Source organism: Eschrichtius robustus, chromosome 1 (assembly GCF_028021215.1).
Source record: "Eschrichtius robustus isolate mEscRob2 chromosome 1, mEscRob2.pri, whole genome shotgun sequence".
NCBI lineage: Eukaryota > Metazoa > Chordata > Mammalia > Artiodactyla > Eschrichtiidae > Eschrichtius > Eschrichtius robustus.
In genome coordinates this window covers 10,865,765-10,987,660 of record NC_090824.1, presented here as the reverse complement: position 1 = coordinate 10,987,660, position 121,896 = coordinate 10,865,765, and the positions used below count along the sequence as shown (strand labels likewise).

At 50.7% G+C, this 121,896-nt stretch overlaps 1 protein-coding gene across 1 annotated transcript; it reads right to left on the bottom strand.

Moving 5' to 3' along the window:
• Positions 1-5,794: 5,794 nt before the first annotated feature.
• Positions 5,795-63,052, bottom strand: PRIMA1 (proline rich membrane anchor 1). Its single transcript, XM_068553595.1, has 4 exons — positions 62,960-63,052; positions 56,187-56,322; positions 18,615-18,744; positions 5,795-5,897 (listed from the first exon to the last, which is right to left on the bottom strand). The coding sequence occupies exons 1-4, from the start codon at positions 63,050-63,052 to the stop codon at positions 5,795-5,797; spliced, it is 462 nt and encodes a 153-aa protein (XP_068409696.1).
• Positions 63,053-121,896: the final 58,844 nt, after the last annotated feature.

The window sequence follows — 121,896 nt, the reverse complement described above, 5'->3', positions numbered from 1 at the left end:
AAGCCTTAAAAGAGCTGATGTATGTGAAGTGCTGGCAAGTCGACCCTGGGTGTCCCTCCATCTCCACACTGGTGTCACCGTCTGTTTGCATCACCACCACCAAACTGCTCCTGGGGGCGGGGCCCTACCCTGTTTCTCTGAATCCCCAGGACACAGCATGGTCAGCACCTAGGGTAGGAGTGGACGCAGGTTCTCCAGGGGTTGACAGGTTCACACAAGAGAGGAGAAAGCTTCTGGAAGTGTCCACGGGAGAGGGCAGACATGAGAGCTGTGCACGCAGGGCTGTCTGTGCCGTCCAGAGGAGGCAGAAGTCACTGGGCTCCGTGCACCTGTGGGCTTTTGGTCCATGCGCTCAGGGAAGAGGCAGCTTCTGAGAGGATCTGCACAGCACATCAGATGTGGCCATGCAGCCAAGCCAAGGGGTGGGGGAGGGGAGCCTGAAACCTGCAGACGGGGAGGTGTGCACGTGGAGTGGCGCTGCGGGGAGAGGTGTGGGATGGCTCGGGGAAGGGCAGCCAGGCCAGGGAGCGGTCCCTAGCCGTCAGTGGGGTAGGTTTGAGGAAGTTCCTGTGGGCAGACAGAGGCTGGATGGAATGAGGCAGAGTTTGGGGAAAGTGGGGAGTGGGACCAGCGCTGGGGGTTGGGACAGCGGAGGTGGGACTGGAGAGCAGATTGGAGGGCCAGGGCAGGACCCACCGGATTTGAGGGCGGGGAGGACTGGGACCTCTGAGGTTTCCAGCTGGGACCTCAAGCATCGGGGAAGCTGAACCCCAGTGTTCAGTGTGCTGCCTGCCATGTATCAGATGTTCTGTTAGTATTTGGGGAATGACTGAATGAATGAGCAAAAGATTGACAGCTGAAGTCAGGAGCCTGAGGCTGTACATTCAGGAGAGCCGCTCCCCAGCAGAGGTTGGGGAGGAGAGGTGGCCCGAGGGGTCGGATGTGCTGGATAAGGGCAGTCACAATGGCACCCGGAGTCTGGGCTGGTGGCACTGTTTGTGCCAGGGATGGAAACAGGAGACAGGGCATCAAAACTACTATGTCAAGGAATTGTTCAGGTGCTTTCCTGACAGCTACTTTGGGAAGCGGGAGGAGGGAGCTTAATGGCTCCCTCCTGGGCGGGGGGGTGGCAGGGGAGGGTGGAGGACGGAAGTGGACGTCCAGTGGGGCCGGTCACTTGGCAGGTGGGGTGGGTGGGCAAGCCCAAAGATGAGGCCGTAGCGAGGCCACCACCTGGAACCGAGTGCCGCCGCTCCCTCCACCTCACAGGACCGTCTTCCGTGAGGTCACACACGGTGAGTCTCAGGGCGGCGTCTGAGGGAAGGAAGGAGGAAGAGCCGTCCCCCACTGGCCAGGGGCAGTCATTCCAGCACACCTCCGTGCGGCCACCCCGGTCACCTGTGGATCCCACCGTGTCCCACACCTGGGTGGCGGCAGCAGGACCCCGAGCAGGAGTGGGGAGGCTCACGGGTGGGCACAGGGCTGGCAGGCGGCCGGGGCACCCGCTGTTTGCCGTGTTGGTCTCTGTCCGGAGCTGGAACCGTAGCCAAAAGCCCCAGAAAGGCGGGGTGGAGGTGGGAAGTGGCAGGGGGACTCTGCCGCTCTGGGCTGACGGCTCCCCAGCACCTGTCCTCTCCTAGGCTGGTGCGCTTCCTGCCTGCCGGGCACCTGCAGGGGTCAGCAGAGCCTCACAGCCAGGCCTGGTGCTCCCTGCCTCACGCCCTGCTGGCCTCGGGGTTTGCTGCTGTGAGTCTGGCCAGGCTGGGGTGTTTGGGAGCGAGTACGAGGCCGGAGGCGTCCCACCGAATCTTCACCAGCCCCCAAGAGGGGACCCGGGTAGGTGGCCAGTGGGCGGAGGAGCTCTCCCTGTGGCCTGGATGGCGGCCTTTTATTAACGACAGGAGTGACAGTGACAGCAATGACGGCCACCACCCACTGTGCGCCTCCTGTCTGCGAGGACACGTGTCAAGTTTCGGCTAAAGACAGCTCGTGGAATCCCAGGTGGAGGTTGGGGGGGTGGTGGGCCACTGAGAGGACAGCCTCCTGACTCTCAGCGGGGACTTCCACGGCTCCCCTCCGCTGCCTTGACCCCAGATGCCTGAGACACAGGCCCTTTCCTCCGAAGCCGCTGCACTGAGCCGACATCCCCCTGGGCTGTCAGCTTGGAGAAATTCCAGGCCCCCAACTCCGGGCACACAGGGCCCTCCCAATTGCCTCCACGGAGCTGACTCTGAAGCCGTGGGGAACCCAGGTAGAGGTGATGGGGTCCAGCAGCACCCCAACTGTGGGGAGATAGTCTGGGTTGGGGTCCCCCTCGGTCGTGTCCAGTGGCTGCATGTTGAAGACACCATCCAGTCTGCCAGGCACTTTTCCGGTTTCAGCTCTGAACGTTCCATATTTTAGGAAAACCCCCCAGTCCCAGGCGAACTAGGATGGTTGGCCAACCTCCTCTCAACTGAGTCAAGGATCAAGATGGCCGGGTTGGGGATGAGGGAAGAGCTTGATACCTTGGAATCCCCATAAATGCCAGCCTCGGGGCATTACGATAAAACCATATAGAAACCAGGCAAGCAAATTACCACGGCCAGCCAGGTACCCAAGGTACCTGGGTCTATAGCAGGGTCTCAAGGAAGGACCACACCGCCACACTCAGTCCGCTCTCTCCTTCCCCACTCCGCCACAAATGACAACTGACAGCCATCTTTATAAGTATATTTTTATTGAAAATAAAAAGGCATGGTGCTTTCTTCCTTGTAGGTAACATGGAGCCCACCCCCAGCGCTGCCGGTCCTGCTTCCTTTGCAACATCTCAGCACAGAGTCGACATCAGTGGCTTGTTGGTGGGCAGGACGGCACCGATGTGTATATTTGTCCATTGAGACAGAACTCCTGGGAATAAGAGCCATCTTCCCGGGTACTCTGGGCACACGGTTAGGAAGGCAGGTCTCAGGGTATTTACATTCATGCATTAGATATCTTACACTACCTGGGCTGTTTAAATCATACTTTGTACAGATTCAGAGTACAGTAATTATATATATATATAGATATAGATATCTCTTTAAATATATATATAACTATATATAATATATATGTCTATATTTTTACAGCTATTAGTCTTTCTTCCAAAACTTGCTTTAGAAGCTTGTAAGGAACACCTGAAAACTCTGGGAGATCTATATGCCACTCTAAAGTTGGGCTCAACTAGGAGACGGTTGAAAAATATCTATTTGAGAAAATGCAGAGAAGGAATGTGCATTTCGTTCTCGAAAGTTCAGACTAGTCTGAGGATTGGTCCGTGTTTAGGGGCTGCAGATACATTCCTTAAGTTAAAGTTCTAAGCTCAAACACCAGGCTGGGGCGGTTTTGGTTGCTTCTGTTGCTTAAGCTGAAAATCCAGTGGGGCTCTCCCCCTGCACCCGTGAGAGCTGTCTTCCAAATGGCTGGTACTGGGTTTGTTCTCAAGTGAATTCTCTTTTAAAAACTGGGCCCTTCTCTCAGTTTTCACTAACTGGTGAGAGGAGATTTGACAAACCCAATTTAGGGGAATTTACGCACAAACGTTAGCTTTTCATGGAGACCTGGCTGTGTGTCTCCAGGGAAGGAGATACTGGCCCCAGAGCGATGGATGGATGGTTCACCGGGGTTCCTCGTGGGGAGCCTCGCCGGGGCTGGAGGATTAGGCTAATTGCAAAATCCGGGCCTCCTAAGTTGAAGCTCAGGTTGGGGAAGGTGGACTAGCAGGTCTGTGCAAAAGCCGGGCTGCGACCTGCCCCCCTTGGGGTCCCCCCGAGACTGGCTGTCCAGCACTCCACGATCCCTTAGCCCGGATCCTTCCCTCTGGCTGAAGGTGCTCTCCTATCACTTCCGAACCCAGGATGGCGTGTGCTTAGGGCTGGGGTCCCGCCTGGGTCAGTGTTCAGGGATCAGGGGGGACTCAGCAGGAGGCTGCAAGCAGTGGGGGAAGTGCGCTGGGGTGGGGTGTGCCCTGCTGAGGACCCACAGCCTCTGGCCTGCTTGTCACCCAGATCTGCATCCTTGGGAACTGGAAGGCATGAACCATGACTACTGTCAAGTGCTCACCAGGGACGAAGGCCACAGGTGGCCCTGTGCTAAGGTGCACGGGGAGAGCAAAACCCAATCCACACCACACTCAGGCCTCACGCGCGGGGAAAATGGAAAAGCAGGAAAAATCCTTTCTCGGAGAGTCTGCCCTGGACCTGTCCTCAGCCTGTACCCGCTGACCTGGGAGCAGGACCTGGGTCAGGGTCACAGCGCACTCACCTTTTCCCCTGCGCTCGGCCCACAGACAATTCCGTGGGCACCAGGGCTCCTGGACAATGGATGTTTCAAGGTTCAGCCCAAATGGGGACTGGTTTTCAGTCTATCAGTCTCCCCTGGATGGGAAAGTCTCACCTGTGGCCCAAACACCCCCCAGAGAACGAACTGATGGCTTAGGAGGCGGTCAGGGTCCCCAGGCTAAGTCCCTACATAGCCAGCCAGTGGAGCTGCTGGCTGGGTCGGGTCCCTTCTCAGCAGGTGTGTGGCAGTGAGGGAACCGCGGGGCGTGTTCTCCCAGCGCGTGGGCTGTGCAGAACCACCGGCTGCTGTCTCCAAGGGCCTAGCAATGCGCCCACGGGGCAGGTGGCCACCTGCCAAAGAGGCTGGCAGATGGGGGTCACTGGGCCAGTAGAGGGGGGTCCCCAGGCCTGGAGGGTCCCTCTCCTCACATCTCCTTTTCTTCCCTTCATCTACCAACCACTCCGGAGGGCTCAGCGCTTTTAGAACATAAAAGACATTCAAAGCAAGCCACAGGAAGAACACTGCCTCCTTCTGGGTGACGGGAGGCCTGGGGACTCTCAGGGAAGGGTCTGGGTACCAGGCCTCAGGGGAGCATCAGGGGCCCCGGCGCCAGGCAGGGTGGGCCCAGCCCAGAGGGCCGGCGGTGGGTTTGGCACAAGTGGTGGCCTCTGCCGGGGGAAAGGCAGGGCCTGGCTCACATGGAAGCGTTGGTTCCTCGAGGGTCAGGTAGGGGAATGAATCTGAGGACCGGCGTAGTGGCCCCTGTCCTTCCCGGGCCCCGGGCCTGAGGTTCAGTGAGTCGTTTTTCCCTGGACGGCCAGACTCCACCCCGGGGTGTGAGTGGGCCCCTCTGCTGGGTCGGGAGGGGACTCTGCAGGCTGGGCTCATGGCCCTCTGTGGCAGGGGGTCAGCAGTCAGGGGCCCCAGGCGTCAGTGGGGACGGGGGTGGGGAGAAGGCAGGCCCTGAAGACTGAGACAGCTGCAGATGGGGCGGCGGACAGATGTGTGGGAAGCACCTTTGAACGGGGACGTCTCACGGATGTGCCCATGGCTTCTGTTGGGAACAGCTTGGTCAAGGAAGAAGCAGGCGGGCTTCCTGGGGAGGAGGAGAGGTTTCCTTTTGGCTAAAGGGGGATGCCTCCCCGCCCCAGCAGACAGACTCCCTGCCTTCTCAGAGCGTGTGCTTTAGACAGCAGCCCGGAGACAGTCAACGGATCAAACGCAAGACAAGGAAGAGACGGGGCCGCGGGTGGCAGCGCCGCCCCGGGTGCTGCACGCAGGTGAGCCTGGCTCAGCACGGTGTCCGCTGCCCCTGCCCATGGACTGACCAGGGGCGAGGCTGGGCAGAGTATGGTTTCTCCTTCGGGAGGCTCGAGGCCTGCAAGGCAATGAAGTCCCGACAGGCCCAGTGTCAGCTCGTGTCCACCTGCTTTCCTGTGTCCACTAGTGCCGCCGAGGTGCCCGTCTGGCCAGCGGCCCAGGGCCTGCAGACTCACAGCACGGCGCTGTTCACGTCCACCCCTTTGTTGCTGTGCGAGGAGGTCATGGGATACTCAGCCACACCGGTGCCGTTTTCCTCTTTCCTCAGGGGTTTCCTGGGGGCCGGTGCAGCAGCGGGAAGGCAAGGGAGGGGGAGGCAGGGGCATCCATTAGTTATCGATGCCTGGCGGGGGGGTATCTCACCCTCCTAGTTTTCCCGCCAGGCTCTGTTCGAGGTCAGCATCCTCGGGGTGCTAGTCTTTGTGGGACTCAATCAGAAGCAGGATGTGGTCTTAAACTAGGGTGACAATATAATGTCATGCAAACGTAGCTGACAGTGAAAGAGGGGAGCCGTGAATAATGGAGCAGGGACAACAGGCATGATTTGGAACTCTTCTGGACAAACCAGAATGTACGCTCAGCCTAGTAGGATATCTGGTCAGGCTTTGGTTGGTCTCTTTGATTATGAGCCAACAGACGTGACGATGAATATTTGGGGTGCAGACGGTTAAAAGAGGAGAGGTGCTAGTGGTTGGACTTTATAATCTTATCTCTGTGTGATCAAAGGCAGGTGGAAAATGTGATGAAGTGGATGGTGGTGCTGGTGGTAATGGTGGTGCTGGTGGTAATGGTGGTGGAGGCGGTGATGGTGATGACAGGGGTGGTGGCAGTGATGGTAAAGGTGGTAGTGATGGTGGGTGGAAGCGGTGGTAATAGTAATGGGGGTGGAGGTCCTGGTGGAGTTGATGGTGGTGAAGATAGTGATGGTCATGGTGGTGGTGATGATAGCCATGACAGCGGTAATAGTAATGGTGGTGCAGTTGATGGTAGTGGTAATGATGATGACGGTAGAGATGGTAACAGTGGTGGTGGTGGTGATGGTGAATGTCCGGACTAAACTAGTGCACCCCAGTGGTTCTCAAACACTTCACATCGAGTCATTTGAAACTCACTCCAGAGGCCCTTTAACCCCAGGAGCCATTCCTCTTACAAACGCAGGGCATCGGGAAGGCTGGGAGGGAGGCTTTGAGAAGGCTCGTGCCCACTCGCTGAGACTCTGAATTCACAGCACTGCTTTCTGGCCTGGCTCAAATCCCACCTCCTCTCCTGCATGGTTCAGGAGGGCTTCGGCCCCCAGCCCCAGGCCTGAGTGGCCACAGCCTCCCAACAGGTCCATGCCATACATGCTGTGTAGCCCGACCCCATGCCACAATCCTGCTGTCTCTTGGGTGGATCTGAGGCCCATGAGGCAGCAGCTCAGACACCTCCTGTATCCCCAGTAACGCTGGGGCTGCGCCTGAACTGGCTTTCATTGTGTGTTGTCTAAGTTGAATGCTTTCGGTCATGGTTGAAAGCCTAGGGATTGATTGCATCTGCCTTCTCAAATGTCCTCAGAGCCTCCCCAAACCCATCAGGAGAAGGCCTGGTAGGTGGTGACAGTTTGATGCCTATGGGATAAGGCCCTTGGCGATTAGTTTAGGGGAGGGAGGGTCTGTGAGCGGGTTATCAGGAGTTTCATGGGGTGGGACTACCAGGCCTGTTCAGAGGCAACATGGCTATCAGCCACACACTTTCTCATCCCCTCTCACAACGGTCCCCTGAAGAAGCTAGGCCTGAAGTTACGAGATTCATTTCATGGGGAAGCTGAGGCTTAGGGAGAGCTGTGACTTGCCCAAGGACCTCCCAGCTAGTTTGTGGCGGGACCTGGAGCACCACCCACTACTACCATGTCCTGGTCCAGACATCTTTCTGCTAAATCAGCATCCTGCTGCTACTGATGATAAAGGAGGCATTCCCCCCCAAATGGGCTCTGTGGTCCAATCACTTTAGGAAGGCCCTCCTCCATCCTCCTCTTGGAGAGTCCCCAAAGTTCTCAAGAGTCCTCCCAGAAGCCTGTCTCATTTTGCTTTAACCCAGCACATGCTATGTTCTAGGGTCTGAAAACCCCATTTATGTAGATGCTCACAGACACTTTCTGGAATTCAGAAAGGGCTCAGACAAGTTGCCTTGTTTGTGATGGGCTCCTGGAAATGATAGACTCTGAGTTGACCTCTCCCCCTGGGCCTTTCTCCCTCTGTCTCCTTTACCTTTCCTCCTGTCCCACCCACCCCTTTCCAGGGGCCTCAAGCAGCTCTGACCTTGCTGGGTGGGCTTGATTTCTGACTCAGGGAGTTTTACCTGGCCTGGAAAATGGGGTGTGGGGATGCATATTCTTACAGTGAGATCCTTTGTTGCTGCCAACATGAGGCCACCGATGGACTTAAGCGAGATTCCTAAATTCATCATTAATATAGAGGGATTTCATCAGAATCAGGGTTCCAGAAAGTAGAGGCAAAAATCTCTGGGCCCAAAGATTTTTCTGCTTTTCTCCCTAATAAATATTCAATCTTGGGCTAGGTCTGAAAAATCAGCTGCAATGGGTCCAGGGCAGGGGAGATGAGGCTTAAGGGCCTTCAAGGGTGGATAACGAGGGACTTCCCTGGTGGTCCAGTGGTTAAGACTCTGCGCTTCCACTGCAGGGGGCACAGGTTTGATCCCTGGACAGGGAACTAAGATCCCATATGCTTCGTGGCACAGCCAAAAAAAGAAAAAAAGAAAAAAAAAAGGGGGTGGATAATGAAGAGATGAAGGGGGTCTGGAACTCACAGGAAAATGGACAAAGCCTGGAGGGCACAGAGTTCCTGCACTTTTTAGGGAGTAGGTAGGAAATGAGCAGGATTCCTTCTGCCAGGAGGAGAGGAGAGATTTCTAACGCAGGCTGCTGGCTGGGAGACCCCTTTGCATTCCCGGGGCCTTGGGGGCCTTGGGGGGAACGGTGGCTCAGAGGGCGTGGCTGGAGGGACACTGGGGACAGGGCCAGGAGAGAGCTCCAGGGCCTTCTCAGTGACTCAGCCAGCTTCCCAGACAGGAAAGGGGGTCTCGGCAGGGGCTCCACCCAGCAAAGAAGGCAACATTTGGCGGGCGCAGCACTGCCTCAGGAGCAGTCCAAGAGCCTGGGTGCGCTGAGGGGAGAAGTGGCTGTCCCAAGGGCTTTTCTGAGAAGTGAACTTGGTCTGCTCCCCTCCCCCACTGGAGCTGAGCCCCCATCCACTCTGCCCCCTGGGCTGCTGCCCCAGCCCAGTCCTGAAGCCCTTCCGGGGTTCACTGGAGCCTGGTGGAAGCTGGAGCTTTACCAACGGCAGGACAAGGCTCTGCCTTGAACCCCGTCTCCGTCCTCTCTCTAGGCACGGCTCTTCAGGGTGACGCTGCAAAAGTGCTGGGAGGAAGAATCAGGCTCAGTAAATGCAGCTCCACCACTTTCTAGCCGTGTGACCTTGGGCAAGCCACTTAACCTCTCTAGGCCTCAGTTTCCTGGTCTATAAAATGGGCACAATAACGGTGTCCATTTCATAGGCCCGTTGGGAGGATTAAATACGTTAATGCGTGCCAAGCCCCTAGATGAGCATCTGGCGTACAGTAAGTGCTCCGTAAGTGTGTGTTAGCTCTCAGTACTGCGGTTGGAAAGGGGTCAGCGGGGAGCAGCCAGTGGTCTCCAGTCCGTACAGACTTCCCACCTAGTGTGCACCCTGCCGGGCTCCTGAAGTGCTAGGGAGGCTTGTGCAGACCCAGCCGGGCTCCTCCGTGAGCCAGCCGGGGAGGTCCCGCTAAACCAAAGAAAGGCCTTCCCACCCGGTTCGTGTGGGAAGAGATGGGCGCAAATGGCTGCCTACATGGCCTGGTTCCTAAAACCAAGAGAAAGGGAAGTGAGCTCTTCCTTGGCCCTGTGCCCGACTCCCAGCTGTCGGAGGGTGAGGTTTCCCACCTTGAGACCCCACGCCCACCCCACCCCGGCCTGGCGCACAGGGGGCCCCCCGTTCTCTGCTTGGAGGGTGGCGCCGATGGCTCACTCCCTGCAGAACACCGCCTGGTCCAGCCTGGGCCGGGCGGAGCCCTCTCGGTCAATGCTGGCAAGGCTGCCACAGGCCCCACCCGCAGCCCCTGCTCTGTGGGGTAACTGGAAGCGAAGAACAGCTCTGAGGGCTTGAGGGGGGGCTGCGGCTGCTTTCTTGTCTCACGCACCCCACGGAGGGTCATTCTCAGCAAAGTGAGGTTAAAGGTCTCAGACCCCCTCTTCCAAAGGCATTCATCCTCCCCACAGCCCACTCCCGACACACACACACACACCCCTACGCACAGACGCACACACACATACCACACTACACGTACGTCACACACACACACCCATATACACACACAGTACACAAACCCACACATACATGCACACATATACACTCATACATGCCCCCACACACACCCATACATACACATACTACACACACACATATACACATACATGCACACGTATATCACACACATACATGCTCACACACACACACACACATGCTCACACACACACACACACACACACACACACACACACACACACACAGGGTTCCACCATGAGACGCCTCTGTAGACTGCAGATTTCTCCAAACCTCATCAAGAAGCCAAAGACAAGCCTTTCTGGGCCACAGAGGGTGTCCCTGACTGTGAGAAGCAGCAGCCCCATTTCCCACCCCGCATCCTCTGCCATCACCAGGGGAAGGCGAGCCAGCCATGTGGCTGATGAACAACCTCACACTCCAGTCGCGTCCCCTGTGCTCACCATCCCCCCACCAGCCACCAGGGTGTCCTTGTTCGGCCACATCTGCTGAGCAAGTCGAAGGATGGCACCAGGGAGGCTCTGGGGCTCATGTCCGCCTCGGGACCCGGCTGGCAGGACAAGGCATCTGGATCTTATTCTGAGTGCAGTGGCAGCCAACAGAGGAATCCTTGTATCGGGGATTCCTGTCTATCCCCTCACCCTGCCCCATAACCTTGACCCAGCATGTCTGGAGAGACGAGTTCAGGGAGGATGGAGCTTCTTGGTGACAAAAGAAGAAGGCCTAAGAAGCAGGGACCCGTCTGAGCCTCCCATCCGCTGGTGCACCCCGCAGGGCTCCTGAACAGAGGATCCCGGGCAGACAGAGCAGCTGGTCCCTACAGCCCGCCTCCTACCACCAGGATGGGATTTCATCACCCACCACAGCACGTGGACCCCTTGGGGCGGGGGAGAAGCACAAATAAGCCCAAGTAAGTATCTGAGCCCAAGGCAGGTCAGGACACCCTGCGCCCCAGCCCCTTCTGGGCCCAATCTCTTCTTGGAGGGAGAAGTGTGGTGATGGTAAAAATAATGAGAGATACTGTGGCATCTGGGACTCAAAAGAAATCTGTGTGTTGATCCCACCACTGGGACAGCCGAGAGGATGGCAGCGTGGCTCAGGGGAAGGAGTGCTGGCCCAGGAGTTAGAAGGTTGAGTCTTGGTCCTGCGGCAAAGCACTGGAACCAGCTCTCCGAATCCAGCCCAGGTCCCAAAGGAAGTAAGATGGTTTCTGAGCAGCCGAGGCCATGCATCTGTGCTCAGCACCGATGCCAAAAGGGTCCCTCCTCGGAGCATGCTACTTCTAACTTAACTCACGGTACAGCCAGACATGATAGTCTCAAATTCCAGCCAGAGAGGTTGGATTTGGGGGCCTGTGGGGAGTGGCATTGCTATAGAAGTGGCAGATGGGAAAGGCTGGGTCTCAAGCACCCAATCACTGCATTAGGCCCCCACCTGTCCCAAGAGGTGTTGGTGCAAAAGATAACCCCAGTCTCAAGACCCCAGGGATGCAAGATGCATTCGAGGTGAATTTCTTGCTCCTGGAAGTTCATGGCAAGTTGAGGCTGGATGAAGAGGTTCCACTCCTGTTCCGAATCCCGGACCCAGCCCACCTTGTCTTCCTCTGGCCCCTGCTCTAACCCCAACTAGGCAGTTCAGCAGAAGGCCGGGGAAGAGAGGGCTGGGCTGCTGGGTGTGTCCTCTGGGGCGGAAGGGGAGGCAGCAGATGGCAGGGCCTGCCTCCTCTGAGGCAGTCTCAGCCGAGAGTGTGTCATGTACGGGTGGCAGGGAGGCCAGGCCTCTCCGGGCATGGAGAGCGGGCTGCTGAGTCAGTGTGCGTGCACTGGAGCTTGGGTACCAGGCAGGGGCTTGGCGGGAGGGGGCGGAGATGGCAGACGGTCAGGAAACTGATGAAGGGGTGAGGCCAGGCATTAAAACCGTGCACACGTTATTCACTCTAATAGCAGATTCTACTTCACTCACCCAGAGGGAGAGGAACAAAACGACTAAGTTTACTGAAATTCTACATAGAGTTTGTCATTTTTAAAGGCAGACTCTGGCAAGTCTGTACAAACAAGCCTCCATTCTCACCACAGGAAGTCATGGAAGAGTTACCACGTGCCAGGCGTGTGCCAGGCTCTGTGGAGGAGAGACAGGAGATGAGTGAGACAGGACGACCACTCCCCCGTCTAATGTGCCTGTGTGTGCGTGTGCGTGCGTGTGCACAGTCACTCACGCACTCGTGCACGAGCACATGCACATGCAAACACCAACATTAACCGACCTAGAGCAGAAAGCGGAAGTGTAAATCCAGGGAGAGCTACAACTCTAGCACTTGGCGGGGAAGAAAGATCTAACCCAGCCCAGGGCACCATGTCTGAGGAGGTGTGTTTGAGCTGGGTCTTGAGTGAGCAGTAAGGACTCAGCTGGAAGCCAGGAGGGCAGCTCCCTGCGTCCTCAAAGGATGTGAGAGGAGAGCTGGAAACCTCTGTGACCTGAGCCACGTCTTGTCCCCATCCAGGTCTCAGCTTCCTCCTACGACCATGGAGGTTTATTCTGGCTCAGACATCACAGGAATCTCATTTGCCCTCCTCCATGGCATTCCAGCTGCCCGGGAACCAGGTCTTCTTGACTTGCCATACACTCAGTAAGAGCTAACCCTCTTCTGGGCCATCCCAAAGCTCCAAAAAGAACGTCAATTCTAAAAAGAAAACTAACTTCACTAAACTGACTTGCTATCAAGTCTATGATTCAGGAAAGATCTTGGACAAATTCCACGATGGAGTCAAGCTAAAGAAGTCAAGAACTGGAGTGGGAGAAGGAGAGGGAGAGAGCTGAGTGCAGCAAGTTCCCAGAGGGGAGCTTGGAAGGCTGTTGGAGAACGCAACAGCTGTGCATCAAGCCCAGAGAGCTACCAACCACCTGGAGAGGAGGACGGATTCTCCAAGACAAACATGGAACCGACAGATTGATCACCTGATGTATTTGACCATATTGGGAAGAGGCATCGCTAACTCCAGGGAAGGAAACAAATCATAGGACACTCAGCTGTGGTCAATATTTACATTATCTCTTACTAAGGGAGACACTGGCTAGTCACTGAACCTCTCACTGGAGACACCTATAGGAAGTGGATGGGAAGCACTTTGTACGTCTGTGGGTAGTGTTAGGGTCCTGAACCTTGTATCTGCTATAGTGAAAAGTCAATTGATAATGTTTCAAATTGAAAGAAAATGTAAATAGAGTATCCACATCCCTTAGAACATGGAGGGAAATACCAGAAGGAACAATTAACACTCAAAAGTGGTTGCCTCTTATGAATGAGATTTGGGGAGAAAGAGGGACAATCAGGGGGCTGCTGGTTTTCTTAATAGGCTGTGACTCATTTGACATTTTTAACTATGCGCATGTGTTGCTTTAATAAAAATAAAAATTAAATTAAAAAGTGATAATGAACGTTCAAAGCCCTAACCATACTTTCTAACCATAAAGCCACCTCAAGAGGCACGCACGGCACTCCTGACACTGGGGTAGGGGAAGCACCTCTCCCACCCCCTTCTCTTCCTCTCCCTCATTACCCCGAGGTTCTCTTTTTTCCTCTTCATAGCACTCAGTCTTTTAAAGCACTTCATTTATTAATTTGCCAGGGTGTGTATGTTTGTTCTGCTTCCCCCAGAAGGAGGGGGCGGGCAGGGACCCAGTCCTGTTTATCGCTACAACCCTGACATCTAGTCTAGGCCCCAGCACACAGTAGGTGCTCGATAAATATGTGTGGACCAGCACTGGCTCACTGAGCAGCTTATGCCAGTCAGTGGGTTCTAAGGCCCATCAAGGAGACTTGGGTGTTCAGAAGTGCCTGTTCTCCTGGAAGCAACTCAGCCACGAAAAGCTGATGCGCACGGGAGCCCAGCAACGATGCGGGTGCCCAGGCATTCTCAGGTGTGCACACCACAGCGCACTCCCAGGGTACAGCATGCTTGCTTATTGTCTGCAATTAGCAGCCTGCAGGATGGGCCAAACTGTTCTGCAGCCTTTTATTGGTCTTTCAGCCAATACCCTGTAAATTAGAAGGAAGTGGCTGTCAAGTGGCTTAATGGCAAATCGATGGCAGAGGGTGAAGGAAGCAGGGTGTTCTTCTTGTGCCTTGGGAGTGGGGGTAGCGCAAGGGAGGGGGCTGGGAGGGGTGAGGCCGTCTCTGCAGCACAGGCCTCTGCATGAAGGGCGTGGCCGGCAGAGAAGCTGCAAACCCACCTAGGAGAACGACCTCACTCTTGAGGGCCCACAGGCCTGTGGGGTGCCACCTGGCCCTCCTACCCAGGCACTGGGCACCCCGCACCTTGGAGCTTGATCTCCATGCCTCTCCCCGACTCTGGCTTGTCTGAGGTCCTTGTCCCACCCTGGACCAAGAGGTTCTTCTGTCGTCCCTGTTCACAGAGCCTTGGTCTTCCCTCCAGGTAGTCCTCTCCCATTGTAATTCCTGGTCCTTTGGGGGGCAATCTGATTAACACCCACTTCTCCCCCCAGGGATGTGTGCAGTGAAGGCAGGGGCTGTGCCTGAAGCACCCACCACCAAAGCTCCCAGGCCAAGCACAGCCCCGGCACCTGGCCCAGTATTTACACGTCCGGGCAGTGGAAGGACCTAGCGGCAGTGGTCTGCCTGCCATCCCAGGACAGAGAAACAAAGGCTCAGGGAACTGGACAGAGACTTGAGGGACCCTCACTTTGAAGATGAGGGCAGTGATACCCACTGAGCTGGGCTGGGGCTGGGAACAGAACGCGGGGGTCTTGACTTCCAGTTCTGGGTTCTTTTAACAGCTCCAGGCTGTCCTGTTGTCTGATGACAGGTACATGCCAGGCCTGGGGTGGGGAAGAGGCCTGGATGGAGCACGAGGTCCAGAACGCCCAAGGGCTCTGGGGCTTGACCATCCTGTGCTCACAGCAAGCTCAGAGCAAGGAGTCACTGAAATGCAGACCGCGTGGGCTCCCCATGGCTGGAAACCCTCCAGAATGTGGGTTATTGACAGGGGACTTGGGGGCCACTGCACGTGTTAGTCCCACTGACTAACACGTGGGATGCCCATCTCCTTCCAAAAAACTTCTCAAGACCCCAGATCTAGGTGAGGCGCCCCCTCCTCGGGGATCCCCCAACCTGGATGCGCTGTGAGCACCTTACCTCCCAGCACGGAGTTGGGACCTTGGGAACAATTGTTGAGTCACAGGATGAAGTTTGAGTCACTGAGTCTGTGTGTGGAAAGTGTTAAGTAGACCCCACCTCCCTTCAAGGTCAATGCCCAGTGAGGGCACCATGAGGGTGGCTCCTTCTGCATCTGCCCCCCACCCCCATCTTCTCTCATCCCTGCGGCCACACCCCACATGCCAAGCCGAGCTGGCATCTCCAGAATCATCTCCTTCCCATCCCAGCTGATCCTAGAACCATCCTCCCAGCAATCTGGCTCCAAAAGGCTGTGTTGTGGCCACTCACAAAGATCTCTTGGAAATCCTCCCCTAGGACTCCAGGCCGTGAGAGTGTTTTTTTTTTAAGAAAGCAGGGTCTATCACTGAATTTTCCTTTTAATGGTTTTATAGCGACATGCAATGCTTTTGTCTCCTGAGAGAAAAGGCATGTTTCAGATGAATTATTAACCAAAAAGAATTGACTGTGAGCAAGAAATCTTCCATTTACTCGGGAGAGAAATGCATACAGACAGCTGCCTGCGCCAGGCTATCTCTTACAGAGGTCAACTGGGGGAGCCGGGAGGGGGCATTTGCTCTCCTGCACCGGGTGTAACTTCTGCTTGCTCCTTCTCCCCCAACCCACGAGAGGCTGATCCACCTTCCCCAGGTCAAGCTTCCTTCCAGGAGGGTTCTGGGAGAACTGCCCTCTATTTCTGCCCCCACTGACCGTGAGCAGCAGCCCCTCCGGTCACCGATTATCCGTCCTCCTGCGCCAGGGATGCCCTCTCTGGTCTGTGAGGGTCTGGACGGCAGAGGGCTGGGTCTTCACCCAGAGGAGGCTGCTGATCTTGGCGCTGGGGCAGAAAAGGGACTGTGCTCTGTTTACTACGTGGGCCCGGGAGGCTGACACCTATGCAGTATCTCCTGGGCTCCTCTGTTTCTTGGGTTTGGCCAATGGGAGGCACCTTCAGGAGACCTGGGAGCCTGGAGAAAGAAAGGGTGGGGAGTTTTCTCCCCCGACTTGCTGTTTTGGGGCTGCATCTCCAGCAGTTCCAACCACAGGTCCTGCTGATTAGCCCTTCTTTCCAGTCTCCGGGCTCCCTAGGTTCCCTGTGTATTATTTCCGCTGTCCTAGGGGTGCTAAGAGCTCCCACCGCTTTTAGTCCTGAAACGCTTCACGAATTCCACCGTTCGGTGGACCTGCCCACACCCCCTGGAGGAAGCCCCGCCCACACCCTAGGAGGAGGCCCCGCCCACACCCCTGGGAGGAAGCCCCGCCCACCCTCCGGGAAGGCGTCCCAGCCGCAGCATGGAAGGGACTCACTGAGCCGTCTGGGGTGAGTTCTCTGTCTTTCCAAGCGGCTGACAGACCCGGGAACCGAGAGCCCAGAGCCGGCGGAAGGAGACGGGAGGCCCCTCCGGTTGCTCCGAGGGGCGGTGTGGGCGGGGCCTCCACACACCTTCTGTGAGGGCCGCCGCTCCGCCGAAACGAGGCCACCGCTGGCCGAACGCCACGGTGCGGAGCTGTGAACGTCAGCTTCTTCTGATAGGTTCGCCCTGCCCTCCTGCCCTTGGAGCAGGTAGCCCGTTTCTTCAGGAGAGTTTGGGGCAGAGAGAGAGAGGCGGAAGCGACGCTGTACCTTTTGGAAGAGCCTGAGCTTATTAAAAAGATGGTGCAGCCTGTCTCTGGGGGAAGGAGGGTCCTTGAGGGGACTAGTGCCCCGTTCTCTGGCAGTGCCCCGGGTGGATCTTGCACACTGTTCCCCCAGAACCTTCAGTAGCTCCCTGTGTCTACTGAATCACGGGCCAACGCTCCGCCTGGTGGGGCAGACGCCTCCCCCGTCGGGCGCAGGGCTCCCTCCAGCCTCATCGGCCCCGTCACGGGGGCTTCCTGGCGCCTGGTGCTTTTGCGCACACAGCTGCCTTTGCCTGGAATGCCTCCCCTGCTCTGCTTCTTAAAATCCTCCTCTGGCTGCAGCAGGCTCTCAGGTCAAATGCTGTTTCACCCCCATCAGAGTTCACATGACTTCTGCCTTTCCTGCCTGGTCACCGGGACACTCCCACGCTGTTGGCCTAATGCAGCCCTTCACCCTGTGTGCCTGACCATATATGCATGTTTTAAGACTTTTGACTTGATATTTTACTCCTTCTGCTTTTGAATTATTAAAGTGAAATCACACAGAACAACCGACTAAACGGGTAAAGTTAAATAACTTTGGTCTTATGATTGCTCTGAATAGATCCTCTAACTTTGGCCCTTAGGGAATTTTTTAAAAACTTTCTTAAAAACATATTGACAATCCCTATGGCCTGCTGGCATTTTGCAACATTATTGTTTGTCTTTTGATTTTATCTTCCCCTAACGTCCCCCAAGGCCAGGGAGGCCATTTTTTTGGAGGAGGCTAAGAACTGGAAATCAAAGGACATAGCCAGGGCTACTGTATTGTAACTGCAGGGGGTATCACACCGTGGCCTACTCTGCCGTACTTAGGGCCCTGGACACACCTCAAACCTCCTCAGGCCCCAACAATGACCATACTGAGCTGCACACCCCAACTCAAGTGAGATGGTAGTTAACAGAAATGTCGGCAAGTGTTATTGAAAGATAATTTGCTGTTTGGATCATTCATGATCCTGCTGGAACACTCCTAATCATCCTTCAAAACCCAGCTGAGGTGGCACATTCACGGAAAACCTTCTCTGAGGCATCGCTACCTCTCCTCCCAAGAGAACCTTGCTCCCTCCTCTGTCAGCCTTCTTCCTCTGTCTTTGACTATGGAAACAGTGAAAGTTGGTGCAGTACTTGGTGAGCACGTACTGTATGCCAGGCACTGCAGAGTATACATATTATGCAGGCCATTCACAGAAGGCATCTCACCATTCCCCAGGGTGAGACCGTTACTCTTTATCCCCATTTTACCAATAGGGAAACTGAGGGCCAGAGAGCTGATTTCCTCCTGGTCACACAGCTTGAACTGGAGTCTGAATTTAGATCGGACTCCGAAACCCAGTTCCCGCTCCAAACCAGCATGGCACCCCCTCCAGCCGCTCCATCACCCACCCTGCAAGGATTATTTCCATACTCCCAGGCCTGGAGAGAGCTCTTGACAGCAGAGCCTGCGACTTACGGATAGGGGAGCTTTATACTGCATCGAGCCTGACATATAATTGGCGCTCATCAAATGCTCGCTGAACCCCCTAAAATGGCAGGGGCGTAATATCTGAGATCAACTTTAAATACTTCAGCAAAGAAAAAGATACAAAGAAAAGGAAAGAGAGTAAATATTAGCCAAATCTTGATAACTGTTGAATCAGGGTGAAGGCAGATGGGCGTTCATTGTACATTCTTTCTGCTTCTTAAATGCTTAACAATTTTTATTATTAAAAAAAAAAAACCAAAAACAGAATGGGGGTGGGCAGAGGACCCCTGAGCCCAGCTGGGGTCCCCTCTGGGCTCAGAGCTGGGTGAGCACTCACCTCTTTATGGCTTTGTAGCAAATGATGACAAGCACAGTGAGAAACACCAGGGAGGCACAACATACCGCGATGATGATCACCAGCCCTGACCACCAGCTTTCCTCAATGGGACATGAGGTAGCGTTGGGAGCTGAAAGAGACGGGAGCAGCCTGAGTGTCCCCTGGATGAGTGGGTCCCAGCCGGCATCAGAGGTGGACCGTTGTGGGTGACACCACCGCCATCCATCACCCGGATGAAGGCTCTCCAACCAGTCCTGCTGTCCCCACCCCCGCCCAGCGGCAGGTGACATCATGGTTGGCCTCCAGCCAGGCAACGTGCTCCGAGCTGGGGTTAAGCACCGCACCCCGGGCCATCCATCCTCCCTTGGCATGAGCTAACTGACAGCAGGGTCGGGTTTAATTTCCCATGAAAAATAACAGAACATCTCATTCTCTCAGTTGGGGCATTAAATCTGCTTCCTCTGAAGGTGAGGGTGAGGAGCAGGGCTCGCAGAGCACACTGGGTGGGGCAGAGAAAGGGAGGCCTGTCAACATCCGTTTCGTAAGCTGATTTTTTGCAAGAGGCAGATTTTCTCCCTTCTTGGGTTTGGTCCATGTGGTGGGTTTCCGCAGCTGTCTCAGCCTGCACAGGGCGGCCACAATTTGGAAAGCATATGACATGGGTGCTGCAGGGCCCCCTTGTCGTTACTCAGTCCGTGGGGTCCTGGGGGTGAACCTGTCCTCCCCCTTGGCATGAGCTGTGTGGGTGGACCCACACACGGGTGTAGATGAGGCTCGCAGCAGAGCCGGTTTCCTCTGCTCTGAGAAAAGCAGAGACATCACACAGCCTTATCCCAGAGGCTCTGGAACACCTAGACCCACCTGGAAAGAATTGCCTGGAATTGCAAAAGGAATGGAAGTGAGGGAAAGAGAGAGAGGAAAAGGGGGAGGGAGGGAAAGAGACAGGGGGCTGGTAAGGGAGGACAGATGGACAGACAGACATACAGACATTACTAGTTTGGGGCAGTTCTTCAAGATGTGAATATATGCAAAAGAATCAAAACTATGCCCCAGACTTAATAATAGGCACCTCGAAGGGTACAACAGTGACAGATTTCCGAAAGGAAAATGACAGGGAATAGTGACAGATTTCCCAAAGGATGCCATGGGTGGCTTCATTATTAAATTACTATTATTGATGATGTTTTTATTGTTATCATCATCAAGGTGTAATTTACATATAGTGAAATGCACCCATCTTAAGTGTACCATCTGATCAGCTTTGACAAATGCGTCCACCAGTGTAAGCCACACCTCTTATCATGACATAGAATATTTCCATCACCCCAGAAAGCTTCCCTGGGCCTCCTTCTAGTCAATCCCTACCCTGTTGGCAACCAGCAAAACCCTGTTTTGCTTTCTAAAGTCACAGATTAGATTTGCTTGTTCTTGAAATTCACATAAATGGAATCATGCAGTGTGTATTTTTGTTTGCTTCCTTTGTATAGCAGTGGTTTTGTGATTCACCCACATCGTTGCATATTTCAGTAATTGCTTCCTTTTATAGCTGAGATGTATTCCATTATATGTATATACCGCCATTTGTTTATCCTGTTCACCTGCTGATGGACACCTAGGCTGTTTGCAGGTTTTGACTTTTGTGAACAAAGCTCCTGTAAACATTTGCGAACATGGTATAGGCCTACTTTCTTGATATAGACATGTATTCCTATTTCTCTTGGATAAACAGCTAGGAGTGGGATCACTGGATCCTATGGTTTGTGTATAGTTAACTTTGTAAGGAACTGCCATGCTGTTTTCCCCAAGTGCTTGTACTCTTGTATACTCCTGTTGGGAACAAGGAAAGATGGAGAGAAGGGAGTGGTTACAGGTTACCAAACTGTTACCAGATTGTGGCATTGTTGCATCTGGATTAGGAGATCCAGGAAGCCTTTATGTGCTTCCCAGGGAACAGGTACTAAAGCCCCATTAACAGATGCAAGGTCCCCGGAGGTGGAGCTCAGAGCCTCACAGAGACCAAGCAGATTCAGAAATGCATCCTAAGAAATGACTGGGACAAGGATGTCACTGAGCCACGTGGCTGCTCTCAGCCCGGTGAAAGCAGGCCTTTAGAAACCCCAACACTGAAAAGATAGAGAATATAGAATTCAAAAGGGGAATAAACTCTAGAATAACGGAGAGGCAATCCAAAATGATTCTCATTTTTCCCCATGATGAACTTCTTCAGTGCTTATTCTGTGAAATATCAAACACAAAATCCTTCCCCCTAATTGTTCATCTTGGGGTGTCTCTGGCTTCGCGGAGTCTCCCCGGGGTCGCTGGGCACAGATATTCCCCACAGCAGTGGTCATTGCTGGCGAATCAGAAGAGCAACCAGATACACGGGGTCCCGGCCCCAAATGGTTTGCATTTTCACTGCCAAGGGAAGCAGTTTTGTTTTCTGTCGGTTCTACCCAGGCTATGAAACCTCTGGGCAAGTGTCCAGGGCCAAGCCCGCAGCCCCTGGGAACCCTCACACCAGTGGCCCACAATTTACGCAGCACTCCCATGGCCAGGGCAGTCATCTACCAGTGTGTGGTCTCAGCCAGGGGCAGCACCTCTCCCGGGGGCATTTGGAAATCCCGGGGTGGGGGCTGTCTTTGGTTGCCTAGCAGCTACGGATGTTACCAACAGTGACCCGGATATTCCCACACAAGGTAGACTTGTCCCTCCAGAATGCCACCAGGGCCCCTGTTGAGAAGTTCCATCAACTTGAAACAGAAGAAAGGGTTGATCCTAAACTTCATTTGGAATTAGATGCTAAATTTCAGAGTGCCTCTCTTGATGTTCTTTTCTTTACATTCGCTGTTAATGAGGTGGGAATTTCCTTCTTGCTGACTTTTGTCAAACACAGTTGATGATGAAAGCAGGGAGGTTTGTTCTAGAGGGTCCTTCTGCAGAGGGTCCCCCTCTAATATTCAGCAGTGTACTGCTCACCACTTGCATGTGAGGAAACTACCCCCAAGCAAAAATACTACCAGATATGAAATGAGGGAGGTGTTTTGTGAAACAGTCCAAGGCATAAATCTTGGATTTTGCCAAGAAAACAGCTATTGTGTTCAAAGAATGCATCCTTATTTATCCTTGCTTGACTCATTCTTTTTACATTAGAAAAGATCAGGGGATGTTGGAGTCTGAGGAAGCCTAGGAGGTGTCATTTCAGAAAAGAGACTAAATACTGAGGCTCAGGATCAAGCAGCTTTCCCAGGGGCCAGGATTAGGACCTCAGGATCTGTAGGCTGCAGGCCAGGTCTGCCCCTGCCTGAACTTCCTTCTCACTGGGCGTGGCCAGTACTACTTTCCAGATGTGATAAGACCGTTTACCCTGTGGGCAGACTGATGGCTCATATTCGAGAAGACAGAATCATGAAGGTTCTCACTCATTCATTCATTCATTCACCAAACATTTCCTAATCACCCTCTGTGCCTGGCACCGTGCTAGGAGCTGGGAGTTCAAAGATGAATTAGATGTAAACTGTGCCCTTCCCGGGTCTAATGCCAGCTGCCCAAGACCTGATCACCTTGCTCAAGGAGCCAGCAGGCTCCAAGAGGAGAGGAGACACAGGAGGTGCTGATGTGCAAGGTGAAGGTCATTTGTGGCCGAGGAGAGGAAGCCACTTGGCGCCAAGGTTCAAGGGGCAGGGTGATGCCTTGTGAGAGGCAGGTGGTCAGACGGAGGAGGAGGCTGAGGCCGCCAGAACGTGAAGTCCCAGACACGAGGCTGCCGCAGCGCTGACTCCTCTGTCACTCCCCCTCGCTCCCCGCCAAGTTCTGCAAACACGACAGAAAGGCAGGAGCTGTCATGATATATCAGGGGTCACGACACCCTCTCTCCTGGGACTCAATGAGGCTTTGTCTGCTGTATTCATTAAACACTCCTGATGCCTGTAAAGATAATGGGACTGACAACCAGAGAGCGATTTAGAACAACACGGACTCAGTTTTGCTTTTTCAAAGTAGCCGCTATCTTTTCAGTCAAGAAATGCATCGTTAAAAGCTTATATTTGGGACTTCAGCTTCTGGCCAAGACGGAGTAACAAGGCCCAGAGTTGGCACCGCTACCCATCCCCTCCCAACATCTAAAAGATGTACCAAATATACAAAACAGTGGTTTCAAAACAATGGACATCAAGGGAACAAAAGGCAGTGAGAGACAAGAAACAAAGGAGGTGGGAGTTCCCTGGAGGCCTAGTGATTGGGATTCCGGGCTTTCATTGCTGTGGCCTGGGTTCAATCCCTGGTCGGGGAACTGAGATTCCACAAGCTGTGCGGCACAGTCAAAAGACAAAACAAAACAAAAACAAAGGAGGTGAGCTGTACGGCTGCCCCAGCTTACAGCCTGGAGACAGTTTCTAAATATCAGTCCTGGAAGGGAGATGCCGCCCAGGTCCGGCCCACTCAGAGCATCAAGGAAATGGGGCTGAGAGTAAGCAAGACAGACGAGGCCTCTCCCCAAGGGAACTTGCAGAAAAGCAGAGGGAGCCAACAGCACGCAAGTTAATTCCAGCCACAAATAAATAATTACAGATTATGGCAAGTGCTCGAAAGGAAATGGAGAAGAGGCCAAGATGCCCCCACAAGTGTCTGGAAAAGAAGCAGCTGGGGGCAGAGGGGTCGCTTTGGATGTCCCCATCTGAACGGTATCATGGGGGCTGAGCAGACCAAGGAGATTCCTGTTGGGGTGCGTGGACCTGCCTGAGGTCCGGTGTCACAGAGGAACTGCGTGAGGTCAGCTGCTCTCTGGGACAAGCGCCTTTCCTGTATTCCTCACTGGGGTATTTGTGTCTATCGAATGGGACGACAGGGACAGCGTTCTCGAGGGTACCAGGAGTAGCACCATCATTTGCGCAGCACCAACCCTGAGGCCGCTATTAGTCCCCCTTCTGCAGTGGGGACACAGAGGCAGGGGCCTGCCAGAATTGGAACCAGGTGTGCCTTGTGACAACACTCGTGGCCAACTCAGCGCATATTTGCCTTCGACCTGGGACCTGCCATTTCCATCTCTTCTTCAGAGCCCGCTGTGCACTGGAGATGTTTGATTGACAGGAGCGGAACTGAGTGGGGCATGAATGAATCAAAGGAACAGCGAGTTGGGTGGAAACAACCTTAGTTTTGCAAGGTATTTTTCAAGGATTGCTGGGAGGGAGTGAGAGCCACGTTCTCTGTTTTAACCTGACGTTTCCATTGTGAGATGGAGGCTGTGGTTTATCCCTGGCTCGGCCTCCGGACCCGCGTGTGGCCACCTGCGGAGGCCAGCCCCACGCTCACGTGGCTCAGTGTTTCTTGAGCGCAGCCTGATTGCCAGGCCCTGCTGCTGACACCACGGGCATGCAGTAGCCTCTAGGGCATCCTTAGACATCTCTAACTTTCACAGTCTGGTGACTCATGCCCAGGCTACCCGAGTGGCTTCCCAACTGATGCCCAGGAGCTGGCCTTGGTCACGGCCAGGTGAGGAGGTGTGACCTGCACAGAGAGCTGCCACTCTGCTTCCTGCCCCTCGCAGCTCAGCTCCCAGCCCACTGGGCGGCTCACAGCCACTGAGCGTGGGCTTCAGTGTCAAGGGTCCCCTGAGCTGCAGAGACCAGTCTCCTTCGAGGGGCTGATGTCTGTAAACATGCTTCCCAAACCACAGCGGACACGCTCAGCCTTTGCTGCGGATACTGAGGTCAGAAGCTGGCCCGGGCCTCGCGACACGGCCAGGGACTCGTCACCCTTGGGTGTCAGGTGCTGCCCTGGGCTTTGGGAGCAGATGCGAAGGGGGCCACGCAGCCCCGATCCCAAGGACAGTCTCGGGGCACGGTTGGCCCTCAGGGTGGGTGGGCTCCGTTTCACTTCCACACCCTGCCGCCCCCGTGGAGGGTCTTGAAGACTCTGCCCAGCATGTCTAGGAATCGTGCACACACTGCAAGTTGATGGCGTGTTTGAAGAGCCTTTAAGAGGATGTTTACTCTCGTCTTGCCTCTGCCTGCTCGCCTGAAACCCCTGTTGGTTTTATGTGGCTCACGAGGACAGCAAGGGGTCCAGGAACTTTGCTAGTACATTTGTGTGGTGGCAACACCCGGCCCCCAGACCCTTCAGACAAAGGAGGACGAGGCCTGGAGGAGGGGAGGGGCAGACCTGGGCTTCCCGTCCCCCAGCCCTGCTTTATGTGCTGCCCCCAAGGACCGTGAAGGACCTGGATTCTCAGAAGTCCCTTCACGGGCTGACGGCCCTTTCCCTTCACTGCCTCGGGGTCCCCAGCCCCACCTCAGTTGGGCTGCTTGACAGAGACTCCAAATCCAAGGGCGACGGCCCCTCCCTCTCACGCCCCACACAGAGCCCATTGTCTCCGGGACACAAGGGACCAACTCAGGCCGCTGCTCTCCATTCACGGGCACAGACCTCCACCGGGAGGTCTGTGCCAGGGGCGTCCACCCCTCTGCCTGGGCCAGCTTGGGGTGAGGCGCTCACTCGTTTCCTACCGGCACGTTGCCAGCGTGTGTGGCCGGACTTTAAACCGCAGATACAAGCTCAGACCTTGATGCTTTACACAACGCCCTGCAATCAGGCCCTATTTCTGCAGAGAAAGGAGAAAAGTCTCCTTTGAGTTGCTCCCGATGAAAACAGTGAGCATCGGCACCTCAGCTTGGGGGCTCCTTCCACCCCGTCTCGGCCACTGGGAATCTGGCTTTGGGTGCAGCACAGAGACCCCCCCTTTTCCATAAGTCTTCCCCTTTCCTCCCCCAGACCCGAGGTTCCCACAGCAGGAAGCCCCAGGCTGCCTAGTGACAGCAGGCAGAAGGTGTGAATTCCCTGCTCCTGGGGGGGCAGCAGCAGTTTGCCTTTTCCGGAAGCCAGGGCCCCTCCCTCTCCACCCTGCAGGTTGGACACTGCAGCCTGAATGGGGGTCCCTGGCCTCCAGCCCAGGGCGGCCAGGGAGGGGCAGTGTTCCGGGGAAGCAGTGGTGTGCCGGGCCCCCGCGGAGGGCCATCTGTCTTGCCCACTACCCCTCCCGCAGTCCTATCGCTGGTCTCCACTGCCTCCCACACCCAGCCCGGGAGCCCCCTTCCTGTTCCTGCCAGCCGGGCTCTGGGGGCTGTTGCAGCTGAGCGTTCCCCGGCTCTCGTCCGCTGTAGATGGACTTCGTTGGTCTACGGAAGCGTGGGAGGCCTTGGCCAGCCTCTGGTGAGGGGCTCTGCCAGAAGACAGACCTCAGTTGGCCACCAGGACTCCAGAGGGGCTGGAGCCACAAGGGCCAGCCGGGCTGGACATCTCACTGGGCTTCACAGGGAGGGCTGCCCAGGGCCCCTGGCCCTCCCCTCCCTGCGCTACCAGCGGCCCCCCGAACATCCTCTCCGCCTCGGCTTCTTTTCCGCCACTGCTACGTGTGTGCAGCATCTCTCAAATCCCACCTCCTGTGCGGGAAGCATCCATCAGTGAGCTGCCCCCTTCCTGTCCTGCCCTCCTCCCAGGCTCAGGCCCCAGCCCGGGGGTCAGCACGCCCTCTGCTCCGCAGCTAGGCCACCAGCGGCCAGTGTGGCTGAGTGCCCCGACCTCCTCTCCACCTGCCTCTCCCTGACTCCTGGGGAGCCCTGTCTGGTTATCACTGTCACCTGGCCCCTCCTCCCTGCGGTACCTCCCCCAGCTCAGCACAGCGGCTCTTCAACGGACCTGGAAGGATCTGGGGTCAAATTCCAGATTCCGACCCTGGGAAAATCATTTAATCTTTTAGATTTAAGCTCAATTTCAATTCCACTGTAAACTGGGAGGAAACAACAGCACCCCCTCCACGGGGCTGGTGCAAGGATTAAATGAGATATGAGATCAGAGCGCTCGCAGCAGACGCCCCTCGGCTGCCCCCGCATCCTTCCCCTTCTCCCTCGCAGAGCCCCAGTTCTCCTCCTGTGTCCCTGATGCCCTCTACAGGGCCCAGGCTTTGGGGAGGCGGGACCAGCCCAGGAGGTGGGTTTTCAGTGGTCTCAGCCAGGCCTGGCTGTTCCAGCCCTCTGCCCCTAATTGGGTCAGAGGTGGGCACGTCATGCTGTTCTGGCCAATGACACGAGGGGAACAGTCTGCTGGGCGCTTCCAGAACTGTCTCCTTGCTGTTAGAGGCATGGAAACAGGCAGGCCTCTTTCCCTGTGGACACTGCCATGCCCTTCTTTACCACCAAACAGAGCAGCTTTGGGGGCGCTGAGGGTGCCGGGGTGCAGGGTGGGTGGATTGCAGTGCGAAGTAGGTGGCCTCCAGGGGCGACTATTGAGCAAAGACTGGGATTTGGTAAGGGAGTTCATCATGCAGGTACCTGAGGGAAGAGCCAAAGCAAAGGCCCTGAGGTCACTGCGGGCCTGGCATGTTGGCAAAACGTGGGCAAGGGGAGGACAGGAGGAGATGAGATGGCTCAGGGTCTGGAGGCCATGAGAGAAGTCTGGGCTTTTACACTGAGAAATGAGGTGCCATTGAGGGGTCTGGAGAGAGGGGTGGTGAGGTGTGACTTACACGTTGGCTCAATCACTCTGTGTTTAGAGTAGACTATAGACCGTGTGTGTGTGTGTGTGTGTGTGTGTGTGTGTGTGTGTGTGTGGCAGGGGGTGTGTGCCAGTGTGGGAAGCTGGGAGGATACTGCCGATAGCCCAGGAGAGAGCTGACGGTGGCTCAGATGGGGGTCAGCAGTGGAGGTGGTGGGAAAAGGTAGATTCTGAATATGTTTGGAAGGTAGGGTTCACGAAAGCCTGGATGTGGGTGTGAGACAGAGAAGAGGTAAGGGTGACTTGAAGGATTTGGGGCTGAGCAAGCAGAAGGATGGAGCGGCCATCAAGGGATGGGGAAAGATGGGGCAGGACAGGCTTGCTGGGTGTGGAGGTCAGGAGTAAAGTCTGAAATTCCCATCACACACCCAAGGGAGATGGCAACCCAGCAGCGGGATCTAGATTCTGAGTTCAGCAGCAAGGGCTCTGCTGGAGGCATACATTTGGGAGCTGTCAGCACCCAGTCCCGAGAGGGGATGAGACCATCAAGTGAGGGAGCGTGGGCAGAGTGGAGAGGAGGGTCCAGGCCTGAGCCCTGGGGAGCTCCACGGGAAGAGGCCAAGGAACAGAGAAGGAGGCAGCAAAGGAGGCTGGGAGGAGAGGCCAGCAGGGACAGGGGCCAAGGCGATGTGGGGTCCTGTGGCCAAGTCAGAGCAGGACGTCAAGGAGGAGGGGACAGTCCTCTGTGTCCGCTGCAGCTGATGGACAAACGTCAGGAAGCTGAGAGCAAGATGGAGGAGGGGGTGGGCATTCCAGGGGAGCAGAGAAGGTGGGCTGGTTTTCTGGGAGGGCAGGTGGGTGACTGGTCTGGCTGGGGAAGGGAGGAGCTTGAAGGGCCAGTGATGTGAAAGCGAGTCCAGTTCCAGGTTGGCCACTGTGCCCAGCCGCCTTCAGCTGCCACGGGTGGGCAGCCGGGTTTGCCCAGCGTGTATGATGATGTGGGTGCACCCGGGGAGTGAAGACAGTGCTGGACCAGAGGCGGAAACTGAGGCACACAACCTGGTCACGTGAAGACGCCCAACTCCACTTGGGTGGGTGGTGGAGCTGGGATTTGAACCCAGACATCTGGCTCCAGGGCCAACCCGTGACTGCTACACAGACCAAAAGCCAGCGAGCAAGCAAATCCAGAGGGAGCAATGCCGGGTGTGGAAAGGGAAGATCGGTGTCACCTTGGGCTTTGGGGAAGCCTCTTTGAGGAAGTGACATTTTGGTTGAGCCCTATAGGGTTAGGGAGAGGGGACAGCCCTATGGAAAGGTCCTGTCTGGGTTGGCCTAGGCTGCAAGGGAAAGAATGAGGAATGGGCAGCTGGTGGCCCAAGCCTCTTCTTAACCCCCCTGGTGATGGGACCACCCCGCTAAAGCCCTGGTGAGGGGCTCCGGGCCCTTCCATCTGTGAGTCCCAGCTGGTTCCCCGAGCTCCACAAGATGCTCACTCCTCTGATTTATTTATCTCTGCCCAGCGTCCCGGGCATGGAGCCCAGCGTGGTGGCAGTGTGGCTGCTTATCATAAAGGACACGGTTCTCAGGATCGGCTCCTGGTCGGGGGGGGTGGGGCATTAAGAAAAAACCCAATACATTATTAATAATTGTCTCCATCGTTCCCGTGCCTAATTAGGAAAGGAAAATTATGAATTGGATTGAACTGTCTATGGTGGGGTCAGCCTTGGTGTTTCCCGATGCCAGGGAGAGGCCTGGGTGGAGGCTGGGCAGGAGCTGAGAACAGCAGGCCGCTGCCTGGGGCAATTAATTTTGCCTCTGATGGAGACTGCAGAACACGTCTCCCCTTGTTCTTCGCCCAAACATCCCTCTTTGTGAGGCTCCTCAAGGCCGGGACTTGTACTCCGCAGCACTGCTGTCTTTCAGGGGCTGCAGCCCACCCCTTCTCTGTGCCCTGCCCTGGGGACCCTCCCCAGATCTGCCGGGCCTTCGGTTCCCACCCAGGGCTGCAGATGCACTGCTGCCTGGAAGGGCTACGTTCAGCCAGCTTAGAACAGCACAGCGCTGTCCAGAAGTGAGGAGACGGTGCCACGGGGGAAAGCTCTGGGGGACCACTTGAGCCCACCCTCATTGCCCCGACTCCTCATCATTCGAGGACAGATCCATTCACTCACTCAACACCTATCTGCTAAGAGCCTGCAACATGCCATGCACTGGGCTAGGTGCTGGGGAGAGGAAGGTTGGCAAAGACACACAGGCACACTGCCCTTGTGGTACAGTCTGCTGCAGAATGGACACTAATTCACTAACCACCAGCTAAATGCACATTTGATTCCTGCCTCACCGAGATACTGGGCATGTGCCTTAGGTACAAACAGCAGGAAACTACAGAACAAAAAATAAGAATTCCCCGAACACGAAGACCCAACATAGGTTGACGGAGCACAATGGGCTCATCTTCGTGAGAGGCTCATGACCTTGGGACAGGAACATGCTCCCGATGGTTTATGTTAAATGCCCAGCAGAGCCCCAGCACCTAGTTGATACTCAATACATGTTGGATAACTTTCTCCCCTTCCAGAGGGCACTTAGATGATGGGGTCCCATGACTGCCCAGTCAGGTAGAACCTGCTCGGTCCAAACAGCTGTCATCACTGTGAAGAGGGGTTCAGGATCAACTCAGGCCAAGGGTCAACAAACTCGGGCCCACAGGCCAAATCTGGCCCACCACCTGCTTTTGTAAATAAAGTTTTATTGAAACACAGACACATGCCCATTTGTTTACATATTGTCATGGCTGCTTTCTTGCTGCATCGGCAGAGTTGAGTAGTTGCAGCAGAGACTGTATGGCCTGCAAAGCCTAAGCTATTTACTCTCTGGCCTTTTACAGAATGAGTGTGTCCACCCCTCCCTAACTTCCGGTGGTCTTCACCTGTGATTCTCAGACAAGCTTAGAAAATTGATCTGAGAGACCCCTGAAATTATACCGCATATTTGCATTTTACAAGTAAACGTTCCACTCCTTCCATTTTATATTTTAGAAAGTCCCTTTACTTCAAATGTCACACCAATGCCCTGGTGGGGAGGTGTCTAGACATGTGACACGGGGCTCTGTTCTGTCTGGGAGTTTTAACAGTGACAGTCTTGACTTGGCCACACCGCACCTGCTAAGTGGTCAGTTGCCGGGGGGACAACATTCCCTGGAAGGCTGGTGGGGAGCATCTACTGTGGTAGTATGCTAGGTATCATCCAGGGCCCTGCTGCAGGGGCAAACAACAAAGGGCAGGGTTACCACCATAACATGTTTGGTGGTTCTTCAAGTCAGGTCTAGGGCCCGTGAGTAGAGGCAATGGGGCTGGGGCAGATTTAGGACTGACATCCCCAGGAGCTGCCTACACTGACTGTCCTTCAATGGAGCAGGCTGATTCCTAAGGCTGGGACAGCCCGCCACTTTGGCGTCAGGCTCCAAGACGCTTCTGGCTCCTGCTCTGATGAAAGGCTTAGCCTCAGCTTAGCAGTGGCACAGGCGGCTCTGTTCCGTTCCTCCTCTGACAGTTCTAAGCGCACAGGAGAGCCTCTGGCCCCTCCTTCCTCCCACTGGCCCCTCTCATGGGTACATCTCGCGGTCTTTTTATTGGTTGGGCATTTGGACATCAGCTGCTGCAGCTGCCTTGCCCAGACTTGGCTGTGAAGGTGTGGGAGGTAAGGCGGGAGCTGCTTCCCACCTGCACTGAGGTGCAGGGGGCATGCAGCTACCTTGACTTTCCTGGGCACCTGTACGTTCTTTAGAAGACTGCCTGGGGCTGCTGGAGTGGCCGAGCACAGGCGGAGAACCTGGGAATTTACTCCCCCAAAGCCCAGAGAGTCCTCAACCAGTGACAGGTACCAGGTGGGACAGTCAGCCTTTGCCACCGGCTGGGGACAATGGTGAGACATCACTAAGCCTCCAGAGCCCCCTGTGGGGTCAGGCTCAGGCCTCCTGGACTCTCACTTGGCTTCCTCCCCACCCTGTCCCCCCTCCTCTGGTGCCTTCCAGTCTCCCCTGGGAATGCCTCCTTTAAGAATCCTTGTCTCTGAGGACAGGTTCCACGTCAGGAGCCCTAGACTCGAGGTCACCATGGTACTGAAAGATCGTGGCCTGCCTTCTAAGGCCTCAAATAAATAAAATTACATCCCAACGAGATTCATGTGTGATTTCTATGTTCTGGAAGATTCCTTCCCAGAACCACCCTTTGCTAGTTCTCTGGACTGAGCCTAAGTCCTGTTCAAAAGGCCCCTGTTGGGTTAACCTAAGGATGATTTTTGTCCTGGATGCGACTACAAAGGGACAGTGACACAGCTGAAAAAGATCACTGCTGCTCAGTTGGTCTTTGTTAAAAAAGGAAGAAACCTGCAATGTCTGTAGCTTTGGGGCAAAACCATAGTATTGAGAAGAAAAGAAACCTATATGGATGGTCCATGGCTGTGCTCTGACAGAGTAGCCACTAGCCACATGTAACTACCTAAATTTAATTAAATTAAGTTAAAAATTCAGTTTCTCACTTGTACTAGCCATATTTTAAGTGCTCAGTAGCCACATGTAGCTAATGGCTACCATACTGGATGGCACAGATTCTGATCATTTACATCATTGCAGGAAGTCTACTGGATGGCACTTCCAGGTGTCCAGGGTGACGAGAGGTGAGATGTTGTGTTTCGCTTTCCAAAAAGGCAGCCAAGAGTAGTTTTCGTACCTCATGGAAAGCAAAATAAGATAGCCACACATATGACGACTGTGCTCTTTTCAAAGCCCTTTTTTCTTCAGATTCTTTTATTTCATTCTCATTTCTCCTCCCCCCACAAATAGGCCAAGGCAGGAACTATGAGCATCATTTTGTAGGTAAGGAAACTGAGGGTTCCTAAGGACCAAAGAGGCAGAGCCACAGAACCACTGGCAGAGTCGCAGAGTCAGAGCTTCTGAGCTGTAAGGCCTCCGCTGCCACTGCTGGGAGGTTCCAGGACAATGAGAGCAGCTGGGAGCCCCAACAGGTCAGCTCTCTGAAGAGCGGTAAGTGTGCTGGGGCGCAGCCTAACACCCACGCTTGGCAGGCACACTCGACAGCCACGTGGCTTGGTGAGTGGAACACGTGACCCCGAGTGGTCACTCTGTCTTTGAGATAATGAAGCAGAAGGCTGCCCAGTGGCTCTGCCCTCCGTGATGAGGAGCTGTACAGTGGTTTCACTGCAGGGAAATGGGGCCAGGCCCACGAGAACCCCACCATCACACTCCCCGTGGACAACTTCCGTGACGCTGGCCTGTCTGAAGGATGGGGCAAGCTGACCCTGGGCGGAAGGTCTCAACTTGGCAGCTGGCTCCTGCCTGGGAATTCTGTTCTCCTTCTGGACAAGCAGCTCATTCTCAAGATCAAGGCCACACAACCTGGTGGCATTGCTTAGAAACCTCTGGAACTGTTGAAAGTCACTTCACCAGTCTGGACTTCAAATGCCCATAGGCCAGATGGGAGTGCTGAGCTTGGCCTAGAGCTGGGTTCCTCAGCCTCGACACTGTTGACATTTTGGGCTGCATCATCCTTTGCTGTGAGGACTGTCCTGTGCACTGGACAGGCTAGCTGCCGGCCTCTACCCACTGGATGCCAGGAGCAGCCCTCTCCCAACTGTGATGACCAAATGTTCCCTGGGGAACAAAATCTCCCGGTTGAAAACCAGGGGACTGGAAGGTCTCCAGGGCTGTTCCCTGGCTCCACCACGTGGTGCAGAGATAGATGCCCCCAACGCGGGCACGGCCAATAGTGCAGCCCTGACCCGCCTCCCAGAGTCCAGCACACCAGTCCCAGCCAACGGAAGGAGTTAGGCCTGATGGCCTCCCAGCTGGAACCTGAGATTCCAAGCCAACTGCCTCCACGACGACCCCCAGCTACTGAGAGGCTGCCCAGCGGAACTGCCCGTAACAGCATCCAAGAAGAGGCGAAGGCACTATTTTCCAAAGCATCCATAATTCTCTCTGCCAAGGCAGGAGACAATGTGCCCTTGCCACCCACAGTCCAGTTCATTCTAAATCGGAGAACAAGGAGCCCATTCACTCTCGGGAGGGGCGGGGGGCAGGCCGACATCTCTTCCAGGAAACGGTAGCCTTTGGCCTTCTCTGATTGCTGGTGAGGGTGACACAGAAACTTGCGAGCTGGGAATAGGCACTGCTCATATTGTCTTGTTTTTTCTCTGGTGAAAGAAGGGGACAGAAACTAATGGACGTTCCTGCCTGACCCTCCAGGCAGAACTTTGTCATTTTTCCTGGGGAGGAGACTTAACGATAGTGGTTCTTCTCAAAAGCCACTGGACACCGCCCCTTTCTTAACTGGAGAGATGATACCACCCTCTTTCCAAACAGGACTCCCTCGAGAGTGGAAGGCACAGTGCAGCAGGGTGTCTCTGTCCCGTTCCGGGCAGAGCAACTCAAAGTCCGGGTGCAGGAGGTCCAGTCCAGGACGCATTAAATCCCACAAGGTGAACTAGGAACAACTTGCCCATCGTACAAAGGTGCTGTGATCGCCATCTACACAAAGTCACGGCCACTATTGCCTGCGTTCACACACGTCAGGCCTCCAGACTGGGCCTGCCAGGCTGTTTCTGAGCCTTCACTAGTGTTTTGTGTTTGTCATCTATTGGCAGACAAGCAAATGCCTAAGGTTTCAGAAAATTTTATGGAGGACTACTTTTATGTCTTAAAAATATTTCAAGGAGCTTAATACAACTATAATGATAATAACAGCCCCTCCTTTGCTAAGTGCTCGTTAAGCCACGTTGCGTGCGTGTGTATCATCTGATTGAGGTCTCCTGACCCATCAGGAGACATGGGTGTCACTGTCCCCAGTTACAGATGCTCAGTGAGGAGAGGTCACCGGAGAGGCCAGGATTCCAGGACCATCTGATGTCAAAGTCCATCTTCCTTCTACCACATCCTATTGCCAACCAGGCAAAGACCACTGTTACTGGATTTTGGCGGCAGGGCATCTTGGCCCGCTGGAAGAACAGATTGGAACATTGCCGGGGGATGCCTCGACCTCAGACCCATGGCTGCCATGGGGAGTGTTCCCGGCCACACTCCCAGCCTTCTCTAGCCCTTTACTCACTCCTCTTAAGGGTGGAGGGCAGGACTTACTCAACCGAAGATCCGTGAGACGTGCACAAGACCTGGGGACACAATCATGCCCACCCTGGACCCCAGGAGTGCTGGAAAAGGGAAATAAAATTCTCAGCAAGGGAGAGATTGGGAGAAACTTTTTATACGACATTCAGGATAAATACTCCCCTCTTTAATTCCTTATAGTCACAAGCTCCCTGGACACATTGTTCCAAAATCCAATGGCTGTTGAGCACCTCAAGAACCCAGACACTGTCGCCTGTTCTTTATTTTTCATGACAGCTGGCCACACAGGTCACCATAATCAACTGTCCCATCATCTGCCTTTGACAGGGACATCAATGGGGCCTTGAAGCAAGGGCTGCCTCATACAGACAGGGTGACACTTCAGGAACCAGCTGTGTCCACCTGCTTCAGAAAATCCAAGGTACCACAAACAAATGCCATGGTAGCCACGGCCCTGGGCAGAGGCCGGCTCTGCCTCAGCCCCCTCACCTGAGAATGAGGTGGAGTCTCAAAAGCTCTTCTGATGCTGAGATTTCCTCAGTTCTAGGGAATCTGAAGTGTAAAATATGATCAATAACCCTGAAGGTTCTCAAGACATCCAGACGCTGGTCAGTGAAAGGAAACGGAGGCCTAAGGGTTAGCCCAGGTACCCAGTTTCCTTCCCCAGAGGCTACTGGAACTGATTTCTTATGTGCCCCTTGAGACAGCAGGTCTATTGTATTTGTACATACTCCAAGTGAGAATACCATTTATGGACTGCATATTTGTGTGCCTCCCAAACTCATATGTTAGAATCCTAACCCCCAAAGTGACAGTGTTAAAAGTTGGGGCCTCTGAGAGGTGATTAGGTCATGAGGGTGGAGCCCTCATGAACGGGATTAGTGCCCTTATAAAAGAAACTGTAGAAAGATCTGTCGCCCCTTCTGCCACGTGAAGGCAGAGCAAGAAGGCACCTTCTATGAACCAGGAAAGGGGCTCTCACCAAACACCAAATCTACCAGCAACTTGATCTTGGACTTCCAGCCTCTGGAACTGTGAGAATTAAATTTCTGTTGTTTATAAACCACCCAGTCTATTCCATTATAGTAGCCAGAACAGACTAAGACAGCATCCTATACATACACCAGGGATGCTATCAGATATAATATATATTTCACTTAATATATTTTGGCAATGCTTTCATGTCAGTATGAACAGAGCCGCCTTTTTAAAAAAATTGCTGAATGGAGTGCCAAGGTATGGATATGTCACGATTTATCCAGCCAGTTCAGAAGAGGATGTTTTTCAAATGCAGGACCTCAACTCTTTGTCACTTGCTGCCAAAATTAATTTGGTAGCAAAACTTGAGCTGTGGGGAAGTGGGTTTCTTTATGGTTGTGATTTGTCTCATTTAGTGTGAATATCCACATGTTTCACTGCAGGAATATTATTGGGTGCTGGACTGCCTGGAGGTGTTACTTAATCCATTGATATATGATATATATTGGTATATGATACTGCTTTTGTAAAATCTGAAGCATTCTGATTTCCAAAACACAGCCAGTCCCAAGTTTCAGATAAGGGATACGGAGCCTTTCCAGTACTTCTGTTAGACAGAGACGGTAAACCAGATGCCATGGGCTCCTGGGGCCTTGCGTCCTGTCCCAAATTCACCCTGAGGCCAACTCAGCATCTCCTGCCCCCAGCCCCCGGGGCCAACCCACAGGCGGTAATGAGGAACGAGCATTTACCGAAGATTCCCTAGAGAAGCACGAAGGGATCGCCAAGCTTAGCAAAGAACAAAGACTCACTCCAGTCCCTCCAGGCCCCCCCTGCCCCCGCCCCCCCCAAGTCCTTCCAGCCTCCTTCTCTCTACTCTTCTCCCCTCCCAACCCCACACTGCCTCAAACTGCCCTCGTCACCTCGAGGACTCCACTCTGAGCCTTAGCTCACACTTCCATTCCACAGCGCTGCGAGGTGCTGATTTTTAAGAGAACACAGAAATCAGGATTTTTAAAACGTGAACTACCTTTGGTGATTACATATTGTTTCTTTCTCTTTTTAAACACTGGGTGTGGCCCGTGAGGCCACAGCCCATCAGTGTGGTGTCTGATATGGCTGCCATTCTCATCCTTCTGGGGGGCAATGACCCAGGTGATGGCCTCAGTAACGGATCAGCTTTAAAGATTTATTCCTCTGGGAATAAACGAAGGCAAGGAGGCTGTCATCTTGAAAAACAGAGAGAAAGTGAATGCAGCATTCTTAGGTTCTGGGGCTGCAGGCGGCCTCTCCCATGCCTGTCTCTCTCCCCAGAAGACGTATCCAGTCCCAGGGCTTCAGACACCAGCCAGGTGCCAGCCACTCCCATATTTACGGTTTTAGACCCAGCATCTTCCCTGAGCTCCTGACTCAGCATCTCCACTTAGGTGGTCTACAGGCCAACTTGGACTGTCCGTGTCCCAAACCCAACTCTTCACTTTTCACCCCTCAACCCCCTCCTTCTCCAATCATCCATTCACCCAGCTGCTCAATTCAGAAACTGGGGGGTCTTTCCTGACATCCCCCCTCCCCTCACCGTTCCCTCCAATTCAATGCAACTAAAGTCTCGTCATTTCTTCCTTCGAATTTGGCCTCCCGTCCCTTCCGCCCTCACCTGCCCTCTTGACAGCAGCCTCCTAACTGGTCTCTCCCTTACCCCATCCATCCTCCACACAGCTGCCAGAATCTCCCTTGTAAATTGTAAATCAGATGCCTAACTTTGCTCCCCGTTTTGGCCACGCAGGTTCAAACCCTTATAGGGAAGAATCTAGAAACTTTCCGGGCAGTGACGGAACTGCCAGAGCCAGCACAGAGTGGGATAACTTCCAAGGGGAGGATGGATAAGTTGTGGGATGTGCGTTTGAAAAAAAAAAAAAAAAAAAAAAAAAAGCAAGAAAGGGATTAGCGGTATTACTTAATGGCTGCACCTCGGAGACAGCAGCACTTAATAAACATCAGCCAGCACCACGCTCACACTCCTATAGTCTCTCCCGGAACGAGGAGCAGTAAATGTCAGAACCGGTAATCCCACAGGGCTTTAAGGGGCCCGCAGAAAGCATCTTAGGGCTGAGAAAGGAGATAAACTGCTTTGCTGGTTATAAGGTCCAGAATGTTCTCAGAGATGAGACAAAAATCTTTTGTGTATTTCTCACTGTAAAGGAATGCAGGGTTCTGGCCTGGGCGTGGGACCTGAGGGAGGGGGCTTTGCGCTGCAAATCAGCTGTGGCTAAGGGCTGGGGTGATTGACCCCCCTCCGTGTGCACCCCTCAAGCTCTCCAAGTCTCTGAGGTGAGCTGGGCACTTCAGGGCACCGGGCTCTGTCTTGGTGGGAACAGGAGACCAGTTGAAATGGGGGACAAAGGGAATGAAAGGAACAAAAGTGGGGAAGCACTGAGGGAAACATTTAAAAATCTCAAAGGTAGGAGGACAAGATTGGGTAGGTCTTTATAGCAAAGGGTTCTGCCAGATTTGGGCCAAGAAATTGAGAGCATGTTGTGTGGTACCTAACTTGATGGAGAGGCTCCTTGCATCTAATGATGTAGGAGAAGCTGCTGGGGTCCCCCATGGACCACGGGGGCAGTCAGTGATTTGGAAGCACAAAAGGCTGCCCCCTTGCCTCACGGCTTCCTCGATGGAGCTGCTCACATCCTGAGCTCCCTGTGGGTTGCCCTGAAACCATACCCTTGATTGGCTCCTTCCGTTTCGGGTCCTGTTTCCCTCACTTCCCTCCTGAGAACCCTCCTTCAATGATAACACACCTGAACCCAGCTCAGGCTCTGCCCCTAGGGCACCCGATATAAGACAGGATGACCAATGAAAGTCAAGAAAAACATAACGCCTATAAAGACACAGCCTAATACAAGTACCTGACCACATAAGACCACGCGTCAAAGTTCAATTTCATACATCAGCATTGACAGCATAGGGGAGAACAAAAGTCCTGGTGATGGACAACCAAGGGCCCTGTCCTCCAGCCAACCAGAATGCCAACAGGCATGAATGGCATCCTGTCTGTGAGCAGGCCACTGTGAAGCAGCTCTGTGGGGTGGACGTGGGAATGAAGTAGACCCATCCTCTGCCTTCCAGGGCACTGTGAGTTGGTGGGGTCATCAAAGACCACTAGAGTCACTCAGCAGTGTAAACACAAGCTCTCTAAGGACCTGCGCCAGGTCTTGCCTATTCTGCATCTCTCTGTTGTTCGCAAGGTGTTTCATAAATGGTTGATACATGAATGTGGACAAGCCTCAAGCCATTATGCAAAGTGAAACAGAATCATCGAAAGAGACAGTAACTGTCTTCCAGGGTAGCGATGCGGGTCACTGAGTTTTCCAAAAATGGAAAGAGTGAACCCTCCTGGGGACACCGGGTTAGGACTTGAAGTCTGGCTGCTTCAAAACGAGGCTTGGTGGCTAAGCAGTTTCTCAGCAGGATCCCTATTAGTATTATGGGGAGGGACTTTGTCGTGTCAATTGTCCCCTGCATGACATTTATTATCCCTGGCCCCTGACCATCAAATGCCAGCAGCACTCACCCACCCACCCCCAAACAGGAATCCCCCCACTTTTCTAAATGGACTCTAAGGGGCTGATTTACCCCTGACTGAGAACCACAGGTAGGATCAAAGTCAGCTCAAGGTGAGAGAGGGAAAGAGGGTGTCAGGAGGGCAGGGCACTGCCTCTGTGTGTGTGTGTGTGTGTGTGTGTGTGTGTGTGTGTGTGTGTTGGGTGGGGGAGATTCATCTGAACTTGGAAAAGTATGAACTTGGAGTACGAGGGAAAGGGCTGGAGAGGGAGGTGAGGAGAAGGAGAAAAAGTGCCTGTTTCAAAGAATCAAAATACTCTTGAGTAGTCAAGGTAACTGCATTTCCAGCACAATCAGAGTTTAGAATCTCTTAAGCCCAGCAATTCTCCTGGCCGAGTAAGAAAGGAAAAAAACCCAGCTCTTCCCCAGGCAGCCCAACAAGCCAGCTGGAGCAACCCATTTGTAATCCCAACTTCCAGACCTGGAGGAGGGGAGGCCTTCCTGGAAGAGGAGTGACCAAGAAGAAGTACTTGCCGTCACCACCTGCTCTGGTTGTTGGCAGAGGCCCCAGTGCGAGCATCATGGTCTGGAAGCTTCCCAGACAGGCTGGTCCCATACACCTTGAACCTTTACTGGGTTCTTTCTTCGGAGGCCAAAGGGCAAAGGGGAGCATGGGTGCCACTGCCAGGTCCTGTCCAATCTTGATGAACTGAAGGAAGGCCCACGCTGCAGGACTAACAGATACCATCCGCATTTGCAACCTAACCATATTTAGAGAGAGGAATGGGATGGAGAGCCAGCATAAATCAAGTCCCCATAAACTGGGCTGTAAAGGGGAACAAAACAAGGCCGACATCTTGGCACAATCTTAGAAAGAGACACACAAATGTGCAGTGGACTCGGCCTCCTTCCCGTCTCTGTGAGATTAATAGTCTTCAAACGCCACCTGGTCGGCTTAACTCAGCTGCTCAAAAGCTTTAGCTCTTCTCGAATCACATCCAGACCCCTCAGCCGGTCCATCCCGAGACAGTGCCCACTCCCATCACCCTGCCCCGGTATCCCACGCTCCCAACAAGTGGGACCACGCTCAGGTTCCCAAAAGGCCTTGACACTCCTGACTCCCCACATTTCTCATGCTGTTTCTTTCACCTGGAGCACCTTTTCCATCAACCCTCATACCCCTCCCCACGTCTGCTCTTCAAAATCCTAACTGCTCTCAATTCCATGCCACCTCCTCCAAGCAGTCATCCTCGACCGCTCAGAGCTCCCGCTTCTGGGCTCAGCAGCACTTCGTATCCATTGTACTCTGCGCTGGATGATAGCTTTTTATCCCCCCTCCCCTGGCTGGTGAGCTCCTCCAGGGCAGGGAACAGTTCTTACTTATCTCTATGTTGCTCAACCTAGCACCCGGTAAGTGTTCCGTATAGGAGGTGTTCCGTACAAATGAGCTGAGTGAATCAGCATCCTTGCTCAGCAGATGGTACCAGGGCCACCAAACTGCTGGCAGACACTGGTTGGCATCAACTTCTCGTCCTTGTATCTCCTCCTTAGACTCTCTCCTTTTCCTCTTCATCCTTCTCCACCCAATCTTGCTGGCTCTCTCTCCAAACTGTGTCTGGGATCTGCCTGTCCACCTCTCCTTCCCCTTGGCCACTGCCCCAGTCCAGGACACCATCTCCCATCACCTGGGCAACAGCGATAGCTTCCTGGCTGGTCTTCCCTATAACTCTCTTGCCCCTCCAGCCCATTCTCCACTCGGCCGCCAATGATTGTCTTCAAAAGTAAACCTGTTAGTGCCACCGTATTGGTCCAAACTTCTTTAGTGGTTTTCCATGGCACTTTGGAAAAAATCCAGCTCTGTAGTATGTAAAGTATGGTTTTCAAGTCCCTGCGTGATTTGGTACTAACCTCTCTAACATCGTTTTAAACCACTTTCCCCCTTGATCTCCATGCCCAGCACAACAGTTGTTCCCACCACAGGGCCTTTGTACATGCTATTCTCTCTGCCTGGAATGCTCTCCCCAGTCTTCACAAGGCTAGTTCCTTCTCCTTCAAATATCAGACAGCTCGGAGAGGCCTATCCTGGCCACTCTGTCCAAGGTAGGGCCCTCTCTGTAGCCTCCGTTTCTGCCCTGTAATCACCACTATACGCTCACATCCCCAGCTCCTGCCACAGCATCCACCCCAGAGCAAGAGTTCAGCAGATGTTTGAACACCTGCAACAATCTCCCACTGGGCATCCAGACTCTAGTTTCATTTGGTTCTTGACCAAAAAGTTAGAAGGGTTTTGGGTTGTGAGCTTTTTTATAGCAGAAACCAAGAGTGGCTTCTTGATGGAGGTTTCTCAAAAAACTAAAAATAGAACTACCATATGACCCAGCAATTCCACTCCTGGGTATATATCTGAAAAATACAAAAACACTAATTCTAAAAGATACATGAACCCCAGTGTTCATCCCATGTACCCCAATTATTTACAATTGCCAAGATATGGAAGCAACCTAAGTGTCCACCAACAGATGAATGGATAAAGAAGATGTGGTATATATACACAATGGAATACTACTGAGCCACACACAAAAAAATGAAATTTTATGATCAAGGGATCAATCTAAGAAGAAGATATATCAATTGTAAATATATATGCACCCAACATAGGAGCACCTCAGTATGTAAGGCAAGTGTTAACAGACATAAAAGGAGAAATTGACAGTAACACAATAGTAGTGGGGGAGTTTAACACCCCACTTACATCAATGGACAGATCATCCAGACAGAAAATCAATAAGGAAACACAGGCCTTAAATGATACTTAGGCCAGATGGACTTAATTGATATTTATAAAGCATTCCATCCGAAAGCAGCAGAATACACGGTCTTTTCAAGTGCACATGGAACATTCTCCAGGATAGATCACATGCTGGGCCACAAAGCAAGCTTCAGTAAATTTAAGAAAATTGAAATCATATCAAGTATCTTTTCCGACCACAACACTACAAGATTAGAAATTAACTACATGAAAAAAACTGCAAAAACCACAAACACGTGGGGGTTAAACAATATGCTACTAAACAACCAGTGGATCACTGAAGAAATCAAAGAGGAAATCAAAAAAACCCAGAGACAAATGAAAACAAAAACACGATGATCCAAAACCTATGGGGTGCAGCAAAAGCAGTTCTAAGAGGGAAGTTTATAGCAATACAAGCTTACCTCAGGGAACAAGAAAAATCTCAAATAAACAACCTAATGTTACATCTAAAGCAACTAGAGAAAGAAGAACAAAGAATGAAATTTTGCCATTTGCAGCAACATGGGTGGACTTGGAGGGCATTATGCTAAGTGAAATAAGTCAGATAGAGAAAGACAAATACTATATGATATCACTTATATGTGGAATCTAAAAAATACAACAAACTAGTGAATGTAACAAAAGAGAAGCAGACTCACAGATAGAGAGAACAAACTAGTGGTTACCAGTGGGGGGAAGGGGCAATATAGGAGTAGGGGATTAAGAGGACAAACTATTATGTATAAAATAAGCTACAGGGACTTCCCTGGTGGCACAGTGGTTAAGAATCCACGTGTCAAAGCAGGGGACACGGGTTTGAGCCCTGGTCCGGGAAGATCCCACATGCCGCGGAGCAACTAAGCCCGTGAGCCACAACTACTGAGCCTGCGTTGTAGAGCCCGCAAGCCACCACTACTGAAGCCCACGCACCTAGAGCCTGTGCTCTGTAACAAGAGAAACCACTGCAATGAGAAGCCTGCGCACTGCAAGGAAGAGTAGCCCCCGCTAGCTGCAACTAGAGAGAGCCCACGTGTAGCAACAAAGACCCAACACAGCCATAAATTAAAAAAAAAAAAAAAAAGCTACAAAGATATACTGTGCAACACAGGGAATATAGCCAATATTTTATAATAACTACAAATGGAGTATAACCTTTAAAAATTGTGAATCACTATATTGTACACCTGTAACATATAATATTGTACATCAACTAGACTTCAGTAAAAAAAAAAAAAAAAAAAAAAAGAGAGACTGGCTTCTTGTGTCTGAGTATATTTAGACTCTTTAGTGTTATTTTCATTTGTCAGCATTGATTCACTTCAGAGAAACTATCACCATGTTTCTTACAGAGTTCAACTCTCTTCCTGTATCCACAGAAACGACCTCCATGATGGTTCCTCCACAATAGGCCTCTGCTCTGGGCCGGACCCGGGCGCCAGGATTGAGACCCAAGAGGTGGCTTTGGGAATGCCAGTCCCAGGGCCCTGGAGATACAGGTGGGGCAGATCTGGGCTGCATAGCCGATCACAGCGCCATGAAAGTGATGAAGGACTCAGGCTTCACACCCGGAAGCACCAGGTGGTAGGCGTTCATCCCCCACCTGGCAGATGCATAAATCACTTCCCTCTTTTAATTACACCAGTACCAGCCCACTTACAAAGCCCTCCATCAGAGCCTTGTTCGAATCAGAGCGCTCATTGAGGGGCTGGCTGGGACCTGAAATCAGATGGTTCTGTCCTGGTTCCAGGACAGCCCTGGCCCCGGCATCTCTGGGGCAGACCCCACTGGAGCTGCTCACCTTGTAGCAACTGCAGTGTCCAGCCACCCCTCGCCGCTCCCTGCCCTGGTCCCCCAGGACACCACCTGTTGGAACCCAGCTTATTCAGAAGTGTGAAGGGCCCACATCTGGAATCTGACCATGTTCCTCACCTGACTCTGCCCCAGCCACGCTGCGCCCCCACCGGCTGCTCCTCAACCACCCCAGGCCTCAGCCTGGCTGTCCTCTCCACCAGGGACAGTCTCCCCACGTACCAGTGAGCTTCGCTCCCTCACCTCCAAGTCTTCGCTCCACCGCCATCTTCCGTCCAGGTTGCCACGTGGCCCAAGCCCAGCTTGCTCTAGCTCACTTTCTTCCCACAGCACTTACATTTCTAGCACACTCTACAGCCTAAAGTTTCATCAAGTTTATTGTTCTCTGCTCTCTCTCCCCTGCCAGAGTATCAGGTCTGCATTTACTTTGTTCCACAGTGTAGCCCAAGCTCTTGGAATGTAGAAATGCTCAAGAAATGTTTGAATGAATATAGGTCTCCCGGTCTTGCCATCCCCTCCCCCAGCCTCAGCTCCCAGCGTCCCGGGGACTCTGCCTCTGAACCCTGATCAGCACACCCACCTGTGACAACGCAGACCAGATCTTCCACTGGGGGCCCCTGGTTGCTCCCAGCCACGTCCACACTAGCTCCCCTACCTTGCTCATGCCCTTTCCCACTCAGCTCATCTTCCTGAGGCCAATCGTACCTCTCCCCACCTTCCAGGTGTGCACAATGAGCTCGCCTCCTCCCTGAAGCCTCCCTGGATTAGACTAACTTTATCACCACCTGACTTCCAATGGTCCCTAAGTGGGAGCCACGCATTTGTTTCAGTTCTTAAGCTTCTTCCTCCTTCATTCTTCTCCACTCTGGAGGAGAAGGTAAATGGGTACAGGAGGGTGGATACCAGCTCCTGGTTACAAATCCCGTGAGCCCTCCCAGCCCTCGACTCCTTGCCCCCTCCCCTCTCCCGGTTTTCCTCCTTCCCCTCTGGCTGCCCTTTCTCGGGCTCCTCTTCCCCCGAACCCCAGGCTCTGTCCTCCCCATGCTCTCCCCAGGTGATTGATCTCCAGTGGCTTTGGCCCCAAGGCCGTTGGTGCTCCCACCCCATCCTTAGGGCCAGCTCAGGCCTCTTGTCCTCAACTCCAGACCCACCAGCCAACCATCTCCCCTGCTGTCCTGTGCCACCTCCAATGCCACGTGACAAAGCCTGGAACTCCTGAGGCCATCCCTCTCCCTCGTGTCCTGTCTCCACAAGGGGGATCTGATCAGACAGAGTTTTCCTTTGCCCTCACCCTGGACAGCGGCTGGTCACTGAGCCCTGAAATTTCTCGTGCCCCATAGCTGCTCCCTGGCCCAGGCCACCAGCTCCTCCCTGCCCTCTGCCTTCAGCCTCCTTCTACTTTGTCCCCAGCCAGGGCTGAGTAAAGGCAGCTTAGCTGGCAGCTTTCCAGTCGGACCCAGTCGGACCCTCTAGGGCTCGCACCGCCCGGGGAGTGAGTCTGAGATTCCCGCACACTGTCAAGCTTTGCCACGCCTCCACTCCTCTCTCACCATGCCTCCCATCACCGTGGCTTCCCATCCTTTGCCCCTGCTGTTCTCTCTGCTGTGAGCACGCCCAGCCCTCACCTGGAGAATCATCCCCCCTCAGCTCAGCCAGCGCCTCCTGCAGGACACCTACTCTAGTACAGACCCTCTCCTCTCAGGGGACCGATGGCCTGCGGACACTTGGTGCTCCGTTTAGTCTACAATTCCTGTGTGTTCTGCCTTTCCTGGCTGTCCACAGGCATCCCAAACTCCACATGAGAAAAAACAGAGCCCCGATCGTCCCCCACTGAAGCTTCCCTGGGTTCGCCCTGTCTTACCCACTGTGTCCTCCTCAGTCTGTGACCTCAGCGGAGAGCTCTCCATATATTTGATGAATGAGTAAATGTCTGTGAGTGATTTACCGCTCTTTAAGTATATAAATTAGGTATCCTTCTGAAAGGAGAACACTCGCTTGAACGCTGATGTGCTTTCTTGGGTGCTAAAGAGAGGTGTGGACTCCTAGCTAGAAGGTGTGGATCCATCTGGGTCTGACCGGGGGCAAGGTCACCTGTGGCAATCACAGTGGAAAAAGGTGACAGCTTGTACCAGGTGCTGCTGGTGCCCTTCCTGGGCTCGCTGGCTGGGCTTCCGACTGCCAGGGCTGCAGCTCTGCCTGGGTAAGTCGACACCCCACCCTCCATCGAGCCCTAAATAAGACATGGTCCCAAATGCTCCTTGGCAAATGGCAGACTCTTAAAAAAAATGTCAGTCCCCTCTCTACCCCCTTGTCCTGGACAGTTTCTCTTCTGTCTTCCTCATTTAGTCACACATGCATTCATATATTCAAACACTCAGTGTGCACTTTCCATGTCAAGCTCTGAGCTGTCTCTGGGGACAAAGACGAATCAACAGTCCCCGACCTCAGGGACTGGATCAGAAATTAAACAGGTCAGGCTGGCTGCTTTGACCCGGACGTAAGTGGGACATTCTAGATGACTTCCATAATAATACGAAATAGCTAAGTCTGGCAGGGCAATCACCCCGTGCTGGCACTGTTCTAAGCACCGTCACCTTCAAACTCATGTGACCCTCTCAACAGCCCTATGAGGAAAACGAGGTCCACGTGAGGCCAGAGTCACAGGGCGTCAGAACCAGCCTTCCATCCCGATGCAACAGGCGGGGCCCTTTAGCCAGGATCATGCCCCCCACCCAGCAGGCTCCCCTTCCGTTATGGGGGCCGCACCCTCCCTGCCCTGTTTGGCCCCAATTCTGGGGTCATCACAGCGCCCGTAGCGGTACCAGGAGGTCACTCACGTGCAAGCCTCACCAGTCTTTTGGGCCCTCACCTCTTCCTCCTTCTGGCACAGACCCCTTCCTGCCTCTGGCCTCTGGTTACAGCCGAGGGTCTCGACCTGGATTCATGCAAGAAGCACCTCCACTGAGGGCGGGCCCGGGCATCAGTCGTTTCTAAAGCTCCCAGGGGATGCCGATATGCAGCAGGGCTCAGGCATCCAGCCAGAGGCAGGCTACCCGAGGGCAGGGCCGTGCACAGTTCATCTCTGCAGCCCCAAGACCTGCCAGGGCACAACCTCTTGGCAAACGTTTGTTCAATAAATCAACGAATATAGGTTTGTTAAGAAATTAAAGTCCACATCAATTTGTAATCTTTTATTTGCTGGATATGCCCAAATACATGGAAGACAAACAATTCCATGTACTGAAAGATATTACGGACATCAGACACTCAAGTTCGGGCACAAAAAAATCACGCTACCGTACACGTGATGCTTAGTGTCGAGGGGAACGCAGGGCAGAGCCAGGCAGCCCTTTTTAGGGATGGGAGAGCTGAGACTGGTTTGGATAAGAGATTTGCTCAAGCAAGGATTATATTGGCAAGAGGGCCCATTTCCTGGGAGTGGGGACGTAGTGGGTGCTGGGCCAGGCCCACATATTATTCATGCTCCCACAGGTACCTTCTGAGGACGGCATCCTGAGCCCCCTTTGGCAGATGAGGAAACGGAAGCTCAGAGAGGTTGAGTGACCAGCACACAGCTGGTAAGAGACAGAGCCGGGCCCAGCCACCAGATCCTACTACTCACAGACCAGACAAGTGGCTCAAAGATAACAGCACAGAAACCCCACCTCCCGCAAATGATGAACATCCAATACCCCAAGGTCCAGATCAATGGCGGCAGTGAAGACCAGCTTGGCACCAACATGACCCGTGAAACAAGAAACGACCCAAGTGACACAGCCTGTGTTCGATATCCAAAGTCCCTCGTCACACGCTCACCTCTTCCCGGCACCACCCGGGTCTGCATCATTATCCCGCTGCTGAGATCACAAACACCCGAGGTGACCAAGGAGGGGGAGCTTGTGAGTGATGTCCTCAGGCTTTCCCCGCTTGTTCATTCCACAGGACCTAACAGCATCCTTGCTGCCCTCGCTCCCTACAACCGCAGCCATCACCTCACCTCCGAAACCATCTTCAATCAGACCAGGCCTTGACACTGCCACCTCTCCCCTCCCCCCATCCAGGCCACCTCACAGGCTCCCCCATCACCACCTGGACCGAAGGGACAGTCTCCACACTGGGAGCCGGGCTCTGTAAAGTATAAATGAGGTCACGCCACAGCCCTGCTCAAAACCCTCTCGAAGCTTCTGCTTACACTTAAGATAAAACCCCAACCCCTTCCCTGGCCTCCCAGGCCCTCCCTCTGGGCCTCGCCTCAGCCAGCAGCCACAGTGGTCCCTCACACACCCCAAGCGCACGAGGAACTCGCGCTGCTGTTCCGTCTGCTGAGAACGCTCTTCCCCCACGTCTTCCTTGCCCACAACTTCCCTTCAATCGGGTCTCAGCTGAAATGTCATCTCCTGTCCCCAGACCACACAATCTAAGTGACCACCCAGTCACCCCCTATCAGATCCTGTGATTTTAATTACCTTTGTAGGATACGTTATCTTCTATTTTTCTGGCGATATTATTGGTTTGTTTATTTTCTGTCCCACACACAGGGACCCTTCCATCCTGTTCACCACTGCACTCCCAGAACCTTGCACAGTGCCTGGCATACAGTAGAGCATAAAAATCTTTGCAAAAGAAACAAATTAGTAGCTACTGAGGACCTGTGATGTGCCAGGCATATGCTAACAAGCTGGGGCTATAAGTGGACACGGCGGACACACGCAATTATTTATATCTAGCAAAAGGCCCAGGCATTAGTCAAATAATTAATTAGATATTGAAAGAGTAGGATGATTGCTATAAAGGAAAAGGAAAAGTTCAAAGAGTGTGTGTATGTATGTGTGTGGTTTTAAAATGTACACAAATTCCCTGACGCTCCTCTACCATGACGTGGAATCGAATTCCCTGAACCTAGAAGTTGAGCAGCCTTGGTTACTTGATTCCAAGGAACAGAATGCAGCGGAAATGATGCCGCATGATTTCCTCAGTTACATCATCAAAGGCGTACAGCTTCTACCTGCTTCTCAAGCTTGGAACCCTGCCACCATGCTGTGAGGAAGCCCAGGCCACGTGGAGGAACAAGACCAGCTGGGGACCCCTCCAGGAGCCAGCATCAGCCACCAGGCGTGAGCAAGGGAGCCTTCGAGATGGCTCCAGCTCCAGCCAACCGATTACGATTGCATGGAGACCCCGAGCAAGACCCTCCTGGTGGAGCCCCGTCACCCCCCATAACTGCTGAGAGGAAAGGACAGTACACTTGGGTTGCTTTTTTAACCACTAACTTTTGGCGTGACTGACTCCATAGCCATCGAGAACCAGAACAGGGAACGGAGTGACCTCTGTAGAAGTCAGGGGAGGTTTTCCTGGAGGATATTTGAGCTGAGATCTGCCAGAGTTGAGGTTAACTACTTCGAGGGGATGCCTGGCAGACACGAGGACTAGTATATGCAAGAGGCTCCGAGACGGGAAGGAGCGAGGCCCATTCAAGGAAAGGAAAGGGGACCCCTGAAGCTGACTCTCAGAGACGGAGGAGGAGAGCTAGGCAGAGGACTCAGCAGGAAGTAATCCGGTGACCCGGAAGTGCTTCCCCTCCTTACCAGCTGGGCCGCTGGGAACAAGTAAGTCACCCTCTCTGAGTCCCAGGCTCCTAAGGGAAATTGGGGCTGATACGACCTCCTACAAAGGAGTACGTGAGGATTAAACGAGAAGAGAAGCACAGAGCTTCCACCTCAGTACCGGGGGCTGAGTACCAGTTCCTCCTAGTGTTCTGGCTGAGTAAAAAAAGCCTTCTAGAACTTCCACAGTCCCATTTGCTTCTCTCTGTTAAAACGTGGCCCTTGGCACATAGGAGGGGAACCAGGTGACCCCATTCCTCGCTCCACCACTGCTGTGTGACCTTTGCGGAGTCAACCTCTCTTCGGGTTTTTCTAAGAATAAAATAAACGCAAAAAATCAAATCTATCTCAGCGCTTTGAGCTCCTTAAAGACAGGCACTATGGGAATGCAGGCTCACGCCTCTGTTCTGCTACAGCTATTTTTGGCCCCATCAGCCTCAGAAGCAGGTCTCGTGGAGGGGGTGTACATGCTCTTCCTTGAGGGCTGGTACACATCTCCTTCCTCGGCCGCAGCGTCTGAGTCACGCGCGGGGACGAGTGGGCCATCGCTGACATTTACAAAGTCGGCCCAGTCCTGAGCCCTGGCAGCTGCCGTGGGCTTTTTGGTCGGGCCCTCGAGCACGTCTGTTCCTTTGCTTTGCCAGTGTCCACCCCTGCCCATGCCTTCCAGAAATACTTTCACCCAGGGACTCTGGGGCTGACCCTGGGGATCACAAGCCTGGTGACAGCTGCCCCTAATGGGGGAAGAGTGGTATTCTCAGTAGACCTTTTCTTCTCTGTTGAATACCTAGGGGCATCTACACATCCTTAAAGCGCTCATTTCCTCCCTGAGTTTCTATTCAGATGCTCCTTTCTCAGCAGCGAGGTGCCAGAACCATGTTTAAACAACTCCTGACCTGAACGTCAGTGACCTAGTATTATTATTATTACTACTACTGTTAGCATTAGTATTACTTATTAGCTGCCATTCAGTGAGTGTTACTTGGGTTCCAGGCTCTGCTCTGTGTTAACTTCATGGCATGGATTTCTCACGACCGCCCAGCCCATATGCAGCGGGTGTTGTCATTAGCCCCATTTTACAGATGTGGAAATTGAGGTCCCAAGCTGTTAAGGACATGTTGCCCAAATCACTTAGCTCATGAACAAGGGTGGACCCCAGATCTAGAGGGCAGGACAGCCAGGCTGAGCCACTGTGCTGTAACACCACTTTTAAGCTTGTAGTTTCTGCCAAGTACAGGCTGTATAATGTCCAGTCTTCACTGCAATCCCTCCTGAGGTAAGTATCATTAGCTCCACTTTACAGATGAGGAAACTGAGGCTGAGAGGGATGAGATATGCTGAGGGTCGCAGAGCTAGGAGTGGAAGAGCTGCATGTGACTCCAAAGTCCCTTGACTTGACTGCCATTCTCTAGGACGCTGGTTCTCAAAGGGTGTGCCCTGGCCGGCCAGCGCATCAGTGTCACCTGAGAATATATTAGAAATGCAAATCCTCCGCCCCACCCCAGACCTACTGAATCAGGAATTCTGGGGATGGGATTCAGCAACCTGTGTTTGGACAAGCCCTCCAGGGAATTCTGACCACACTTGCATTTGAGAATCACCCAGTCTAGTGCCTCCCACTGTTTGCAAAAGTTTACAAAGTGCAGCTGCCCTAGGCAGTCGCCACCTAAAGTGTGAAGGGCGTGGGCAGAGCTTGGGAAACAAAGGGCAGAAACTGGAGATGCTGGCCAAGAATCTTCCACATCACAAGAACCCTTTCCAAGTTCCTTCTCGGTGGCAAGTAGGACTCAGGGCAAGGCTGTCTCAACAGACGTCCCAGGGCGGCCGGGAGGGGCAGCCGAGCTGGGGACCCACAGACAAATGTGGGGCTGAGCTGCCCCCATGTTCAACACGTTCTAGAATGGAGCTGGAGGCGGGGGGGTGAGGGGACAGTGCTCTTGAAAGTTTCACAGTAAAACAAAATAAAACATAAGAAATAAATTGAAAAACCACGTTGCCACTGCCAGAAGGGTGGCCCAGCAGTGGGTGGCCCAGCAGTAGGTGACCCACCATCCCCGTTTGCCCAGGACTACAGGGTTTCCCGGGATGCAGGGCTTTCATGGTTAAAACCAGGAGAGTCCCGGCCAACTCGGGATACGTTGGTAGCCTGGAGCAGCAGGGCAGCAGCAGGTGCTGTTTGGATGAAGAGGGAGGCCTGCCTGGCCACGGGGAGGATGCCCAACAATTCTGGCAAATGTTTCTGGCCCTTCCTTTTACAGGCGACTTTACAGGTCTGTGTGAGTAGGTACAGAGGTTTCCCTGTGTCCTCTTTCTCCCTCTATCCCTGACACATGTACCGAAGTCCACACTCCTGCAGAAGGACAATCCTGCAGCAGGGCGCCTCCTGCCTGATCCTCGGGCTCCGAACTCCGGGCCTTTGCTTCAGCCCCTCCACGGACTGTCCGGCCTCCCTGTGCTCCTGCCTATCCAAGGTCTACTTGGAAATTCTCTCACGTTGTCCTGATCCTCCCTTCCTGCCCTTTTTGGAACTAAATACCTTTCCCCCAAAGCACCTCTTTTTTCCCTAAGTCTAACACTCAGAGGCTGCTCTTTATCAGAATGATTTTCACACAATGGTTAGCAGCAGTGGATACCGGTCCAGTTTTCCAAAGCGCTTGCCGCTTACATGAATCCTCCAGTCAACCCCATTGGTGGGTGAAAACCTCACGCCTAAAACTCAGGCTTAAGTTTACCAGCCCTATTGCAACCCTTCTACACTGTTGGTGGGAATGTAAATTGGTACAGCCACTATGGAGAAGTATGGAGATTCCTTTAAAAACTAAAAATAGACCTACCATATGATCCTGCAATCCCACTCCTGGGCATATATCTGAAGAAAACCATAATTTGAAAAGATACATGCACCCCAATGTTCACTGCAGCACTATTTACAATAGCCAAGACATGGAAGCAACCTAAATGCCCATCAACAGATGAATGCATGAAGAAGATGTGGTACACATATACAGTGGAATATTACTCGGCCATAAAAAAGAATGAAATAATGCCATGTGCAGCAACATGGATGGACCTAGAGATTATCATACTAAGTGAAGTAAGTCAGACAGAGAAAGACAAATATCACATGATAGCACTTATATGTGGAATCTAAAAAAATGATGTAAATGAACTTATTTACAAACTGGAAATAGGCTCACAGACATAGAAAACAAACTTCTGGTTACCAAAGGGGAAAGGCTGCGGGGGAAGGATAAATTGGGAGGTTGGGATTAACATATACACACTACCATATATAAAATAGATAATCAACAAGGACCTACTGTATAGCACAGGGAACTCTACTCAGTATTCTATAATAACGTATATGGGAAAAGAATCTGAAAAAGAATAGATATATGTATACGTATGACTAATTCACTTTGCTGTACACCTGAAACTAACACAACATTGTAAATCAACTATAGTCCAGTATAAAATAAAAATTAAAAAAAAAAATGTTTACCAGCCCTCTTATAATCATGCAGAGGAAGTGGCAGGGCTAGCACACCAACCCAGGCTCAGGGTCTCGACCTCTTATGCCGTGTTCTCAGTCTTTTCATTACCCGGGCCCCGCCATTGAGAACAACTCTCCGTGGGCCTCCAGTGCACCCAACACAGGGCTGGACGCAGAGCAGACACTCGGCAAACGTTCACCAGGTAAATCAGAAGCCCTTGTGAGCGGCAGGGATGCAGGCATATCTGATGACCAAAGGAGCAAAGGCTGGCATGTGCCTGGAGCCAGTGTATCCAGAAAGATGGCAGGAAAGGACACTCCTAGGCACACCCTCTGCAGATGATGGACCACTGGACCGTGAGCTCCCTGTGGGCAGGAGCTGCTCCTCTCTTGCTCATAGCTGACTTCCAAGCCCCTGCCAGCACCTGGGGAGCTCCGCGCACACCTGCTGAAGCCCCGTGCCCTCTGGGAGAGGCTAATTCCTCAGGGATTAAAGAATAGGCAGACGTCGTGGATGTGGCCATAGCTGTCTGACCGGGCAGTACTCGTGTGCGGGGTTCTGGGCTGAGCTCAGTGAGGACCAAGACAGTGTACAGAACACATTCTCTGCCACTGGTCTAATCTGCCCGGAACCCCATGGCTGTGGGGTGCATCCGCTGTCCTCCTGCCCAGTGTCCACGTCCTCATCCTTGGGTTACAACCCCTCTACCTGGATTTTCCTTTCAGAAGCCACCACCCTCTTAACCTCTATCCATAAAACTCAACTGTCGACCGTGGTCACATGGCCCAGGCCTGACCAATCAGCACACTCCATCTCGTAGGCCATCATGATTGGTCCAAGGATGGACGTGTGACTCAAGCTGGTCTAGTGAAAGTCAGCCCCGGGTCTTTAGTTGAATGATTGAGAAAGAGAAGCTCCCCTTGTAGGGAGATTACTAACTGTAAGGTTGATGGAATCCTGGAGCCTGGAGCCACAGAGACTGGGCCTGCCCGAGAGAAAAGGTGACCCAGGAGAAATCAGAAGAGAGAGGTGGAGACGGAAACCCAGTACCATCATCATATAAGACCTGCTGCTGGAATATTCCAATACATGAGCCAAAAAACGAACATCTCTCTCTAGTTTTTGCATCACTTAAACCACTTCAAGATGGGTTTCTGCTACTTGTAACTGAAAAAGTCCTACCATAGAATCAAACTACACCTGCTGTCCTCTAACCTGGAAGTGCCCTCAGGCCTCAAGCTCACAGGAGGCCTCTGTCCCCTCACACCTGGCACCGCCACCCGCCTCCCCTTCTCCACAGCCCCCCACCTGGCTTCAGGCCTTCGTGGGTGGTCTGGGGCCTGAAGTATCTCAGTGGTCCCCTCTTTACCCCAGTCGGGCAGCTCACCCCAATCCACCCTCCACATTGTCAGGAAAGTTGACTCTGAAGCGGACGATGTGGGATCGTGTCACTTCTTTGCTTAATACCTTCGTGGGCTCATCGCCGCCCAGAGCAGAGTTTCCTAAAGGATGGGACACATGTCCCTGCAGGCAAGTGAGCTGGTTTTGGATGACACCTGGACCTGGTGCTCAGACGCACAGAAACATAGAACAAGAAACTTAGGCCCCTTTTGATTCTTTCACAAACCTTCTGATTTCTTTCTTGAGAAGTATCTCCGCACGGGGCTACTACAGCTCTGCTACCCCTCTATCACCTGCTGCACTCCCTTTTTAGCAGAAAGAAAGAAGGCCTCGAGCTCAGAACTTTCCACGACAGGCTAGAACTTTAAAACACTGGTTTGTTTGCATTTGTTTTTATGGTCACCTTCTACTTATGCAAGTGATTCTGGTTTTTCACTGATGGTAGTTATTAAAGTTTTCTTTGGAGATTAATTTGTATAAACACAAAAGTGAGTCTGTTTAAAGAAAAAAAAAAAATAAGGCAAACAACAGGAGGTATTTGGATAGGTGAATGTTTGGCAAACAACGATTCACAGGATGAAATGTGATCTACTCGGCCAGGCACACAAGGCCCTTCACAGTCTGAGGGGCTTGGACCTCCCATGAGAAGTCGCATAGAGTCACACCTCCAAGCCTTTGCTCTTGCTGTTGCTTCTGCCTGGATGCCCTTTCCCCACCACCCCTTCAATGACCTAGAACAATTCCATTTATTATGAAGACCCAAGTCAATGTTGCTGTTTACTGTGGCTGTAGTTTGGCCCAACTACTCAAGGATTTCCAGTGCACCTGGAGAACAATTTCTGTGCTCTCTCAGGTCACTTTTTGTGGGTCGCTGACAGAAGGCCTTCCTTGAGGCCGGGAGATCCCAGAGACCAGAATGGTCTTTCAGGTCTGTGTCTGGCACAGATGCTCGGTTCGCACAGGATGAACGGAACAGACTGTAACTGGCGGATGTGAATCCATCAGGTACAAACACACCTGGAAGCAGCACGGGCCTGGAGCTTGAATAGCGGAGGGAGAAGGAAGTTCATGGAAGGGAAGGGAGTGAGGGGCCAGGGGCCTGAGGCGGGGCCCCACAGTACAGCCCAGGGGTTCCTTCAGGAGAGAGGAGGAGGGTGAGAATCTTGGGAGGGCAGGATCCTGCAGAGGCCTGGAGCAGAGGGCCTGGTAGGCTGAGCTTCTTGACTTTAACTTGCACTTGAATCATCTCAGAACTTGTTAGGATGCCACTTCCTAAGTCCCACCCCAAAGGCTCTGACTTAGTGGGTTGAAGTGGCCCTGTGCAGCTGCACTTTAAAACGAATGCTTCAGGTGATGCTGAGGGCCACACTTTGAGAAGCACTGAGCCACGGGTGTCAGGGAAGAATGGAGACAGGTGGGGGCCTAGCAGACAAAGTGCAGAAACACACGTGAACTGCAAAAGATTCCACCAGAACACTGCATCCCTGCCTGCACACCGCAAGCTTGGAAACACGGCTTACCAGAGAATAAGCCTCGTCAAAGTTACTTAAAATATGCCCCAAGTAACTCAACGGAGATGTGTTTAATGAGGTGGATCCACACATGAGCTTGGGCATTCTATAGGCCGCAACTTGACTGATCAAACCAAAATACAGAATCTCTTGTTAGAGACCTTATCAACTGGCAATTGTAAGCAGGGAACTTAACCCCTACGGGTCAGGACTGAAGCCATTTCTGGCTAAAGAAACACTCCTTTGTTTGCAATCAAATTGTTCAGAGATGAAATCAAGGCGAACAAGTGACCGGGGCGGGGGAGGGGATGCGGGTGTGTGTGTGTGTGTAACAGAACTCGCTGCAAATAGCTGAACGGCACCCGTGTAACTTTGCTCTCAGGGCCTCCACTTCGGTTCTATACTAATTGCTCCCTTACACGTGAATTAAAATCAAAAAATGAAACCATGCTCACGGGAGGGGTATTTCAGACCAGCGCCCATGGCTGCCCCCCTTCAAGGCCTGGCCTCCGGAACAGTCCAGGCAGAGCCACTCATCAAATGGAGATTGACTTTTATCTGATTAACCAATGGAGAAACATCTTTCTCCATCTCACAGGAACATTCTGTGGGAAAGGCGTTTTGCAGACTGCAGGGAAAAGTTGGGTCTTGGCTTCCCTCCTGCTCGGCCAGTGGAAAATTACAAAGGAAGCAAGGCTGCCCTCTGCTTCCTGGCTTCCCGGGAACCTGCTTCCCAGGTCCTTCCTGGGCCCCGGAAAACGCGAAGAGAAACCGGAACCAGGGCTGAGCCTTTACTTACCTGGGGCGGAGAGGAGTCGGGGCGGCGGCGGGGGCGGCGGGGGCGGGGGCAGCGGGGGCGGGGGCCGGCACTGGCAGATGTGTTGACAGCTGTCGGTCACCTTGGAGCAGGACTTCCGGGGCTCCCCGTGCGTCACCTGCAGGAATGGGCACGGGCGCCCGAGAGAAGCCGATGCGGCAACTGGGAGCCCAAACGGGACCATCCCGGCCCACCCACCCCTGCAGACCTAGGCAGGAAGAAGAGCCAGAAGCTGGGCTGGCTCACAGGGAACAGTGTTATGCGGGGCTGGCCTGGCAGGGATGGAGACCTAGGTTGTATTTCCAGCTCTGTGGGACTGGGGCAGTTGGCTTGGGCATTCATGAGAGGCTTCTAGAATCTCCCCATCGTGCAAATGAGGAAACTGAGGCCCAGGCAGGAGAAGTGGCCGCCTGAGGTTCTCACACCCAGATGGTGACAGGGCACTGATTTTACCTTCTGCGTAACCTGACCTAACCGCGTCTCCCATCTGCCCGGCTACGGTGCAGGACCAAGCCCTCGCCTCTTCTCCGGCCACAGTTCCTGATGGCCTTTCTGTGTCCACTCTGGGCCAAGGTCCCCCCATCTTGGGGGAGGAACCTTACCCGGCCAGGCCTCTGCTCTGGTGGCGCACGTGACGAAGGGGAGCAGAACAACCTTCCCAGTGTGATCCACGAGCCACCCGAGTGGCCTTGTGGGCAGGTCAGATCTCCATTTTACAGGTTCTCCTGGCACCGGATTTCACTCTGTGTGGCAGAAATCCACATTGGGGTGTTCACCTAGCTCATCCGCCTATTTACCACTGGACTCTACTAAGGTCTATGGGGTCAGGGGTCAGGCCTTTTATTTTTTCTCTCGCCATCATAACACCTAAGGAAATGCCTGGAATTCACCAGAATCCACACTGCTTGATTCCTGGGCTGGTGTTCTTTCAACACCAGTCCCACTTTCCCCATCTGTAAACTAAAAAGGGGAGCAAAAGTGGGTTGTGTTCACCCAGCGGTTCCCAGCCCTTCTTGCACATTAAAATCTCCAGGCAGCTTTAAAAAATACTCATGCTTGAGCTTTTCCCACGCCAGTTAAGTCAGAATTTCTACAGGTGGAGCTGTGCATGCGTATTTTGTTGAAGCATCCCAGGTTAAGCTTCTAACGTGTAGCCAGTGAGAGAATGGCTGGCTTAGACCAACTGCCAGCATCCCTCTCTATGGCAGAGTGCCATAAATCTTTAAACCTAGCATTTTCTGCCTGTCCAGAGAACAGCTGATTTAAAGACATGAAGGAAGAGTTGGTGGTCACCCCCTACTTCAGTGATGCCCACAGTTCATTTCTCTGGCTGTCATCTCCAGTGAGTAGAAACCCAGAACCCCAATTTCCCTGCAACCAGCCACGGAAGGCCTGTCTGTGGAGGCCAGTGCAGACCCTTTGCTGCACGTGTTCCAGGCCCGCAGAGAGAGCCAGCAGGGCTCGGCTGCTCCCTTGCCACTTGGCAGATGTGAATAGGATGGGTAATGGCTACCGGAATGGCAGCAGGCGGTGGACTGATTTACAGCCCTGACTTAATATTGACGAGGCCACGAAGCTCCTGCTCACCACCTTTTAGTGTTTTTAAAGGACCACTGACTGCATTTCAAACTCTGGAAGGCAAGCTTACCTCCCGCCGGGAAGAGCATATCCTCAGACGGTGAGCTTTTTCTGTTATTTTACGGAGATGGTTAACTCCTTAGACGTCATGGCGAATCCACTGGCTTCTCCCCCAGCGTAGTTGTCAGCCCTCCCATCACCATCTGGATTCTGACCTTCTAAGACCATGGCGGTTGCTCAAAATCTCCCTTCTTCCAACGGCTGGCCTCTGAGATTGCTTCTCCGCTCAACTCTACCAAGTGTGCAAACTTCAAGCAATGCCATTGCCAAAGCAATTACTTTCCCACTCTCCAAGGTGCAATTTATGCAAGAGCGTTCAAGGGGAGCACGTTTCTTTAACCTGGCCCAACACGATGACCTATTTTCGTGAGAGGCTGTAAGGGCACATATGTATAAGAGTGCTTAATGTGATGAAATTACAGGCAGGGAAACCAGGGCCAAGTTTCAAGGCTGAAGTGGGGGAAGTGAAGGCACACACTGCGTGTTAAACGTCTGTGGTGTCTCGTATAACGGTCCCACTGAAATGCGAGCGGGCACAACTGTTTACCCAAAGGTCATCAGAAAATTAGCCAGCCTGGGCGGGCTGTCCTTCTCCCCGAGGTGGGGACCCCTCGGGCTCCTCACTGGTTTGGTCCAGTGCAGGCCTGTGGCCGCTGAGCCTCCCTAGACTGACAGCTGGTTACACAGGTCCTTTATCCACGTGCCAACTTCTATGCATCCTTCAAACCCAGCTCTTACGTGGCTTTCCCAGGCAAGCTGTCCTGAACCCCACGCCCCCCCAGATTAGACCCAGCTGCCCAGTGCTGCCTCTTCACCTCGTAAACCCTCCCCTTTGGGGCACCTTTCCCACTGCTAATGTCCTCCCACACTAAGTTGTGAGCATCTTGGAGCAGAAAGGTGGGTGGGTCTGTGCTTTATCAATCCTGACCAAGTGTGACTTCCTGAGCCCTACTGTGTGTCAGTCATGGGAAACAGGCTCTCCTCTCACCATGAGGATAATCAAGAGAGGTAGCTCTTGTCATCCACACTTACTGGCTGGGACGACAGGCTTGGCAAGCCTAAGTGATTCACCAAAGTTGCACAGGGCCCGGCGTTCCGCTGGTGCTCAGTAAAAATGTGTGCTGGGGATTGTCTGCCCAGCAGTGGAGAAACATGGGATCTACCCTATCCCTCAGCTCCGGGTCCACTTTGGGGTTCTGCGGGTCGGCAGTGTTGTGTTTAGACCAGCAGAGAGGAAATCTCAGTACCACGAGCTTGTCTCAAGGCCTGGCTTGGTTGGTTTACATCCTGGGGAGTCTTACAAGGAGAAGAAACTTGCCCCTGAAGTCACTTGCTCTTAGCTAGACCTGACCAAGAAGGAGCAGAGGCCCAGAGAGGTCAATGACCCGCCTAAAGCCGGTATCGCGACTTCCTGTGAACACTTTTTATTCCAGTTGTGCCATCTCCTGCCTTCCTGTCCCTGCTCTGCAGCGTTCTCCTGGGGCCAGAATCCTGAGGCACAGAGAGGTCCTGCACTCACCTGGATTTGGTCCCTGGCACTGTGGTCTGGGGGACATGGTGCTGTGGCAGCCACTTCCCACTTCTGGCCAACCAGTGTAGCTCTCTGGCCCAGTCCTCCTAAATAGTCCTTGAATCCATCCACCTCGCCTCACTCCCAGTGCTACAGCCCTAAACCAGGACACCATCACACCTCCACTGGGTAGCCCTGCCTCTCTCCTAGGGTTGCCAGATAAAATACAGGACACCCCTGTAAAGTTTCAGAGAAACAACAACATTTTTTAAGTATAAATATGTCCCAAATATTGTATGGGATATACTTAATGCTCAAGAACGAACCATTGTTCATCTGAAAATTTAACTGGACCACCTGTATTTTTATTTGCTGAATCTGGCAACCCTACTCTCACCAGCCCCTGTGCCCCTTGCCTCGCCCGCTCCCTGAATCCAAACTTTGTGCTGGAGCTGGACTGAGATTTCTAAAATGCCAATCTGAGATTGTATCGCCTCTTTCTTAAAACTTTCCACAGTCCCCAGAGCCCTCAGGATCAAGTCCAAAGTGTAAGACACGATGTTAGTGGCTTACAACAGAGGCCTCACCTGCGTTCTTCCAATGCCTTGCCCTCTCCTCCCACCTCGGGGCTGCTCCCTCCACCGCCTGGACACTTCACTCACGCTAGCATCCTGACTCCTGATTTCTCCTTGTTCATGTCTCAGCTGAAGCACTGCATCTGCGAGGTTTCTCTGAATCTTCCACAAGCTCCTGTTTCTAAGCTATTTGCTCCTACTGAGCACTCTTGCCTATTATGACTTGTCTAACAATCTCTCCAGTGCTAGACTGTCAATGCCATGAAGGCAGGGATCCTTAGATCCCTTGCACTTAACACGGGGGGACCTGGCAAACAGTAGGTGCCCAATAAATGCAGCTGACTAAATAAGTGAAGCTGTAATGGCTTCATCGCTTGGGTCTGGGATGGCTCCTCATTGCCACACAGAGACCCACAGGCCCGGATCAGAGCCTGTCTCCATGACAATTGCTTTAGGGGGGCGCCCACAAGGATGATGGCTTCTGGTATCTTTTATCGAGACAGGCCAGCACCACAGTAACTTGATGAGACACACTCCTGTCACACCTAATAAATTCGCCAGCCTGTCATCCTCTTCACTTGCAAAAAAAAAAAAAAAGGACTCATCTGGAAGTGAACTTAGAAGAACCCTAAATCACAAAAGCCCAAAATCTCAATTCCAGACACATGAAGGAAAAAAGGGAAGAGCCTAAAGAGCGCCCCCACCAACCTTGTGGCTATTTAATGTCATCTGACTGTAATGATTAAGTTTCTTATTATCCAGGCAGCAGCCAGAGGCTCCTGGCTGATCTCAAGGTTGGAACCCGGTGCTTTGAGGGACCACAGACCTCTTGCTTCACCAGTTATTGTGCTGGTCTCACCCTTCCAGATGTTTACGACTTAGAGGGATTCTTCTGGCAAAAAGCTCATGAAAGCACAGATAGATTTCTTTATATGCAAGAAACTCCTATGACGTGACAAATGATACTCTCTCCACTTAAAGGGAAACACATGGCTTTGTGCACTTTGATTTTTCCTCTTCTCCCCTCTCTTCTCCTGGTTTCAGCTCTTTTGCTCAAAAACCAAATCCATTCCTTCCAAAGCCCCTTTTCCCTTGACTTCTCAGTCCTTATCATTTTTAGATTAATCTTTCCAGCGCCTCCAGCCAAGATTTTACCCATTCTACTTGTCTGGAGGATTTCTTTTCTAATTGATTTTCACAAAAATTGATTTGTATTGAGTAACGGCATCTGAAATACACACACACAAACTTGCTTGTGTGAGTACCGCCTGGCTCAAGAACACTGCTAAAACACGAAGCTACTTTACAAAATCCTTTCTTTTGGTGGTGGGAGTGGGTAGGGAGGTGGTGGATCTGCTGTTTCTATCCTGCTAGTTCCTGCAGAAAATTCCAGTCCTTGGAGATTAACAACATCATCATGTTGCTCTCCGTACTAGCTGAAAAAGTCTCCCAGAAGAGGGAAAATTGTAAACAAGTGAATACAAAAAGGAAGTGAGCTTAACACCTGAGGTTCAGCTAAAAGTTGAACAAGAGAAACTGGTCCCAAACCACCCAAGTGTTTAGAAGTGACAAAATTCTGAATCCCGAGGAGGCCCAGCTGAGTTTAATAACTGCCATTTCACACATTAAACAAAGCTGTCAATTCCGAAAGGAAAACAATTGTGAGTGACACAGAGGCAAGCCAGGGAAGAGAGCAGAAGATGGGCCTGGCGCTGCAGGAGGGGGGTATGCCCCTCCCCCACTCGAGCTCTCCCCCCAGCTGGCTGGTTCTAGCATTAGAGCCCCTGGTTCTCTCCAGGGGTCACCAGCGCTACCATACAAGCAGGACTGACCACCCTGGTTCCCAGCAACGCTCCATCACTTGGGACAGCTCATGAACCTTGGCAGCCTGGCAAGCTGTGTTGCTCAATCCCATCTTCTCTAGACTGTCACCTCCTACTCAGGGTAACTATCTGAATAGTCCCCAAACCCCAAAATGCCGCCAGGGGGACATGAAGCTGCAAATACCCCAGAGTGGGTATTTCAATGACTGAAATGGTAAAAATGCCGATCAAAACAATTCAAAATTGTTGATCAGACTACGTAGCAATCAACAGAGTACCTGGCTAGCCAGATAGATGAGTGACGTTACTATTACTACCATCAATAATGGCGGCAACAGCTGCTATTTAGTGTTTATTATGGTTCAGGAGCTGGGCTAAGTAATCTTTATCTTATCAAGTACTTATAATAGCACAGTGAGGAAGAAGAAACCAGAGCCCAGAGAGGTTAAGCGCACTGTCTGAAGTCCCCCAGCTGGTAAGGGGCAGAGCTGGGGCTCAAAATTCAGAGCTGACACCAAAGTCCACCTCTTCACCATTCCACTGTACTGCTGACTGTGTGCATTCTGGGAGGGACTAGGCACCATCCCGTCTTACCATCTCTTTGACCCTAACACAGGTCCCTCGAGTTGGTGGCTACCTGGTCTCTGCCCTGGGGACTGGGGGGCCCAGGGTGAAGACTCCATCCGCAGGCAGTCCTTATAGATGGACAGCTGCTCCTTACATTCCCCCACCAGTGGCCCCCTCGCAAAATCTGTCCACATCCTCAACTCTACCACCTACAAGAAACAACCCCTTCTGTGTTGAAGTCCAGTTTAAGAAGGCTAATATGAGGTTTACTAGTGGCTCTGATGGGAAATAAAGAAGGTATATTCTTGGTATCATTTTTCTTTTTAAGTTTGTAAAAGCTCTAAGGTTTCTTTGTCTGCATTTCTGCAATAGAATATTATCATCAAGAAGGCATTCCCTCAGCCCTTTCAGTTCCAAGGCGCTGTCCTGCAGGCCTCAGCAGGCCAGGACCGAAGCCTCCTTCCGGAGTTTCTTATCTTTTCAGGGCGAGAGTATGCATCCTTTCTTTTCCTCAACTCTTCCCAGGACCAATCAGAGGGGCGACTGCAGGAAGCCAGGGTCGTGGGAGTGAAGTGACAACCATCCCCTACCCGGTCCTGACCAGGAGGTCCTCGGGCGCGCGCAGCCCGCGCCACCGCTCACCTGCACGAAGCCCCAGAGCGGGTGGAGCGCGCAGTGCAGCAGCAGTGAGGGCCAGCAGTAGCCACGGCGCAGCACCAGGTCCCGGAAGAGCATCTCGGCCCGCGGCACCCGCTCCCGGGGCGAACTGTCAGGGGAGCAAAGCTCGGGTCAGGCGGGCGCCGCTGGCACCATCGTGGTTGCGCACCCGCACACACACGTAGCAGTCCAGGTTGGGCGGGCACGCCCCGCACCCTGGCGCACCCTCGTAAAACTAGCCTGGCCTTTCATTCCAGCTTGCATCCTCGCTGACCCTTCATGCACACTCACGGGGGCCGGCATCCAAGAACTTACAGTCCGTCGTGGTGCACGCCCCCGGAATCCTGCGCGCAAACCCTGGCCCCATGCACACCTCCAGAAACAGCCAAGCACGCTTACCGAACCCCGTGCACCTCCCCGGAAACAGCCATGCACAACTCTCTCCCACTGTGAGCACACTTCAAACCCGGCGGGCACCATTCACCCTGCGTGCACACCCACAGAAACAGCCGTGCACACCCAGCGACTCCTGCCCGCACGCTCGCTGACCCCGCATGTACCCGCTGCGTGCACCCTCTCTGCCCCGCCGGCCCTCACTGCGCACCCTGCAACACATGCACTTCAGGGCGCGCCCCGTTTGCCCTCGCGCTCTGCCGAGCCCCGGCCTCCGGCCTCAGGGCACGAGCTTCCCCCACGTCTCCTTCTCCGCCCGCACCCCTCCGGGGCCTTACGCCACCTTGCCTGGCGGCGGCCCCAGCCGATCCTCGGCGCGAGGAAGGGAGGCGCTCGCTCCCCCCGCGGCAGAATCTGTTCCCGAGCGGCCGGACGGCCCCCATTTAAAGCCAGCCGCCTCCCCAGTCCCCCGCCCTCTAGGCGGGGCCTCGGTCCTCACCCTGGCGACTGCGCGGGTGCCTGGGGGCTTCACATGCCTGGGAGGAGCGCCGGGCACTGGAGCAAAAGTTTGCGCGCGGCTTGGGCCTCGGGGCGGCTGAGCCGGGGGCCCCGGCAGGGCGCGCTCGCACGGGGCGCAGGGCGCGGTGGCTCCGGGCTGCGCCTGGCCGCGCACGGGGCGGGAGGGGCGGCACCCCGCGCCCAGGGCCGGGGCGGGCTGCCGAGGCTGAGGCGGAGGGCGGGGAAAGTCTCCTCCTAGCCGCCTGGAGCGGGCGGTGCGTGCCCTCCCCGGGTCCCCTTCCTCCCCGGTGGCGCCGCGCGGCTGCCCGGGGCGCTGGGGTGCCCGAGCTCGGGCCGCCCGTCACGCCGGCTCGCGAGAAGCAGCGGCTAGAGGCGCTGGCCGCGAGCGCCTGTTCTGGTCGCAGGGCCGCGGGCGGAGGCGAAATAAATAATGCACGAAAAAGGAAAACAGACGTGAGCCGAGCCAGAGCTCGCCCGCCTCCCGCCCGGGGCTGCGCTCCCGCCCGCGCTCCCCGCCGCCGCAGCTGCCGCCAGCGCCGCTGCAGTGATTCCTCGTCTCCATCTAGTGAGGCTATTGTGTATTGGGCGCTTAATAATTTATTTATCCACCCGCGAGGCAGAGGACTCCAGCTCCCGAGGGTCTTGCTCCTTGCCTGCCGTCCCCCCCGCCAAGTTTCTCCGAGGGGGCGGGAAGGGGGTAAGGACTGACTCGTGGAGACCCCTTTTCGCGCTCGATCCCTGCGGAATCCCTCCCCTCCTCCACCCCATTCGGACGGGGCCCGAAGGCGCCCCGGTTGCCCGGGCTCGAGGTGCAGGCCGCCACTCTCGGGGCCAAATGCTGTGTTCTCCCTTCTGTAGTCCCGGGCGGGGGGACCGTTCCAGCCACACGACTGCACCTTGGAAGGAGTTGCCGACGGCCCCGGGGAGGACCTCTCCACCACTGCTTTTCGTCAGCCATCTCAAACTCCTGTCTGAGGCGAGATTATCAACAAGTCGGTGGCGAAGTAGCGCGTTACGTTTCTTTCAAACAAGCTGCCCCGGGCCCCGCCAGGCCGCGCCACAGGTATGCACGGCCTCGGCTGATCGGGTGGGAGCACCTGGCGAGCGCTTTGATTGATAGAGGGGCTCTCCAGAGCGCCCCCGCCCCCAAGGCATGGACAATCTTATTTTTAGGTTGGGTGAAGGAACCAGGGGGTCAGGACCAGAGAGCGGAGAGTCAGACACCATAGCTCATTCATCGAAGGAACATTTACTTAGTTCCTTTCCCCAACCTCTCTGGGCACCCTTAAGTCACCCCCTGTAAACACACACTCTATAAACTGCTCTGCAAACCGGCTTTCAGACCAATTTCCTAGCGACCTTTTTCATGCTGAGTGCTGACCCGAGGCTCTTCTCCATGCAAACTCCGTAGAGCCGCATCTGAACCAGCGAGATGTTCGGACGCAATCGTGAATGAGGCCCTGTCCCTTCCCTCCAAGAGCTTGAGGTCTGATCTGGGGGACAGATAACAAAACCAGCCATTCCACTGTCCATTGGCGTTCTGCTGTCAGCTCTGTGTGACAAAAGCACTATAAGGGGAGGAGAGAGCAGTGAAAACTGGAGGGAGGGTCAGGAAAGGCTTCCAAGGTTGGGTGACCGGCCGGGAGTGGGGGAGTATTTCAGGCATTGGGAACCCCCTGGGCAAAGATGTGGAGATGCTTGTTCATTTGTTCATTCATTCCATACATAGTGTCCGGAACACCTACTAAGGGCCAGACAGAGCATTCGATGCTGGGTATACAACAGTGGACAAATCAGATCTTCTTGTTGCCTTTAAGGGGCCCACTATAGTGGGAGGAGGGACGGGAAGAAAATATTGGTGTCGGGGCAGGAGGGGCTTCCTGGATGACTTGCTTTCACCAATGGTTTGAAGCAGGAGCATGAGGCACAAAATGAGCCCTATTGGTCAGCTGAGGTCAAAATAACACGGTATTTTAATGCCTTTCCACTTAAGCCAGCCAGGGTATTTTGTTCAGTCCACGACTTCAGTCTTTAGATATGACAGCGGCCCCTGAGGTTTATATGGAGCACTTTGCTACTTAAAAATGTTCTTACATCACATTCTAATTCAGTTCTTACAATTCTGTGGGGGTAAATGTAATTGCCCCATTTGTCAAGTTCAGAGATGTGACTTTCCCAGGATCACACAGCTGCTCACCTGGGATTCAGAAGTACTGGCCCCAACCAGAGGTCCAACACTTCAGGAGAACCTAGGCAGGTTATGCCTGTTGGAAAGCCTGCATTATCCATTCTGATCTTCGGTATTCCTGTACTGGACCCAGTCTATGCACCTCTTGAGTGTCAGCTGGCTCCACATCCTCCCAGCCCTCATAACACCATGGAATATCACATCTGTCTTAGGGTGAAGACCAAGGAACCCATGGTACCTGGGATCTGCCTACTCGGGCCAGGTAACTCTCCTCAAGAAATGCAGGGGCATTAAACCTTGCAGCAAATTTTGATGAACAAAAGACAAGAGATGGGAGGGACCCAGCATATGGATGGTAGTAGTTCCATTTGGCCTGTCAGAAGATGTCCAGGAGGTGTGATTGAGTAACTGGCAATGTTTTCTTCCAAAGATGCAGCCACCTCGATAACCCACAGCCTTATATTTACTGTCCTCCTTCCTTCCTTCACTTCCTTTTTCCTTTATTTTTCTTGTCTTAGGATTGTAGCCCTCAATAAAGTGTTAGCAAGCAAGCATTGCTTCATGCTTTGTCTCCTAAGGAACCAGGGACAGTGGGTACCACAAGTGGTCCAGAAAGCAAGTCTTCAGGATCAGATGTTGGAGCTGGATTTCCCATCTATCTGGAAGCCGCAGGGGCCCCATTACTGATGGGAAGCAGGTCATAATCACGCATATATTTGACATTACTATTTGTAAAGCTTCACCTCTGGCTAAGTGAAATGAGATGTGGGTAGAAAGCAAGGCTATGGGAGGTCAAGTGGCCACTGTGTTTGATCAACGATAATCATAAGGATTGTGAAGTTAGATGGCTTCTTCTGACAGCACTGGAGATTCTGCAGAAAGAAAGTGATAGGGAAGCTGTTTGCCAACTTGAGGCATACTTTGTGAAGGCTTTAAGGGCACTCTCATCTCTTGACATCCACAAGGCAGACTATGCTGAAAAATAGGCTCAGGATCTGATTGCAAGGCTGGCAGAACTGGAAAGAACACGACACGTGCAGCCACACAGTTGTTCACATCAGGGCTCTGATAGGGAAAGAGTTGGACCTTGTGATCTAGAATAGGAATATTTGGGCAAACAAGCCTGAAAATCTTGGGTCTGCAGGGGGAAGTGGCTCAGCTAATTGTTTATGGAAATAACAATACTGAAAGCTCAGGGGCATGGAGGTCAGGTAAATAGTCAATGGATGAACTCATAGGAGTGGACACAAAAGTATGGATGTTCCTGCCTCATATTCATACTCACTAGGGAGCACCCGTTGCCAGGGGGGCTCTCAGCAATCAGTTGGACAGGATGACCCAGCCTGCGGAAGTCAGCCAGCCTCTCCCTCTCGCCATCTTAGCGCTTCCCTGAACGATGGCTTGGTCTGCTGAAGGCTGAGCTGTGGCATCAGCTTGGAGACAACAACCTGTGGGGTTGGGCCATTGTTCTCCTGGTTGCAGTGTGAGTTGATAGATGTGTCTCCAACAGCAAGAACACACATGGAGGAGACATGGAGGAGAGTCAGGAAGAAGCCCAGATTTTAAACTTTTGTTTAAAACCACTTGTATCTTCCCTCATTTGTTCTCCTTTCTTAAATCCTAAGAAAGGACCAAAACTTTGGGAAAAGTTGTCAGGACTGGGCATGCTTGGTGGCACAGCCTGGTCCAGTGCCATTTTCCAATGTCACAGGAGAGTCCAAACAGATATGATCCAAGAGAACATTTGATTGGAACTGCTTGGTGGGCCACCGCTCTGGCCCAGTGGGTCAAGTCCAAATGCCAGCTCAGCTGGGAGAGCTGGCTTCATCTCTTCTCTTCTGTGTGCTGGGCCAAGCAGGAGCCATCAGGATGAAGGAGATAGATCCTCCTCCCCAAGGTCTCACATTCTGGTAGAGAGAGGAGAAGCATACATGATCCCTAAGCTGCAAATAGGACCGTTTCTCTTCTCTGCTTTCAAGTCCCCAGAAGACTCTCACACAGCACCCAAGCAACCTCAGCCCCTGCCACTCCGCACTCACTCCCCCCTTTGTCCTTGGTGCTCCAGCACTTCCTGCTGTTTCACATCTCTCGGCTCTGCTCACGCTGTTTCCTGTGCTGAGAATCTCTTCTCCTCTTGCCAACTTGGCTGATTCCTATACAGTCATCCCTGTCTCCCTTCTCCCGATCTTACACACCTCTCCATCATGGCACTCGAATTATTAGGACGTGGGCAGTCAGGGATGCAGCAGGGCGTGGACTTAATGGAAAGAACTCTGGTATTGGTGTTGCTTGACCATGGGAGGAATCTGGAAAGTTCCCCTCAGCTCTCTAAGCCTCACTTTTCCTGTCTGCAAAACAAGGATGCTGACATTCACTTTGCTGGGCTACAGTGGGAAATACTAGAAATAACGCACGTAAAGCGTTGAGCCCAGTGCCTTCACAGCGCAGGCCCTCAAGAAATCCTGTCCGTCTCATCTAGGTGCAAGTTTGTCTCCTCTCCTAATTGTGCGGGCCTTGGGGGAAGGGGCTCTGTTTTATTCATCTTTGAGTTCAGACACCCGGCAGCCCCCCACGTCTAATAGGAGCTCTGTAAATATTTGAGAGTGACTGTAGAACCCAGTGCCACTGGACCTCTGTGCAAGGGTCTCCTTCACTCTCCAACCTCCCTTCTCACTGTCTCCTGTTACCCCGCCTCCAGCCTCCTTGTTATTTAAACACTCAGACCCAAGCCTGCCTCAGGGCCAGGGCCTGGGCCTGGTTGTTCCCTCTGCCTGAACACCCTTCCCCCGTTTCATCAGGGCACACTCCCTCACACCTTTCAAGTCTTTGCTTGCCTGTCACTCTTCTACCCAGACCCAGGCTGACCACCCTATTTAAATTGATAGCCCATGCCTGCTGGCTTTCCCCATTCTCCCATGTTGTTTTATTTTTCTCGCTAGTATATATTGCTTCCTAATACACACTTTTAAAACTTGTTTCCTGTGATTAGTATGTGTCTCCTCTCCTATTAAAATGTAAGCTTCTTGAGGGCAGGGGGTTTGCACTCCTCTGTTCGTAGCCTGGAGCAGATACTTCCTGCATTCTGCACCATATCCGCTCAACACACCGCTGGTTTCAGCACAGCCATGATGGCAGCTCCTCTGCACACTGGGGTCCTCTGCCTCCACCCCCCCCCCGCCCCCCACCTCCCCCAGTAAGCTGCTTATCTTTACTTTTCTGCCTGAGAGCCAAGGAAAGCAGGCAAAAACCAGAAGTGCAGGGGGCGAGGCCTCCAGAAGGACCTGAACAACGGAGTAGGGTTGTGGACACATACCCTGGCCTGCCTTTCTTTGAAGACTATTCTGAAGCTCATTCTTACAGTTCCTTGGGGGTCCCCCCCTTAGTGGACCGAGGCCCTTTTGACTGCGGGGAGGGGACCGGGTCACTGTCCCCATTAACACAGCCTTAAGTGGCTCCTCCCTCCTCCTTCTGGGCTCACCTTCCAAACAGATCACCCACATGAGTCCTGGTCTCACGCTCTGCTTTTGGGAGAACACAAACCAAGAGGCCTCCACACTCCAAGCCTAGAGCATGCGTGACCTACGACCGCCCGGTACATATTTGTTGAAGGAGTGAATGGAAAGAGAGACAACTTAACAGAATTTTACATTTTGCGTCTTGCTTTCTGATGAAATGTTTGGGTGACTTTTTTTTATCATAAGGTGAACTTGCTGAATCCTGTTTCTTCTTGTTTACACTAGGATTTTCACAGAATGACTTCTGCCTGGGAACCTGTCTTTGAGCTTTGTAGATTTTTCAGGGAATGAGGATTTTTGCCATTTACTTTAGTCAGAAATGTCAGAAGCATCCAGGAGCTTGAAGATCTGCTAACACCCGCGTTGACTGGCCCATCACTCAGCTATTTGTTATAACTTTTCAAAGAGCATGCCTACCTCAGAGTTTGATGAGAAGGATTACCTTGGTGTGTTTGTCCCTGAAATAATTGAGATAATCTGTGCTCATTTAGGCACTTAACGAACACTTATAGAATACAGATTATGTGCCAGACTTGAGCACTGGAGATCAGAATTGCCTGAGAGAGGGTCCCTGCCCTCCCTCTGGGAGCTCCTGGCTAGTGGGGGGGACAGAGAAGGGAAGAGATGATTATAAACATGGTGTGAGAAGGGCTGTGATAGTGGTGAGCACAGGCTGCAAACTTTCAGGAAGAACCTAGTGCTTTCAGCATCTCGGCATAATTGTACTTTCTGCTTTAGATTAACCAAACTGTGATTTTCTGCACACGTTTGCTGTTTACAACTCCCTGCCTTTGCATGTACTGTTTCCTCTACCTGGAATGCTTTCCCTCCATCTTCCTGGCAAAGTCCTAGTCATCCTTCAAATCCTGGCTTACATCGCTTTGCCCAGGAAAGATTCCCTCCCCTATCCCAACACCCCACTAACCTCATCCTGTCCTGTGCTGTCTGTAGCCTGCCTCTTAGGAGCTGCCCTTTTTAGCCTCTTGTGTGAGCAATGAGTAATTGATGGCGTAGGGGTGGGGTGCACGATTTGGGAGAAAAACATATTGACTCTGATATCAAACAGAGCTGGGTTTGGATCTCAGTACTGCTATTTCCTGGCTATGTGTTCCTGGGCATGGCTGGAGAAGAGGGTGGGAAAGTACAAGGAAAGAGGCTGCGGGAAGGAAAGACTCGACCGCGGTGGGCCTCGTGAGCCATGCTAACATATCTGGAATTCATTTGGGGGGCAGTAGGGAAGCATTTAACAGTTTTAAGCAAGAAAATGGCATCGTACAGTTGTGACTTATAAAGACCATGCTGGCATCACGGGGAAGAGGGATATGAGTGAAGAGGTGCTCAGATGGAAGGTGGGCAAGCCGAGGGCTGGCTGAGAGCCTGGACTTAGAGTCACACGGTTTAGGTTTGAATAGCAGCTTTTACCTAGCTGTGTGATCTTGGGCAATCATTTACACTCTCTGAGCCTCAGTTTCCTCATCTATAAAATGGGAACAATGAAATTACTTTCTTTTCCTGGGAAGATCACAAGAGAACATAAATGGGAATGGGTTTTGTCAACTCTAAAATACCATGCAAGTACTAGACATGATCAGTAATCAGTGGGGGCTTTAAACATGTTAGTTTATTTCTGGTAAAAGGAAGCCTGGGGCTAGTATGGTGCTCCACAGAGTAGGGTCCAGGTTTTTTCTAGCTTGTTGATCTGCAATTCTCAGCATGTAGGTTTCTTTTCACTTCATGGTCCAATATAGCTGCTTGAACTCCAGCCATCAGATCCACATTCCAACTAGCAGGGAAAAGGAAGAGAAAAAGAAGGGTAGGTTCCTCCCTTTAAGAACACTTTCTGGAAGTATCAAATGACATTTCTGCTTACATCCTATGGACCTGAGCATAATCACATGACAACACCTAGCTGCGAGGGAAGCTGGGAAAAACATTTCAGAGCAGCTATGTGCCCAGCTTAAAATCAGAGATGCCATTACTGATGAATAAGAGAGATACTGATATTGGGGGACGACCAGACAACTAGCAATTTTCTTGATTTTCACTGTGGAGTTCATATGTTAGATTTCTTAAAAGTGAAATGTATGTCACCCATAGGACATTAGACAAGAAAGAGCAACCCCAGAGGCAGTGTTGCAGGAAGGGTGCTTAATTATGTTATATAAGAGGTTCAAGGATATCCCTTTTTCCCCAGTAATGGGGGGCCCTCTTTTGGATCGTATTCCAAGGAGACAGTGACACCTACCTGCTTGGGGGAGGCTTGAGCAGCCCCTCATGTTGATGCAACCATGATGAGCAAGACAGAGGGCAGCCTCATGGAGCTCAGGTCAGAGAGGCAGGGGGCTGAGGGGCCCATGGCAGCAGCAGGCCAGGTGGACCGTCAGGAGGGAGGCAAACCTTTGAGTTTTGCAAGAGTGTGAAAGAGGCTCTAAACCAGAGGCAGCCAGCCCACGTAGACAGCATGGGGCCACACAACCTGGAACACACGGGGATGTCTCCCTGAAAGCCCAGCTCCTCTCTCCCAGCCTCTCTGCACTTCCTTAATGGGTGGAGTGGCAGGCTGAGACCAGACACCGCCAGACTTCTTCTGGCATCCATGGTCTATACCTAACTGAGCATAGAGAAAGCTTTAAAAGAGCCCCAGAGTAAATCATTCTTTCCAGGTACTTTTATCTTTAGATCCTTAGCATGCATAGAATTAAGATGCTGGTACCCAGAGTTAGGTGAAGCAGGCAATAAGAATGACTACCATTTCTTGGCTGTTTACTAAGCACCAGGGTCTGTTTCAAAGATATTACAGTGTTAACTCCTTATATCTTCATGGCAAACTTACAAGGTAGTTACTGTTCTTGTCACCATTTTATAGATAAGGAAACTGGGAAAGAATGATGAGTCTGCAACAGTGGTTCCAGAGTGTGCCCCTTGCGGCATCCACCTTCCATGCCATGTGACTTGGTATTGCCCTCCCACTGACTCTGGGCCTCTGTGACCTACTTTGGACCCATGGGAAAGTGTAGTGTAAGCAGAGCCTGGAGGGTGCTGTGTAACTGGGTTTTCTTACTTTTGCTTCTCTTCCCATGGTCACATGGTGCCCTGGCTAGCTTGCCAGAGGTGAAAGACACATGGAACAGAGTTGAGTTGCTCCCAGCTGAGGCCAGATCAGCCAACAGCCAGCTGAACCTCAGACCTGTGGGTGAGCCCAGCCAAGATCAGCAAAGCTACTTAGCCAATCTGCAACTGACTCCTGGTGCATGAGTAAACCCACCCAGATCAGCAGAGCCCACCCAGATCGAGGGGCCTCCACAGATCTGGGAGCTAGGTAGATATTTCTCAGTGTACACCACCGAGGTTTAGCAGCATTATCATGACACCGGATAGCTTGTACAGGAGATTACGTAAATTCCCAGCCAGTCATTGGTACAGCCAGGAGTTGAACCCAGGTGGTTTGCCTGCAGAGCCCACACTCTTAGATGCTCTTCTATTCTGGCTGTTGGCAAACCATGGCCTGCAAGCCAAATCCAGTCCACCCCCTGTTTTTGTACAGCCTATGAGCTAAGAATGGTTATTATAGATGAACATTTTCAATCGGTTTGATGATAGGGAACAGTTACTTTGAACCTCAATTAAACAAATGCTACCCCACAAAAAGGAGTTCCATTCTTCTCATTGGTAGACTTATTATTCAAAATGTATACTTAATTATTCTATTTCTAATTTCATCAATAATTACTTGTGGAAATTTGTTTTATTATGTAGGTATCTATACAATATCCTTGATTTTGCCTCTTAGCTTGCAAAGCCTGAAATATTTACTCTCTGGCTCTTTACAGAACAAGTTTATACACTCGTGTTCTATATGATAGTTTGACTGAGATGTTTGGTCTTTGAATTTGGTCCTCAGGCCCAGAAATGGAAAGAATCCGACAGTTAAGAGCTTGATAGGCCCTCAGAGGTCTTCTAATCAAAACTCAGAGGCAGAATTAGACTCAAGGTCTCTGGTCTCCTAGCCCAGAGCTCTTCTACTGCTTTCTAGAGGGACTTTCTAGTTGGATTTGTTTAAAAGCCTCCAAATCTCCAACTGGAATGTTCTTGGTACCCACAGGCCTCCTCTTTTTATCCTCCCTTCTGAGGGCCCGTGCCCACTCACATGAGAATGGATGATTCATTGTTTATTTCTCCAGCTCTGCCCCGAGCCGTCTAACATGAATTTGTGCTGTGTGCCTCTGTGATAATTAAAAAATTTGAACATTTAGGAATGATTTTTACTGCAGACAGTGGAGAAATTCTCTCCTGAAGAGTTTCACAATCTGGCCTCATTAGAAAGGAGAAATGGAATGGGAGAATTAAGGAGAAAACTCATTTCTTCCCTGAGTGTGTTAATGAGCTAAGCCACAGGAGGTCATGTGTAAGCTGGGCAGCAAGCTGCTGTAAATTAAATTTATTACGCACCAAGGGATTCTAATAAACATTATTTAAAAATAGCAACAGACAGTCATTTGTATTATGTCATGTGACCTGGTTATGGCGACACATTTGCGCCTCTGCTATTAATCAGAGTCACTTTGAGAGGCAGTTGATAAATACTTTTAGAGCTACTGGCACCTTCCACTTAATTAAGATTGTCCTGGAAAAAAACAGGGTGAGTCAAAAATAGTCGTCGTGTATAGCATTGCACCCTGGAGGCCCTTGACGCTCATTAGGTGATGCTTATTAGGCTTCCCAAGAGGGATAAACCTGAAAGAAAATGCCACTTTCCTTAATAAAATCCCGGGCCCTGGAAGGTTCGCATTGGAGGGCACTTTCTTAAGGTCGGGGGTGGGGTGAGGTGGGGGGATACTGCTGAGCTTTGCTGGGAAGAAGTCACCTGTGCTTGGGAGGGGGATGGTGCTACCCACCTGCTGCCATCCCACTCCAGCCTCATAGGGGGCGCTGCTTGCCCTTTACCCCTCTGGGCCCAATATGGACAAACACCTTTCTTTCATCCTCTGGAACATGAAAGAGAATGTTCTAACAATGCCTAGAATTATCTTTGGAAAATACCAGACATGAGCTTGTCACTCCCTCGTTTAAGCTCTCTGAGTTTGTTGCTCTCTGTGATCTAGCACCTGCCTCCTGTCCCAGCTCTGTCCCCACCACTCTCCACATGTACCACTGACCGTGCAAGCAAGTGCATTCGTAGGGCTGAGGCTTTGGGATCTGGAATCAGGTTGACCTATGTTTGAATTATGGTTCCGCCACTTATTGGGTGGGCAACCATGGGCAAATTACTTAACTCTTACCTCTGTTTTCTCATCTATAAAATGGCGACAATTATGCCTAGCGCATAACGTGTCATGAGGATTCCGTGAAATAATCCATATGAGGGCTGGGCACTTGGAAAAGCTCTCCAGAAGTGTTCAAAAAAACAACAAAGAGCCTTAGCAGTAGTTCCTTGGCAATGCTGTTCCCTTTTAATTCTCTTGGCTCAAACCAACCTCACCCCATGCTTTGCCTCATTAACAACTTTTCATCCTTTGAACCTCTCAGCTCGAGCATCATTTGTCTTGAGAAGACTTCCAGACCCCTGTCTGATTTAGAGACCCCTCTTCTGGGCTCCTTTCACACACGGGTCCTTGACTTCATCAACGTGCTCTAATAGTCGGTGCCTTTGTCTAGGGCTGCCGTGGGCAAGGCTGAGTTCTTCAAGGACTGAGATCATTCCCTTTGCGTCCCAGTGTCTGGTGCAGATCAAGTGCTCAAAAAGCGTCTGCTGGATAAAAGAACCAGCAGAGGATATTATGAATTGAGGAAATGGGGCCCACAAAGAATGTGAGGTGAAGCTTATTTTGAGTTCCCCTCAAAGTAGAGTCTGAGTCAAGGAGTTGGGTGAAAGGTGTTTATTCCGAAGGGGAGAGAACGGGGAAGGAGAAACAGGCAATAATAAGTGCTTTATCACACTGCTGTGGGCCACTGGGGCTCAGCTTCACTGAGGACCCCTAAGGAGCTCAGCATTGTTCCCAGAAGGGAAAGGAGGTAGGGGCTTGTACCCACTGACTACCACCCCTGTTGGTAGGAGTTGTTAACCCCTCTGCATTTCTGGGCTGCCCTGTGTGGGGACCAAGTGAGCACCAGGCAGGGAAGCAACATGTGTCTGGCGCTGTAGCTGACACTCTGCAGCGTGCCCAGAACTGTCCACCACAGCTACAGCTGGCATCAGAGGTGAGTGAGGGGGGGTAGGGCAGGTGCCAAAAATGTCAGTGACATTTACCCATTTCCAGTTGGGGTTCCATTCCAGGGTCCTGTTATCTCCTCCTCGGTCTTATTTCGCATGGTGGACAGGATTGTGGCACCCACAGTTTAGGAGATCATGGCTGGACATCTTGACACCCTCAGATCCAGAACCCAGGGAGGGATGTGGCATTTTCTCTTGGCCCCCAATTCCATTCCCACCTGGGGGACCTGCTTCCTCCTTGGGAATGATGTATATGGCAGCCAGCCTCCAAGATGGTCCCAATGATCATTGCCTCCTGGTATCTGTGCCTGTGTAGACACGTCCTCCACTGAATCATGGCTGGCCTGTGTCACCTATAGAATATGGTGAAAGTGACAGTGTGTGACTTCTAATACCGGGTGATAAAAGGTGTTGCAGCTTCCATCTCGGCCTCTTGGATATCTTACTCTGGAGGAAGCTGGCTGCCATGCTATGAGAGCCCTCAAGCAGCTTCATGGAGAGGCCATTGTGGAGAGAAACCAAGGCTCCCAGCCAACAGCTGGTGCCAACTTGCCAGCCATGTGATGACCCTCCTTAGAAGTGGATCCTCCAGCCCTAGTCAAGCCCTCAGATGACTGTAGCTCCAATCAACAACTAACTGCACCTTCATTAGAGACCCCAAGGAAGAACTGCCCAACTGAGCCCTTCCCAAATTCCCAAGCCACAGAATCCATGAGCATAACGAAGGTCTGTTTGACACTGCTATACTTCGATTCGCAGCTATAGGAACTGGAATACCGTCCTCTCCATGGGGGACCCTCAACTTCGGTCTAAAATGGAATAGGTTTAACAAGATAACCATGTCTCTACATGGACTTTTTCAGCTTTAACAGGAGTCACACCCATGATGTTTCCATCCTGCCTTTTATAAAAGCTGAGAGGGTAGAGGGAGGAAAAGAATTGGGGAGGCAGCTCAAGACGGCAGTCGCCACCAAGACAATTCAAGTAGGTAGTTCTTCAGTTACTGGGGACACTTGATCACTGTGGATGGTCAAATGGAGAATTCATGTCCTAACCCAGGTGGGCTTGGCCATGATGCAGGCTGGGAACTCAGGCATGACTTGGGTAAGCGGAGGAAGCCAAAGCTGCCCTGGCCTGCTGGACTGGCCCTAATGGCAGATCCCACAACCCACATCCAGGATCCAGGTATTAGAACACACCTGGACCCGATCTGGTCTAGTGCCAATGCTCAAGAGAATTCAGTTTCGTGGGTGAACCTGGCAAATCAACACCCTCGGTTCTAGAAGGGTAGTTTGGATGAAGTCCCAGGTGTTCTGTCCATGATGGTTACGGTGTCTAGTTACCTGAGTGGAGGTCTCAGGACCTCCACCAAGTGGACCTGTTTTCTAGGATCAGGCCGTAGTTGTCCAAAGTAGCGTAGGGATCTAGTTACATGAGATGACGTTTACCTATGTAATGTGTTCCAAACAGTGCCTGACACGGTGTAAGCCCTTAATAAGAGTTAGCAGTGATGGTGATGATAATGATGATGATGATGGTGGTGGTGAGGAGGAGGAGGATGAAGAGGAAGAGGAGAACTGGCCAACGAAGTGGGGTTGAGGGAGGAGGTCCATTGGACCCCCAGGTGCCAGGGCGTATGCCTGGGGCACACGATTCCTAGCTTGGGCAAGTCATAGCCCCCTCCTGCTGGTCTGTCTGCTTTGGTCGGGACTGGCCAAGGATCTGGCGGTGTGGCCCCCTTTTATGAAAAAGTGAGTATTTGGGTGGGAGGAGCTGGGATTCCCTTGGGCTGCGCTGCAGGAGGTGGGGCATGCATCATTAGAGCAGATTAAACAAGGAGCAAAGGAGCCTGGAATTTGCATCTGAAGAAGGGCTACCTCAGGACCCTAGAGGCCGTGGGCATGGAGGATGGGCAGAGAGTAGGGCCTGGACCACAGTGAAGGTTTGCTCGGGAAGGAGAGCGAGAGGAGGGAGCTTGCTTAGATGACCAGTGAAGGCCAGTTAACAAATCCAGTCTTAAAACCCTGTTCTTTCAGAAGAGAAAGGTCAGCGTTTTATGTTGGAGAATTCCAAGAAAAATTGCAGAGAGTCCCCTTCCCTCCGCGAGCCCTGCAGAGGACAGAGCTTGGGCCCTCCATTCCCGAGGTGCTTTTGGCAGTGGTCTTAGGCATGACCTGAGGCCTCTGTGAGCTCTGTCACGGAGAGCTCTGCTCCCAATGTGTTCACCTGCCTCTGCTGGTGGGTTAGGAGTTGGGGCGCTGCCTGGAGGTCAAGGCACGTCGGCAACAGGTAGATGGGGATCATCCCGCATATCCAGCCTGGGTGACAGAGGCCACGTGTGGGTTTTGGGGATAAGAGGAATCATATCCCTGGCTCTGTGAACGCATAGCCGTATGGTAGTAATTCATTCCTTAAGTTAACAGATGTTTCTTGGCCTGCTGTGTGCCCGGCATTATGGTAAGCAACAGAGACAATAAAAGTAACAGCATCGGGACCTCCCTGGTAGTCCAGTGGTTAAGACTCCACCCTTCCAGTGCAGGGGGCGTGGGTTTGATCCCTGGTCAGGGAACTAAGCTCCCACATGCCACACAGCGTGGCCAAAAAAAAAAAAAAAAAAAAAAAAAAGTAACAGCATTTACTGAGCCCCAACTATGCGCCAGAGACAGTGCCAGGCATTTTACGTTTACTAGTTCATTTAAACATATTGAGCCAAGTAAGATGTGAGATACTCACAGTTTCGATTTCGGGGTAGAAAATGGGTAAGAACAGTGCAGTATGTGAAGCTCCATGATGAGGTGAAGGGCAAGATTGCTATGGGGCCAGGTGGGCCCAGACCCAGCCTGGGGGAGCCACAGGCCAGGAAGGTGACTTCTCAGTTCAACCAAATGGTGACCAGGAGTGAACCAGGCAGGGAAAGAGGCAGAGGATGGACACAGGCCTGGGGATAGGGGAGAGCAGGCCCACTGGGGAGCTGCAAGTTACTGACTCTCTTCAGGCCTCAGTTCCACATCTGTGAAATGGGAATAATAGTTACCTTGCAGGATTGTCGTGAGGACTGAGATAATATAAATCAGTTGCCCAGCGTATGCTTTGGTTCCAATGGGTCCCCAACAAGTGACGTCTGTCATTACAATTGGTGTGGACCTCACCCTCTCCAGATCTCCCAGGTCACCCCATCTACCTTACTCATCACAGATAAGCACATCCCTTTTTAAAAAAACATCACTCCCCAGAGCTTTCAGGGCCATGAGCACCTTGATGTGACTGGTAAGACTGGGCACATGCACCTGTCCACGGAGTCAGGGGTTGCTGAGCACCATCAACGGTCAACAGAAAAGACCACTGGACAAAGAGTCAGCAAGTTTGGGTTTTCTCTTACCATGTACATGACCTTGGGCAAGTCATCATCTCCCTTTGCCTCCAGAGTCCTCCTCTGTTATATGAGAATCACGACACCCATTGCTCAGAGTTGATAAGGATTAAGTGGGATGACACGCACAGTGCCTGGGACACGGTAATCCCTCAGTTCATTAGCTTTAGTCTTCATCAGCCCGTTTATCCTCACTCTCACCATCACTGATATCTGCCTCGCAAGTTCACTGGAAAGAACAGTGGACCAGGCGTCAGGTGTCTGAGTTACAGGGGAGGGGGAGGATTGGGAACAATTTCAGATACGAGAGTGTCACGTGGCGAGAAAAGCCTGATGCATGTACCAGGTATTTATGGTCTCGTGGCAGAAGCAGTGAGTAATAATGAGACACTGATGCTACAAAAATGAAATGTCAGTAGCATATTAGAGGCAAGGAGCAACTGCACTGCCTCGAGGCCCAATACAAGCAATGCTTAATGCAGCATGAGCTTCAGTTATAGTTTTACAGGGCTGGAGGCACAAGGGACCCCAGGTTTGCTGGCCCGTGGGGAATTCCTGAACTACTGCAACTCTCTACCATGTTACAGACTGTAGTAAATTGTGCTGCCTGTGAAACTGCTCCTGGCTTCTCAGAAAAGGGCTGCTTTGGTTGGGTGGAACAAATGTGCATTGGGGCCTACTGTGAGCCAGGGACACAGAGCTGAATACAACCTGTTCCTACTTTGGAAGAATCATAGTCTAGCAGGAGAGACAGGGGTGAGTAGATAGTACAATAATGTGCCATTGAGCGGTAAGCCCAAGGTATTGAGGGGCACAGAGAAGAGGCAACCAACTCCAGATGGAGTTATCAGAAAGAGTTTCTTGTGGGAGAGATGTCTCATGAGCCTAATCTTGAAGGTCAATAATAGCCACCTTGCATTAAACGCTTACTATGTGCTAGGCTCTTCACATACATTATCTTATTCAATCCTTTGACAATCCTGCAAAGTAACTGCTATTATTCCTAGTAGATAGAAGGGGAAATACTCTAAGAGATGTTAATCTGCCCAAGGTTACACACGTAAAAAGTGGAGGAGATGGGATTTGAAACCCTGTGTGTCCAATAATTAAGAAAAAAGAAGTGGGGGCTTCCCTGGTGGCGCAGTGGTTGAGAATCCACCTGCCAATGCAGGGGACACAGGTTTGAGCCCTGGGTCGGGATGATCCCACATGCTGCAGAGCAACTAAGCCCATGCACCACAACTACTGAGTCTGCGCTCTAGAGCCCGCGAGCCACAACTACTGAAGCCCACGCACCTAGAGCCCGTGCTCCACAAGAGAAGCCACCAAAAATGAGAAGCCCAGGCACCAAAGTGAAGAGTAGCTCCTGCTCACCACAACTAGAGAAAGCCCTCACGCAGCAACGAAGACCCAATGCAGCCAAAAATAAAGAAAGAAAGGAAGAAAGAAAGAAAGAAAAAAGAAGTGAGTAGGAACAGATCCAGAGATGACCCTGATGTTGGAATTAGCAGGCAAGAACATTAAAGAAGCTACTATAAATATTTTCAAGGACTTAAAGGAAAAGATGGTCTGATTGAGTAAACAGATGAGGAATCTCAGCAGAGGAATGGAAGCAAAAGAACCATATGAATGTTTTAGAACAGAAAAATACAACACGAAATGAAATGAAACACTCACTGGACGGGTTTAACATCAGATTGGAGAGTTTGTGAACTTGAAGACAGTTCACAGAAATTACCCTATTTAAAGAACAGAGAGAAAAAAATTTTTTTTGATGAAGAGTACCCCAGTGACCTCGGAGTCAATATCAAGCAGTGTAACACACATGTATTTAAAGTCCCAGAAGACATGGAGAGAGAAAATAGGGTAGAAAAATATTTGAAGAGATAATGGTTGAAAATTCCTAAATTTGACGAAAATCACTAATCAATGGTCCAAGAAGCTCAGCAAACCTAGCAACATCATAGTCAGACTCCTGAGAACCAAAGGTACAAACAAAAATCTTAAAAGCAGCCAGGCAAAACTGACATATCACATACAGGAGGACAACAAAAATCAAGGCTGACTTCTCATCAGAAACAATGGAAACCCAAAGGAAAATGGAATAAGGTCTTAAAAGCACAGAAAATAATAAACTGTCAACATAGAGTTCTATATCTTTAAGAAAGAAGAACGAACTCAAAGGAATTGAAAGCAGGGACTCAAACACATACTTGTATGTTAATGTTCATAGCAGCATTGTTCACAATTGTCAGAAGGTGGAAGCAACCGAAGTATTTACCAACAAATGAGTGGATAAACAAAATGCGGTCTATCCATACAATGGAATATTATTCAGCCTTAAAAAGGAGTAAAGTACTGACACATGTGACAACATGGATGAACTATAAAAACATATGCTAAGTGAAATAAGGCATAGACGAAAGGCCAAATACTGTATGATTCCACTTATATGTGGTACCTAAAAAGGCAAATTCATAGAGACGGAAAATAGATTAGAGGGGCTGGGGTGGGGAATGGGGAGTTATTGCTTGATAGGTACAGTTTCCATTTGAGGTGATGAAAAAGTTTTGGAAATAGTGGAGATAGTCATGCAGATTGTGAATGTAATTAATGCCACTAAAAATGGTTAACATGGCAAATTCTATGTCATATATATTTTACCACAATTTAAAAAAATCAATAATGTAATATACCAAAAACCACTGAATTGTACACTTTAAATATGTGAATCATGTGGGATGTGAATTACATCTCAATAAAGCTGTTTAAAAATGAGGGGAAAATAAAGATATTTTCAGGTAAACAAAGGCTGAGAAAATTTCTCACCACCAGAACTGTGCTGCAAGAAACACTAAAGGGAGTTTCTCTGGCTGGATGGAAATGAATCTAGAGGGAAATTCAGATCTGAAGGTAGGAATGATGAGCGCCAGAATGATAGAGATGTTGGTAAATATAACACATTAGCTTTCACTTTCTTCTCTTAATTTCTTCAACAAAAAATATCACAGCTTAAAGTAAAAATGATAACATTATAATGTTAAGTTTATCACTTATGTAGAAGTAAAATATATGGCAATCATATCACAAAGGATAAGAAGATAAATGTAATTGTAGTTTTGTTCTTAAATTTGAAATGTGAAGAGTGAAATATGAAGTGGTACAATATTGATTCTAAGGGGACATGGTAAGTTAAGGATGTATATTGGAATCCTCAGAACACTCAGTAGAAATAATGAAAAGAAGTATAGCTAAAAATGCAATAGAGGATATAGAATGGAAAACTAAAAAAAAAAAAAAAAATCAATTAATACAAAAGAACAGGAGAAGTAGAAAAGCAAAAGTACAGGAGAAATAGAAAAGCAAAAAAGCTGAGACAAATAGGAAAAAAAAAGAAAGCAAGATTGTAGGCATAGACCCAACCACGGCAATAATTATACTAAATGTAAATGGATCGATATTTCCATTAAAAAGCGGAGATTGTCAGACTGGATAAAAGAGCAACTATATGCTGCCTTTAAAAGATGTCCTTTAACTATAAAGACATAGGTTTAAATTAAAAGGACAGCAATAGATGTACCATGTGTATGCTAACCAAAGAAAAGCTGATATGTGACTGTCTTAATATTAGACACAATAGACTTCAGAACAAAGCCTATTATTAGGGAGAAAGAGGGACATTTCATAATGATAAAGAGGTCTATACAACAGAAAGACGTAACAATCCTAAATGTGGTGGCACATAATAGCTTCCAAATGCATAAAACAAAACTGGCCAGAACATAATGAAGTGGACACATCCACAGTCAGAGTTGGTTATGGTAATGCTTATTTCTCAGTAGCTGATACTGCAACTAGACGGCAATCTGTGGGCTCAGATGTTGCCCCCTGGGGATGAACAGGGAACGAATAAACTGTTACCACGAGCCAGCTGTGTGCAGACCCTGTGTGCCAGGGTTAGCCATTTAATTCTCACCATGGTCCTGCTTGATTTCATTTGCTCCCATCTCATAGTTAATGGTGTCCCATTTTCCACTTGAGGAAACTGAGCCTAATTGAAACAAGATAACTTGTCCCTCACTGCACAGCCAGCTAATGGTAGAGAGACCAGGCAGGAACTGAGAACTGTCCTCTGTCTCCTGTTCTTTCCGCTCCCACGAAGCCCTGGGGACCCTGGGCACAAAGCACTCACTTCTCTTCAAGGCTCTAACAATAGCCCCCAGTGGTCACAGGGCAGGGATTTCTTGTTGTAATTTTATAGGCAGAAGCACAGACATGTTAACTAACAACCCCAGTACACAGGGTACTCAAATTGGCCACCATAGCCATCTCCCTTCCGTCTCCAGGCTGAGCCCCAGGCCCCTCCTCCAAAGGGGTCAGACTAGAAGCCCCGCTGATGAGATCGATGGCCTGGTCTGTCTTCCTTTTTAAAGGAGCTTCTCCTTTTCTTTATATTTTATAGTCTTCAGTGATTTGTCCAAAACTATTATGTGCCAAGCACTGAGAAGCCCAGCCTGGGGAATCAGGGAAAGTTTCCTGGTGGAAGTGACATTCCTTATTTTCCCCATCGTTCCCCTGCCCTCCCAGCTCCTCACTGCTCCCCAAGGCACACATATTTTTTTATTACAATTTCCTCTATCCAAAATATGTTTTTATTAAGGAACGATCTATACAGATAACAAGGAAAAAACTATTGCTCCCACCACCAGAAGCCAAAGAAATGATAACAACATGCAGAATAGAGTCACAGAGAAATTCCTTTTCAACTCATTCTCACCCAGCTACAGACGCCCCGCCCCACTGGCACACTCACACCACATGCTCGATATACACTCATACGCATAACCACTCGCACGCTTGTTCACACCAGGTTTCCACACTCATTGGCCCACACTCAGGCACGCACACAAACACACACACATTCACACATTCATGGAAATACAATCAGGGTTTATTGCGGCTTCAGGAAGACCAGGAGTGGGCTTGACGGTTATTCACGAGTTTTTGATGATACCTTCACCAGCAGGAACATCATGAATTATTTATCGAATGATTCAATAATTAATAAAAGTCATCACAAAAAGCTCAGCCGAGATAGAACTCTGTAAATAATCCCTCGCTATCATCAGCATATGTGTGCGTGTTTGTGTTTATGTAAGAAAGAGAGAGAGAGGTGACAGTTTGAAAGAAGCCTCCTATTTTAAATTAGCTTCAAAATATGCTGTTTATGGCCCTGACTCAGTTTACAGGCTTTTTGTTGTTTTTACCCCCTTGCAACTGTCGGGAAAAGAAATAGCCACAAAATCCCTCTCTGCAAACTTACTCCCTGTTTCACCCCTAATGGGCTGTGTGGCCATCATTTCACTGAGATTTACCTCGGAGACTCTTTAAATATGCCACAAAAGGACAATTTACAGTAAGAGAAAAGACAAATAAATAGCTAGAAAGCTTATGAAAAAATGCTTCACTCCAACATGAATCAAATAAATGGAAAAGCTGTACACACAACAATGGAATACTCCTTTTTGCTATTCAATTAGGAGGGATTTCAAAACATAATAACATGACAGCGTTCTGGTGATGGTGCGGCAGGGGCCAGAACCCGCTCTCTTAAGTCACTGGGGAAGCGAAAGCCAGAGCAACTGTGCTTGGGAAGCAACCTGACAACAGGCTTCCAACATCTGTCACAAGTCTGTAGAATGTTCACATGCCTTAATCCACAGCCACTTCGGGGACTCAATTCTGAGAAAACAGCGCACAACATAGAAACGGGTCGATACGCAAAGATGTTCACCGCAATGTTATTTATACAAGGACCGCTCTGAGCACATGAAGCCTGTGATCGGCACACATGAGCCCCTGGGTGCCTCCACCCTGCCCCCAATCCTCCCACACTCCTCTTTGCTCTCTAAGTTAACAATGCATACTTTTCCCTCTCTCAGCTGGTGGCCTTGCCTCAGCCAGGAGTCAAGTAGACAGGGGTTCCCTCCTTGTCTTGGCTTCAAAGCAACCAATGGGTACACTCCGTGCCCAAACCCTTTGCCTTCCCTCCCAGTACAGCTTTGTGATTATCCGTGATCTCCTAAATTGGCAAGTCCTCCCTCGCTACTGGATCATTCCCGGGAGCACATGGATATACTTTAGTATCTCCAAGCTTTAAAATGTTCTCTCCTTACTTCACATCCCCCTGCAGGGGTCACCCCATTTCTCTGCTACTCTTCACGGCACAAAAATTATGAAAAGCTCAGCTGAGCTTTGTTTCAGTCTGCATTTACCATCTTTGTTACTTCAGTACCTCCTTTTCCCCCCAGCTCACTCCAGCCAAGCACATTCCCAGCATCTTGCTGATGGTCATCAAGTGACTTCAGCCGGCCGCTTCCTCCTTCTCCTCTTGGCCTTCCCTACTTCTCTGGCGGCCCAGCTCAGCTCTCAGTGCTGCCCTTCCTCCTCTGAGAAGCCCTCCACGGCATCGTGGTCCCTCATTCTTGTTTATTTCTGCGCACCTGGGCCACCTCCTTTGTCTGACTCCCTCCCTCCTGAGGGGACCCCACCCAGGCTCACAGCTTTAAGAACCATCCATATGCCAATGACACCCAAATGGACGTCTCTACCCCCACTGGATCCATAGCTCTAGGCTGGTATTTCCAGAATGGACTTTAAGTGGGCATCTGAAGGAGTCCTCTTGATTACCATCCCCTCCCCAAATCCAGATGTGCCTTTGGAGGCACCACCGTCCCCCTGGTGGTTTGAGCAAAGCACCTAGAAATGGAGAATATCTCCATTCCCCTTTGTCCGCTATCTCCTCTATCAGGAGGAGCCATTGACTTCACCTCCAAAATGCAGTGTGTCCCCAATGTGACCCTGTCCTCCATCTCCACTGTCACTACTCTGGACATCACCTGGACCTCAGCTTCCTCTCCTGCCCTCTGCAGTCCAATCCTCCTCACACAGCAACCAGCGTGACCTTGAAACAGTGGAAGTCAAACCCATCAACTCCCTCCAAACCTCCCCCAGCACTTGGACCAGAATCCAGCCCCCTCGCCCAGCACAGGAAGCCCCCATGATGTACCCTCCCCACCTCTTTAACCTCGGCACATAGAACTCTTTCTCTCTTTCAGGGATGTGCCAAGTGGTTCTGACCTCAGGGCCTTTGCACTGCCCTTTCCCGTATTCTAGAATGGTCAGACAGCTGCCTTCTCGTCACCTCTCAGCTTAACTGTCCCCTCCCCAAGAGGGCCTCCCTGATCTGACCACCCCATCTGAAGTAATCACCGAGTCACTGTGTATCACTTCACCCTATTTGTGTTACTTCACCCTAGATTAATACTTTGCAGTACTAAATTTCAGATTTATTTCTGCTTTTTATTTTTCTTATTTAGTTTTTTACTCATCACACTCTGTATCTCTCTCTCTTTCCATCATCCACTTATCATTTATTTTTTATTTTTTATTTTTTTTAAAAATATTCCTATGCTTTTCCTAGCCTGTACTTCTATTTTTTTTTTTTTTTAAGTGGAGCTTGTTGAAGGAGATCTTTCTTTTTATTTATTTATTTATTTATTTATTTATTTATTTATTATTTTTGGCTGTGTTGGGTCTTCGTTTCTGTGCGAGGGCTTTCTCTAGTTGCGGCGAGTGGGGGCCACTCTTCATCGCGGTTCGCGGGCCTCTCACTGTCGCGGCTTCTCTTGTTGCGGAGCACGGGCTCCAGACGCACAGGCTCAGTAGCTGTGGCTCACGGGCCTAGTTGCTCCGCGGCATGTGGGATCTTCCCAGACCAGGGCTCGAACCCGTGTCCCCTACATTGGCAGGCAGACTCCCAACCACCGCGCCACCAGGGAAGCCCTATCATTTATTTTTGAATGTAAACTCTGAGGGCACTGTCTGCTTTGTTCACCACTGCACTGAGAATAATGCCTCACTGGCACACAGTAGGTACGAGATAATGTTGAGTGTTGAGTGAGTGAATCGATCTTTTTTTAAATGAGTGTCATTCAGTTCTTCTTTCAAATTATTATTCCATATTATTTCACTTATATTACATATAATTACATGTTTATGTATTTTACATATACCTCTATTTTACTTTACAGCTAAAAAAAGATAATTAAAAATCTACACTGTAGAAACATTTCTCTGAGTATGCATTTTCTTTCCAGTCCAAATAATATTGGACACAAAAGTACAGCAACTTAGAGACAAGGCAACATCATATCGTGGTGAAAAGCATGAACACTTTATTTATAGTCAAGTTCTTCTCCTGCCCTTATCAGCTGTGTGACCTTGGGTAAGTTACTTAGCTTCTCTGGGCCTTGATCTCTTCATCTGTAAATTAAACCAAACAACAGCCCTTGCTTTAAATGGTCGTGATAAAGACTTAAAGGCGTAATCCTTGAACCCACTTAGCACAGAACCAGTCACATCACAGGGCTCCATAAATGTTAGCTTTCACTACTAATGGTGAATTTAGGTAACTCTTCAAGGTAGTCAGACACAGACCTCTAACCAGAGCAGTTTTTCCAGAAACTAAATCCATAAGCTACTCAGCTACGTGTTCTAGAAAACAGCTGGACGAAACTCAGAGGAAATGGACACTGATTCACGTCTTATTCATTCCACAGATCTCTGTGGGGTGCCTGATGCATGCCAGGCCCTGGGTACAGGCCCAGCCTTGTCCACATGGAACATGCAGAATTCACAACATACCTCACCTGCCTTGGAAGGACAGAGACTCCCAGCGCAGGGCTCTGCCCTCCTGGAGCTCCATCAGCCCTTCCAGCCTCCACACCTTTGCCGAGGCTGTGCCTGCTACGATGAAAGCCCCTCGCCCATCTCCTGATTCAAATCCTATCCCCTAAAGCTCAGCTGCTAGAGTTCTTCCCTGACCTCCAGCTCCCCACTTCCCCCCTCCTCCCACAGCCGGAATTGCGCTTTCCTTCCACCACGTACTCACTGCTTTTTACCTGCTTCTCTTTCACGGAGGCATCACACGGTGTATTGGAGCTATTTTTGTGTGTCTGAGCTCCCCAGATAGACACTTGCTGAGGCTGGGAATCCCACCTCATTCACTCCATAGCCTCAATGCAGAGTGCTGCAGATGGTGAAACCCTGCACATAGTAGGTGCTCAATAAATAGTAGAATGACCTATGGGGAGGGAATCTCCTGGCGATCCAGTGGTTAGGACTCCGCTCTTTCACTGCCAAGGACCCGGGTTCAATCCCTGGTCGGAGTACTAAGAGAAGACTGACTTATGGGGAGCAGAACAGCCATGGACCTGCCTTTGGGGCAGAGCAAGTTTAAGAGATGGTGCTTTGATCACCTGGTGAACTCTGCTTGTTCCACCCCTAATTCCAATTCTCAGTTACTGAGCACCTTTTTTATACCAGCCCCCATGCTAGGCACTTTCTATTCATCGTTCCGTTTTATCCTCCCAACAGCCCTGCAAGAATTCTTAGTCTTCATTTTATGATGAAAAAACTGTGGAATGACTTGTCCCAAGTTACCAGTGACTAACTAGAGGAGCCTCAGCCCTCGGCCCCCTCCCTCCTGGTGCCCCTGCCCCAGTGTCTGCCCTCTGTGGTTGTCATCTACCTGGCCCAAACCTTTCACGCTGCTTCTTCTTTGATGAGAGTCCCACCTCCAGCTGGATGGGAAACCCCTGCTGGGGCCCCAGGTCGGGAGAGCCAAGAGGAAATGGTCACAGCAAGCCACCCCAGGTGTGACCTGAAGCTTGGGGTGGGAGTGGGCTGCTGGATATGGCTGAGGCGTGGGCAGGCTTTGGGACTGAGCAGAGAAGTGATGAGGAGCCTGGACTTGGTGTCAGAACTTTGCGGGTTCCAGTCCTGGCTCCGCCCCTTGCCAGCTGTGTGATCGTGAGAGCACGGTGCTGCCTCTCCGAGCCTCAGTTTCTTCTTTTGTAAAGCGAGATCCCACTGGCCTGCTGGGGGCACTAAGTGAGGCTGTAGTGACTGCTGTCCGGTGTGCGCTGGGCACCCTTCTCTGCCCTTCATGTTCATCAGCGCCTCTAGTCCTCCTGCCAGCCTGGGTCATGGCTGTGATTACTCAGTCTTGCTGATGGGGAAACTGAGTCATGGGGTGATCCTGGGGAAGCCGGATTGGCAATGCACTGGTGGACTCCAAGTCCAAGTCCGGACTCTGCTTCCTGAGCACCGCCCCGGCATACAGCAGGCACTCAGAGAGTGCTCCAGAGCCCGGGAGGCAGGAGGCAGCGCCGGGGGCAGAGTGCGTGAGGGTGGCACTGTGACACTCAGGGGCGGTTAGCAGGAGGCAGTTCCCCGCAGCGCCTGCCGTGGGCGGGGCTGCAGGCGGCTCCTGACTCAGCCACTGCGGGGCGGAGCCTGCGTGGGAACTCCCTGGCGAGGGGGGCTCTCCACCCATGGGTCGAGGTGCCCTCGGAGGCGGACTGTCACATGGCAGCTCCCTGAGCCATGCAGCGCCGGATGTGGGCGAAGCCTCCGCCTGGGAGCTCGGGGGCTAGTCGGCAATGAGGGTGGGTGCTCTGTGCGGGGGCTGAAAAACAGCTCTTTTGGCTTCAGCCTCAGGAGCCAACAGACCCTCGGGTCATCCCAGTGACCGGTTTCTGCTGCTTCTTGCATACCTCCTGGGGCAGCTGTCTCACCACTTGTTCCACTTGAGGTCAGCCCTGGCTTTTACTTCTTTCTTGGATTGAGACAGCGGCTTCATCTCTGTGGCATCTCCCCATCAGATTCAGTTCTGCCCTGGGGAGACACCAGCCTTTTGTTTTATTATAGTATTTGTTTTTTCAACCTGCAGGGAGGTGGAGTAGTAAGGAGAGGAGGACAGATCTGCTTTCAAATATCAGCTGCCTTCCTTACCAGTGCTCTGACTTTGGGCAAGAGGTCTTACATCTGAGCCGCTGCTTTGTCACCTGTAAAATGGGAATGAGTAGGATCCCTCCTGCGTTTGCCGTGAGGATTGACTGAGAAGATAAAAGCCCCCAGTGCAGGGCTTGGCACATCGTAAGCACTCAATGAGCAGCAACCGTTGTTCAAATTAATTCTAATTTCTCTCCCACGTAAAAATCCCTTAAAGTAAAAATCACTTACAGCTCTCGAGTGCCCCCCAAGATCTCCGTCCCAGGTTAAATCCCCCCTCCCTGGTTTCCAGAACCTCCCCATGGAGTGTGTGTGAGTACATGTGCATGTGTGTGTGTGTGCAAGCACACAATTGTAGGCAACTCAGTCACGACTGTCCGTGCTCCGCCCCCCGCCGGAGGTGTCCTGGCATTTCCCACCAGCCTTGCTTGAGCCGACTTCTCCTGGGTGTGCTTTATTTTGTCATTAGCATGGCCTGGGGCTTTGAAAGCAAATTCCATTATAGAAATGACAGCTGGCAGCCCTCGTGAATGCCTTCTTGCTTTGAAATGGATGATACAAAACTCTGACTAAGGCCTCTACTAGCCTCTGAAAGGCAGTCGGGGCTCAGGGGGCATCCACCCCCATCGTGAGCTTGGGTACTGGAACACCGTGCTGGGGTGTTAACTTTAAGTCCTAATAATGTTCCTAGTTTCCAGGCCAGCACTGGGCTGTTTTCACTCTGGGGGTCACCTGGAAAATGCCATTTAGGATTTTAATTATGTCCTGATACTGAGTCAAGTCCCCAGAAGGCCTGGTGAGGGGAGCAGTCCGTCAGGGAACCGAGTTTGCCTTCCCGCTGACAGTTGCAAACTTTATCACCTTGTCAAGTCGGTTCATCCTCCTGTGCCTCTGTTTTCTTAGCTGGGAAAGGGGAAGACTAATACCACTTCCCAGTTAGGATCTTCAAAGGGCTCAAAGGAGAAAAGAACGTGATGGCATGTCCTGCTGCAAAGAATATGCAGCTACTACCATCACTGCTGCCCTTGGGCAGGTTCTCTGGGGGCAGAGGGTCTTGAGTGGTGATGGCCTGTGTGGAGGCCGACTGGAGTCAAGCTGGAGGCAAAGCTTCCCACAAGGAGGAATTTTCAGGTGATTATCTGAGACCTGTTGTCACTGCAGAGCTTCAGGCATGGGGACACTGCATTCATTGTCAGGAGCCCCTGTACAGTGATTACTAATAACAAAGGTGTCTGGTGGTTTTAGCAGCCCTAACCCAGCAGGTGGATCTTTTCCCCATCAGATGTCACACTGAGTTTTCTCCCCTCTCACTTGTCAGTGGTACTTCCCTGGCCTCCGTCTTTTGTTGGTCACTTAACAGAGATAGATTTCAGGCACCAGGAAATACTGATTAAATCACATCTCTAAATTACTCTGCTGTCTTCTCCAAAACATTGATGATGGTTTTCTATGAAGGCCCCTGCCAACAGAGAGCTTTTCACTTCAGAGACCAGACTCCGTTTCTCTTTGTTTAACTCAGCGGCCTGCCCATGTTGGTGCTCAAAAAATGGTGTTGGATACATAGATAAATGGGTGATGGAGGGAGAGAGGGAGGAAAATGATGAAGGATGGAGAGACAGAGCAAGGGAGGAAAGGAGGGAGGGAGGAAGGGGTTAGGCAGGGAATGATGGATGAATGGAAAGATGGAGGAATGGATGGATGGAAGGATGGTGGTTGGAAAGAGGGATGGGAGGATAGAGAGATGATGAATGGATGGATGGAAATTCAATTTACAGCAGAGACCTTGTCTTTAGGAAGAAGCATTACTCTTTTTTTTTTTTTAAGCAGTCATTAACTTAACAAATGTTTATTGAGCATCTACAATACGCTGAGTAATTGGAACACAGCAATAAAAGAGGCACCATTCCTGCCTTCAAGGAGCTTCTCCTCTGCTGTGGAGAAGAGGTCTGTTAAGTTCGAGTGTAGATGAGGATACACAGTACTCAGTTCCCGGGTTGCTTGGTGGAGACACCCAGTGCAACCGGAGGGGAATCTTCAAGGGAGAATGCTTCTTGAAGGAAGGGGAATCAATGACCCTCAGGCTGAAAAACACCTTTAAAAATATATATATATATATTTATTTATTTATTTTTGGCTGCGTTGGGTCTTCGTTGCTGCCCGCTGGCTTTCTCTAGTTGTGGCGAGCGGGGGCTACTCTTCGTTGTGGTGTGACGGCTTCTCATTGCGGTGGCTTCTCTTGTTGCAGAGCACGGGCTCTAGGCTCGCGGGCTTCTGTAGTTGTGGCACGTGGGCTCAGTAGTTGTGGCTCCCGTGTTCTAGAGCGCAGGCTCAGTAGTTGTGGCACACAGGGTTAGTAGCTCCGCGGCATGTGGAATCTTCCCAGACCAAGACTTGAACCCGTGTCCGCTGCATTGGCAGGCAGATTCTTAACCACTGCGCCACCAGGGAAGCCCTGAAAAACACTTCTTTACAAATTGCCTTGACTCATCTCTTAACCACTACATTTGGTGTTGGTTGTATTCCTTATCAGGCTCTCGATCTTTTTTGGTTGTGAGTTTTATAAAGACTTTTAAAATAATGTGTTCTGATGCTTCCCTAGGGGATGCTTCCCTGATTTCTTTGACTCCTCACCAGGGGAGCACGCTGGCCTAGGAGTTGAGAAGCCTGTTCTGAGTCCCGGCTCTGCTATTGACTTGCTGCGTAGCTTGAGCAGGAGGCTCTCTCTGTGTAGACCTCAGTTGCTTTGTCTGTAAAATGACCCGGTCTTTTCCACTGCAAAGGTCAAGTGCTGCAGTGTGGATGGATCATTGAACACAAGGTCTGCCCCAGAGTTGCTGTTTGTCTCTCTGTCTCCCCGCAGAGACTCTCTCAGAGTCACTCTGGACCAATCATTGCCGTACCTTACAGAGCCTCAGGCTTGTGGCTCTGTGGAGACTGGGCCAAGCTGGGGTGACAGAGGGCCCATTTCTTACCATTAGCTTCAGGCTGTGCTCAGATGTTAAAATCCTACAGTGCAGGGTAGGGAAGAGCAGTGGGCAGGGAGTCCTCATGTGTGGGTTCTGCTAACTCTACTTTGGACCCTGCAGGAAACTCCTACACATTCCTCACACCCAGACCAGATGTCACCTCCTCTGGGAAGCCTTCTGGGATCACTTTTTGTCCACCCACCTCGCCACCCCCAACAGGGCCTCTGCTCCCTTCTCTGCTTCTTCTCACTTTGGGCTAACCTCCAGACTGGCACTCGTCACTCCCCATGGACTCTCAGCCTCGTGCGGGCTGGGCCATTTCTTCTTCAGCTCTGGGTTCCCAAAGTGTGGCAGGAGGTCTGGAATCTATCAGGGCTTTAGTAAAGTTGTTGAATAACTGAAAGAACAAATGACCACGTGATTGGATGAACTAAATGATGACTCTTGTGATCTCTAACTGGAAATCCACCCCACCCCTTCTCTGGAGCCTCCTTGTTTATAAAGGGTTGGACTGAACGATCTGAGGTCTCTTTCAGTTCTAACGCTCTAATCTGATTTAAATTTGTCAACCTGGGATGTTCCCAGCCCCTGGGCTTCCCTGACACACACATGTACTCACACACACACACACACACATTCACACACACACCAAAGCTGCCCAGCACTTGGCCTCCCCGGCCTCTCAGTTTTGATGGGTAACTCTCTGTGTGACCATGTTCTTTATTTGACAGATGGCAGTGTGGTTGTAGGCTCTTGGGGAAGCCATCAGCTCTCCCTGGGGAAGGACTGCCTCTTCTCTTCCTTGGCTCTGTGTGTTACACCCCAGGCCTTAGGAAGGGTTCTGATATAAGTGAAAGCTGATGGGGATTGTGAAGGGGGCAGTCACCTACAGTTCAGAAAAATAAATCAGGAGAGACTTCCTGGAGGAGACAGCATTTGCGATTGGCCTTGAGGCAGAGATGCCTGGGAAACAACAGTGAGGAGTGTGCAGGTACTTTTTAGCCACAGCAGACATTTTTCTTTTTTTTTTTAACATCTTTCTTGGAGTATAATTGCTTTACAATGGTGTGTTAGTTTCTGCTTTATAACAAAGTGAATCAGTTATACATATACATATATCCCCATATCTCTTCCCTCTTGCATCTCCCTCCCTCCCACGCTCCCTATCCCACCCCTCTAGGTGGTCACAAAGCACCGAGCTGATCTCCCTGTGCTGTGTGGCTACTTCCCACTAGCTATCTATTTTATGTTTGGTAGTGTATATATGTCCATGCCACTCTCTCACTTTGTCCCAGCTTATCCTTCCCCCTCCCCATATCCTCAAGTCCATTCTCTAGTAGGTCTGCTTATTCCCATCTTGTTTATTGTTTATTCCCATCTTGCCCCTAGGTTCTTTATGACCATTTTTTTTTTTTTAGATTCCATATATATGTGTTAGCATACAGTATTTGTTTTTCTCTTTCTGACTTACTTCACTCTGTATGACAGATTCTAGGTCCATCCACCTCACTGCAAATAACTCAATTTTGTTTCTTTTTATGGCTGAGTAATATTCCATTGTATATATGTGCCACATCTTCTTAATCCATTCATCTGTCGATGGACACTTAGGTTGCTTCCATGTCCTGGTTATTGTAAATAGAGCTGCAGTGAACATTGTGGTACATGACTCTTTTTGAATTATGGTTTTCTCAAGGTATATGCCTAGTAGTGGGATTGCTGGGTCGTATGGTAATTCTATTTTTAATTCTTTAAGGAACCTCCATACTGTTCTCCATAGTGGCACAGCAGACATTTTGAGGTGGGGAATAACTTGACCAGAGCTGTGATCTGGGAAGAGAAATCTGGCAGCATGCTCAGGTGTAAACGGGGCAGGGAGTGAGTCTGGAGGGCTAGGAAATAGCAGCTACGGGGCTGTGGCAGGGAAGTCCCAGTGAGAAGCCATGAGTGACCAGTTAGATTTTTTTCCTCATTGTGTTTATTTAAGCCAACCTTGCCTGGACCTGTGGACTGGGTACATCCTGCTAAGCTGAGGTGGACACTGGGCTTGTAGCCCTCTCCCCGTTCTGCAAAGGCACAGCCTGTTTAAGCAGAAAGGCAGTCAGTGCCAGGGGCTCTGGGAACATCGGCCAACTGCCAAGGCCAGTGGCTGCCGGGCTGCAGAGTGTGCCTTCTGGACCAAGGAGCCCATTCCAACAGGCTGCGTCATGATCCCAGATTCCAGGCACCAGCCTGGGCTTCGTCCTCGCTCCCTTCCCCTTGTCTGTTTGTCATCTATGGGGAAACAAAGTGAGTTTATGATCCTGATGCCATGTCGGCCATGGGGAGTGAAGGTGCATCTCCAGGAACCCCTCGCTCAGATGGGATCTGTAACCAGGCAGCCCTTGGCCAGAGGAAACCCAAGATTCAACCACAAACCAGCCCGTCCCCCACTGAGAGAAGAAACCCACACCCTGCCTCTTTCAGCCAATAGGCCCCTTAGGGCTTTGGAAAAATTGGAGGGGCAGGAGGAGAATCCTGGGGGCAAAGAAGAACTTAATCTCCTACCCAGGGTCAGTTATTTTTTGGTGCCATCACTCACAGGACACTTCCAAAAGGCACCCTGGTGACGTCCACATCTGACAACCTGAACTTCAATGTCCTGCCTGCCCCTCTTTCTCCCCCTATTCTTTTTTTATTTTATTTTTTTATTTTTGGCTGCACTGGGTCTTCGTTGCTGCACGTGGGCTTTCTCTAGTTGCCCGCGGCGAGCGGGAGCTACTCTTTGTTACGGTGCGCGGGCTTCTCATTATGGTGGCTTCTCTCCTTGCGGAGCACCGGCTCTAGGCACACGGTCTTCAGTAGTTGCAGCACGTGGGCTCAGTAGTTGCAGCACGCAGGCCCTAGAGCGTGTGGGCTTCAGTAGTTGTGGCGTGTGGGCTCAGTAGTTGTGGCTCACGGGCTTAGTTGCTCTGCGGCACGTGGGATCTTCCCAGACCAGGGATCAAACCCATGTTCCCCGCATTGGCAGGCGGATTCTTAACCACTGCGCCACCAGGGAAGTCTTCTTTTTCCCCTTTCAAGATAACTTATTTCACCACATTTCCCGCTCCTTCTCTGTTTAACACGAATACTAATAAAATCCAGCTGAGACTTGCTTGCTTCTGCTGCCAAGTGGGGACCGTGCTGGAGCCTGCCTGGCGTTGAGACATAGAATCCTTGTGCAGCCAGCTCAGTAATCAGATGAGGAGGCCGAGGCTTGGAGCAGTGAAGTGACCTGCCTGTGGGACTGGTGCCCATAAGCAGGAGAGCTGGGGCTTGAACCCAGAGCTCGTGACTCTTGCCATCATGTCCCTGCTATTTTCTTTCGCCTTGATGGTAGGTGCTAATGTTGAACTGCTGACCCCTTTCTGTGGAGGATTCAAAACACAATTGTTTAACAAAGCTAAGGAATTTTTTTGGAGTAATCACTCCTGCTCTAGAACCTTCCATAGCTCCCAACTGCCTTGATATGAAGTGTGAAGTCCTCAGCCTGGCCTTTTGGAACCTCCAGAGAAGGTGCACCTAGCCCACAAACATGCCTGGGTTCCAGCCCCACCAGCCATGCCCTGTCTGCCTTTCACAGACGGGTACAGATGTCCCTCCCTCCACAACGCCTTCAGAACTGTTCCTGACAAAGGGACCCCCTTCCGTGAATCCTTTGTGAATACCATTCTCATGTCACCGGGAGTGAAGGATTCGCTAAGCACGTGTCACAGCCTTCTGCATGATTCCTCTGAGGCAGACGGGACACAGACAGAGAGCTGGGCGGAGAGTGAAGATGATGAGTCAAAGCTGAGTCATCTTTGCCCCAAACGTCTCAGGACTGTGCCCCACAGAGCCACTCCCCCCGCCCTGCCTGGCCTTCTGGCTCTCATCCTACCCGTCTGGACTTTGGCTCGTGACCTGACTCTCCCACCTGGCCTCTCCCTTGCCTGGGCACCTTGTACTGGATGCCAGCCACTGTGCTTTCTTTGTACGATGTCATTTCATCTTCACAACAACCCTGGAGAGGTAGATATTCCTGGTTCCATTTTACAGATGAGGAAACTGAGGCCAAGACAGGCCATCTGATTTGTGCAAAGTGACTTGACCAAAACAGAGCTAGAAAGACAGAACAAGTGTTTGTTCGTTCATTCACTCATTCAACTAATATTTACTGAGTGCCTAATGTGTGCTGAACAAAATGGATTTGGTCCCCCGCTCTCCTGAAACTGATGTTCCAGAGCCTGGGCCTGGACCCTCAGTAGAGCACAGGGATCTGTCTTGAGGCCGGAAGATGCAGGGACCACGTGCCTCCTTGGATCTGACTGGCGTCTTCCAGTGATATATGGAGATTCATGTTTTCTTTCTGTGTTTCGGGCACTCAATCCATCACACTCTCTGGCATTTGGGGCTGCCAGTGGCCTGGGCTGAAATCTGATGGAGTCATCCTTCCTCCCATTTAATCTTTAAAATGAGAGTCGAAGGGCTGTTGGTCACTTTCATGAGAGGCAAGAGATGATGGCAGCCTGATGGGGCTGTAATTTCCCAAGCCCCGTCTTCTCTCCCGTCCTACCAATTGATGGGACAAGCCTGCTTACCTTCAGGGACTATATACTCTGTCATCCCAGCCATGTGTTCTCTGTTGCCTCCTATTTGATTCTCCCTCAGCTTGTCAAGTCGGAGCCTGTGGGGTTAGGAGCAGAGTCAAGACACATCTCCGGGTCCGCCGAGGAAGCCAGCCTGGCTCCAACAGCCAGGCCAAGAGTTTCCACTTGTGTGGGCACCACTGTAGCCAGAGGTGGAGGGGTCGGAGAGGAGCAAGCCGGGCTCCCATTGCCAGGTTTTCTGAGGATTAATGCCTGGAGAGGGGGATGGGGAGTTAGGAGGAATCACTGTGTCTAGAACTTGCCCTCAAGCTTTTTAGGAGGTTGGGAGAGAAATTAAGAAATACTATTTTGGGGATTCAACCCTTGTCAGTTGAATCATTTGCAAATATTTTCTCCCATTCTGTAGGTTGTCTTTTCGGTTTTTTTATACTATACTGCAATTAAAAAAAAAAAAAGAAATAATGTCAGCAGTTGGTTCATTATGAGTCACACTCTGTGCTAGATCCTTTTCAGATATTTACTATCTCATTTAACCCCCATAACAATTGGGTGAAAGAGACATTCTTGACTCAGTTTTACAGACAGGGAAACTGAGACTCACAGAGGCCAAGCACCTTGCCAAGGTGGTACGGTAACTGAGCTGGGATTTAGACCCAGAGCCTCAGCCCGTGACTTTCCATTGTGCCGCTGAGGAGGTCCAGAAGCTTTGGGCTTAAGGGATTCACACATATGAAGTCATAAGAGACTGTTGTACAAACCAGAACGCAGAGTTATTAGTTTACCGCTTTGATATAACTTCTCCGGGCTCCGGAATACTCCTGGCCATCATGGCTGAGTTAGTCAGCCTCTGGTTTTCAATAGGCACGAAAGCAGAGGAAGCAAAGTTACACATTCTTGGGGGATGTTTCACTGAGGCTGTGGAAAAGCCTGATTAATTCTCCCACCACGTGTGTGAGGCTCCTCTAGTGGGTGGGTGGAGGCTTCCACCAGCTGCTAGCGGAACACTGATAAATCTTCCCTCTTTGCCTTCCTTTTTTTTTTTTTTTTCCCTAAATCCCTTCTAGACCACCGTCCCGGATATCTATGGCTGTAACAAAACAACCCAAACTTAGTGACAAAATCCCCATTATTTTGTTGCAAGTACAAATTCTGTGGGTCAAAAATTCAGACAGGGCACAGAGGGGATGGGTTGTCTCCACGATGTCTGGGGTCTCAGTTGGGGAGTCCCCAAAGTTAGGGATGACTCAAATGGCTGGGAGCTGGAATCATCTGGAAGCTTCTTTACTCACACGTCTGGTTCCTGGGCTGGGGTGCCTGTTTGGGTCTCTTTTTCTGTGTGGTCTGCATGTGGTCTTGTTAGCACAAGTTCATGTGCCTGACACACAGTGAGGCCAAACAAACCGAAACGTTGGAGTTTAGAGCAGAGAAAGGTTTATTGCAGGGCCAAGCAAGGAGATGGGTAGCTCATGTCCTAAAAAGCCCCGAGCTCTCCGAAGGGTTTCGGCAAAGCATTTTTAAAAGCCAGGTGAGGGAGGATACGTGATCAGCTAGTGCACAATTCTCTGACTGGTTGATGGTGAGGGAACAGTGTCACAGGGGTTCACATTATCAGTCCTTAGGCTCCAGGAGGCCTGGGGCTGTGTGCTCATGGTCATCAAGTTGTTAACATCTTCCATTTGGTGGGGGGCGGGAGGGGGTATGGTTTCCCATCTGTAAAACAAGTCAGGAAATGTGCATCCAATACTGTTTTCTAGGTACTTCAGAGAGAGGAGCTAAAGCAGAGGATATGGGGGAAGGCCTGTCCCGGGAGGGCCCCATAGGGTCCTGCTCAGTCACAGTCTCACCCCTGCAGCTTCAGGCGTCAGGATAGTCAGACTCCTAATTAACGGTGGCTCAGGGCTCCAAAAGCAGAAGGTCCAGCCAACAAGGCAGAAGCCACATCGCTGTTCACGGCTCAGCCTCAGAGGTCACATGCCATCACTTCTGCTATACTCTATTGGTGGAAGCAGTTGCAAGTGCATCCGGATTCAAGCAGAGAGAATATAGACTCATGTCTTGAAAGGAAGAATGTTGAAGAATTTACAGCCGTGTTTCAAAACCACCATAATCACCTGCATTGTTTGTACATTCTTTCTTTAGAAAAAAAACACAGCTGAATGAATCCATAGGTGGCTTTCTTTTTCATGATCCAGCCTCACTTTCCCAAGAGGATAGCTAAGAAAAAGAAGCAATTAGTAAGCACTTACTTTGGCTGCATGAACAACTTCACATGAGGAATGTGCTATCGTGTTCCATTTTACAGATGGGAAACCAAGGCTTCCAGCAGGCCAGGAGGTCGCCCCATCACCAGCGAGGAAGCGTCAGAGGAAAGAGCCACATCTAGAGCTCCTTGTTTTCAGAGCTCATGTCCTTAATGCCCTACTCCCCACGACACTGCCGGTGAGCTCACTTGGCCCAGTTTTATTGGCAGGACCTGGCTGTTTCCCACAAGTCTTCTGTTATCACTGATGCTCTCCCCATTTATCACAAGTGAGTTCTTCCTGCTCTCACTCCCAGAAAGAAATCTTATCTCCATGTTCCAGGGACACCTGGTTCTCCACTAGTTCTGGCTACAATTGGTATATGTTTGGCATCTTACTGAATGGTTTCACTATAAAAATGCATTATGAAACCATAATTATTAAAACTGGGAACAACCCAAATTTATTTTCAGCTGGGAAATGGATAAACAAACTGTGATGCATGCATACAATGAAGTATTACCCAACTATAAGAAGAGATGAACTATGGATAGTTACAACAACATGGATAACCTCAGATGCCTTATGCTGAGTGGGAGAAGCCAGACTCAAAAGGCTGCAAACTGTCAGATTCCATTTATGGAACAGCCTGGAAAAGGCCAAACTGCTGAGACAGAAGACTGAGAGGTGGGGAAGGCATTCACTACAAAAGGACTTGGTAGACAGCACGGAATATTATTCAACCTGAAAAAGGAAAGAAGTTCTGACATTTGCTACAACATGGATGAACATTGAGGACATATGTTAAGTGAAATAAGCCAGTCACAAAAAGACGAATACTGTGTGATCTCATTTATATGAGGTATCTAAAGTCTTCAAATTTGTAGAAACGGAAAGTAGAAGGGTGGTAGCCAGGGGCTGAAGGGAGGTGAATGAGGAGTTGTATTTAATGGATACAGAGTTACAGTTTTGCAAGTTGTAAAAGTCCTGGTGATCTATTGCACAACCATGTAAATATACTTAACACTACTGGCTAGTACTATAGTACTACTATACTTAACACTTAAAAAAATAGTTAAGATGGCAAATTTTATGTTACGTGAGTTTTTTAAAATTATAATTTAAAGTTAAAAAATTAATTTTAGGGCTTCCCTGGTGGCGCAGTGGTTGAGAATCTGCCTGCCAATGCAGGGGACACGGGTTCGAGCCCTGGTCTGGGAAGATCCCACATGCCGCGGAGCAACTAAGCCCGTGAGCCACAACTACTGAGCCTGCGCGTCTGGAGCCTGTGCTCCGCAATAAGAGAGGCCGCGACAGTGAGAGACCCGCGCACCGCGATGAAGAGTGGCCCCCGCTCGCCGCAACTAAAGAAAGCCCTTGCACAGAAACGAAGACCCAACACAGCTAAAAATAATAAATAAATAATTTAAAAAAAATTAATTTTAAAAAAGCATGATAGTTTGTTTTGAGGTAGTGGAACTATTCTATACATTGACTGTGATGGTGATTCCCCAACTATATGTGTTTGTCAAACTCATTAAACTGGACACTAACAGGGGAAAATTTTACTATAGGTAAATTAATACCCAACAAATCTGACTTTAAAACAAAAAGAACATGATTCTGGCACAGAAATAGTCCACGCAGTCATTCAATGTGTACTTCTTGAGTAACTACTTTTTGATAGGCACCGTTCCAGCTAGCCACTGGTGGTACCAAGATGACTGTCATGGAGTTTACATTTTTATGAGAATGTAATAAAATGTAATGATCAGACAGACTAATGGAATAAAAGACATTGTCCAGAAATAGACACAGATACATGTATATGCATATACATTTAATAAAGGATAAAGATGGCATTCCAAATAATAGAGGAAAATTGACTATTCAATAATTTCTAACTTTATACTATTGATATATTCCCAAATAAATTCCATATAACGACTAAAATTTTAAAAAGTTAATGTTAAAAATATAGAAACCATGAAGAATAAAGAAAATATAAATATTTATGTAAGCTTGGCCCGGGGAAAAGCTTTCTAAGCATGAAACCAAAGGCAAATCCATAAAAAAAAGATTAATAGGTTTGACCACATATAAATTGAAAAGCCTGACCTCAAAACCAGTGGAAACTGGAAGGTGAGAGGAGGAGAGAAAGGACTGTCTTTTGGCTTCCACCTGAGGTCTGTACCCCACCAGCAGCAGCCATGCCATTTGTACCCTCTGGAGTAACACCATCCGGAAGTCTAAATATCAGACATGTGGCGCTCCATCAGAGATCACTTGTGGGCCCTCCTCTTAGATGTCTGAGCACCAGTTGTCAGTGCTCCCTCGAGAGTTCCAAGCACTGACATTGTGGTGTCTCCTGTAGGAATCTAAGCATGAGATTTAGGGGGGCTCCTCCTCCACACTCCTGAGTTCTAATAACATCAACTCTTTCCTTTGGTTCCCCAAGTCCTGGGGATGGCAACTGCTTCCTGCAGTTATTAATCTCTGAGTTATCTCAGCATCTTTTTGCTTTTCATCTTCTTAACACCTATATAATTAATTCCCTATATTAAATCCCCTCTGTTTGCAATACCTATGCTTTCTCTTTTCATGACCTAACTTTGACGGATACAGTCTTTATCCTAGAAATTCCACTTCTAAGAATTTACTTTAAGAAAATAATCATAGATGTGTTCAAAATTTTGAGACATTGGTAATAGCAAAAAGAAATAAAGGTAAAGCAAATGAGCTAATTAAAAAGCCCACCAATATGATCGATTTCTATCCCCAGAAAGACATGTTAAAGTTCTAACTCTTTGAACTGCAAAATATGAACTTGTTTGGTGGACTTCCCTGGCGGTCCAGTGGTAAAGAATCCTCCTTCCAGTGCAGAGGACACGGGTTCGACCCCTGGTTGGAGAACTAAGATCCCACATGCCTGCGGGGCAACTAAGCCTGCATGCCACAACTACTGAGCTCGCGAGCCTCAATGAGAGAGTCTGTGTGCCGCAAACTACAGAGGCAACGCACCCTGGAGCCCATGAGTCACAACTAGAGAGAAGTCCGCGCGCCGCAACGAAAGATCCTGCACGCCTCAACAAAGATCCCGCGTGCCTCAACTAAGACCCTATGCAGCCAAAAAAAATAAAACATAAAAAAATAAAGAAAATGAACTTGTTTGGAATTAAAGTCACTGCAGATGTAATTAGCTAAGTTAAGATGATATAGAAGCAGTATAGATCCTTAATCCTGTATGACTGGTGTCCTTACAAGAAAAGAAGAAGAAACACAGCGACACACAAGGAAGAAAGTCATGTGATGACAGAGGCAGAGAGTGGAGTTATCCTGCCACAAGCCAAGGAATCCCAAGGATTGCCTGCAACCACCAGAATCTAGGAAAGAGGCATGCATGGAACAGATCCTCCCTTTGAATACCCAAGAAGGAATCAACCCTCGATTTCAGACTTCTGGCCTCCAAAATTGTGAGAAAATACATGTCTTTTGTTTTAGGCCACCATGTTTTTGGCACTTTGTAATGGCAGCCCTAGGAAACTAATATAATGAGACTGGTTAAATAAATTATGGTATAGGCACATAATGGAAAACATACCAATGATTAAAATGTAAAATAATATTGTGGAAGAATTTGTAACAATATGAAAAGATGTCCCCAATGTGTTAAGTTAGAAAATAAAATGTTACATAATTTGAGCCTGTTTGTAAATTAACAACAACAAAAGAACATATGCATGGCAAACAACAACCTGTAAGGTAATATGCTAAAATAATACTCGTTATATTTGGGAGGTGGTATTGTGAGTGGTTTTTATTTTCTTTCTTTTGATTATCTTGCTTCCTAAATATTCTACAATGAGCATGTCTCACTTATGAACAAGAAAATTAAGGCTTTTTAAAAAAGTATTTTCAGTTATAGCATTTCCACTGCTCCTTTCAAGGACCCTACTGGAGAGTCAAAGCAGGTACCCTCATGCTTAATGTTCTTTGGGGAAACTGAGGCTCACAGTAGTCGGGGGCAGGGAAAGGCACTTCCCTCCAACCCACCATCAGAAGTTGCAGGAGCACTTATTCAAGTGGGGATGGGGGAATATTTCTTTCTCTCCTTGAAACCAAGCTCCATCCAGGACATCTAGAGAACAAATGCGGTAAATGTGAGCATGGATGGTAAATTATCAAAGATGTCATGTGGAGAAACCAAATAAATCTCTCTGCTATTTTTAGCCCCCTCTGTTTCCATTGACTAACTCCACAGGACTAATTCCTACCTTGGCTGGGAGTCTCTTTTGTTATTTATTTAGAAATTTATGTTTAATTTATTTTTAATTTTTATTGTGAAATTTCCAAACATTCAAAAGTAGAGAGAACAGTGAGCTGCCGCCATGTGCCCAGCACCCAGCTTCAACAGCCATCAGAACTTTGCCACCATAGCTTTGTCCCACCTCATCTTTCCCTGGAGTATTTTAAAGCCGATTGCAAACTTCATTGCATTTCACTCATGAATACTTGCATTTGCATCTCAGCAAAGAGGGGTGTGTGGATATTTTCTTACGTAACCTTGGTGTTTCATCTAATAACGTGAACTATAATTCATCAACATAGCCTGATATTCAGTTCGTATTTACATTTCTCTGAGGCCTTATTTGGGCTCACTATATTCTCAGACACAAGGAGGCAGCAACTGTAGAGATACTTTAAAACATTCAGCATTAAACCCATAGTCGTATGATACAAGAGGGTGCTATTTCCCAAATCTCGGAGATTCTTGTCCTGTTCCATTGCTCCTTCCTGGGCAAGGAGCAGGGTGATGAGCTCTGGTTGGAGACAGGACAGGTAGGAGATGGGAGGCAACATAATCCGGTAGAAAGAGGTCTTCAAAAGAAGACTGATCCGGTTCTGCTGTGTGACCTTGAGCGTGTTACTTAACTGCTCTGTGCTTCAGTTTCTTCTTCTGCCAAGTGCAGAAACTAATCCAAGCCAGTGATTTGTCTGTTTGTCCTTGGATCCACTGTCTGCTCTTCCTCATCTGTGTCCAGAGGACAGCAGCTTGAGGGCCAAAGCTGTGCCCTGAGGATGGCCCAGGGGAAGGATGGGAAGAATCCAGTTCTTGCTGATGTTGTTGGGAGCATCAGAACCACTGATTAACTCACCCAGAACCACCCACCTCTGGACTTCCTGCTGTGAGATACAAACATGCTCACAGCTTCACTAAAGGAATGGGAGTTTGGGTGATTCCGTGCAGCCAAATCCATTCTAATTAAGATGGATTTAAGTGTAAGAGATTTTCAAATGCAATTCAGAGGGTCCTCAGAGCCTAAACAGTTTAAGGACGTTTTCCTCCTCGCCTTTCCCCCAGACTTTCCTCAGGTCTGTGGTCGTGTTTAAATCAGTCTTCGTTAAGACTGAAGAAAAGGCACACTGGCTTACAGACACATTAACGATACATTCTGAGAGCTATTAACACCAAGTATTTAAGCAGGTAAGTCCCTGGGGGTGAAGATAGCCCAAAGCAGGAAAGGGAGATGGAGGAGCAGAGATTTCTCACACAGAGGTGACCAGGAACTGTCACTGGGAGAATGCTCTGGGGTTTTCCTCTTCGTCAAGCCTGGGTTTCAGACACTGCCTGTCTTTGAAGAATGAAGCTGTGGCAATTTCACGGGTAGATCAAGGAAAAGACATGCTCCTGTTTCTCAAAGTATCGAGGTCAACTGGGACACAGTTTCCAAGGCTGAAATACTCCAGGCTTGTCTTACTTGCCCCAGCTCTGTCACATCAGAGTGTCACATCAGAGTGTCACAGTGGAGGAAGACTCCTGGTACCAGCAGCCACTGCTCGGCTGTTGTGGGCATCTGAGGCCCAGAGAAACCGTGTGCCTGAGGATTTTCCTCAACAGGGGATGTGCAGGGTGCTGCCCCCCGACTCACCCACCACCGACCTCACCCTATGACCTGCTCCAGCACTGTTCTCTGACCACTTTACAGAAGGGAAGACTGAGGCTCAGAGAGCTTCTGCCTTGTCAAGGACACATGGCTTCTAGTGGCAGAGCTGGTGTGCAATCCAGATGTGTTGGCATCTGTAGGAGGTATTGTTTCCACTGTAGGGGGTTACCTGGCTTTATCGGGGCCTGGAGCAATTCTTTTAATTGGAGAGAAAGAAAGAAAGAAAGAAAGAAAGGGAGGAAGGGAGGAAGGGAGGAAGGGAGGAAGAGAGGAAGAGAGGAAGAGAGAGAAAGAGAGAGAAAGAAAGAAAGAAAGAAAGAAAGAAAGAAAGAAAGAAAGAAAGAAAGAGAAAGAAAGAAAAGAAAGAAAAGAAAGAGAAAGAAGAAAGAAAAGAAAGAAAGAAAAAAAGAAAGAAAGAAATGAGAAAAACTAAACTTCCACAAGAACTGAATGTACCTGTATTTATACATGCTTTCAGAGAGACTTCATTTGAGCATGAATATTACGTAGTGAACAACATAGAAATAACTGATGCAAAGTAATAGCTACAGTCTGATTCTGTGGCCCACCACTAATTCCTTAACCAGAGTCCATTAACCCTGTCATTTGTTCATTCATCCCGTGACTATTTATTGAGCACCAACTGTGTACCTGACACCATGCTAGACACTGAGAAGTACAAAGATGAAAGTTACAAAAGAGTACAGGCTTCAGAGATTGGGAGGCAGATCTGTAACTGGCTGATAACTGCTAGCGTGGGGTAAGCACTCTGAGTGGTGATCATACGTCCCAGTTTGCTTGGGACAGTCTCATTTTATGCCTGTTGTCCTGGAGTGAATCATTAATAGTGGCCCTCCTTTACTCTCAAAAGGGTTCTGGTTTGATTGCTAATTATGTGATCCCCTTAATAATGAGAGAAATATGAACAAAGTCCAGTGGTTTAAAAAAAAGTCGTGATCCTTCTACATTATACTGGTACTGTGTTGTCACTTTTGCTCCATCCTGGTCCAGGCTGGCCTAGGCATGTGTCAGTGAGGGAATTGTCTCATGGACACAATCTTTTCTTTTTTCAGTTTTTGTTTTGATACTAAATGTATACCTTGAACATAAAGAGTCAAATGCTGTATCTCATTGAATCTAGGATGATACTGATTGCAAGGTGAATTCTAATTTTATATACCAGTGAGAAAGAAAATAATGCTACCAGTTGTAACTGTACAATGCCCTTGACGGTTAAACAGAATCTTAGTTTCAGAGATGTTAACTTGTGAAAAAGATGTCTTAGAATCTATGAAATAAAGTAGTTCTAAAAAGCTTACTATGGAAATGGCAGCCCCCTGATGCCTCTCACCACCATTTTCAAATGCCCTGAATCAAGCACTTTCAACTCTTTCAGCTGACTTTTCCCCCATTGGTATCTGTGATGGTTAATTTTGTGTTAGCTTGACTAGGCTACAAGGTGCCCAGATATTTGGGCCAGCATTATTCTGGGTGTGTCTGTGAGGGTATAACTGGATGAGATTAGCATTTAAATTGGTAGTCTAGGGAATTCCCAGGTGGCGCAGTGGTTTAGAATCCGCCTGTCAATGCAGGGGACACAGGTTCAATCCCTGGTCTGGGAAGATCCCACATGCCGTGGAGCAACTAAGCCCGAGTGCCACAACTACTGAGCCCGCGCACCACAACTACTGAAGCCCACATGCCTAGGGCCCATGCTCCACAACAAGAGAAGCCACCACAGTGAGAAGCACGCACACAGCAAAGAAAAGCAGCCCCTGCTCACGGCAACTAGAGAAAGCCCTCACGCAGCAACAAGGACCCAACTCAGCCAAAAATAAATAAATATAATTATATAAAAAAAAATTGGTAGGCTAAATAAAGCAGATTGCACTCCCTGGTGTGTTGGGTGGGCCTCATCCAATCAGCTGAAGGCCTGAATACAACAAAAAGGCTGAGTTAGAAGGCATTCCTTCTGCCCAACTGCCTTTGAGCTGGGACACTGGATTTTTTCCTGCCTTCAGACTTGACTGGGTCTTGAGCCTGCCGGCCTTTGGATGGAAACTAAACCATCAGCTTTCCTTGGTCTCCAGCTTGCCAACTTACCCTGCAGATCTTGGGACTTGCTCATCCTTAATTGTGTGAGCTAATTCTTTATCATAAATAAATAAATGAATATATATATAATACAAATACCTGCAATGCGTCATCTCATACAGTTTCTACATTTCAGGAATCTAGGAGTGTCTTAGATGGGTGCTTCTGGGTCAGTCTCTCATGAGGTTGCAATAAAGCTGTCGGGCAGAGCTGCAGTCATCTGAAGGCTTGACATGGGGTCAGGGATGCATTGCCAAGAGGCCCGCTCACACGGCTGTTGAAGGAGACCTGAGTTCCTTGCTGGCTCTTGGCAGAAGTCCTCTGATTTGCCCATCACATGAGCCTCTCCTCAGTGCTGCATGAGTGCCCTCACAGCAGAGCAGCTGGCTTCCCCCAGGGGGTGGAATAGCGGGAAGCAGGGATCACGGGGGTCATCTTGGGCATTGGCTACCACAGGAGGCAAACAGTTTGAGACTTTGCATTTCTGATAGTCTAACTGGAATAAAATTAACTGATAGTCTACTGGCTACATATTTCTACATTGGAGGTCATTTTTCTTCAGAATCTTGAAGCTCTTCCTCCATTATTCCTGGCTTCTGTTGTTGCTGTTGAGAAATCCAACAACATTTGGATTTGTCATCCTTTTCTCTCTTTTCACATCTCCTCTTTTTGCCCCCTGCATCCTGAAATTTCCCCAGCATGTTGGGGATAGAGATATCAGCCCAGAGCCCATCTCTATGAATATTTGTTGAATGATGCATGGATGGATGGATGGACAGATGGATGGATGCATGGGTGCACAAGTAATGATCAGTGCCAGGCAGCACGTTGAGGCATGCTAAATGACTGCTATGGCCAATCCTGAGCTCTGTAGCTGCCAAGCAAGAGGAGGAAGGAACTGCAGCTAAGCTGCAGAATCCAGCTCCTGGCTCCAAGGCTGGGCTCAGCTTCTTCTAGCTATTAACTCACTAGTGAACAGGGGTTCTTAGTCTGGGTTCTCTGGACCCCCAAATGGTCTGAAGATAGAATTCAGGGGTGTCCATGAACTTGGTGGGAAAAATTATATCATAGGCAACAAACCACGGTGACTTTGATAACCAGTGGTACTTTGAAACCAAGAAAAATCACAGATATTTTTGTATCATATTATAGTTGTCACAGATATCTCAAAATATCATTTATGCTCCTCACTACTTTGATATTATGACTGTTATTAGATAGTGTTAGATATAGATTACTCTTGTCCAGTCTTACCATTAATGCACTGAAAAAACATATATAGTACTAGATCACAAAATTGGCTTTTACAATATTTTGATAAGTTTATTCCAATATCATTGTTTTAGGGTTTTTTGGTAATTCTGTGTATTTTATTGTATGCACTTACAAATATTACTCAGAGAAGGGGTCAACCGGGTCCATCACATTTTACTCAGGGGTCCATGGACAGAGATGGTTAAGAATGCCTACAAGGGCAGCCCCAGAGTGTCTGGAAGCCCAGGAAGAGAGCTGAGCTCTGGTTAGACAGCCCTGGCTGGCTCGGCCGCTCTCACCCACTGCTCCTATGAGCCCAGCGCACAGAAGTCGAGTCTCACGGGACGTGGAAGGAGAGGAGAGCCCATCACTGAGAGCCCCGAGCTGAGCCAGGCTCCCTCCTCAGCACCCGCACCCGGGCCAGTGGCAGCTCCAACAGCAAGAGTCCTTTAGGTGGACACTTCGAGGGATCTGACATTCAAAAGGGAATGCTTCCTCCTAGGCCCAAGAGGCTGATGGCTAGGTATTTTTGTGTCTCTTGGAGCCATGGGCCAAAGCTCGCCCCAGGTCTGCCGAAAAGGACACAAAGACAGAAACACATTTGGCTCGGGTAGTCAGAGCTGGAATTAGCGCCTAGAATACGAGCTTGTGCAGTGCACCACCCAGATGCCCCTGCAGGACCCAGGCATTCCCTCATTCTCCCGGCTGCTGGGACTTCCGACTGCTGGGGGCTCACAGCTGAGTCCCTCGCCAGGCACTGCCTTCAGCTGGAGGGAGCTGGCTCCCCTAAGGCCACTCCTCCTCTCTGGGCAGGCTGCATCCAATGACTGTCCCTGTAGGGGTAGGAAGGCCCAGCCCCTTGCCTCAATATGGAACACTCGGAGGGCCTCCCCAGCTCTGGAGCTCCTGTGGGACCGGTTGGGGTCCTGTTGCATCTTGATCAGAGTTCAACTTCTCTTTCTGCCTAATCCTGGGGCTGGATAATGGAGGTGGAATGACTGAGGGGTCCCCAAGCCGCGTATGTCACCAAATTAAAGATGATGTCAGTAACGCACAAGCACGTGGCCTGTCTGTGACCCAGGAAGAGCATCACAAACAGTGGACGCTTGACCATAATCTGGTGACGCCTACGGACCCCTTCTCAGAATAGCGTTTGTAAATGCACACAGTGAAGTGCAGAGAATTATGACTTTGGCTTTGGGTAAATAGCCAGTGGATACGTGGTAGACCCCCGTGTCACTAGGGCCTGGAGCCGGGAAGGTGGGGGTGATGTGTCAGATCCAACACACGAGGGAGACTGGTGGCGACTGTTAACTGCCCCCAGCATCCTCTTTTCTCTTCTTTCTAGTAGAATCACCACTCTCCCCTAAGTTTAAGTGAGGAACACGGCCACCCAGTTGTGGCCTGCATTCGTTCGCTTGGGCTGCCATCCCAAAGCACCACAGACTGGGAGGCTTAAATAACAGAAACTTATTTTCTCACAATTCTGGAAGCTGGAAGTGCCAGATCAAGGTCTTTGCAGAGTTGATTGCCTCTGAGGGCTCTCTGCTTGGCTTGCAGACGGCCGTCTTCTCCCTGTTTCTTCACAGGGTCTTCCCTCTGTGTGTGTCTGTGTCCTAATCTCCTCTTATATACGGACACCAGTCATTCTGGGTTAGGGCCCACGCCAGTGGCCTCATTTTAACTTAATCACCTCTTTAAAGGCCCTATCTCCAAATCCAGTCACATTTTGAGGTACTGGGGGTTGGGACGTCAACATATGAATTTAAGGGGACATAATTCAGCCCATAACAAGCCTACATTCCCCAGCCCCCTTGCAAGCCACATAACTAAATTCAGTCCTATGAGCTATGCACAGAAGTGCTGTGCACAGCTTCCGGGTCAATTCCCTAAAGGCAAGCCACGCAGCTGCCTGTCTTTGGTTTTTCCCCTCCCAGTGGCTCTGGAGCAGCTGCCTTGGACACAGATGGAAGTCACACATTAGGATGGTGGAGCTCACCGCTAACCTGGGCCCACGGACAACTCCATGAAGCACAGCTGTCTGCCCATCCTGGATTGTCACTGTAATAACCACAAAATCTGCGTGGCCCACAGCAATCAGCATTTATTCCATTCATGTGTCTGCAGGCTGGCTGAGAGTCACATAAGGCCTCTCACGAGCTCGTTTCACTGGCGCATTGTGGCTTCCACCCACATGCCATTGGCCATGGCAAGTCAACTCACTGAGTATTATCAAGTCATGGTGCAAGGAAGTAAAATACCTGGCACCTCTAGTGGGGAAAGTGTAAAGACACAAGGCAAAGAGGACAAATACAGAAAGTGGTGATAAGGTAGGCCAATAATTTACTATGTTTGCCTACATTTAGACAATTATATGAGAAAGAATGAAACCTCTATCACATGTCTTTTTGGATGCCACTGTCTTTTTGGATGCCGTGTTACAGTAGTTCGGCCTGTAGCCTAATACAAGACCAAGCGTATACCCGCCAGAGCAGCCAGCATCGGGGAGCACTGAAGGGTGAGCCTGCAGACCAGAACCAGAGAAGCTGGACCTCATCACCATGCCCATCACTGTGTCCAAGAGGCTAGTGGGGCCAGAAACAGGGGGCCAGCCTGAGAGGGCCAGGAGACAAGGAAGAGAGGAACACAATTCAATCCATAACACAGAACATGAAGCCAGTGCAGAAGAAAGATCCAGAGTTTATTGAGAACAAGGGAGACGCTGGCCTCAGAGTAGGTAAGAGAACAGTAGGGCAGTGAAGAATTCTGCCTAAACGTCTCTCCAGGGCTGAAAGGTGATCAGGCTTACAGAGTGGTAACTGGGAATCTTGGAAGGCATTTGAGCAAGGGAGAAGCCCGTTTACATTTGTGCTTTGGAAAGATCTCACGAGGGGAAGGGAGCAGCTGTGTGACCACCATGAACCATCACCCCAGGGCAGCAGACTACCGGTACATCTTGCCTGGAGCACAGATTGAGACAGGTGGGGCTGCTCAGGACAAAGATCCACGTAGATCCGACGTGGCGGGGACTTGTGTCCACAGAAATCCCCTAGGACTGCTCTTCATCAGAACAGGCACAAATTCAAGGGATTAAAAGAGCTGGTGGCCTGTTGAGTTGAATCGGCATTAACGCCCGTGAAACACAGTCTCTGAAGTCTCGCAGTCCATCTCTCCTCTCGAAAGCTCTTGCAAACCCATAAAATTAATGGCAAATCATTTAAAATCAGTTCAGTTAACTCTCGGAGCTTTATTTCAGCCTTGCCCTCCGGAAGCCAAGCCGCATCTGCGATGACAACTATTGATGCGTCGTCTTAGTTTTCCAGAAGCAGGGAACACTCTTCAGTCTGCTGTGTGGTTTTCAGGCCTTCTCCGTAGGGGTGGCTGAATTTGTGGCAGGTCAAGTGGCTTTCCCCAGGGAGTCTGCCCTCTGGTTCTGGCAGACTCTGTGTTGCCCGCTGAGAGAGGAGAAGTGTTTGGGCCAGCTACAGGAGGGGCCCGACCTGCTGGGCTTTACATTGCAGAACAAGCGAGAGACCTTCTGGGTTTAAATTCAGGGCAGCACTGCCTATCACTTCTCTCTCTTTGGGTCCCTGTCTCTCTCTTATTATTCCTCTGTCCCTGCGATTCTGCCCCTCTCTTTCTTCGTGTGCCTTCACATTTGTCTTGGCCCTGCCTCTCTCTCTGCATTGAAATCTGAATCACTGTGCGTGCATTTCTCTGTCTCTGTCTCTCCCTGTGTCCCTGCTCTCTTTATGTCTGTCTCTCTGTGTCCTTCTGTCTGTCTGCCTGTCCCTTTATCTTTAAGCCTCCGTCTCTCTGTGTCCATGTCGTCCTCTGAATCTCTGGGTCAGCGTATGTTACGGTGCCGGATTTTGGTCGTCGTTGTCCCCGGTGGTGACATGTATTGCGAAACCCTAGAGCCCCCTCTTGGAGATTCACGACACCCACATTAGCACGTCAAAAGCACAGTATTGCCCGGCAGAAGAGAAGCCTTTCTGGTTCCTGTTTTACCCTGTGCTTTCCACCTGACACGTTTGAAAACAGAACCATATCCCCACCCGCAAACACCTACAAACAACCCGCAGAATAATCATAGACTTTCTGCTCTGTGCCCTGGCCCTGCTCATTGATATTTCTGCCTTTCCAGTTCTCTCTTTTCCTTTCTGCGTCTCTGTGTCTCTGTTTCTTTCTTTCTTGAGTACCTGCCCTTCCCCCCAGCCCACCCCCATCTCTCATCTCTCTGTCTCTCTCTCTTTTTCTCTCTCGGTCTCGTGTCCCCTACTCCTCGGGACAGCCTTGGCCTGAGGCCCAGGGTGGGATGGGGGTTCCTTGGCCTCTCCCGGAAGCCAGGGGGCTGGGAGGGAGACATGGTGAGCTCTGTGGGTCAGGGTGAGGCCGAGTGGAGGGGAGTCTCCAGCGGAGGACTAAGAGAGCCAGAGGATCACGATGTTGCGGCCACCACGTGTGCTTCCAAGTCCCGAGTGGCAAGTGCAGTGGGAAGCACGTGGGGTCAGCTCGCCTGCCGCAGGACTGGGGAGGTGCCCGGCCCCGCAGGCTTCCCCAGACACCGCCAGAGATCAACCCAGGCCACAGGGGCCGAGTGGTAACATGAACAGCAGTAAAACGGGGGAAGAGCGAAAACGGGCTTTGGAAAGCACATTGCTATATCTTATTGCTGTCCACAGTTTTCCTTCCCCTCTCTCCTGTCACTTACCCTATAACTCCTCTCCTTATTTTCTGCCTGAGGCCCTACTTCCTTTACCTTGGTCTTTTGCAAGCTGTTCACGTGTCTCTGCCCTCTGAGAGTGTCCTAGCAGGAAGGCCTGGCATCGCCCTGATGCTTTAGACTTTAGATGTCACCAAGAACTTTACACACGCTGTTGCAACAACCCAGTGAGAGAGCAGCCCTGCTCCCATTACACAGACGAGAAAACCGAGACCCAGAGAGAGTGAGTGACTTGCCCAGCATCACTCAGTAAACAAGTGAAGCTCAAGTCAGCCAACCTGACCACCTTCCCCCGCCCCGATGCACCTATGGCCTCCTCGGGGGAGGGGACTTTCCCTCTAGGAGGAAAGCGTCACTTCTCTCACCCTCCTCCTGGCCCCAGTCTTCTTAGCTTGGTGACTCCGGACGAACAGATGACTCCAGAGCCCCCTGTGGTGAGTCGGGGCCCGGGCCATGGGGATGGGAGTCCGCACCCTGGCCCTGGCAGGTCCTTTGCTGATCTATCTTCTTTTTCTCCAGCCTCGGCTCGATTACGCCAGGAGGAGCTGTGGGGAAGGAGCTGGCCCCTGTACAGATCTTTCTGGATCCTGGAACACTGACCGTCAGAGACTTTGGTGGCAGATGAGTTTCCAATCCTGTCTTACATAAGGAAATACAAAGTTCATATTCCCAAACATCCCAGAAAACCGTTCCTTAGCTATGACCTGCCCTCGTTAGGGACAAGATGAGATGAGTGGGTGAAGCAGGGTGGGCCGGGAAGGAAGGGGTCTCGGGGTGGGGCTAAGGTGGCCTTCAGACGGGCAGCCTCAGAAGGCGGGTATGGAGCCAGTAGCTGATGGCGGTGAGTGGCTGGGAAGAGCTGGCCCAGCGCGAGGCGCGGTGGACGTCTCATCTCCTTTAACCCTCAGAGCAGCCCTGCAGGCAGGGGCTGCCGTCCTCGATCTTTAGAACAGGGATCTAAGGCTGAGCCCCCAGGCCTCCAAGGCCCCCAAACCAAGCGTGTCTGAATGCAAACCCTGTTGGTCCTGCAATGAAGCGACTTTCCCTTGTGGGGGTGACGAGGGCTTCGTTCCCAGGCTGTGGAAGCCATGACTTGGGCTGTTGTATAAATGGCAACAAACCTCAGAGGAGGGTTGCACTAAATGCCTTTGGTCTCAGGCACTTGATTCTGATCATCCTTAGACCACCAGTGTGGCTGGAGCCCGGGCCTTTGCTGCGCATATGGGCTGGAGGAGGACCAGAGTTTACCTGGGGCTCCAGCTTGGATCTGGAAGGAACTCACCTGGGAAAGGAAATTATAAAACTTGAACGTGGTACCGCCACTTCGTTTACCAGAGCGAAGAATTGGGGAAAGCTTAAGTGCCCATCAAGAAGAGTCTAGATAAATAAACAATAGATCAGCAACTACAAAGGCTTAGGGAACTCTCTGAAACTGACAAGGAGAGAAATCCAAGATATATCATTTTGTGATGAAAGCAAGTTGCAGAATATGATGTAAAATGGGATGTCATTTAGATTAAAAGACACACAAAGCCTTATGTTTCTGTATGTAGTTATAAATGTGTGTCAATGCATAGTAAGAAGTCTGGAAAGAGACACCCAGAAGTGATGATGGCGTTCTCTAGGGAAAGGACTGGAATGAAGGGGGGCATAGGGTGAGGGCTGGAGGGGGGGTTGACAAGGGGGAATTGGGATTTCTCTGTGGAGTTTGAATTGCTTACAGCAAAAATATAATTATGTTCTTCTTGAATAATTAAAAATAAATGCATAAGATAATAACAAAAAATGGTAAATCTGCTTTGTGGATAATAAATACATGGGGTGGCAGCTTGATATGATTGATTGATTCATTCATTCATTCACTCATTCAGCCAATAAACATTAAAGAGTGTGTATCCTTTGGGACAGGCCCTGTCTAGGGGCAGGAGCTGCAGAGATGAAAGATGGAGCTTAGGATCCAATGAGGAAGGTAAATGTCAAAGAAAGAATGACAGTCCAGGGTGATAAAGTCATCCTAGGAGTTGTGATGGCCCAGGGGTGATAAAGTCATCCTAGGAGTTGTGACGGCCCAGGGAATCACATAATCCAGCTGGCCCGCAAGTACCCTGGAATTTTTATTAAGAGGTTAACATCTAGGTGGGGCTCTGCAGGATGAGTAGGAGCCCAACTTGCAGACAGGGAGAGGGGTCCTGGCAGAGAGGACAGCATGAGCAAACGCTGCAGAGCTGCAGAGCCCAGGGCCATTCTCCAGGGGGCTGGGACACGTTTTCCCCTCCAGCTCCCTTTCTCCTGGAGCCAATGCATCTGATGGCAGTGTCCACCATGGCACCTGCATGAAGACAACAGATTCTAGTCTGACTCTGCCCTCTCAGTCACATAATCTCTCTGATCCTGTTTCTTGTCTGGAAAAGGGTGGAAAGCGGAGGGGGAGGGGGGAGGTGATAATTCCTGCCAAGTTTCCAGGATTGTGATGAAGATCAAGTGGGATAATGGTTGGAAAAGCGTTTCATAAAACACAAATATTATTTAGATTCCAGTCTTGCTTCTAGAAGCTGAGCTAGTTGCCTAAACAGAAAAATTAAATTAAAGAAGGAGAATCTGAATACGCCCCTCTCATATCCCCAGACCTCCATTAACCAGGGACAGGCAAAACCATCTCAGGCCGTCTCCTTCCTGAGAGGTCAGGGATGCCGGGGAGAAGGGGTGGGGGTGAGGCAAGGAGGACACAGCCTCGTCACAGCCATGGGTCATGAGGACAGCTGTCCTTTCCAGCCAGCCTGTGTTGGGGCCAGCCCAGGCTCGGGCCCAGCTATGAAGTCACCAAATAAGATTTCCTTTGCTCTCAGACTTGGCTCTTTCCCATTTTTTTTACGTCTTGCCAAGGAAACCAACTCTTGGAAGATTCTGCACTCTTTCCATCCTACAGAGGGGAGTTCTGGTCTTCCTTTTGGGGGTACCCAAGGGCTCCCATGCTGACAGGGCCATGGTCACCTCTGGACTTCGATGGCTTGGGATGTGAGCAGAAGTGCCACTCAGAGCTCCCAGGGGCCTCCGACTTTTTCAAGGGTCAGAGCTGTGAGGTGAAGGGAGGCGGCTCAATCAGCAATGAGGACGAGGATGGCGATGGAGGGCTCCAAGGCTCTGCTGAGCTTGTACAGCTTAGCTCACTGTGGGTTTCCATCCAGGATCTCAGGCCAAGGAGTGGTCCATAAAAGCTGTCAACGGAGCTGTTATCCCAGAATGAAATCCACAGTGCTTGCGTGTAACTGCCCCTCACATACAGTGTTGGCCTGAGAAACCCAGGTTTATCATTTGTCGAGCAAAAATCAGAAGGCAGTTTAGGGAAAATCTATGGTAAGCTAGAGCCTTGTCTGTTGAATCCAGCTTGAGGTACAAGGGAGCAGCGTGGATGGTGGGATCTTGGGATGAAGATCTGGATACCTGGGATCCTAGCTCATGGGACGAGGGGGTGGGAGCAGGGTACAGACATGTAACAAAGCAGATATGAATGCTGTGGTGGCAGAAACATTCAAGGGTCCCCAAGGCCACGCTTAGGTTTAGAATTAGGACTCACATGACTCAGAGAGCTATTTTATTCATGGTTATGGTTTATAACAGTGAAAGGACACAGATTAATGGGTCAAGGGGCACAGGGTAGAGTCAGGAGAGACCAGGCACGAGCTTCCATTTGTCCTCTCCCGGCAGAGTCCTACAGACAGAGCTAATTCACGTAGCAACGTGTGGCAACCAAAGATGCTCACCTGAGCTTTGGTGTCTGCATCAGTTGTGTGGGCATGGCTGACCTTAGTCTCCAGCCCCTCCAGAGGTCAAACTGGTACCCCGTGGCCCAAAGCCCCCACCACAAATCACACTGCTTGTGTAGACTACCTGGCACGGCCCAAAGACACTTTATCAGGAAGAATATTTCAAGGGTGAACAGGTTATCTCTCAGGAGCTGGTCCAAGGTCAGACCTCTCAGGGTGTGGACAGCCCTGATCTGCTGCAAGTCAGCCTTTGCCAGCAGAACTCAGAGAGAACTCAGAGTCTGATTTCTTTCCCCTGCTGGGTAAGACTGGGTGGAGAGAGAGAGCAGGAGAGAAGCTGGCCCGGCTGGGCCACAGCTGGCAGGAGAAAACTGCTTACCCAGACCTGCGACTGCATTAGCCCGAGGGAGGATTGAGAGCAGGAAAGCACCTAGGAGGACCAAAGCGCCTCCATTCAGGGAGGGATGTTCAACTGGGTCAAATGTTGTTATAAAGATGCTGTGTAAGAAGAAGGGCAACCAGGAGGGGGCTGAGGTGGATGGCACAGCTAGCCATCCTTGGCCCCTGGCATGGCCACTGTTGCATGTGAGCTGATCTCCAACCCAGAGGAAAAAGCAAGCTGGGGTAGCTCCTCAGACCACTAGGAGGGACTGAAGGAACTGCGTGTTTAGTGAAGGAACAAGCAGGAAAGTCTTATTGTTAAGTGTCTCTTCTTCTTGTCTCTAAGGCGACGACTCAGAAATTACAATAAGACTTTGTCACTTCCTGAGATGGGAGATGGCAGTGGGGAAGGCATGGCACCCTCAGAAGAAACCTGGGGCCCTGCCATCAGGAAAAAAAAGAAGGAAGATATGGTGGACCACATCAGTTGATTCTAGCAGATCAGGGCAATGAGGGAGTTGACTGGATGAGCTGGTCTCCAGAAGACAGAAACCGGACAAAGGAATAAAATCAAGAGGGAGGTTTGGGCTCACATGCGAAAGAATTTACTAATGAACAGAACTTCCAAAGGTAGGCAGGACTGCCTTGGCTGGTAGTGAGCTCCCTGTCACTGGAGCATGCAAACAGAGGCTGGGTGGCCACCTGTCAGTGATGCTGTGGAAGTAATTCTTGCTCTAGGAGGAAGAATGAACTCAGATGAACCACTCCTCCTACTCTCTCCCCAGGTGACTGCACCTGGGCTGGGACATTAACCACCTTTTATATGTTCAAAACTCCCCAATTTTAAATTCCAACCAAGACCACTCTCCTTAGCTCCAGTATCAAGTCAGTTTTTCCCATCAAATGTCCAGTACTATCTACAACATGTCTGATACAAAGTGGGTGTTCAGTAAATATTTTTGAACAATTGGATGAACAGAAGTCCCACCCCCCCACAACCCCATTTCTCTTTTCCACTGGTTTTGTACCATCATCACCACTTTGGGCAAACAGCTTTCCTCTTGCGAACCATGGCCCATGACGCTTATACAGGCTGTGCCAGCTTCATCCTTCCCCACTCCATACCTCCACCCAACTGCCAGGACCCCCAGGGGCATAGATCAGACATTCTATGTTGCTTGCCCTTGTCCAGTGCCCTGCCACTGCACACGAACCACCTTGTTGTGTGTTTGCCTTCTCCCGATACTGGGAGTTTCTGGGGGTAATGATTGTACCTGATTTGTCATTGCATACCCAGTGGCCAGCCCAGGCACTGGCATAGAGCAGGTGCTCAGAACCCTAGTGTGGCATCGCATTGCAGCGTTCCCAGCTCTGACCTTAGCCCAGGTGAGCTGGGGCTGGCTGCCCCTCCCCCTGCCTTCTGCCAGGAGAGCATGTATTAAATTAATGAACTAGCTTTTCCAGTGCTAGGAAATCTATTTCACTTTAATGAAATCCAATTAGTGCCTTCGCTGTGGAGCCCTGGCCCTTTCCGACTAAAGATGCCGAACTAGGGGACACCTCTTCCTGTAACCCAGATGTGCCTTCCCTGCCCCCATCTTCCTTCCAGGAACAGCATTGCCAACAACTATTTCTCAGCTTCTTTTATCCAAAAATACACATCTGCTTCCTACATTTCCCTATCTCATGATTCTATGAGTGTTACTCTGCAGAGTAACATAGGGAGGGTATTCTTTCACTTATGCATCTAATCACCCACCTTCTCATTCTTGCACTTATTCATTCTCCGATCTGCCCACATATTCATCCATTCATCCACCCTTCTGTCTGAACATTCGTTCATTTACCCACCTGCTCTCCCAAAGACGTATCTACCCAATCGTCCAACCCAACTAAGTATCTACCCAGCTATCCACCCATCATTCCACCCATGCATCCACACATCCACCTACCCACCCATCCATCCACCCATCTATCCACACATCCATCCGTTCACCCAACTATCCATGCACCCATCCGTCCCCCCACGCATCCATCCACCCATCTATCCACGCATCCATCCATTCACCCATCTATCCATGCACCCATCCACCCGTGCACCCGTCCATTCGCCCATCCATCCACCCATCTATCCACTCACCCATCTATCCATGCTCCTATCCATCCCCCCATCCCCCCAACTATCCATGCACTCATCCACCCATGCATCCATCCATTCACCCATCCATCCACCCATCTACCCATTCACCCATCTATCCATGCACCCATCCACCCATGCACCCATCCATCACCCACCCGTCCATCCACCCATCTATCCATGCACCCATCCATTCATCCATCCATCACCCACCCATCCATCCACCCATCTATCCATGCACCCATCCATACATGCAAACATAGCCAACAGACGTTTCCTTGAGCACCTACTTTATATGAAGTCCTTTGCCTGGCCCTAGGGAAACAAGATGAACAAGATTCAGTTACTCCCCTGGAGAAGCTTCCAGTCTAGCAAGAAAAAAGGAACACACAACGTTGTGCTCTTGCATTAATGAGCTCTTACCTTAGGAAAATCTGGGGTAAAATACCAGCCCAACTACTTAGTAGCTCAAATTGCTTAACGTCTTTGTGCCTCCATTTTCTCATTGCAAGTAGTGCCCACCTCATGCGTAATGGGATGATTAAATGAGATATTCATCTAAAGTATTTAGTGGGAATCCTGGTATGTATTAAGTGATCAACAAGTGATCAATAATATTATTCTTCATAATATTGTTACCATGATCATTATTATCTATTCCTCCATACGTTAATGATAAGATTTGATTACTTAAGCATTTAATGATTACTTTATACACTCAATGAGTATTTATTGAGTATATGCTGCATATCCCAGCCTGTGCTAAGCCCTGTGCCCTTCAGGAGTTTAGAATCTTATTGTGTAGCCAAGACAGATACACTTGAAATAGTTCCGTAGTAATAATAACCACAGAAATGTTTACAATAATAATGACAGCTAATATTTATTGAGAGCTTATTATGTGCTGGGTGCTGTTGCAAGCATTTTCTCTATATGAACTCATTTCATGCTTACAACAACTCTGAGACAGGTCATGGTATTTTTCCCATTTTACAGATTAGAAAATCAGGACAATATCACAGAGGTGATAAGTGGAGGAGGTGGGATTTGAACCACTTTCAACAAAAGGGGGCTCACCCAGAATGCACTATTGGAATGTGCAGAGGGAGAAATTCCTGCCAGCAAGCCGCTTGGAGAAGGCGGCCAGGTGCGGATGGAACGTCCTTGTGGAGACAAGCATTTAGCACAGCCCTTCCCCAGATGTGGGCCGTGGACTGGCTGCAACAGATTCAGCTGTTCCTGAAACTCAGCCGGACCCTCTGAATCAAAATCACTGGGCGGTGCCTAGGAATCTGCATTTTGTGCACGACCTCCCACTTACCAAATCTTGAAAACCACGGATCTGATGTTGAAAGCAGAGGCTCGTCCCCAGCTTCACTGCCTACTCCCTGCGGGATGTCAAGCACATCACTTAGCCCCTCTGGGAATCAGTTTCCCCTCTGGGAAGTGGGGATAATAATATTTGCCTCTTGGCCCACAGTGGCTCTCAGGGTGGTGGAAGGGAGGTCAAGGGCAAGTGTGGGTGCTTTCAGAGTCTGAGGATCCCTTGTGGGCTTTGTGTTAGATCCATCAGGCTCCGTCTGTGTTTCCAGGCCTTCAAGGTATCTGTAGAAACTTCAGCACTGACCCTTCCTCACCGGGTGACTTGCCTGATGGCTTGGTTCTCCTTGGAACCTTCTTCCAGGACGAGTGGCAGGGTGTGCTTGGGATCTGACGGGAGCTCACTGCCCTCGCCACACTCCAGCCCAGATG

Excerpts from the sequence above, each read along its gene's own strand:
- PRIMA1 (XM_068553595.1), bottom strand. The coding sequence starts at position 63,052 with ATGCTCTTCCGGGACCTGGTGCTGCGCCGTGGCTACTGCTGGCCCTCA. Across the intron at positions 18,745-56,186 it reads CCGACTCCTCTCCGCCCCAG|CTCCCAACGCTACCTCATGT; the intron begins GTAAGTAAAGGC and ends CGTCTCTTTCAG. Across the intron at positions 5,898-18,614 it reads TGCTACAAAGCCATAAAGAG|GAAACCCCTGAGGAAAGAGG; the intron begins GTGAGTGCTCAC and ends ACCGGCCCCCAG.